At 37.0% G+C, this 144,179-nt stretch overlaps 3 protein-coding genes and 2 pseudogenes across 5 annotated transcripts; 2 read left to right on the plus strand and 3 right to left on the minus strand.

The window, feature by feature from the left end:
* The first annotated feature begins 268 nt into the window (after positions 1-268).
* On the plus strand, positions 269-13,471 carry TWF1 (twinfilin actin binding protein 1). The gene is made up of 9 exons (XM_037514114.2): positions 269-346; positions 2,110-2,187; positions 4,172-4,350; positions 6,080-6,175; positions 7,369-7,473; positions 9,156-9,281; positions 9,666-9,816; positions 9,967-10,088; positions 11,370-13,471. Exons 1-9 carry the CDS (start codon positions 322-324, stop codon positions 11,538-11,540), a joined length of 1,053 nt encoding a protein of 350 aa, XP_037370011.1. The 5' UTR covers positions 269-321; the 3' UTR covers positions 11,541-13,471.
* Positions 13,472-19,746: 6,275 nt separating this feature from the next.
* On the minus strand, positions 19,747-21,306 carry LOC119246946 (protein archease-like; annotated as a pseudogene).
* Positions 20,368-48,941, minus strand: IRAK4 (interleukin 1 receptor associated kinase 4). Of its 2 annotated transcripts, none has more exons than XM_037514116.2 (13): positions 48,851-48,941; positions 47,855-48,056; positions 43,279-43,448; positions 41,036-41,181; positions 40,051-40,230; positions 38,394-38,554; positions 37,461-37,525; positions 31,324-31,438; positions 30,798-30,907; positions 26,432-26,615; positions 25,081-25,143; positions 22,035-22,193; positions 20,368-21,883 (listed from the first exon to the last, which is right to left on the minus strand). In XM_037514116.2, the coding sequence occupies exons 3-13, from the start codon at positions 43,437-43,439 to the stop codon at positions 21,848-21,850; spliced, it is 1,380 nt and encodes a 459-aa protein (XP_037370013.1). In that variant the 5' UTR covers positions 43,440-43,448; positions 47,855-48,056; positions 48,851-48,941; the 3' UTR covers positions 20,368-21,847. The 2 variants fall into 2 exon arrangements, with proteins under 2 accessions (XP_037370013.1, XP_037370014.1); XM_037514117.2 differs by lacking the exon at positions 48,851-48,941 and adding an exon at positions 48,661-48,681.
* A 207-nt stretch (positions 48,942-49,148) lies between these two features.
* PUS7L (pseudouridine synthase 7 like) lies at positions 49,149-82,819 on the plus strand. 2 transcript variants are annotated; one of them, XM_037514120.2, is made up of 9 exons: positions 49,149-49,186; positions 51,962-52,890; positions 58,405-58,564; positions 60,600-60,792; positions 66,774-66,872; positions 68,655-68,736; positions 77,677-77,957; positions 80,447-80,500; positions 81,560-82,819. In XM_037514120.2, exons 2-9 carry the CDS (start codon positions 51,978-51,980, stop codon positions 81,884-81,886), a joined length of 2,109 nt encoding a protein of 702 aa, XP_037370017.1. In that variant the 5' UTR covers positions 49,149-49,186; positions 51,962-51,977; the 3' UTR covers positions 81,887-82,819. The 2 variants fall into 2 exon arrangements, with proteins under 2 accessions (XP_037370017.1, XP_037370018.1); XM_037514121.2 differs by lacking the exon at positions 49,149-49,186 and adding an exon at positions 49,193-49,410.
* A 7,684-nt stretch (positions 82,820-90,503) lies between these two features.
* LOC119246947 (glyceraldehyde-3-phosphate dehydrogenase-like) lies at positions 90,504-99,817 on the minus strand (annotated as a pseudogene).
* Between the last annotated feature and the right edge of the window lie 44,362 nt (positions 99,818-144,179).

A 144,179-nucleotide genomic window follows, 5' to 3' on the forward strand; every position in this document is an offset into this window, starting at 1 on the left:
CCGGGGGCAGACGCCGCAGGGCAAGGCCCCATTCCGGCCTTCCTGACATTCCTATGTTCCGCGGGGTTCCCGAGGGTGGAGCTGGCGCCGCGGGCGTCAGGACCCCAGCAGAGACCCGGGCAGAGGCGCCGAGGCCCGCCAGCGCAGGGCAGCCGCGGCGGGGTCGGGGGCGCACGAGGACGCCGTGGACCTCGGGGGCGGGGCAGCCGCCGTCGCAGGCGGATGACGTAAGAGCGGGCGGGGGCGCCGCCACTTCCTGGAGCCGCCGGCTGGGCCGCTCGCCGCACTCAGCGCCGGAGCCGGGAGCCCGCGGCAGCCGCCATGTCCCACCAGACCGGCATCCAAGGTAACGGTGGCCGGGCGGCCCGTGGGGCAGGGGCTCCCGGGAGGCGCCGCGCGGCCCGGCGGGCTACGGCCGGGCCGGGCCGGGCGGCGGGGAGTCGGGCTCGCGGGCCGCGGGGCCGCTCCGCGCGGGGTCGTCCCGGGTGCTCCCGGCCTGTGGCGCCCGCAGCCCTGGCCCGGCCGCCGCCACGTTGCAGACGAACCCGCAGTTCGCCGGAGCGAAAGAAATCGGTGCCCCCGCGACCGTGGGAGGGGGCGTGCCCCGCGCCGCCCCTGCGGTCAGCGGGTTTCCGCGTTTTTGTCCCGTGGGGGAGAACGAAACGCCGGGGGCGGCTGCGCTTCCGTGCGCTGTCAGGAGACTGGCTGGTCCGGGGAGACGGGGACGGGGCTTGTATTGTGGAAAAGAAAGCGGCTGGAGTCTTTCCCAGCGAAGAAGCTTCTCAGATTCTGCCGCATTTTCTCCCAAAATGGGAACGTGGGTTGTGTTCTGAGAACCCCCGAGTCAGGGGTGCGTTTGGGTCTTTCTCCTGAGTGACCCCCAGAAAACTGAAAAGTCTGGTCTGTGCCCCGGGTCGTCCCGGGCGGGCGGGGAGCGCGCTAATTCCCACCTTGGTTATTTCCTGGACTGAAAATGAGCAGTCTGGAAGGGCTCACCTCGGAAGGAAAACTGTATCCCGCGGTTACTCGAGATCATTTCACAAGTTATAAACTTAGCATAAACCTAAGCGCTTCCTGTTGGTAGACAACAGAACGTTTATACAGATCGACCCTTGGGCGTTTTTTCCTAAGGGTCGCACACCTCCCCCCTGCACCCACAAACACGAGCAAAGTGGTCTCAAATCTCAAAGCATTGTTTATATGTCCCCATGGACTTTGATATTTAAATACGTGTTTATTAACTTTTCATGCCTGAAGCTTCCAGCGAGCGCCCCTTCAATACAGAGGTTCTTGCTGCAGTATGCAACTCGGGAACAAAATTGAAACTTTAAGAGGAACACAAGCATGAGGTTATTAAATAGATATTTGCACACTAATCCTACTTTAGTTTTTTGAGAAGTACAAATTAGAAAAATATAACCAGAAGCATAAGATTCGATGCATTTTAATCAGATAATGCATAAGTTATCTGATGTTTACTGTTTTTTAGTGGGAAAATACAGGAAATGAGTTGATGAAGATGTCTATCACAAGGTTGAAAATTGGACTAGAAGAAAATAAAAGCAGTTTTTCAACGTTTTTCGAACACGCACTATTGGATTCAGTACTGTAGTCACTTTAGTTACATTGACAATGGAAATAAGCGAAAAAGAATGGCATTAATATTGATATATATGGATATTTTTCTGCACCAAAATCCATTTCTAATTTAAGTACTTTTCATCTCAGGAATGGAAATTAGTAAACAGGTGAATATCCAAAAAAAAAAGTTTACAAATTGTTATTCAGTAAAGTTTTGGAACAGAAACAAAAGATTTCAAATGCTCCCATTTTTCCATTTGATATATGTACTTTCAATATATATTAATATTGATGTAGAAATATTTATATTTTTAGACTATATATTGGGTCTACTGTTACACCAGTAAGTTTTATCATTTAAATTACTGATAGTAAGAAAATGCTTCCTACACGTTTTTTTCTTGTATTGTAATTTTTCTTTATTACATAATTTGTATTATATTTTTGGTATTGGTGTTTTTTCCTCATTTAAGTAGCAGTAGAAAGTATTAATACAGAAGTATAAAAATAGATTTATTTTTTCCACAGCAAGTGAAGATGTTAAAGATGTCTTTGCCAAAGCAAGAAATGGAAAATACAGACTTTTGAAGATCTCTATTGAAAATGGTTAGTTAAATATTTTAAAATATGACTTGTCCTTGGCTTATCGGGCCATATTTTAAACTTGTCATTCTTTGTCAGTGTTTTGAACTAATATAAAGCAAGTTTAAAGCTTGTCTTTAGGGTACTTGGCTCCTGTATATTTTGGGCTTGTCTCTAAGCCTCTGCTTTGCTTCTGAATTCTGTGACTGACTAGCAGGAAAACAGAAAGTTATGTTTTGGTATGATATCTTCCTCTTTTTGTGTCTCAGTTTCTGCAACAAAATTCATGTCTAATTTAAGTGCTTTTTATCTCTGGAATGAAAATCAATAAACTGGTGAATATTCAAAAAAAAAGTTACTTAAAAATTGTTATTCAATAAAGTTAGTTTTGAAATAGAAACAAAAGATTTCAAACTGTCCCCATTATTTCCACTTGATTCCCATTTTTACTGCAGAGAGGAATGTCCTTACTGTTTTGGGAAAGTTCTGAGAATAATAAACTATAAGTTGATATTTTCAAAATAATTCTATAAGCAGGGTAATTGTTTGATGGGTGTATCATTTAGTTAGGATAGATTTGCATTTGAACAACCAACATTTTAATGACTTAGTCACAAGTGAATGTTGAAATAGCTCATTAGCCTAATTACTTAAATACCTTGAAATATTTTGCTTTGGAAAAAATATTCATAAACTGAAAGTCAATCTAATTTGCTTTTCATTTTCTACTTATACGTTAAAATTACCAGTCATTTGGAAAGATGTAATTGTTCTATCCGTATTACCACACTCAGCAGGAATAAACAAACTCTGAAGCGGCATAGTTTAGAAATATTGAGCTAAAACTTTAAAGGCCATCACTTTTAAGTGACTCTGATTATCTAAAATGGTAAAGTTAAAGTTTATCCAGCTGGCATCTCCACAAAAGGAAAATTGTACTGTTTTCTACATCATTTTCTGATTTTATGTTGTTTTTGTTTTGAGAAAAGCTCTTAAATAAGGAAATTGCAGAAGATAAATAATACAGCAAATACTTCTACCTCCCCTTAAATTAACAACTGCTAATGTTTTATCATATTTCCTGCAAGCTGTTTTTGTGATATGAGCCTCCTCTTTCAACAATTTGTTGCCTTCCCCTGAGGCAAATATATTAGGAGTTCTTGTATTTGTACAGTCTGTTTTCTATGTGTATCCCTAAAAAAACATACAGTGCTGTTTTGAGTTTTTCAACATACATAAAAGGACATCTTATTTTACATTTTTCTCTTTTCCTGTAAACATTTTTGTGATTAGTTTTGATACAGAGGTCGTTAATTTTTAAAAAAACAGAAACAATTTTAAATGACTATGTCACATATTGTATGTCCAATCTCTTACTTTAGGCTACTTTCAGTTCTCACTGTAATTACGTTTTACTGCATTGAACACCTTTTTGCATAAGTACAAGAGGTTCTCTATGTAGAGTACATTCACAGTCTGTCTTGAGTCTGCCAAATAGAGCTTGGGAATGACTATATCATTTATGCTTCCGGGCAAGTTCTTAAATTTGCACTGAGCACCCATTATGGACAAATAGGAGCTCAATCATTGGTTTAATATCTTACTATACAATTCAATGTTAATTTTAGAAATTATATCTTTGAGAGATAGTACACTTATTTAAAAATATTTTGTTGATAATTATGCTGTAATTTTTTTGGAAAATAGAATATAATCAGTAAGCCATTCTTCAACTTAGCTATCATTTTTACATGTTTCTTTTGCTTTTGTACATATATATGTGTGTGTGCATATACATAATATTTTAACTGTGTTAGTCTTAAATTCTTAATGTTTTTTATATTTCATTATATTATACTTTTTATGTTACGACCTTTTTCTTTTCAACTTTATGTAAAAAATAGCAATTAGGAAATAACTACTTTACTTTTCTGTTCATCAGTCTCATCAGTTGACCATCTGGTGTTTCCAACAATTTATGTATCTTTTTAAAAATTGTTCTTCGTAGAGAAACTTGTGATTGGATCTTGTAGTCAGCCTTCAGATACTTGGGATAAGGATTATGATTCCTTTATTTTACCCTTGTTGGAGGACAAACAACCATGCTATATATTATTCAGATTGGATTCTCAGAATGCCCAGGGATATGAATGGATATTTATTGCATGGTCTCCAGATCATTCTCATGTAAGTAAGTTTTTGGTAATTTCTTTACACTGATGCTAGAATTTTTTTCCCTGAAATATTCTTAGATCAAGAGAAAGGGAAGGAGCCAACAGTCATTTCCCATAGAGAGGGATGATCACGGATATCCTCGGATTATGTGTAACCAAGAATAATGTGCTTTGATTCAAAAGTCTTGCCTTTCATGAAATCAATAGAATTATTACTGATCTTAAATTTAAAAATCTGTGGCAGTTACAAATGACTTCTGAGAAATAAAATTATTTTGCTATGAAAGTAGTGATGACATATTTCAGAGAACTAATTGAGTGTTTTATTAAATATTAATGTATTATTAATAGCTACCATTTAAGTGGTAGATGCACACAATAAACAAATATTATTTTTGTAAAGTTAGTACTCTGATAGAACAAAGACAAATTTAATAGAACAAAAGACAAACATACTTCACAGAATTTTATTTTATTTTTAGAGGTTTATTTTATTTATATATATAAGAACTAAGATGTAAGCCAGAGGAGCAGGGGGGTAAGAGGACTTACCAGAGACAGAGTGGGGAGCAGAACAGGCGTATCTACAGAAATACATTGCTAAGGGGAGCAGTGGGCAAGACGGAAAGATCTGCTGCACCGTGTGGGTCAGCACCCTGGCCTGGGATCTATCTCTTGTCTCAGTGACTGTTAGTAGGTTGATAGTGCTGAGACTTTAACTCCTGCGCCACCAGGAAGGCCCCATTTCACAATATTTTAAAGATACTCTTGTTTCTTGTAGAAAGTAATTTTTAAAGTTATCTAGAGAGCTTTCTCAGAAGTTATCTTCTTCCCTTTAATTCCAAGTAACATGATGAAAAGAACGCTAGATTTCACCATGCAGATTATGACAGTGTTTCTGTTGGTTGGCTCTTATCTTTAGTAGCTTACTGTAGACTCTTTAATAGTAGTTCTTTTCATCTTTGTGTCTCATAGAATGTAATTTGCCATAGATGTGCCATGAATATTTGATCCTTAAACAACTTAATTAGTAATGTCTGATCTAGATTTGCTTTGAGTAAAATGTCGGTATCAAGGTTACTTCATTTCAGTGATTGTTTTCTTCATATTTTAAAGCAGTGTTTTAAGTAGTTTTTTTAAATTCTGGAAGTCATTTTATACTGTGAAGAGAGACATCTATTTACTTTTTTTTAAGATTTATTTATTTATGCATACAGTAACTGGCGTACAGGCCAAAGGTGTGGGGGCTGAGAGCATTCACCAGAGACAGAATGGGGAACAGAACAGGCAGACTTTCTGAAGTACACTGCTGAGGAGGGCAGCGAGAGAGACAGGAGAGGTTTGCTGCACCATGTGGGTAGCTCCCTGGCTGGCGGGGGATTGAACTCGTGCTGCAGAGGCTTCAGATAGCTTCACAGTGCTGTGCTTAAAACCCTTGTACTACCAGGGAGGCCCCCGAGACATCATTTTTAATTTAGATTTTTTTCCCCCACTTTTTGAAAGATTTGACTTTCAAATTGAAATCTCCCTTAATTGCCATCAGTATTTTAGATGGTCGTGTTTACGCTGGTTTTTGTAATCACGTACTTGAGCACATTATAGCCAATGGACTGTAGTTTTATCATAGTTGATTTTATTTTTAATATGCTTGAAGATATTAATAGATTCAAAAAGTACATTCTTTTGCAATGATAATTTTCAACTTATAAACTTCTAAGGAAACATTTCCCACTTAATAATAGGTTCGTCAAAAAATGTTGTATGCAGCAACAAGAGCAACTTTGAAAAAAGAGTTTGGAGGTGGCCACATTAAAGATGAAGTGTTTGGCACAATAAAGGTACAAAATTTTTATTTTTAGCTTTTATTTTTACAGAAATATGTTGCAACTAAAATGGTTAAAGAATTCCTAGATAATGGGCAGTTGATAACAATCTAAAACATAAGAATAAGAGAGAAAATATTATATTTCATATGATATACATAATCATGATATACATAATTGTTAAATTAACCATTACCTGAATATGTAACTTTGAATCCATTCGTTTTTTCCTACGTATTTGACATTAGGAATCAGTATCATTGAAACATACTTACTTTTTAGAATATGTTGGAGTCTCTTGGTTAGCTCAATCTTTAATAACTAGAGTGTAACTCAGAGGTCATTTAATGTATCAAGATAGTTCATCTTTTCATTTTAGACTGAGACACAGGAGAAACTGTTCAAAGGAGTAATTTTTAGGCATTTTGCATTTTCATACCATGTCATAGAAGTAGTTACTATTTTCTTTAAATCAACACAATGAAGTAGGTAAATTGGTTGATAATTGATAAATTTAGAAATCAGTTAAATTATGATTAAGAATGTACTTTGTAAAATAACAGTTTTATGATAGATACACATACATAAAAATTAAGAGAACTTAATTTTTTATTGAACAGGTTTTATTGTTTAGAGCTTTTCTGATGCAGAAGGTAATCTAGTGGATAAAAAAATTAGATGGGAGCATTTTGCTTTTTCACTACTATTTGTGAGATCATCTAGTGTCTTAATTTTGTCTTCCAAACCACAAAATTTTAATGAAAAGTAGCTTCTTTGGAATGTTTTTTATTTAAAAACTATAATATTTTTTGTGACTCATTCTGGAGAAATTATATAAGTCATTATAATTTAGAATTCATATAAGAATATGTTGATTGTTGGATAATTATAGGGCGTGCTTTTCTCCAGTAAGGTTAATTGTAATTGTCCCTGTAGACTTGAAATACTATCAGACTCATTATTGTATGTGGTATGGTACCACTACCACCATACTCATAAAAGATGTAATAATTATAGAACTTCCGGAAATGAAGAGTGGAGATTCCCCTTCAAATTTTCCAAAACCCTTATTAAAGTTTGAGGATTTTAAAAAATGTAAGAATTAAAATATTTTCTGTTGAATTGATAATTTTGTTATTCCTAAAGTAATGTTACTGGGGTTTTACTTCCATTGAATAACTGATAACAGTCTATGTCTGCGCTTACAGGAAGATGTTTCATTACATGGATATAAAAAATATTTGCTGTCACAGTCTTCCCCTGCCCCACTGACTGCAGCTGAGGAGGAATTACGACAGATTAAAATTAATGAGGTAAATAACAATTTTGAAACTCTTGCAAGATTTTATGTGTTTGAAAATATTTTTTTAAATTACTAGGTGTGGACGTACTAGGGTATATGTTGGTTAGGTGGCTTACATTTATTCTGTTTACTTCAGAGACAAGGTTATTTGCTTTAAGTGTTTTCAGGGAAAAAAGGTAAAGATAAATATTAAACTTTATGTCAGTTTTATAAATGACTGTCTCCTGCCTTTATAATATACGTGAAAGAGTTATAAATCTTCCTTTTGGAAGTATAACTTTTTAAATTTTGTACTTTAAATAAACAAATGGGAAAAGTGTGTTACCATTTAGTGCAAAGAATATTGTGTCTAATGAGGTTGCCTGAAGCAGGTTTGTTTTGTTGTGATTTCAGAGAATAGTGATTACTAAAAAGAATAAACTATAAATGCTATACAACATTTAAGATTCCTAAAAGCTCTGTGTGTTAACTTCTGTGATTACACTACTTAGCTGGGTATGTGCATATATATATATGTATATGTATGTATGTATATATATGGGGATTGCTATATGAGTACTTGTTTAGCATTTTAGAGTCAATAAATTTCATACATATTATAATTTGTTATTTTTAATGTGATTCCTGCAGCTGTTCCATTTACAAATCATAATAATAACCACTGTAATTCTACTGGGATTTTATGGAAAAGGACAAGAGCAGAAACCAATAATCACTAATCTGAGGAACTAATAGAAATCAGTCTGCAAAGTGATTGAATATTATTTAATATTAACCTGATAGCAAGGGTCTACCTTTCTATTATTTTAATTCAGGTTGTTTGAGTAGGGGGTTATATGTGATTTTTTTTTTTAACAAGTTTGATAGTTTGTTTTATTCCTTGCAATCAGAACCCAGAGGATCGTATTGGGGTATGCATCTGCATATGTTCTATGATGTTTTCATTATCCAATATCATTTTTGCTGTAGAATCTCCATTCATTTTTTTTTTTAAGTAAAATTTCTATTTGATTTTCTGTTGCAGCACTGCCAATGAAACCCTATACTAGCTATCATTTACCAAGTATAAGAGTCTTAAACATGTGCATTGAAAGCTTTCTTGAAATACTCTTCTCTTCTTGTAATACGCGCATACCCGTGTTCTTAGTAAAGAAAGCTCTCAGTTTAGAACTCCTGCAGTAGTAGAACTTGTTCAGCTGTGTCATGTCTTTGTAAATTGTTTGTCTCCTTTCAGTTCAGTGCATGGTGTGTGTGTTACATTCTGTGTCTAACAGAACAAAGTTATATACATATCGTTTGTATATTACCCTGTTCATAAACTTTGTCAATTAAAAATTTGTAATTAAAGGTGTAATCAGAAGACATTTCAAAGAACTTGAGTAACTCATTGTAGTTGTGCCAAACCAAACTTAGAAGCCAACAGGACCCCTAGAGCACCACTAACGTTACACACTCTTATGTTCACTTCCAACATTTCCATAAAGACGTATCATACAATCTGCATGTAAAAAGTGCTAACAGGACATGAACAAATGTGAAAAAGTTTTCGCTTTTTAAGTTCATAATGGTTTAAAAGTGTGAATTATATTAAAATGGGCAAGGATGGAATGATACTTGACGGAAGTTGGGTCTTTTTTGCCATATGACACGAATTCAGTAACTTCATTGGTTAATTCAATCTGTCACACTTAGGTGCAGACAGACGTGAGTGTGGACACTAAGCATCAAACACTACAAGGAGTAGCGTTTCCTATTTCTCGAGAAGCTTTTCAAGCTTTGGAAAAATTGAATAACAGACAGCTCAATTATGTGCAATTGGTAAGAGACATAATTGGTAACATTTTGTGAAATGTCTGCACTCTAGTGGCTTTTGGCTTATAGAAGTTTTTTTTTTTTTTTTTTTTGATAGATTAAAAAATTTAGTTCCTGGTTACTCATTTCCTAATTTTTATTTCTTTATTTTATTTATTTACTTATTTTTCAATTTTCTCACATCATTGTTTAATTTGTACAATAATTGATTTCGCCCCTCATACATAGACCTTACAATTCTCCTATTCATTTGTTTTTTGATTTTCCAAAAGCAATATATGTTCTTTGTTCAAGCTGGTATGTTTATCCTTGTCATCCTGGTTTTTCACTATCAAATTTTTAATTTTTATGTATGTGTTTTAATGCATTTATTTTACTTCTTATTAACAGGAAATAGATATAAAAAATGAAATTATAATTTTGGCCAACACAACAAATACTGAACTAAAAGATTTGCCAAAGAGGATTCCCAAGGATTCAGCACGTTACCATTTCTTTGTGTATAAACATTCCCATGAAGGAGACTATTTGGAATCCATAGGTAATATGATACATTGTATATTTGTATTTAACATATTTTCACTTTGCTTATTAATATAGTCTTATTTCTTGCCTGCATGATTTAGTTGTAGTTTATGAGGTTTAGTAGTTGCTTTAATTGATGTGCCATGTATTCATTATTATCTTACAGTTTTTATCTATTCAATGCCTGGCTACACCTGCAGTATAAGAGAACGGATGCTCTATTCTAGCTGCAAAAGCCCTCTGCTGGAAATTGTAGAAAGACAGCTCCAAATGGATGTGATTAGAAAGGTAATTACCTACTTATTTAGTTTGTCTTATTTATCTAATATCTAGCTTTTTACTTTTCAGTTTTTGTTATAATTTTAATGTCTTTTCCACATAGTTTATGATGTGTTGTGATGAAATTTTTTATTCTCATCATAAAGCCTTAGGATCTTTTCCTCTCAGGTGCTTGAAGATTACCTGTTGTGACCCACTTTATAGAAATGTTCTCTCTAATATGGTGATAACCATAAACTACATGTGACTGTTTAAATATAAATTAAACAAGTAAATATAAAATTCCATTTTTTAATCACACCAGCCACATGTCAAGTGTACATTAGTCAGTGGCTTTTGGCCACTCTACTGGGCAGTGCAGAGCTTAGGTACTGTTTCCATACTGCAGAGCGTTTTGTTGGTCACTCGTGCCAGACCTACCTACTTGTGATTACCTCAAGACTCTTAATAAGGAACGGTCGTCTCCACTTACAGCTGTGAATCATGGATGATTGATGAGCTTTCCAGCTGTTGGCGAAGGAGGGAATGGTCATAGATTTTGGGAACTACAAAGCTACCAGTTCTCTGAATTTATTTTGCTAAATACAGATGAGGTATAGGGAAAGAGATTTATTCTTAAACCTGTTGACTCTTAAAACACAGGTCCTTACAAACTACCAGTGTTTTATTCCCTTTAGGGGAAACACTTTTTTAAGAAGGTGGTTCTTAGGAATCACCTTTAATAGCAGGGGCTGATTAACTTTTTCAATAAGAGGACCCAGAGAGTAAATATTTTAGGCTTTGCCAGGCCGCATATGGTCTTTGTCACACATTCTTTGTTTTATCATTTCTTTTATACAGCTCTTTAAAAATGTAAATCATGGTCTTAACTTGGGACTGGATTTGGCCTTCAAGCCATTGTTTGCCAAGCCCTGTTCTAGAATAATTTCAAGTGACCCAGATGAAGGGGCTATGAATATATATGAACATAGCAAAATAAAACAACTTGAAAATACAATAGCGGATTCCACTTTTGGACATTAAGTTGGAAAAGAAAGGACCAAATGGAAACAAGTAGAAAGAATTTTATATTCAGGCAACTTCTTTAGCATCCCTTTCATCCCTCCTCTCTCCACCAAAAATAAAAAATGAAAACTATCTGTGTGTGGTCCTGATTCACTCTTGCTGGAATGGATATTATGTATCTGTTTGTGAGTATTCATACCTGACAATTGGATTGTTGCTTTTATTAGGTTTTGAATGTTGTGTGTTGTCATACTGCATTGTACATACTAATTTCATCTCTTGCAGATAGAGATAGACAACGGGGATGAGCTGACTGCAGACTTCCTTTATGAAGAAGTACACCCCAAGCAGCATGCACATAAGCAAAGTTTTGCAAAACCCAAAGGTCCTGCAGGAAAAAGAGGAATTAGAAGACTAATCAGGGGTCCAGCTGAAACTGAAGCCACTACTGATTAAAATCACTGTTATTAAGTATTACAATACTAGTTTTATAAAACTCCAGCTTTTAGTACAGGATAACTGAAATCATTCCATATTGATATATAGTAGGGGAAAACGTACTTTTTGAAAATTAGCACTTTTCACTTCTGTGTGTTTTTAAAATTAATGTTATAAGGAAACTCATGGTTTCTATTTTTGAGTTAAAGCAAAAAAGGTTTGACATAGTAATGTTTAGTTTTGTCACACTGTTTTCATAGAGTGATAATTTCACACTTTCACATAATTCTGAAATTTTGTACAGTTGGGCCAATTACAGAAAGTCTAATGTCTCAAAGTAAGAGACACTCTTTGGTGAAACATCAGATTTTTTCATTAAGGAAAAGACAATGACTAAAATACTCATACACATAATGATTATGTTAAGGGCCAGGTTATATTATTTTCTAAGCTGGAAGCTTAGTGTGCCTACAAAAAGGTGGAAAGTTGCTTACTTTGAGAATAGTGCTAACTCTCAGATAGAGGGATCATGTCTGCAGCTTTTAGGAACAGTGCTTTAATGCAGCAGTCTTTTCTATTAGACTTTTTGTTTTTTTAAATGGCATTAAAATTTCAGAAGATTAGCTCACTTTGAAACCTTCAAGGATACCAGATATTTTCTATAATGCAGGATTTCTGATGACATTGAAAGAATGTTGAAACAGCGTTGGTAAATTCTGTTTTAGTGCTTTAAAAATTTCCATTTTAAAAGTAAGTCATTTCATTATAAGTATTATAAGGCCAAATATTTATGTATGGGTTGAATGTTAAATTAATACCCAGCAACACCACTAAAGTCAACAGTGTTGACAGGTTTTCAACATGCTACTTCTTTCCCAACCCATATATATAAAGGCAAATTGTGTTCCATATCACTTTTGAGCATATATTCAGATTTAATAGTTGTTTTTAACAGCCTTTGGTACTTACCACCCTAACACAAATGAACACTTCAGAAGCTTGTTTCAGTTTATACTGTATCTTAAAACATCTGTTTTCTAAAGCTTTGCATTTTCAGTTACAATCTAGAGAGATTTTGAGCCTCATTTTTGGTTGATACTTGAAATAGAGGGAAATAGAACACTTCATATTTTAACCTGCTGCAGGAGCCATAACTTTAAGGAATTTTCTAAATGAACTGTGGAGATCCATGATTCAGAATTTCTTCACCTAAACTTTATGCTGCATAAAACAGATCATAGAAATGGACATTTCATAGTATAAAGTATGAAACACTCATTTTTATACTTTATTATCTAAGGAAGTATATGCACCTTTTAGAAATCCATTGTATGTCAAGCAAAGCATATCAGAATAATGGATTTTTTTCCCCCTACAATTATAAGTATTTGTGTGGAGTTTTGTTTACAAATAATCAGACTATAATATTGAAACATGCAAAACAATCAACAGTAATGTTGCACTTGTTTACTAAAGGTAGACTTTACGTTGTCCCATGGGTGCACACACACACAGACACACACACAAATCACTGCATTGCAAGTCCCAGAACTGTGCTGTAGAACAGAGTGGAAGCTGTTATTCAGCCAGGAAGACTGTTAACCCATCTTGAAGGTATAAAATAATTTAGTAGTGAATGTTTTTATGTACCATTCATGTGCAATTATACTCTAAATTCTACTACACTACATGAAAGTCAATGGACATTCCAGAATATAGATGTGATTATATAGTCTTAATTATTATTAAACCAATGATTGCTGAAAATCAGTGATGCATTTGTTATATAGAGTATAACTCATCGTTTACAGTATGTTTTAGATGGCATCATCATAACAACAGGGGGTGAATAAAATATTCCCAATAAATTTATATAGCGGTGAAGAAGTACATGCCTTCTGTGGACATTTTATAAGTGCATTTTATATTGCAATAAAAATCTTTTCTCTTTAAATTGTGTACTAAATGTATTTTCTAGTATAATCTTTTAAAAAAATGTTTGGATAATTCTTCATAATGCAGTAATTGATGGTAAATTAGAAATCCATTCATCCATTTATTAATTTGCCTGGCCAAATCTAAAAGAATTTTAACTGTAACTTAAAATCTGGGAAACCTTAATTTAGATGAGAACTTTTCCACTGCTGTAAGAAGAATGAAAATACCATGAGTTTTATAGTTCTACCATGAGAGAAACACCCCAATTTAATGTAGGGCAACCAACTTGACATGAAAGTCTTGAGAGACTTGCTACTCACTCATCCCACAAATATGGAATGCTCTCCTGTGTGCCATTCAGTATCGAACTGGCCCTTTTTATTAGAGATTTGTTACAAACATTGTCTTTGACAGCAGTTTCCCAAATGATGGGGAAATTCTTAGAAGAGCTGATACTAAAAATAGTATTTAAATAAGCCAAAAAGAAAAAGAAAAATACCGGATGGTCTCACTCATAGCATGAATTTAGAAAATCTAAATAAGGGGCCAGGAAAAAGGCTAATTATAATAATAAAGTAAAAACCAAATCAACAAGCAACTATAAACCAAAGACACAGTATGAGGGAGGGGAGGAGGGAGTAGGGTCAAAATAGGGGGGGTGTGGGAATTGTATGGGCAACATAACCAAGATGAAAATGCATACATAGTGCAAAAATGAAAAATGATGTAAAAAATATATAAAATAAAAGATAGTATTTAAAAAAGTTAAGTTCTCAAGGAATTTCTACTGAGAAATGTAATAATGTGCTTCGGGTACTTGTGATTTGTTCTGTATCCTTCCACAGGTCCTCTTTGCTCTACAGCCAACTACAAGAATGGGAGGTTTGTTTTCTTTTAAAGATACATGGGCTTCATATTCAGGGATTTTGATACAGTATGTGGGCCCAGAATCCTTTAGTTCCACAAATAACTCACATACTATATATTATGTGCCGTGGCAGGTATAATTTGCCTTGAATACTAATAATTGTGAGTCCCCAAACCCCACCCCACCAACGCCATTTGTTCAACAAACCACACGTGTTGCTAGTACTGGTACTTAATGGTAACATAAAAAAAATCTGGCCCTCCATTTAGTCACTAGTTTTGCATGACTTGACCCAGGCCTTTCACCTGCCTTCACCAGTCCCCTCCAGTTCCTAATCTGTCCTAACCTGCCAGCTGTAAGGGAGGGGTCAAGTGCATTCACTGCCTGAGGAACACTGTTCTGTCCCTGACACTGGGTCACTAATCCATTATCTACATGTCCTGCTTCCTCACAAGGCAGGAACCCAATCTGATTGTACTTCTGGGTCTCTCATGAATCCTGTTTTACTTTTCCTCATAACACTGAGGAATTATTTATGCGCATAACATTTGTCTCCTCTACTAAAATACAAGCTCAGAGCTAGAACAGTGGCTAGGTCAGAGTGGAAAGGAGCACTCTTAGCAGAGGTAGGTGAATACAGAGGCCTATGTTTCTGGCCAAAGCAAACCTCACAGGCACTGATAGAGCCCTTCACCCTGTGAAAAATGGTTTCCGTGACATAAGACACAGCAGATCCAGTCCTGAATAGAAATAATTTTGGTGGCGATCCTCATTCAGTGGACTATCCACTGTGAGAGATGAAGACCAGTCTACTCAACTGCCCGTGCTGCTCCATCACCATCGGCACTTGCTAGGATTCAGCCATGTTGTAATTTCTTACTGAACTCTGGATGCTTAATGGAAAGAAACAAACCATGAATGGGGGTTAAATTTTATTTCTAGGTCTTCTATTACCAAGCTGTATGGATAAGACAACATGGGTTATATTTCTAAGTGTGCATATGTATGTGTATGCAAGGCTGTCACTTATAGATTATAAACTATAAATGAGTTACGTGTTGTGACACTGGTAACATCACCAACTACCCCAAAATGTAGTGGTTTAAAGCAGTTGTTTAAAACGATTGGTCCTCCCTGATGGCATAGGGGTTAAATCTTAGCCCTATCATCACCTCAAAGGCCTGAGCTTGATTCCCAGCCAGGGAGCTGACTCACATAGTACACAGCAGACCTCTCCTGTCTCGCCCGCTGCTCCCCTTAGCAATGGATCTCAGTCAAACCACCTGTTCTGCTCCCCACTCTGTTTCTGGGGAATCCTCTCACCTCCCTACACACACCTCTAGCCCGCACCTCAGTTCTTCTATGCAAAAAAGAGAGAGAGAATTAATATGATGGCGCAAGTGAGTATAGTGGTAAACATTCAAACTGATGCCAGATGTCTGAGTTCAAAGTCCCAATTCTGTTTTATTAGCTGCGTGATCTTTGGAAGATACTTCCCTTCAGTTTCCTCATTTGTAAAATGTAGATAAATAATGTTACCAACTAATCATAGGATTATGAGGATTAAATAAATGGAGAACACTTTGACTAGTGCTCATAAATGTTTAACAAAAGGTGTAACATGTGACTTAAAATTACAAGCTTATACATTAACATCATTATTATTTATTGTAGTACTACGGGAACACAAATGTACCTATTTCTATCTAGAGAATCAGAAAATACTTTGTGGAATGGCTCTTAAAGAAATGATAGGAGTCTGCTAGGCAACCAAATAGGGGCATTCCAAGCATAATGAAGGGTGGATACATAGGTATGTCATATTTGCAAAATTCCCCTCTCCATTTCTTTGTGTTTACTTAATTCCTTTTTACAGTGTCTCGTAGATTTCAGATGCTTCGTCTCCATTGTTAAGTTTACTCCCAGGTATTGCATCATTTTTGGTGAAATTATAAATGAGAGTTTTCTTATCTTTCTTCTAATTCTTTGTGTGAATATAGACACCAAACAGCCTTCTGTGTATTGTTGTATATCCTGCTCCTTTACTGTATTCATTTATAATTTCTAGTAGCTTTTTTTGTAGAGCCTTTGGATTTTCTGTGTATATTATCAAGTCATCTTCAAATAGTGATAACATCAATTCTTTTGTCCCAATTTGGATTCCTTTTATGGCTGTTTCTTTCCAAATTACTTTGGCTAGGACAAAGACAGTCTTACCTTGTTTCTGTCCTTACGAGAAATGTTTTCAGTTTTTCAACATTGAGCATGATGTTGGCTGTGGATTTCTCATATATGACTTACTATGTTGAGATGTTCCTTTAATTGTCATTTTATTGAGAGTTTTTTTAAATCATAAATGGGTGTGGAATCTTGTCAAATGCTTTTCAGCATCTGTTGAAATAATCGTGATTTTTTAATGTGGTGAATGACATTGATTTATGTATATATGTTGAGCCAATCTTGCATCCCTGACTGAATCCCACTTATCATGATGGATGATTCTTTTAATATATTGCTGGATTCATTTGGCCCAGATGTAATTGAGGATTTTTGCATAGAGTTCATTGGAAACATTACCTTGTAGTTTCCTGCCCTGCTCCTCCTTTTTAATAAAATGTGTTTGGGAACTTTCCCTCTTCTTCAAAAATTTTTTTTGAAGAGCTTGAGAATGACAGGTATTAAATCCTCTGATGGTTTGGTAGAGTGAAACCATCTGGTCCTAGGTTTTTGTTCCTAGAAAAACTTTTGATTAATCTTTCAATTTCTTTGCTTATGGGTAGTCTGTTCAAGTGGTCTACTTCATCCTGATTCAGTCTTGGAAGGTTCTTTTTTTAAAATTTATTTATTTATTTATACAAGAACCAGGGTAAAGGCCAGATGCGCAGGAGGGTGAGAGGATTCACCAGAGACAGAGTGGGGAACAGAACAGGCAGACTGACCAAATACACTGCTGAGGGGAGCAGCGGGCTCGACAGGAGAGGTCTGTGGCGCCATGTGGGACCCTCTCCCGCTGGCTGGGATCGAACTGGCTCTGCAGAGGCTGCAGACAGCTTCACAGTGCGATGCTCAACCACCTGTGCCACCAGGGGAGGCCCTTGAAACGTTCTTATGATTCCAAAAATTTGTCCATTTCTTCTAGGTTGTGTAACTTCTTTGCATATAGACATTCCTAGTAGGTGTCTTATGATCCTTTTTACTTATGCTGTTTTGTTGTGATTTCACCTCTTTCATTTCCAATTCTTTTTTTTTTTTTATAGAGGCATGTTTTTCTTTCTTTATTTGTTTGTTTGTTTGTTTATACATGCACTGGGTACAGTCAGAAGCACGGGAGGGTGAGAGAATTCACCAGGGCCAGAGCGGGGAGCAGAACAGACAGACTGATGAAACACACTGCTGAGGGGAGCAGCGGGCGGCAGGTGAGGTCTGCGCGCCATGTGGGACCCTCACCCGGTGGCCGGGGATCGAATGGGTGCTGCAGAGGCCGCGGGCAGCTTTGCAACCCAGCGCTCAACTGCTGCACCACCGGGGAGGCCCTCCAATTCTTTTTTATTTGGGGTTTCTCTCTTTCCTGGGGCGGGTGTTTCACTGTTATTGTGAGAAAAGTTCTTGGTTTTGTTCATCTTTTGTATCATCTATCTGATTTCTATTTGCTTATTTCCACTCCAATTTTAATAATTTCTTTCTATTGATTTTTGGTTTCACTCGTTTTTACTTTTCTAGTTCCTTCAGGTGTACAGTTAGTTTACTTGAGATATTTCTTGTTCAGTTATATGTTCCTGTAATGCTCTGTATTTTCCTCTATCATTTTTGCTGCATCCCATAGGAACTGGTAGCTTGTCTCTTCATTTTCATTAGTCTCCAGATTTTTTATTTCTCCTTTGATTTCTTCATCAACCCAAGAGTTATTTAAATGCATTTTGCTTAGTCTCCACACATTTAGCTATTTTCTAGATTTCTTTTTTGTGGTTGCTTTCCAGCTTTTTACCATTGTGGTCAAAAAAGCTGTTTGACATAATTTTTATTTTCATATATATATTTAGATTTATTTATGCATACAAGAACTGGGGTACAGGTTAGAGGTGTGGGGGGTGAGAGGATTCACCAGAGACAGAGCAGGGAGCAAAACAGGCAGATAGACTGAAGTACAGTGCTGAGGGGAGCAGCAGGTGAGTCAGGAGAGGTCTGCTGCGCCATGTGGGTAGCTCCCTGGCCAAGGATCAAACTCGTGCTGCAGTGGCTGCAAACAGCTTCATAGGCTGTGTCTTAACAACTTGCGCTACAAGGGAGGCCTTATTTTCATATATTTTTGAGATGTGCTTTGTGTCCCAGCATGATTGATCCTTGAGAATGTCTGATGTGCTGTTGAGAAGAATGTGTATTCATTTCTTTTGGGATGGGAGGCTCTATAAATATCTCTTAGGCCAGTCTGTTTCTTAGTATAGTTTCTATTGACTCTTTTATTCCCACTGGATATGGATCATACTTTGTTGTTTTAGTATCTTGTTGCATATATGTCCTAGTATATTTTTGTTGAATATTTTGCACTTTAAATAAAATAACCTGGTGACTCTGGAAATCAGACATTACCCTCTCAATAGATTTGTTGTTGTTGCTAATTGTCTTAGTTGTTATTTATTTCATGAGTTTAATGAATGAATTCTGTAAAATCTATATTCTTTAGATTTAGAGGACACTGAAGCCTCTGCTCAACTTAGTCATCAGCTACTAAGTAGACAGGAGTTTTAAAAATGTCTTTAGGCAGTAAATGTCCCAGTCTTTGCCAGGGACAGCCTATGCATGTCAAGATACTTTCCACACTCAACTAGGCAGTCTGGATTCTGTCTTAGTCTTAACTTCTTGCTTGAAGAGAGGTCCCTGGTCAGCCAGAGGTGGGAGTTTAGGGTCTTCTTTTATATTGAGAAACTGTCAATACATCAGTGTTTAAAAATGAGAGCAGGAGAAATTCAGTGTTCTTTCTAGAGAAGTCTTACAAAAATTCAGCTAGAACTATTTCTAAGAAAACCAACTAGAATACAGGATGGTGATGTCTGTTTCACACAATCTAAAGCACAACTTCCCTTAATGCACATTTGGAAAAAATGTCTGAACCAATTTGAAAGAAAGGTAAAATCTTGAGTGTAAGTATTCTCAAATTATTCTTTTTTCAAACTGGATTCGGAAAGAGATTGGAGACTTTGGTGCTCCAGGCTGCTGCTTACATCAGTGGTCCCTTTTGGGACCAGGCTAAAGGGTTTGCATCACTTTGGACAGGTGTGAGGTGTCTGCTGCTGTAACAGGGAATGAATAAATGAAGGACCATATTTGCCACTTGAAGAATTCTTTGAAGTTTGAATTTTTGGGTAAGGTATGTCAAGGTTGTATCCTGGTTTTCCTTTTCTGAAAGTCAAAGTTTAATAATTTGTGCGCTGCAAATTCCCACATACCAACAGATAATGTAGGATGTATATTCTAGTATCTTCTCAAAAGGAAGAGAAAAAGCAGTTCTTCATAGGAGTCTTTTTTCCTGGTATCTTAAATGTCAATGATCACAAAAACCTCTGACTTTTCTTCATGGTAGATCTGCATTGCTGAATATTGCCTTGACTTCAGCACGCTGAGGGTGCTTAGACAGTGAGAATTCTTCTTCCCACCCAAGTGACCATCACTTGAAGTTTCTTTGATTAATATTAAGTACTTTCACTTTCTGGGGTATGAGAATTCATCAGCACTAAACTTATAAAGCCATTCATGCAGAAAATGAAACAGAAGAGATTCTGAGTCATCTCCTTGGGTTTCTACTTCCACTGTTTCGAGGAGCGCCATAGTCCCATATCTGTGACCATCACATACTACTCAATGGTTTCATCCATGCATGTGCCTGGATATGCACCATACGATCTAAATACTTGTACTTCCAAATGACTTGCAGATACTTGATCTTGATCGCCCTCTGCTCTTTAGTCAAATTATAATCTATATACTGTTCATTTTTATCTGCCCATTGCTTTTATAAATGCCTGGAACATAGGCAGGCACTTGGACCATAGAAAACAACCAAGGAATATTTGTTGAACTCATTTAATAGTTGTTGCTTTAGGTGAGAGTATTTCATAAGGTGATTCCCCCCCCTCCATTTCTTTGAGGTATACAATTTTGCATTCATTTTGAAAATTCATTGCTTTTGCTTCCCTACTTATTACTTTAGAATTTGAATGACTTAAAAGTCATTCTTGTGTGTGTCCACTTCTGTAATTGAATAATACATACCTTATAGAGTATGGGACGAAACTGTTTAAAGGTACAAACACAGGTATTAGACAAGTACATGTAATGTAATACATAACATGACAACCTATTTGATAGCATTGCATTCTATAATGTTTGAACTTGCTAGGGGAGTAGATCTTAAATATCCTTACCATATCAAAAAAAAAAAGGTAATTATGTGAGTTGATGATACTGACTATAGCAGAAGATGATTATCCTCTATAATTATTTAGACATTCCTAAATGCTTTCTTGGGGGAAAGATAGCACTCCTTTCAAATTACCTTTATAAACTAAGTAAGCAGAAACATTTGCTAGTTGAAAAGAAAAATAAAATGATTTAGTCAATTCATCTCAACAGAAACCCATATACAGTATGGTTGTGTTTTCCTGGCTGATAACTGGAAGGTAGCTCTCATCTCTAAGGCCACCCTATGTCTCAGCCAATGTGACTCTTTTCAACACAATAATTTACTTTCTCAAGGCCAACAGACTTTATTTCTTGTGAGAGTTCACCTTACTAGGGCAGGCCTATCTACCACGCCCTGCGGATACTTTAAGTCAGCTGATTTGGAACCTTAACTGCATCTGCAAAATTCCTTCAACTTTGCCACAGAACAGCATCTAAAACAACAGACCATCAGGGCATATTGGGCTTGTGGTGAATGATCGTTTAAAATATAGCACACTGTGAAGATGACACCACAGACATGATGGCAATAGGATTTTATAATCATCTATATGACCTTTAAATTTTATATCACCTTTACAAGTTACAAAATGCTGGTATATATTTTACATCATTTTATTTTCATGACTATCTGTCAGAGAGGCACAGCAGATATTAGTCAAAGTCACAAGAGTAAAAAACCACGATTCAAAGACGCTGGAAATTATCCAAAGTTTTACAGCCATTAGTAGTCAAGTCGGGTCTCAGTTGTGGGTCCTTTGAATCTGTGGTTCAGCACTTTTTTTTGCTAATCCTGTAGTTCACAAACTGTTCGGTGCGGTTCCGAGGAGATGTCTTAAAGACAGCTCTAAGATCTGGAGTGGCAGTGGGAAGGTAGGGCTAAGCAGCAACACAGTAGCTCTGCTTTTGTTTGCTCTATATGCTGGAGGTGCCATGTAAGCTTTAACAATTGCTGCTGTACATGATTCCTTGGCAAAGACAAGAAGAAAGTTTACAAAAAATTTAATGAAAAAATGTCTTGGAGAGCTGTATATGGGAAGCCAAGAACTTTAAAGGCCAAGTGTTAAGATGCTGTCATTTCTTGCAGTTGCTGTTGAACCTTTTATTTAAAAAAAAAAATGGAGAGAGAGAGAGAAAACAAAATAAAAAACAAAAGAACTACATTAAATAATAGGTTTGCAATGTGCACTTAGGGGAAAAAATGATGAACCCCACATCCTTACTTTCTAAATAATTGTAAAAATTAATACCTTCTTAATATCTGGTCTCTTATTTTTTTTTTCATGCAGACACTGAGTAGCAACAGCGTACATATTTTCAATGGACATGGAATCAATGTCATTCATCTTCTTATCAACATAATCATCAATAGTTTTTTCTTCGTCTTCAATTTCTTCTTTAATATCCAGCTTTAAAATGAATGTTAACACTTTGAATTTCAAATGGAAGGGAAAGAGTATAAATTTTAATGGTTTAACCTACTTTATGATAACATGTACTGTTACCTACTTTGATAATATTATTAAGAATTGAAGACAGCCAAGAAAGTCTGTTACTTATAAACACACACAAACATACATGCATACTGACCTTCTAGATACCATCAGCCATTTGCCTTTTAATTTTTGTATTTGTGTGACTGAGCTTGTAGCTGTCCTGCCCCAATGAGTAGTCTCCCCTATGCTGCCAGCACAGGTCTGTTTCTTGATGTGCTTCTGATAATGCAATTGTAACTTCTGGACCCAGATTCTGCCTTCCTGCACAGGCAAAATTCTTTAGGGGCACTCAAATTGTTGAAAGAAAAAGATGGAGGGCAACACACTGGAGAGGGCCAGGATGAAAAAGTAGTGAATAAGGAGAGAGGTACAGAAGCAGGTTGTTAGAGTGGGTGGACCCCCACATGATACATCCATGTCCTAATTTCCAGAACCTGTAGATATGATCTTATTTGGAGAAGAATTTCTTTGCAAATGTAATGATGGAAATTATTTTCAGATGAGAGAATCCTGGATTACCCAGGTGGGCTCTAAACCCAAGGACAAGTGTGGGTATGAGACAGAAAGAGAAGAAAACAGACTAGAGGAAAAGACAGTATGGCCAAGGAGTGGAGACTGGCCTCACGTGATCACAAATCAAGGAATGGTGCAGCCACCGGAAGCTGGAAGACAAGGGACATTATCCCTGACAGCCATACCCAGAGGTAATGTGACCCTGTAACACCTTGATTTCAGACTTCTGGCTCCCAGAAATAGCAGAGAATAAATTTCAGTTGTTTTAAGTCCCAGGTTATGGGAAATTTTTTACAGCAGTCCTAGGAAACTAATACAGATGGAAAAGACTATGTGAGGTTGGTTAGAAGCACTCCAGTTTTCAAGGATGAATTTAGAAAGTGCAATGGCAGAATCTAGTGATGCAAAGGTATTTAAAAGAATCACTTTTAAAAGCTGCACTTATATTAAAATCTTATTAATTTATAGTCACAACACATTTGAATCTTAAAAATTAAGTGCAAGAATAGAATCTTCCCTTAATAAGTTTTATGATTTTCACTGTTACATGATGATGCACAGTACTTGTGACTAAGATGGATTTTTTGTTTTTCTGTATTTCATCCTTAGTTGAGTTATAGTTTTGTGGCTTTCATAATCTTCTGAAGGGAAAAAGAATCTCAGGCAAGAGGACAGAAAATTAGACAAGTAAGACTTTCTTAAAAAATGTTAAGTTGCAAGTTAGTAAAACACTGGATTTCATCTTTAGCCTCCATGCTTTTTTGCTCTCCTGTATTTTTAATTCGTGCTTTCTCTGTATAATCCAATCCACCCCAAAGTTTTATCTATGCCTGTATACTAATGACTCAAAAACTGCATCTTCTTCCCTGACCTCTAACAACCACTGAGACAGAAAATTTTATTTCTTTGATGAGGACAAAACTTGATTTTTTATGTATGAGTGTAAAAAGTCCAAAATTTAATAATAACCTTAAATAATAATATTATGTTCTGTAAGTATATATATTATGTGAAATATTAATAGTATGTAATATATTAATGTGAAATATTATATATTAATGTGAAATATTATATTAATATGAAATATTATATAGCATGTAATATTTCATTATTACATTTCAGTATACCACAGAAATTTTTAAAATGTACATTTTTTATAAGAGACACTCATAATATTATATTTTTTGCTCTTCTCAAAAAAAAGCATGAGGCATGGGCCTCCCCAGTGGCGCAGCGGTTGAGCGCTGGGTTACGAAGCTGCCCACAGCCTCTGAGGTGCTGGTTCGATCCCCAGCTGCTCCCCAGCCACCGGAGGAGGGTCCCACATGGTGCGCAGACCTCTCCTGCCACCCGCTGCTCCCCTCAGCAATGCACTTTGGTCCTTCTGCCTGCTCTGCTCCCCGCTCTGCCTCTGGTGAATTCTCTCACCCTCCCGCGCTTCTGACTGTACCCAGTGCATGTATAAGTAAGTAAGTAAGTAAGTAAATAAATAAATAAATAAATAAATAAAACATGCCTCTATTAAAAAAAAAAAGAAAAGAAAAAAAAAAAAAACATGAGGCAGGCCCTTGTGATTTTCTAATCTCCATTCTAGGGAAATAATTTGGTGCACGGGTATTGTCTGAATTTGCCACGCTCTTTTGCCCCATTAGAATATACATATTAATATAAATTTGGTGTAATTACTTGATTTTAAGAAAACCTATAAATGATAGTAGATATTTCTGTAAATCTCTAATTAAAAAAAAGACTAAGTTCTTAAATTTTACTATCTATGAAAAAAGGATATGGCATGATTTCCCTATTGTTTCAGTGTTCAGTTAGTCTATTTATGTACTTGTCAGTGAATGTTTAACTTTACAAATTGAGTAAAGCTTTACATAATTTCATAAATAAAATACTCTATAAAAGAATGGATCGATAATTTTCCTAGCAATTCTACTCTAATATAAATTTGATGGAAAGCCATGTTGTTTGTTTCTGGAATGAAAAACCTGTTAGTAATCACCCTGAAAGTAGCAAATAAAAACATAGTGGAGAAGAAAACAGAAATCATAGAGTTCTTTCTGATTTTTCCCACAAACTAGAACATAGGATATATACGACTTTCTTAAGCCTCACAAAAAATTGCAGCAGCCTTAGATTAGAAATATTTGATGTTCTTTTTGTTTGCTACATATAATTGCCAATGAATAGAAAATGGCTTTTCTAGATTCCAAATTTATGCATATAAACTTAGATTATAAAAGCAAAGAGAAAGGGAATGAAAAAATGAACTTTCAATTACCAATAACTGAGGTTCACGGTTTTCATCTACAGGTGGAAGTCCAGTTATTATTTCTAGTAAAACCTATGAGGACCAAAAAAAAAAAAAAATCCATTAACATAACACTAAAGACAACACATAGGAAGACAAGTGCTCCTGGTGGGCAAGAGCAGAATGTTCCTGTTTGTTATGATTTGGCAGGTTATTTCCTGGGTCTGGGAATGCTTATTACCATTAATTTATATGGAAAAACTTTCAAGCATTCCCAGGTAGGTTATTTCCCCAAAAACTTACCAAATAATACCAAATAGGAATGTTATAATACTTTTTTAAATTTATTTTTGCATAGAAGAACTGTGGTGTAGGCCTGAAGTGCAGGGATTGAGAGGATTCACCAGAGACAAGAGTGGGGAGCACAACAGGCGGACCGAATGAAATATACTGCTAAGGGGTACAGAGGGCAAGACAGAAGAGGTCTGCTGTGGCATGTGGGCCAGTTCCAGGATCAGACTCAGGCTGTATAGGTGACAATGCTGAAACTCAACCCCTAGGTCACTAGGGGGGCTCGCAGGAATGTTCTAATTTTGTATAAGGGGGGAGACCTGCATGGCTCTTGGCTGTGAAACCTGATTAGTCATTTCCACACACTGTGTATGTGTGGCACTACACTTTCAGGCACTACAGTGGAAAGCACATGAGCTGTGGTCACTCCTCACCACCCTTCTTCCTTCACAGTCTCTTGGATCCATTCACTCGCACAAATAGTTTTCTTCTATTGCAACTTACTGAACAGTCAGCTCCACTCAACACAAAACTCCCAGTCCTTTTCCTGTCTTGCAGGAGGCTCTTCACAAGAACAGTTTTATCTTGTTCTTAGCAGAATATTATTTTCTAAACTTTAGACCTTACTACAACCTTTTGCCTTCATTTCACAGTTCTATGAAGTTCAATTCCCATATATGAAACATGAAAAACTAAAACAAGGAAGTACTCAATTTCTGCAACCATGCCTCTCCACATGCCTCTCATTCCATCTTAAGAATTACTAGGAATAGAGCGGTAGATGAAAAAATTACAAAGCATATTTCCTTTAAAAATATGACACTGAAGTGTATATTTTATGTATGACTTAAGCATCATATTAATTCATGAGAATAATGTAGTAAAATGGATTTTTGCAGTAATTTTGAAAAACTATGAAAAAGGTTTATAAATTGAGAGATTTTATAACTTTCTCATTTAACTACAGTTGAAAGAGAACAATTCATGGCTTTATATATCAGAGTCAAGCAAGAAAGAAATATTCAAAATACATCTAATTCAATTTCAGTCCTAGTTAGAATGACTATTGTTATTAATACATGAGACTTACCACACCAAAGCTGTAGATGTCAGATTTGGGTGTGATTTCTCCTCGCAAAGCTTCAGGAGCCATATAAGCCGTTGTTCCCACAATTCTGCTAGTCATGACTGTTTGGGCAAACTTTTCAGAAGCCCGTGCAAGTCCAAAGTCAGATATTTTAGCTGTAAAGTCTGCATCTAGTAAGATATTTGCACTGGAGAAATATAAAATTCAGAGGAAAGAAATGTTCTTTTTTCCAAGTAATTCAAACTGTGTCTAAAGTAGATACATAAGTACAAGTACATATGCATTTACAGAGTATCCCACTTCATAATATGCACCATAAAAACCTGAAATTTATATAAATGAATCTGGAATTTAGATTAGTACCAAAGAGAAATAACTGCCTCCTTTTTTGTTCTTACAGAAAAATTTTAGGGGAATAAAAGTGAAATGAAACTGTCCATATTAGTGGGAGATACTTTTATTATTTCACAAATAATTTATTATAGGGTAACTTCCCTCAAAGCTTCCTAATTATTTTCTGCACCTTTCAGTTAGTTCATTAAAAATAATTTTCCAACCAATGTATCCTAATTACTCATTTCTTTATTCTTTTTTCTGTACTATCTCAACTCTTTCAAAGAAGAAAGAATGTGGTAAACCAATCTTAATGCACTTCTTATGTGCATTCATTCATATCCTCATATTCCCATTCAACAAAAATTTTATCATTGAAGACTACTATGTGCTATAGTATTTAAGCTTGGTACTGGGCATTGAGGAAACCTTTGAATCTTGTCTGTGACAAGGCCTTATGAATAATTTAGTCTTATGAATAATTTAAAAAAATCAATATGCTCCCCTTAATGGTGATATTAGGCACAAAATGTTGAAAGAAAAAACATGTGCCTGAAAGAACTGTGAAAATTCCAAAGAGAAAGTGAAAAGTGTGTTTAGTCTTGAATGTTTATAAGAAGTTAATGATTAATTGAGGAAAGAAAGGAATTACAGACAACATGGACAAAGTGATGAAAACAAAAAAAGAAAACATATACTCAATTTCAAGAAACTGGTGTCAATGGAATATGGAATGAATTTGAACTTTATCCTGTGAGAAATAGGATACCAGCTAAAGTGTTCATAGTATGGAGCAGGTGTTATCAGACTTGACTTTTAGGACCACAACCTGGCAATGAATAGATGAGAACTAGCACAGAATGGTTGAAGGTTGAGGGGGATGGTTTGTAAAAAAGCAAGTAAGAGACAGTGGAGGTGTAAATAACTGAGGAAAATATGAGGTGCAAATTTTGAGGCACACTCAATAGTAATTAGTATGATTTGGGACATGAGAAAGACTGTAGCTTGCAGACAGGACAATAGTGACTTCTTTTGATCAGCAAAGAAATACAGGAGGAAGACTTCGGGTTGGGAGAGGTATTGATAGAAATTTGATTTCTGACATTTTGATTTTAGAGTTGCTTGGGACATTCAGGTGAGGTGTTTTAGTATGGAGGTGCTGAAAATAGAGGACTGGGAGCTAATGATATAGTCACTCACATGCAAATCACTTTAAAAACTACTCTCTTGTAGCACCACATTTCTCTTCCCACAGGCATACAAGTATGCTTTACTCTCTACAATCTAAAAAAAAAAGTTTTCTGGGGCTTCCCTGGTTGCTTAGGGGTTAAATCTCAGCCCCATCACCACTACAGAATGAGTTCCATCCCAGGCCAGGTTGCCGAACTACATAGGGCACAGCTGACCTCTCCTGTTTCGGCCACTGCTCCCCTCAGCAGTGGCTCTTCTGCTGTTCCCCAGTGCCTGTTCTGCTCCCCACTTTGTCTCTGGGGAATCCTCTCACCCTCTGCACCTCCGGTCTACACTCCAGTTCTTCCACCCAAAAATAAAAAATTAAAAAAAAAAAAAAAAGCTTTAAGAAAAGTTTCCTGGGGCCTCCCTGGTGGCGCAGCGGTTGCGCACTGGGCTGCGAAGCTGCCCGCAGCCTCTGCAGCGCCAGTTTGATCCCCGGCTGCCTGGCGAGGGTCCCACATGGCACGCAGACCTCTCCTGCCGCCTGCTGCTCCCTTCAGCAGTGTACTTCGGTTCTTCTGCTTGTTCTGCTCCCTGCTCTGGCTCTGGTGAATTCTCTCACCCTCCCACGCTTCTGACTGTACCCAGTGCTTGTATAAATAAATAAATAAATCTTAAAAAAAAAGAGTCCATCTTAAAAAAAAAAAAAAAGAAAAAAGAAAAGTTTCCTGAATAACAACTATCTCCAGTTATTATGTTCACTATCTAAATGTCTTAAAAAGACTTGTCTATACTCAGTTCCCTTTCTCTGCTCAACTACCACCTGACTTCTGACCCAGTTACTTACTACAGGGAACTCGGTCTCTAATGACCTTTATGGCACTTATCAAATGGATACTTTGTTTCCTTTTTTTCAGGGATACTATATTCTTCTGTTTTTTTATCTTACCTCTGTGCCTACTTTCTTAGATGCCTTTTGGGATTAATTCTCTTTTACATAAGTAATAAGTCTTAAAGTTCCAGAGAGAACAAAGTGGAGAGAAAGCACAGTGGACAAGGGTAAAGGACCAGAGGTGCTATGGCGCTGGGTGTGGTATGGTAGCTACACCTGAAGGGGGAGATCCTGTACTTCCAAAACACTAATGATGATGTAACGTAATGGCACTTCAATAGAATATTTAAGGCAATAAAATTAAAAATTATAAAATTCCTTAGGACTTGATTTGGAATCTTTTCAGAGTCTGTATCTCTCCTTAAGCGATTACAATCATATGACCGTGCTTCAATTATTACCTGAATGCAAGTAATACACAAATTTATATCTTTAGCTTATTTTTCCTGCTCCAAATCTGTATGTCATTCTATCTGTTCCCACTCCTATATCTTAAAATAACCTCAAACACAATGTGTACAAAAGGAGAAGTCACATTGTCCACACCCTCCAATCTCCTGACCCCAGCCAGGTTCTTTTGTGGTGCCTTTAATATAAGTGAATCATGCCATAATCAATCCAAAATGAATTCTAGAAGCCATAAATCCAGGAGTCATTCCTGATACCACTCTCCCTCATGCCTCTGCAGTAAAGATATCATCAAATCCTACCACTTTAATTTCTAAATCTGCTCACTTCTCTTCTATGAACTACTACCATGTTCTATGATAGCCTCCTAACTATCCTTACAAAATTCTAACATGATAGACTTCTATGATACCCTCCAGCTACCCCTTCTTACAAATAGTCCTTTATACTTTAGTCAAAGGTATTCTAAAACTTAAATATGATGTCATGTTCCTACTTATAATTTTCAATGACATCAGACTATAGTTATGATGAAACTAAAATCTTCACCTTAGTCTACTAGGTCTTAGTTTCAGCTCCTTACCTACCTCTATAATTTTATTTTGCATCAACAGTTCTTTCTATTTCTACATTTTAGTCACACTGCATTTATTTCGCTTCCTGGAATGCATCATGCTACGATGTTCCTTATCACTACCAGTCTAGTAAATGTGGTGCCTTCTGCTCAAAGTGTTTTTTCCTCCAATTTCATAACACTTCTCAAATTCTGCCTTCTTATTTCTTGCTAGTTGTGTGAATCTCCGTTTAAATATGACTTCCTCAGGAACTCTTTTTTTTTTTTTTTTAAGATTTATTTATTTATGCATACAAGAACTGATGTACAGGCCAGAGGTGCGGAGGGTGAGAGGATTCACCAGAGACAGATGAGGAGCAGAACAGGTGGTCAACTGAAATACACTGCTGAGGGGCGCAGCGGACGAGACAGGAGAGGTCTGCTGCGCCATGTGGGTCACCTTCCTGGCCAGGGATCAAACGCCTGCTGCAGTAGTTGCAGATAGCATCATAGTGCTGAGCTTAACCCCTTGTGCCACCAGGGGGTGCCAGGGAACTCTTTTTATACTAATGATGCACACTAAAATTCTATTACTATTTTGTGATTATTTGACTGATGTCAAACTCTATAAATGCTACTTTCGCTAATGATATTATCGACCTAGCATATAGCCAGCACTTAATTAAAATTTGTTAATTAAACAGATAAATAAGAAGAAACAGAACTGAAAAGTACCCATATAGGGTGAAGGTGATTCAGAAGTTATAATCCAGAAATAAAATAAAAATAATTTCAACCAGGCAACAGTTGTAAAGAATAACACAATAACATGGAAGAGCACTAAATACAGGCCACTGGGTTTTGAATAAAGGAAACCGTGGATGTCCTTAGTGAGATGAGCTTTCACAGAAAGCTCTAGGTTAAGACATGCATGTCAATAGTGGCTAAAAAGAATGAGAACAAATTATTATTTAATTAGGGTCTTCTGAAACTTTAAAACTAGTACTTACCTTTTAATATCTCTATGAATGTGATGGTTTTCATGTAAAAAACTGATGCCATTTGCTGCACCCTGAGCTATATTACATCTTACGTGCCAAGGAAGTGGTGGAGTATCATCCTTAAGAAGAAATGAACCAATTTTTTAAAAAGATGGAGGATAAAAACAATCTATACAAAATATCTAATAGAATATTTTTCCCAGAAACTACTGAAAATAATAATATACAACAAAGAATTTTATGACTACTTTAAAGTTGTTAAAAATGATCTCTAAATAAGATCAAATGGGGGTTAGCATTGCTTTTTTGGTGACAAAAATACACAAGAGGGTCTGCAAAGTGTACCCTTAGCTGATATTTTTACATTCTAGATTATCACCTAATAAAGTAGAAACCTCAATTTACATATCAAAGGTACAATTTTCACAGAGCAGAGAAAAATACTAAGACTAATGGAGTTTAAATGATTCTGTTATACAGGAACTTTAGTATTCCAACACAGAAAGTCAAGCAAAGTGATAAACAAACACCTTACCAAGCATGACAGTCTGTCCAGTAATGAACCATTAGGCATGTAAACATATACCAAGCAGAGGTCATCTCCATCACTTGAGAAACCCAGTAGTTCTACTAAGTTTTCATGTTGACACCTGTGACAAATAATTTCCACTCAGAATTATTATGATACATACATATATTCAGCTGGAGGTTGGAAGTCATTCAATTTAGAGCTTTAGCAGAAAAACAGACAAGAAAATGACATATAACATATCATTTATAATGAATGTAGATTATGGTTTGCTTATTCATGTTGACTATTAGCTATGTAATTTTCTGCAAATGTTCCTCCTTTCAGTCAATATTGATCAATATTAGAAGCAAAATCTCTTTCTATGTAATAGTAAGAGCTTAACAGTTCAGATCATTGAAAACTATGATAGTTTAAGGATTAAGCTGATAGTTGCTTTTGTTTAGCATAATTTTCACTGATAGCATAAATATCAAGAAATATGTTGAAACTTTTATGATAACACTTATAAGAATTTTCTAATATATGCAGAGCACTGATTTATAGATACCTGATCTTCAATAACATAAAATCTACACATTTCTGATCTTTAATCATATCTGATTACTTATAACCTAATCTGAGTTTTCTTATATACTCAAGAGTAGCACAACTAAAAAGTGAAGTATAAAAAAATTGCAGGCATCTGAGGTACAGTAAATAGAAAATTGGGCTGAGTTGAAAGTCCTAAGCTTACAGTCCAGATCTGCCACCCCCTGGATATGTGACCTATGGCAAGTGAACAACCTCAACAAGCCTCAGGAAATTACTTGCTGCATGTGGACAATAAAACTAATTATGTAACATGGTTGCTATGAGAATTAAGTGAATATGTGCCTAGAAATATACCTAGTATGTGATAGGTATTCCATGCAAGTGCTTACTCATTTTGTTCATTCAAAATGATCTATAATTCTGGCATTTCATTATTTTAACTAGGACTTTCTATAGTCTTATATTTTAAGAAGTGCAAATTAAAATGATAAGAGATCCATTTTCTACCAAATTGGCACAATTTAAAAATGCTTTTAAAAGCTTCTTTACAGCAAAAGAGACAGTAATCAAAACAAAGACAGCCTACTGAATGGAAGGAAATATTTGCCCTCTGTACAACTGATAAGGGACTGATAGCATATTTCTGCAAAGACTACACAACTCAATAAAAACAAAGCCAACAATCTAATTGAAAATGGGCAGTGAACTGATAACATACTTCTCCAAAGAAGAAATGCAAATGGCCAACAGACATGAAAAAATATTCAACATCACTAATTATTAGGGAACTGCAAATCAAAACCACAGTGAGATAGTACATCATACCTGTCACCTGTGAGAATGGCACATATTAAAAAACAAACTTGGAAACAAACGCTGGAAAGGATGTGGAGTAAAAGGAACCCTTTTACATTGCTGATGGGAATGCAATCTAATCCAGCCACTAATGGAAAGCTGTGTGGAGGTTCCTTAAAACTCTAAAAGTGGATCTACCATATGATCCAGTGATTCTACTCCTAGGAATTCCGCCAAAAAACATGAAAATATGAATTCAAAAGGAAACCAGGGCCTCCCCGGTGGCACAGCGGTTGAGCGCCAGGCTGTGAAGCTGCGCACAGCCACTGCAGCGCTGGTTCGATCCCGGCTGCTCCCCGGCCACTGGAGGAGGGTCCCACATGGCACGCAGACCTCTCTTGCCGCCCGCTGCTCCCCTCAGCAGTGTACTTCGGTCCTTCTGCCTGCTCTGCTCCCCGCTCTGGCTCTGGTGAATTCTCTCACCCTCTCGCGCTTTTGACTGTACCCAGTGCTTGTATAAATAAATAAATCTTAAAAAAACAAAAAACAAAAAAAGGAAACCGGCACTTCTATGTTTACTGAAGCACTATTTACAATAGTGAAGCTATGGAAGTAACCCAAATGCCCCAAATAGATGGATGGATCAAAAAGTTTAGTATACATACACAATGGAATACTACTCAGCTATCCAGTAAGACAAAATCTTTCCATTTACAGCAACATCGATGGAGTTGGAAGGGATTATGCTCAGTGAAATAAGTCAAAAGGAAAAAGCTAAATATCACATGGTTTCACTTATATGCAGAATGCAGAGAAATCAACAACAGATCAAGAAAAACATGAAACTTGCAAGCTGACCATGGACCTGAGGCATATAGCAAGGGAGGGGGAGAGGGTCAAAACCAGGGGAGGGAAGGTTACAAGGGACTGTGGTGATGGATCACGGGTGCTGTGGTGGTGGGAGAACTAAGGGAACAAACCAGAGGGGAGAAACCAATTGCTGTACAAAAATGAACAAGGATGTAAGAAAATAAATAAATAAATTTAGAGAGAAAAAAGAATGCTTTTTAAAAAAACATTTGCTGAGTTTACACTTTATACAAGGTATTGTGGGAAATTAGTTGTCCTGGTTTTATTTAAACCATACAATAACTTAATGGTGGTATTTTATATAGAATAGGATACAACTACTATGTGATTTTACAGATTAGAAAACTAATGACTACAGAGTTAGCAAACTTGGTTAAAGTCATTCTGTTAGTAAGGTCCAGGGACTGACATTTATTAAAACAAAGTGGTAATATTCAATGGTGGGGAGGGGGCCATGAAGTTTGGAATTGTAATAAATTGCTGGTAGGAATATAAATTACCACAACTTTTCTATAAAGCTATTTGTTCTTATACTTGGTTTGTTTTTTAAATGTTCATACATTTTGAACCAGTAATTCTTGGACTCTCGCTGATGAAACAAGCAGAGATGCATTTCAAGATTTATGTACAGAGAGTTTTTTTTTAAGATTTATTTATTTATGCACACAAGAACTGGGGTATAGGCCAGAGGTGTACAGGGTAAGAGGATTCACCAGAGACAGACTGGGGAGCAGAACAGGAAGACTGATTGAAATACACTGCTGAGGGGAGCAATGGGCGAGTCAGGAGAGGTCTCTGAGTCATGTGGTTCACCTCCCTGGCTGGGGATGGAATTCGTGCTGCAGTGTCTGCAGATAGCTTCATAGTGTTGCATTTTAACCCCTTGTGCCACCAGGGAGGTTCTGAGAAATTTAAAAGATCTTTATTTTGTAATACTGAAAATTAGTAACAAGTCTAGTGGAGTAGTGGTTAAATAAAACATAATTCTCACTTGATAGAATGTTGTAGACTGTAAAATGTCCTAAAGTTACTTGTAGTGAGATGAAAAAAAACTTCAAACATCATGAAGTATATAGAAATATTATAAATTGTTCTCTCTGACTGATATATTTGAGATTTTTACTATTTAAATAATATTTTCCTGATTATCCACTTTGAACCCATAACTTTTAGGTTGAAGAATGGGGGTAAGGCAGAGGAGAGCAAATCCTGAAAGAGTTTTAATTGTTTTGTCAGTCAGTGTGAGTAGTTTTTACTTTGAATGAATGAATTCCAGTCTCTTATTTCTTTCTTGAGGTAAAGCAACTAGAATTTATGATTTATAGCAGTGGGTGTAAATAAGGTAAATTCATAAATTCTACTGGTGTTCAGATCAAGAGCTCAAGCTCTGGACTCAGACAGATCTTCAGCTGAAACCCAGTTCTAATATTTATTGGCTGTGTGGCCTTTGGCAAGTTATTAAAAATTTCTAAATCTCATTTTGAAAAATTGGAGGTGAACTGTAACAGTTGTTGTAAAGGTTGAATGAAAATGCATGAAAAATGCATTGCTTTGTGTGGCATTTTTGTGCAATATGGCATATTAGATACCTCAAATATGAATCACTATAACTATTAGAATAAATTTCCTAATTTGTTTCTTCTGCCCTTCTTGATGATATCCAATAATTTTCTAGCATACTGTGTCATTACCTTCTAAGAATTCATGCATATAACACTTCTTGGTTTATATCTAAGGATCTACTGAATATTATTCTATAAATAATTTTTTTTTAAAGTACCACTACAATTTACCTGCCATGAGTTCTGGTAGCAGAAAGCACGATAATGAATTATAGTTGAAATTCCATGTGACTTTGCTGTGATTTAAAACAACGCCAAGGACATGGGCAAAATGTTGGCAGAGTGAAGACAAAACACTGGGCTTGCCTCCTCCAAACACAACAAAATCAATGTAAACCCCTGAGGGAAAACTGACTACCACCACATACAATGAGCACTCCAGCCCTACTGAAAGGGGCAGGAAAACTTATGTGAACTAGAACAACAATGGAGCAATGCAACTATCAAGGAGAAAAAGCGGCTGAAGTGCAAAGCCCTTGCATAAGAACTGGCACTGCACTGGATAAGAGGGTACATGAGTAGACATCATGATAGTGGGTGAATTGCTGGGGCCACATAGGTGGGGGCACAGAGTGAGAGTCCTAGCTTGAATGTGAGGCTCATTAATGGAGAGCAGATAGAGACTGAATTGGGTCAGAGCATAAACTTCCCTATTAAGAGGCTAGATCAATGGAATAAATCAAAAGCCCTAGCAGAAACTCACATGCATACCAGCACCTAATCTATGATAAAGCAGCAATGACTATAAAAAGGGAAAGTACAGCCTCTTTAATAAATAGTGCTAGTAAAACTGAAGACCACACATGGAGAATGAAGTTGGATTACTGGTAGAATGAAGTTAAATTACTGGTTAATACCATTCACAGAACTAAATTCCAGTGGAGTAAAGATTTAGATCAGTCCTATAACAATAAAATACATAGAAGAAAACATTTGCCATAGGTTCCAAGGTATAAATGATAAAGATATTTTGAATAATTTGATCCCTGTGGCAAGGAAACTAAAAAGAAAAACAATTGGGATTACTTCAAGTTAAAAAGCTTCTGCACAGCAAAAGGATTAAATAGATACCCTACTGAATGGGAGATAATACTTATACAACAGGTTTATACATTTATACAACAAATAATAAGTGATTAATATCTAAGATTATAAGAAATTAATACATTTCAACAATAAAAAAAAAACCCAATTAGCAAATGGGCAATAGATATGAACAGACAATTCACCAAAGAGGATATCCAGAAGGCCAAACGACATTAAAAAAATGCTCATTGTAACTTATATAAGAGATGCATATTAAACTAGTGAGAGAACATCTCACACCCATGAGAACGGCACATCTTCAAAAGAGAAAAAGCAACCCTATTGCTCTGTTGGTGGAAATATAAACTGATAAAACCATTTTGGAAAGCAAACTAAATTTATCTTTAAAAATGATGACTCAGCAATTCCATTCTTGTGCATGGAACCACACACAGCAACCATCAACAAAAATCCACAATGTTCTACAATATTCACAGCAGATTATTTGCAATAGCTAAGACATGGAAGCAGCCTAAATCTCCTTCAATGAACAAATGGATCAGGCCTCCCTGGCGGCCTAGGGTTAAGTCTCAATGCTACTTCTACTATGACCTGAGTTCCATCATTGGCCAGGAAGCTGACCCACATAGGGAGCAGCAGACCTCTCCTGTCTTGTCCGCTGCTCCCCTCAGCAGTGTATTTCAGGCAATCCACCTGTTCTCCCCACTCTGTCTCTGGTGACTCATCCCACCCCCCACACCTCTGGCCTACACCATAGTTCTATGCAAAGAACAAGAAACAAAAACAAAAACCAAACACAAGTGGATCAAGAAGATGTAGTATATACACAACATGGAGTATTACATTGTCATAAAAAGGATAAAATGCAGCCATTTTCAACAAAATGAAGCCAATTTGAGAGAATTATTCAAAGCAAATTAAGTCAGGATGATAAAAAACAATACTGGACATTCAAATGGAAGACAATTTGACAACATCAACATGTTCAAAAACTAGTGGACACCAAAAAACACTATGAGGGTGCTAAGGTTAAAGGGGGAGGAAGGGAAAGGGACAAGGGACGGTGATGGGGAAAAAATTAAAATATCACTACTAGTTAAGACTATAGGCATATGAATTTAGGTAGTCACAGAATTGTAGATTAAAAGTTCTTTAATTCCTTAAATCTAAACTATCTATTTTAATTTTATGAATTTGAATATGAGTATCCGTGGTTCATGGCACACAAGAAACCAGTGTTCTTTTTGGCTGTACCATACTGTCACATTGACTTACTTTGCCATTACTTTTATTTCCTGATCAAACTGTTCTTTCAGTTCTTCAGTACTAATGTCAACCATCTGGAAAAGCAAAATAATACATAATATAATATAATACAAAACAATAACCTAAGGTCATTGTGCTTGAAGTTAGAAGGAAGTACAAGAGATGTGCTGGCTGATTCTGCTTCTCTAAAATAGTACTGTATTATTCTCGACACTTCCTAGAATAATGAAAAGTGGAAAATATTAGTGATTTTTGCTCAAGGTCCCAGGGTTGTTTAGTTGAAGGAAAGCATCTTATAAATTATATAAACATTGAATTATTATGGCAACAAAGTTAAATGATATGCGACTTAACTGTAGAAAAACTTGGAAAAAAATCTGTGATGGAAAACATGAATAAATTCATAGGCAAGAAGAAAAACAAAACCTGCAAATATTTCATCCTACATGACAAAGAGTGTTTATTATATAAATATACATTTTATTGATATTGTTAGAATATAACCAGTGAATAAACTCTGAACACCTAGTAGAAATGGGAACAAAGAAAACAGGTAAGAAATTTTTCCATCTTTTTTCTTAATGTATAATTTCTAAATCTTATTTTTAAATGAGAAAAGTAATAAAAAGAATGTTATTTTTACTTACTATTTAAGTCTTGATTATGCAGGATGCACTGTGTAGAGCAGGGTTTCTCTAGTTTATGAATCTCCCTAAATTATATATATAATTGTATGTATGTATGCATAAGCATACTTTTGTTGGGGGGAATAAATAGCTTTCCACAGATTTTTAAATGTTAAGAACTTCCAGCTTAGAATGATGTTTATTTAGAGAAAAGACCCACTAAAATAACATATGTCCTAAGGATTAACATTTATTCTATAGTACATTAGGAAGTAAAACTTCCTTAATTATTTTTATTCCTGAAAATATAACTTACCGTTGCCAGCTTTTTCACTGCTACAGTTCTGTTGTTCACATAACCTTTATACACAACTCCAAATCCTCCCTCTCCCATTTTATTACCACCCATAGAAATGGGTCGTTCATCAAAGTTGTTTGTGACATTCTTCAATTCATAGAATGAAAAGCTGTAGAAACCTGTATCAGTAAAATAACGAAGAAAGTGTTTCAGTGAAAAAGAAATTGTTTTTTATAATGTCATTATTTTCTCAATTTGAATATTTCAGAAATACATAAATATTCACAACTTTGGATTAGGCATGATGGGAGAGGATAAAAGCATTTGAAAATACAAATTTTAAGCTTTATCTCGAGATTTCTGTTTGATGAGTCTCCACTCAAAACTGTAATCACCTTTTTTTTAAAAACTGCCTTTTCCTCCTACATTTATTGCAGCACTGTTTACAATAGCTAAGATATGGAACCAACCTAAATGCCCCAAAACAGATGACTAAATCAAGAAGATGTGGTCTATATACACAACGGAATACTACTCAGTGATCAAAAAAGATAAACTCATGTCATTTGTAACAACATGGATGGAGCTAGAAGGGATTATGCTCAGTGAGATAAGACAGAAGGAAAGAGAAAAATATTGGATGGTCTCACTCATAGGAGGAATATAGGGGAACCAAACAACAACAACAAAAAAGACAAAACTAGCAGGCAAACTATAGATCTTAGGTACATAGCAGAGGAGGGACCAAAACTGGGGAGGAATGAGCACAAGAGACTATGGTGATGGTTCACAGGTGTCTTTGTGGTGGTAATTTTATGGGGATTACACCAGAGAGGAGAAATCAAGCTCATACAAAAATGAACAATGATGCAAAAATCTATAAATAAAGTAAAAAAGTAAATTGCCTTTTCAAGTTATGTAAATATTTAATTATATTTTTCACAATTTCTGTGGGTGTTTGTATGTCCTATTGCTTCTATTCACTGATAACACAGTGGTGAATACAATGAAGCTGGTGCTTAATAAATCAGGAAGAAGCAAAAATAGAAAAGAGCTACTTCCAGTGTGCACAAGCAATGGTAGAGATTTATTTTTTTTAAACTTTCATTTTTTATCTTATAAGCAACAGATTTATTGCTCACAGTTCTAGGAGCTGAGAAGTCTGAGATCAGGGTTCCAACATGGTTGGGTTCTGGTGAGAGTTCTTTGTCAGGCTGCAGACAGCTGACTTTTCCTGTGTTTTCATGTGGTGGAAGCAGCAAGAAAGCTCTCCTGGGTCTTTTATTTTCCTTTTTTTATTTTGGTAGAAGAACTGGGGTGTAGGCCAGAGGTGTAAGGGGTGAGAGGATTGACCAGAGACAGAGTGGGGAGCAGAACAGGTAGATCCACTGAAATCCACTGCTGAGGGGTGCAGCAGGTGAGATGAGAGGTCTGCTGCACCCTATGTGGGTCAGCTCCCTGGCCAGGGATCAAACTCAGACCCAAACTCAGGCCGAAGAGGTGATAGCTCTGAGACTCAACCCCTAGGTCACCAGGGAGGCCCTCCAGGAGCTTTTTCATAAGCTCCAACCTCATAACCTGAACACCAAGGGCCCATCTCACAGGAGAGATTTAATAAGCAGTAATGGTCTTAACGACAAGCTCACAAGTGGAAGAAACTGCAAATATTACTTACGTGTATCACTAATATCTAAGCTTGTTTTTTCTGGACTTGAGTCAGGTGGCATGTATTTTTGTTCTGGATTCTGCAAAGGTATCACAGATGTCCTGTCTTTGCCAAAGAGAGGCATCTGTTTCTGCTGAATTTTTACAGTTTCTTTAGAAGGTAGTATATCAACAACTTTGGGAACAGCATCTGCCAAATGAGATAAAACACAAGTTGTTCTTCCATAAGAAAAAGATGTTTGTGAAACAGTTAAACTAGGAGCCAGTTGATTTAACATCATTCCAGTTTCAAAATTTTAGCCCCTTATTTTCACAGAACACACAAGCAGCTACCCAGTAAGAATTTATCACTGGATAAATTTGGGAGGAGCGAGTGAGGCAGTGTTTTCAAAAAGTGGTCCATGAGCCGTAAACACATAGACTTTGAACTCAATCCCAGAATTCTGATAATGTGGCTTGGAATAGGGTCCAGGAAGCTGCATGTTTGACAAGAATCACAGGCACTTCTTATGCACACTAAAGGATGAGACCCAGTGGTGTAAATGGCATCAAAGGGAAAAAAATAATGAGGAAGTTATGAGGAAGGTAACCAGACACTAACCCACTCAATACAATGTTAGGAAATCATGATCATAGACAGTCCCATCAGGGTGGAGGCTGAAGGTGAAAAAAGGGAAGAACTCAAAAGAATAATTAATTCTTACAGCCTAAACTAGATATCTAAATATATACATATATAACACAGTCAGCACAAAGCTACTTGATTCAATGGTGGATCAGATTCAATCATAAAGCCTCCATCTCCTCAGCAGCAAGACTATGGTCTCCACTTCTGGGGTGCTTGTTAAAGAGTTGGAGAGAGTCGAAAGAACATAAAAGGTCTCACATGTAAGGTTTGTCTACTATGAGAAAAAAGTAAGAGAAAGGAGAAATGTTCCCAATTTTGCTACTGTGTTTCCATCCTAATTGTAATTCCTCAGTCACCCATGGTTTACCTGGTAGCAAAAGACTTGCAGGGGCAAAAAACTCATTTTGAACCAAAAGATCCACGAGCTCACCAACTGTGCAGTTTGTGGTGCCCCAATCAAACAGTAATTCACAAGTGGGACTTTTTCCAGTTTGAAGCAATGCTTCAAATCTCCTTAATGCAAGTAACAAAGAAACCAAATTAGTACGTAAATAGTTAACATGAAATCAGGAATATTCCCCCCAACTGTGTTTTACCCACAGCATCTCTCATAATATTAAAGGACAGAAAGAGAAATGGAAAGAATTGCAGAGAAGGAAAAAAGATGCTGCAAATGATGATTGTATAAGTAAATATGTACTGAGTACTTACTGAGTACTTAGTGGGTTACTGAGTAAATGACTCATTTCTCAAGATTCTCTAAGATATGGTTATCACACTACTTACTAATAAGAAAACCAGGCGTGGAGAAGTAATGAACCCAAAGCTTCAGAGGTAATAAGCTGGATCTACACTGATATACAAGTTCAGGTCTTAGTTGACATAGGGTGTGTTCTCAACCTACTAACTTTATTACTTCCCTGGTGACTTATTAACTCTGCTACATGATTTTAAATAAACCATCCTGATGAAAGAAACAGAATACACATAAACTTGTTGAAATATTCCTTAAATCTTAACTGTATGTTCTTTTCTGCCTCATCACATCGATCATAAAGTTCTAGTGCTGTTCAACCACTATTAAATGGACCTCTTTACCCCTGCCTCTCACTTCCTTTTCCTTCCCCACCCCTGGAAACCATCACATTTTTCGTAGAGTCTAAGTTATTTCTGCTGTGCTTTGACAGTTTGTTTGCTTTGGCTATTCTTGTCATTAACTTGGAAAACTTCAAGTCACAGATCCGATGTTATTTTTTTGAGGAAGTGTTTCCTCAAAGAAATTATAGGTAATTGTCTTTCATTTTCTGACAATTTACTCTTTACATAGACTTACCAAATCACCAGCGCATAATATTTTACCATATTTGCGCTCTTTCCCTTCCTCACTCTGACTGCACACTTTAGAATATAGGCCAGAGCCTTTCAGAATGTCCATGGTATAAATTTGTCTACTTCCTCCTGATTGAATTCAGGTTATAAATTTTTGATAAGAACACTACAGAGGCAGCGATGTGTCCTTTCCACTGTGTCACATCTGGAGACATATGACAAGTTTGTTCTATTATTGCTGACACAAAGCTTGATTACTTGGTTAGGAAGGCGCAGTTGAGATTTTTTAATAAAATTAACTTTCTCCTTTGTCATTCAAAAGTCATCTGTGGATAATGCTTTGAAATCTTGTGCTTATCTTGTCCATAAGCAAACTTTCACCTTGTGATTTCAGCACCCAGAGATGGCCCTAAATGAATCAACTACTCATTGGTGGCTGTAAATTGATAACTTTTGAGTAATCAGCGCTCAACTGCTGGGCCACCAGGGGAGGCCCTTTCATTTTTTCAATATTTTTTTTTTTTTTCTCCCCACCCACATTGGCTCAAGTGTCCCCCAAAAGTTTTTAACAGTAATATACAAGCTATCTTTAAAAACTGACTTTTAAGGTTTAACTTAAGCTTCCTCAGAGTAATTAAGATGTTCACCCTTAATGAGGAAACGCTTCCTCAAAGAAATAACATGGGAGCTGTGACTTGAAGTTTTCCAAGTTAATGACAAAAATCACAACAAAGTTTCTTTTCCTCTTTCTTCCAAAGATAGATTTTTATATAGGTGTATATAGGTTTACAGAGAAAGATGCAAATTATCTGAAGATAGTATTGAAAAATCATGGCTGAAAATTAATAATTCTGTCCATGGATGTACATGATTATAAGCAATTTTGAAATGTCATTGTGGAGAATTTCCAAAACATACACCTAGAGGTTAAGGCTTCTAATTTTACTAGAGATGCTTGTAACATTCTTATATTATTTCAGTGTGGAAATGAGAAGTGTAAGGCAGGTAGACCTATACTTGGCTTGCTAAGCGGAGCTAGAATAAAAGTGGGAATCTTGAGGCTAACCCAAAAAACTTACTTGCAAGATCACAATATTAGCCTAACTACTGATAGATTGGAGGATGAATAAAAAATCATTTAGAGAAAGAAAAAAAGAGGTTATTTAATATAATAATCTGTACAGGGAGAGGTTTACTTTCTGAACCGCAACACTAGACAGTAATTACGTCTACTAATCATTTGAAATTATGATGTAAAATTTAAATATTATTTCACATTACCTTATGTGAAACTGATTGTATCTCTCATCACCAGATGGTTTTTTAATAGCTACTGCTAACTTCTTCCATCCTTCCTGAGGATCAATAAAATCTGACAGCTTCCTAATTAGTCCAACATTGAGGGAGCGCACATATGTTGAAGGTGTTATAGGCTTGTTCATCTTCTATTCCTAAAATATGGAAAATTCTCATTAAAATTTTATAGTAGTTTTAGCAATGAAACCTGTAAACTTACATATCACACTTTGTTATGTTAATGAAATGCTGGCAACAAATTACACATTAATAAAGGAACACTCCAAAGTCAACTAATAGTTGATATCTGAACAAGAAATTAAAATTCTGATTTATTTGTCTAATGGTCTTCTTGGCTTGTTTTTTCTTTAGCCATATCTTAATATCAATAAAAATTAGATTTTTTTCTGACACTGATATATTCCCAGGAAAATTTACACAAAAAAGCCAAAATGTCCTGAAACAATGAAAAGATATCACTCATTCACTTACTTTCCACAGTGTGCTCTTCCTAACCCCTCCACACTGAGTCCAGCAAACCTGCCTAATCACTAGTCATTCCTTACCAAGCCAAACCCGTGGTTTACTAACTTAATCTCTAACAGAACTTTTATTTCCTCAATCCCCTTCTTCTTCTGCTACTTCACCTGGCAGAAATGCAGCCAGAAATAAATCTATTTTGCCTGTACACCTGCACTGCTGAATGCATCTGTAGAGAAGCAGGTAACTGAGCAAACTGGTGTGAATATAATTTATGGGAACCCATTTCCCATCATCTTCAACACTGCTGTTAATCCCTTACTTGCCTTCATTCATCATCCTTAGTGACCATTTCATACCTTTACTTCGATTTGTTTTTATATTATCTCCAATTCCCTCATCCTCAGCAGGTGGACACCTTTCCTTTTAACTAATCAAGACAAAGACTCTTCTGTCAAGAATTCTCCTGCTCTTCTCTATATTTTTATTTTTAAAATACTATTCATTTTTGGATACATACATTCATGTGGTACAAAATTCAGCAGTTATAAGAGTAAGAAGCAAAAAATTCTCCCTATAACCTAGACCTCTATATTGATGTTCTCTTCTTCTCTTTGGTCTTCACATCTAGCCCTTCTATCTACTGTCAATCTAGTTCATCACTACACAATGTACTTACAATCATATATTTAGGTGCCTAGTTTTTTAACTGTGTCATCCCTCATTAGATTATAGGATCCAAGAATTCAGAACTATGTGCATTGTATCCACTAATATAAAAGTAGAGACTAGCACATTAAAGATACTGGCATTTAAGTGATAGGAACGAATGACTTTCTTGCCCAGTGCCGTGCTGTTTCTATATATCACTTAATTCTTACAGTGACTAAGACAGATCTATCATTTCTATCCCACAAAGTTGGTATCTAAGAGTTATGGTATGACCTAAGGCAAATCACAGAACACCATATGTCCCTTCTTCTGTAACTCAACACACTGCTTATGCCATTCTCTCTCTAGTAAAACCAATTGTTACATTTCATTCTTTTATACACCCTATAAGCATATATGTCAGGCTCTGTACTAAGTGATGAGGACTACTGAAAAGAGAAAATCTTTTTTTTTCAAGTTTATCAGATTTACAACAATTATGAGAAGTGAAAAAAGGCTATTAACAGGTATATAAAGAAAGTTTTAGGTGCCCAGAGTGTCAAGCAGAGGCAGTCTGAAGACAGGTTTGAGTGGAGTGGGAGGTTGGAAGGGTAAGTGAGAAGATCTAAAATTTCATCTTGGAGGGTGAGGTAGAGAAAAGGTGAGAGCAGGATGGGAGAGTAAGCCTTAGGCTCAATCAGAGTTTGCTATGGCAATGCCATAGGAAGTACATCATTAAGTAATGAGAAGAGGTTAGATAGTGTCAAATTATCTACATACTTATATGTTAAGATAAAGGGCTGACACTTTATTAAAAGTTACAGGAAAACTATTTCAGGATTCTAATGAAAATTCTGTTATGCAGAGCTGTATTTGGTTTAGTGGTTTTTCTTTGGGTAATAAATGGAAACAAAGTGCATTAAGGCAAGAAAACCAGTTTGAAATTTAAAACAATCTAGGTCAGCAGAACTGAGGGCCTGAAGGAATCATAGGGTAGGGAATGGAAAAGAAAAAGATACAAAGATTTAGGAAGCCAAACAAAACATTTTGAAGAAAGATCAGCATTAGAAGGGAGCATGAGGGAAACAAAGATGGTTCCTGGGTTTTTTGGCTTGGTGGAGGAAACATGACCGTTTTGGTCATGTTAAATGTGAAATCACTACCTCTGGCACTATCTGGAGGGGTTGGCACTAAATAGCCAGGCACGTAGTCTGAGATAGGGTGAGGTAGAAAATGCACATTGTATGAGTATTCTCATGTATTCATATGTGAATCATTGTTTGAAGCAACAAGTAAGTCTGAGGTTGCTTATTAGGAATATATAAAATTCAAAGGAGTGAAGAGAAAGAAGAATCTTTAAAAAGTAACAATATGTCATGAAGACAAGAAGAAAATCAGGAGTAGCACACCAGAGATTTGGCATAAAAATATCAGAGAGAGGAAATAAATTTGGATGTGTTAGCTATGGAAACCAGAAGGGCACTGAATGGATGGCTTAAGAACAGATTTAGTGGAGAAGTGAATGAATGAATTTTCTAAGAAGTTTGGCTGTGCAGTGGAGGAAGAGTAAGAGTGAATGAGAGTCGGCAGCAGTTCTTAAACTTGGTCTCAAGACCCTCTTAGTTTTAGACTCCAAAGAAATTTTACTTATGGTTATAACTACTAATATTTAACATATTACATATTGACACTGATAAATTAAAAAAATTACTTAACTAATTTCTTTAAAAATAATAAATGAACAGTTAGCAAGCATGTTTATAAAAAACGTATTTGCCAAAAAAGAAGAGTGACATCGTTTTACAGTTTTGCATATATCTTTAATGTTTAACTTAGTAGAAACATATATTATCTGCTTCTGCATTCAATGTATTACAATGTATTGGTTGGCTGACATATATGAAAAAAATTCAGTTTCACAAGACATAAATATATGGGTAAGAGAGGAGTATTTTAACAGTGTTTTCACAAAGTAGTTGATACTAAGCTATACTTTACATGAGATAGTTTCCTAAAAGTTAGCTGCAATGTGTAGTCTGGAATTATATTAATAAACGTTGCCATGTGAAAATTTGTTGCACTCTGAATGAATTTTTTACACATCACTTTGATGCAAAATAGGAATTCTTTGCAAGTGAATTAATAAAATTTATAAAACTGTGCTTCATTAGCACTCTGGCCAGAGGAAGAGAGTGTAGAAGGGTGGAGAGAAGGTTTTGTGGTCCTGGGTTCTGATCAGAACTGGTCCACAAACCTACAGTGACTAGAGCCAATACCTCAATTTCTCTGGACCTTGGTTTCTTCGTATGAAAAACAGAGATAGTAACACCTAATAGTTGCTTGAACATGTAAAGTTAACAAATGCAAAGGGTCTAGTCTTGAGACATAATAGGTGACAAAAAAGTAGTTATTACTATTTTACTTTTAATAGTAAAAAAGTAGTTATTACTATTTAGTTATTACTATTTTATTTTAGGGTTAGTTTCAAATCATCGTTTAAAAAAGAAATGTATTCAATTGCATTTGAGTTCAACTCTCAGAATTATGGTTAGGGGATACTGAGAGACTTAAAATAAGAAGTCTAAGATATAGTTAAACTTTTCAGATGATGGCTATTGTTTTATCAAGTATTTTGTTCAATAGACTTATACTCTTTTTAAAAGCCATTACTCCCCTGCTTTCTTAAGAAAAAATATGCTGGATAGTCATTAATTTTTATTTTTGAACAATTTAACACATCATTATGAATAACATCTGGACATATTAAATTTTATAGTGCTATTCTATATATTCATAACATATCACTTTCAAGCATTGATTTAACTCAATGAGAATTTAAAAGGCTTTGGAAATATTTTTTGGGAAAAAAAACCACTAACTCAACAAACATTTACCCAGTGTCTACTTTGTCATGTAATATTGCTGAAGATAAAATATTAAGAAAATAGGAAAAAAGTAACTGAACTCCTGTAGTTTATACTTTAATTGAGGAAGGCGGATAATAAGCAAATTCTATAGTAAATTATAGAGTGCAAGCCAGAGCAGGAGGGTAAAAATAGAGGTGTTTCCATTTTTAATAAAGTAGGCCTCTATAAAAGGTATCATTTGATTCACGTTCTGAAGGAATGAGGAAGCCAAACACTGGGATATCTGTGAGAAAAATTGGAGGGCAAAATAGCAAGGACAGAGACTGGAGAGGAGGGGCAAGAAAGGCGCAGTATGGACAAGAGATTGGTCAGGGCCAGGTCTCTGAGGGCCTGACACCCTTGTGTTGTTTGTCCTCTGAGTGATGAGAAGACAGCTCCGGTGTTGAGATGAGGAGAGCCATGCTCTACTCTCATGTCTTAAGAGGAAATTTGATTGATTCTAAGATAACAGATATTGGAGACAGGGCAGCGAAGCAGGAAGAGATGATTAAGTGGGGGCGCACCCAGAATGTAGTGGGAGGTGCTGGCAGCTTGGGCCAGGGTGTCAGCTGAGATGCAGAGTCCCAGGCAACCACTCTTCTGAGGTGGAGCAAAAAGAATCTTGTGCTGGTTTGTAAATTGTAGAAGGTGCGAGGGGACACCACGGTTTCCCGCCTGAACAAGTTTCCTGATGCAGAGATGGAGGACCGTGGAAGTGAGTTTGACCTGGAAGATCACACAAAAGGGAAAGCAAGTTCTAACGGATGTTCAGCATGACAACAGGAAGATGAAAGGGGAACTTTTTGCAAAACTCCTCAAGGGTTCCCCTAGGAAGGGCACAGCAGGTTTCATCTCCTGCGCTCTTAGGCCTGCTGCGACAGAAACTTTACTCGAGCTATGCGTTTACTCGAGCTATGGGTTCCCGTTCGACGTGGTCAAAATGCGTTCTCGCTCCCCCAGGGCCGGCCTTTTGCCCCTTTGCTTCCTCTCTTGCCCCCAGGCCGCCAGGCACTCTCCCCTCGGCTGCTGCGCCTATCGGGTCCCTACACCCCAACTCCGCGTCCTAATTTCCTGGAAGCCCGGGGCTCAATCTGGCGCCGGCTCACAGCGTGAGGAGCCGCACTTCCTGCTTCTCAGGGAGAGTCGGCATTTCCTAAACAGGCTCTGGAGCGCAGGAAGCGGAGGCAGGGGCTGCAGCGCTAGAGTAAGGCTGGGGACACCTCTCCCGCCTCAGGTGCCGCCTCAGGTGGCTCCTCAGCCCCGCCCCACCTCAGGTCGCTGCCCAGCCCCTTCCCTCAGGTAGCTCCTCAGATGCATCCCCAGGACCCACCTCAGTCCCCCCACTCAGGGAGCTCCTCGGATCCCCGCCAGGTGCCGCCTCAGACCCCACACCCCCGCACCCCTCAGGTAGCTCCTCGGACCCCGTCTCAGGTCACTTAGATTTTTGATCTCCGGGCCCCACCCAGTCTGCCCCGTAGCCAGCGCCCGCCATGCAGCCCACTTCCTCCCACACTTCTCACTTTGAAGCTAAGGCGACTTTCCTCCTAAACCGCCCCTCAACAGCCCGGGACCCCTCAACAGCCAGTCCCGGGCGGATGCCGCGCGCTCGGCGGGAAGGTCTTACCTGCGCGGGGCCCGGCGCTGGCGGGGCCGGGCACTGGCCGTCAGGCCACGCCCACGCCCCGACTCCTCCTTCCCCGTTACTCCTCCCTTGAGCGAGAGGCTCCTAGTCTCGCAAGGCTCTTTAAGGGCGAGCCTGCGCCTTTAAACATGCTTCTGTCGGCGGCTAATTAAATGTAAGACTTCCGGGCATGCGCACAATGTGGTGGGAGGAAGAGCTTGCACCTGGATGTGAGGTAGATCGCGGCCCTGGTCTGTCTACCTTCTTGTGCGATCTGGTTTTTGTGAATGGGACTGTGAAAGATCGGCATTGGGACCCCCACTCTTTGCCCCCAGGAGGGGGGATCGTGGGCTTCAATCGCGCCCCGAAACAGGATGGGCTGGGAAGGGAGAGGGAAAATTGAAGCTGCTGTCTGGGGCACCTTTGGACGCTCCTGACGTCAACCCGTGGAGACTTCAGGTGTGAGGTTTGGTGGCAGATGTAGAGAGTAGTAGGAGGTTTGGCGGGACCTAGGCAATTAGTGCAGGAGAAGCTAGAAGGAAAAGGCTCTCCCCCCATTTCTGTGATCTCCCCAGAATCTGGTCAGACAAGTATCGCGCCCAGTTTTAGCCCCTCGGCCTTATGAACAGATGTGTTGCTCAGGAATTCTGCGTTAGTACAGTAACTCCACATGTGCTCCTTGGCTACTCTTCACTTGATCTTAGCCAAAAGGCCGAGAAGCGATCCTTGGCTATTCTCCAGCTCAGTTCCTTCCACTCTTTCTTTCTTTCTTTTTTTTTAAGATTGATTTATTTATGCATATAAGAGCTGGGGTACAGGCCAGAGATGCAGGGGGTGTGAGGAGTCACCAGAGACAGCTTGGGGAGCAGAACAGGCAGACTGACTGAAATACACTGCTGAGGGGAGCAGCGGGCACTGCAGGAAAGTTCTGCCTCGCCATGTGGGTTTCTCTCTGTGCTTCAGAGGCTACGAATTGCTTTGTAGCAGCGCAGTGCTTAATCCCTTGTGCCACCAGGGAGGCCCTTCCTTCCACTCTTAACTAAGATGCTCAGTTGCAATTCCCTCCTAGTTATATTCTCCCAGGTTTGCTTTACCCATTGCACTTAGAATGTCTTCACAACCTCTTCCTTTTGCTGTAAAAAGAGGAGATGGTTATTCTTTCCAAGGCCCATCTGACAGCCTGGCTCTTGATCACATTCTTCCCAACTGCTAACTCTTCTTTAGATGCGTCCTGCTCAGTGCTATTAGTCATCTTACTAAAATATCTTTTTGGATTCTGGCATTTTTCTACTCAAAACACTTCAGTGATCATTAGAATCCACTTAATGGATTCTAAGTTCTTGATCAGGCATTTAGTGTCTTTCTTAGTGCTAGTACTTTAGCACTAATCCAGCTTTATTTTCCAGAACTGGAACAGGAAACCTTTCCCCCTGCTGTTCTGAGATGGGTTGTTCATTTTTCCCCTGCACACCGCATGTTTCCGTTGTCATTTTTTGTGCTGTGTGTCTGCCTCATTTCTGGCTCTTGAACCACTTTGAGGATTTAGCAGCCACTTCTTGTATCATATCTTTACTGATTATCATAGGCAAAAGCAACTCCTTTTTTCCTTATTAAATTCCTTCACATTATAGAAATGGGATGAAAGTACAGATGATAATAAATTACGTAGAGACTGTAGTTAACACAAAGAACTGAGTAGTATGGTGCCCCTGGGCAATTTATTTTTCTTGTAGTTCCATTGGGTATGGTAGCCATGGGTTGTGTGAAGAGTGAGTGAAGCTTTCTTGTTTAGTGCTCTGAAAGTTCTAGGAAGGCTCTGTAAAGGTTTCTCTCTGATGCCAGTGATTTGATTGGAATGTTCCTCTGGGTCAACCTGAAGTTTTGTAATCTGTAATAGTTTATGTCTGACTTTCAAGAAGGTGTAAGGTTCAGGACTAATTTAATCTTACCTAAATCACAATCTCATTGCAAGTTTGTACTTAGAAATTCATTTATGGAACCTTCTTGGTGGACTAGGGGTTAAGTCTCAGTGCTATCATGCTATCACCTCTATGGCCTGAGTTCGATCCCAGGCCAGGGAGCTGACCCACAGCGGGTGCAGCAGACCTCTTCTGTCTCACCTGCTGCTTCCCATCAGCAGTGTATTTCAGTAGATTCACCAGTTCTGCTCTCCACTCTGTCTCTGGTGAATCCTCTCACTCCCGCACTTCTGTCCTACACGCAGTTCTTCTATGCAAAAAATAAATAAATCTTAAAAAAATGAAATTCATTTATATATCAATTTTGACTATTTCTTCCTGTCTTCTCTAGTTCCCTTCTCTTATCCCTAACCCCTAATATATTAAAATCCAGCAACAAAGATTTTAGTTTCAAAGTTTAGGGATTAGGGGATATTAGGCCGTCATTGTAAACAGCCCTTTCTTCTAGTCTCTTCTCTGTGGGCCTCAAATGGTATATTTATTTTTTTAAAGATTTATTTATGCATACAAGAGCTGGGGTACAGGCCAGAGATGTGGGTGGTGAGAGGATTCTCCAGAGACAGAGTAGGAAACAGAACAGGTAGACTGACTGAAGTACACTGCTGAGGGGATTAGCAGGCGAGTCAGGAGAGGTCTGCTGTGCCATATGGGTTGCTCCCTGGCAGGCCGGAGATCGAATTTGTGCTGCAGAGGCTGTGGATGCTTCAAAGTGGGGTGCTTAACCCCTTGCACCACCAGTGAGGCCCTACAAATAGTATTTTTAAAGTGAACTTGAAGCTGATACATTTTAGTCCTGGATTATAGATGGAAGCTCGGAGTGGGTGAAGAGTCAAGTTGTAAGCCACCAGTTATGCCAGAAAAACTTTGTTGATTCACCTTAGTATAGGCGAATCAAATTGAATACATTTAATTAATGTTTTTACGGGGACTCAGAATTGAAAGGGAGAAAGAGAATTAGATAAAGCCCTTTATATTTTTGTTAGCCACAACTTCTCTTTCTGGTAACTAACTCCCCTTTGTGTCTTTTATAGGTATTGGTATTTAAGAATGGAAGAGGATACAGATTTTAGAACCAGGTTTAGTTCTTTGTGTTTCCTTACTGATCATGTTGGATTTCATGGCACTATAAAAAACTCAGCAAGTGACTTTGTTGTGACTGAGATTGATGAACAAGGAGAGCTAGTTTATAAAGCCACTGATGAACCTATTTGTAAGTTTAGTGAATCATCATCTCAGCCAAATAATTTTGTCAAAAAAGCAAAGCTTGATCTTCAAAATTTATCGGTTGAAGAAAAAAACAACCAAGAAGTCAATTCTCTGACTGAGCATTCTGCTGTTGACCAGAATCATCATTCTGGTTCTGAAAAGGAAGATACTATCAATGATGTAACTACCAAAGGGGAAGAAGAAAATGTTAATGTATTAGGCTCTTTGTTAGATGAAAAAATGAATGAATTACTGAGTCAGTTTGCTTGTGATGTAAAAAAGAAATGGGAGTCAAAAACTGAGCTACTTAGGCCATCTCCTGAATTCTCATTAGGCAGAATCCTTGATAAAAACCAGAGGGCTCTTTTGCATAGTGCTATTAGGCAGAAATTTCCTTTTTTAATAACTGTAGGAAAAAACAGTGAAATTCTTGTAAAACCAAATCTTGAATATAAAGAACTCTGTCACTTGGTATCTGAAGAAGAAGCATTTGACTTTTTTAAATATTTGGATGCAAAGAAAGAAAATTCCAAATTTACCTTCAAACCTGATACAAACAAAGACCACAGAAAAGCTGTCCATCATTTTGTCAACAAAAAGTTTGGAAACCTTGTGGAAACCAAATCTTTTTCTGAACTGAATCATGAAGGTGGTAATCCAAATGTAGTGATAACTGTGAGATTTCGGGAAAAAGCACATAAGCAAAGGAAAAGGTTTCTTCTTGAATGCCAGGAAAGGAAAGTTATATATACAGGTAATTTAATTAATCATTACCATTTTCTTGGATAAACTTAGGTAAATTTCAAGTATGTGATAACTGAATTATTTGAATTAAGTAGACTTATTCATCCAGAAGGATATTGGAAAGAATACATATGTATCTGTTTTTTGATGATAGATAAAGCCTTTTAAATTATACTAACTATACAGATTTGCCTTATTGATAAAAGGGTCGCTAACAGAGATAGTAACAGCTAACATGGTCACAAATATTCTAACAGAGATAGTAACAGCTAACATGGTCACAAATATATAAAGTTGAAGTAGCTATTTTGTGTTTAGTAAACTTTGTTGGAAGTCAATCTTGATTTCATATATTGCAAGTTATCTTAATTGAGGTACTTGGAGATAAGTAGACTATATTTGCTATACTTGAGAAAGTGAAGCAAATACATCAAAATCTGAAACAAGCTTTCCTACCTCTGGTAGTGAACCTGAAAATTCACAAGGAGCTCCTTCCTTTGTCTTAGAGAGAGATTCTCAAACTTTAGCATTCATTATAATCAACAGAAATTCTTGTTAAAATGAATTTCTGAGCCCTGTTCAGAGTTTCTAATTGAAAAGGTTTGCACAGTACTTTCATAGATTCCTGGCACCACAGTTTGAGAATCATTGTTCTTGGAAATGTATTTGATTCCTAAGAAGAGAGATGGAACTGATAAAATAGTATTCTATAATATCACTGTACAAGTTAGATTGATCAGTTTTATTTGGCCTATACCCTGCACGAGAATTGGGAAATATTTCAGATCGTCATATTTTATAAATTTACACAGTAAAACATTTAAGAGAAAGGCAGCAACCCAAATTTGCACAAATGTGTATGGCACAGAAACAGCATTGTACTCTGTGGTGTGAATAGAAAGAGCTTGGACCTTGGAGCTGTCTGGGTTTGATTTTACATGGTAACTTCAGTTCATAAAAAGTTCATAAAAGATTTATGAACTTTATAATATCTTTAACACTTAGTTTCTGAAATGTAAAAATGAAAAGACTAATACCATGGGCAATAATCTTAACAATTATAACTTTTGTTTATACTTAAAAGTTGGGGTAGCCATAAATAATAATTCCCAATGATAATTCTAAGGATTAAAGGAAATAATGGAAATGTTCAGTGCTCAATGACTACTCAAATATTAGCATTTTTTTCTTCTGGAAATTTCTGTCTGGTTGTGTGACTTGCCTTTTCCATGGGAAAACTGCTAGTATAGGATTTGGAAAATGAGCATGGTATAAATGTTAACAGATAAACCTACTGGGAAAGGAAAGCAAAACTCTCTTTGCATGTGAGGGGCAGTAGGAATTGCTGATAAATGATTTAAACAGCTATAAATTTTATACTGCTTAAAATTCTAACAGTATTAATTTGAGTTAATGAGCCAAAAAATGTAGAATTTTTTTGTTAGTTTGAATTAATTTTTTAAAAACTGTATAGTTGGAAGGCTATGTGAAAGGAAGGCATTGATGGTATGATTCCTCCAAATCCCGATTTCTCAGATTTTTATTTTGGCTAAACTTCTTCTTATTTATTTATTTATTTGGCATAGAAGACCTGGGGTGTAGGCCAGAGGTTGGGGGGGTGGTGAGAGCATTCCCCAGACACAGAGTGGGGAGCAGAACAGGCAGATTGACTGAAATCCACTGCTGAGGGGAGCAGCAGGTAATTAAGGAGAGGTCTGCTGCACCATGTGGGTCAGCTCCCTGGCGGGGGGGTCAAACTCAGGCCATTTTGGTGATAGTGTTGAGCCTTAACCCCTAGGCCACTAGATAGGCCATCTGATGTTACTTATGACACTAATCCTAATGAAGTGTTGTCCTGCCTCATGATTTCCTTTAACTTAATTACTTCCTTAGAAGCTCCATCTTTAAATATAGCCATGCTGGGTTTAGTGCTTTGACAATGGATTGGGGGTTGGAGGGAGGTACAGAGTTTAGTTCATAATTGATAATAGGTGGTTATTGTTGGTTTATGTCACTAAGATTTGGGGTGATTTATTGTGCAGCTTTAGATAACGTCATAGAAATTTTTGCACCAAAAACTGGTTGCTGCTGTAACAAAGGTTTAAAACCTGTAGTAGTAATTTTTTTTTTTTTAAAGATGTATTTATTTATTTATACAAGCACTGGGTACAGTCAGAAGCGCGGGAGCGTGGGAGAATTCACCAGAGCCAGAGCGGGGAACAGAACAGGCAGACTGATGAAACACACTACTGAGGGGAGCAGCAGGCACAGTAGGAGAGGTCTGCGCGCCATGTGGGAACCTCGCCAGCAGCTGGGGATCGAACCGGCGCTGCAGAGGCTGTGGGCAGCTTCGCAGCCCAGTGCTCAACCGCTGTGCCACCAGGGGAGGCCCTAAATACATTTTATTAAAGTAACATTGTTCTATAACATTTTCTAACTATCAGGTGTACGTTATTAGAAATCCACATGCAAATATACTACATTATGTTCACCACAAAAATCCAATTGTATTCACCACTGAGAATCCAATTCTATTCACCACTGTACAATTGACCCCCATTACCCAATTTACCTTCTCCCCCTCCCCTCCTGATAACCACTAATTTGGTCTTATAATTTAAAGTTTATTTTTGTTTTATGTAGTTCATTTGTTTGGTTTCTCTATCATAAATGAGTGAAATCATTTGATTTTTTTCCTCTGTCTTACTTATTTTACTAAGAATGGATGAACCTGGAGGTAAACCCTTTAGGTCCTATTCATGTTGTTTAAAATGGCAGGGTTTCACTTTTTTATAATTGAGTAATATTCCATTGTGTGTATCACTACATTTTTTATCCAGTAATCTGTCTGGTCACTTTGTTTCCAATTTTTGGCTATTGTAATAATAGCTGTGAACATGGGGTGCATATGTCTCTTTAAATTAGTGCTTTTGTATTTTTTTAGTAAATACCCAGAAGTGTGATAAATGGATCATATGGAATTTCTATTTTTACTATTTTGTGGAATCTCCATACTGTTTTCCATAATGGCCATACCAGTTTACATTTCCACCAACAGTTATGAGGGTTCCTTTCTCTATATTTTTCCAGCACTTGTTTCTTGTCTTTTGGATAATAGCTATTGTTATAGGTATGAGATTGCATTTCATTTTGATTTGCATTTCTCTAAAAATAACAAATGATGAACATCTTTTTATATTCTTGTGGGATATTTGTTAACCTTAACTTTTGGAATGACATACACACAATTCTAAAAGATTGAAAATCATCATCATTCTATTATGATACAAGCACAAAAAATGTCTATTCTGGATACAGAAAAAAACTGATACAACTCACATGGTATCATAAAACAAAAACATTAATAAAGGCACTTGAAAAAAAAAAAGGGGAAAGAAATCCAGAGAATCACCGAGGGGCTGGGGAATAAAATGGAAATAAAAGAAATATTGCTCAACAAAATAAAGCCTATTTATCACAAACCCAGAGCTTTACCTCTACAATCAGTAAAAAACAAGAATGCCAATCTTCTTCAACATGCTATTGGAACCTACCCAGGCAAAAAAAGATATAAAAGGAATCCAAACTGAGAAAGAATTAGTGAAACTATAGCTACTTGCAAACTACATGATAATAATATATAGAAAACCCTAAAGATTCCACCAAAAATCTGTTAGAAATAATGAGTAAAGTTGAAGGATATAAAGTCAATATATAATATTCTGTTGCATTTCTATATGCAAACAATGAATTAGTGGGGAAAATATAATGAAATGATCCTATTTACAATCACATCAAAAAGGATAAAATACCTTGGAGTAAACTTAACAAAAAGAGGGGTAAGACCTTAACACCGAAAGCTAGTAGACATTACTAAAGAAATAGAAGACTCAAAGAAGTAGAAAGCTCTCTGGTCTTCATGGGTTGGAAGAACAAACATTGTCAAAATGACCACGGTACTTAAGGCAATTTACAGATTCAGTACAATCCCTATAAAAACTAGATCCATACAATTCTAAAATTTGTATGGAACCACAAAATACCCCCAATAGTGAGAACAATCTTGAGGGAAAATAAAGATCCTTGGAGATATCAATTATACTGCAAAGTGATAATCAAAATAGTATAGTATTGGAATAGACAGACACACCAATCGAATAGAATTGAGAACCCAGGAATAAACAATCACCTACATGGAGAATTCATTTTCCATAAAGCAACCACAACCATAAAATGGAGAAATGGAAAGCTCCTTCAACAAATGGTGCTATGAAAACTAGACAGCCACATTAAAAAAAAAAAAAAAAGATTTTTACTTAACACCACATAAAAATTAATGAAAGATTTGGATATAACACCTGAAACCATAAAATACTTAGAACATGGGTAATACACTCCTGGACATAGACTGCAGAAATGTATTTGGAGAGTCAATTCCAGTGACAAAGTAACAAGGGATGCAAAAGCAAATTTAAATAAATGGGACCACATCAAACTAGAAAACTTTGTGTAGCAAAAAAAGGTTTGTCTCGTTTATCTTTTCAAAGAACCATGTCTTAGTTTTTTGTATCTCTAATTTTCCTTTTTATCTCTATTTCATTTATTTATACTTTTATTTTTATTATCTTCTTTTATTAACTTTGGGTCTTTTTTATTCCTCTTTTCAAGTTATTTTGGGTGTCAGATTAGATTGTCTATTTGGGATTTTTTTTGCTTCTAATATGAGCTTGTATTGCAGTTATCTTCCCCCTTAAGACTGCTTTTGCTGATGCATGCTATTTAGTCTCCATGCGTTCATTGTTTTTCCTGTTTTGTCTCACAGTTGAATTCTAACTTTATGACATTAGGGTGAGAGAGATTACTGGGTATAGTTTATAATTGTAACCTATATTTATAATTTGTACTTTAATTGACAGTAGACTTAGGTCCCACCATATGGTCTCTTCTTGAAAATGTTCTATATGCACTTGAGAAAAACATATGCAGTACTTTTGGGTGGAATAGTCTATAGATGTCTGTTAGATCCATGAAGCAAACAGTATTTTATTACTGTCTTTTTATAACTCTTAGTCTATAGAGAGGAAAAACATAAAGAGATATAATACGTAACCTACAGTACGTAGGTTAAATGTAATGATGCAGATAATGAGAATTTCTGGAGACATGAAGAATTAAGTAATCAGCTTCTTACGGAATTCATTTATTTGTTCATTATGTTAAAAAAAAATTGAATACTTTGTGTTAGACCGAAGATATGACGGTCAATAAAAGAAATATTTTTTTTGATGCATTCAGCCTTAGAACTCTAGAACAAACTTGAGGGAGAACCCCAGCTGCTGTTGGATTGTGAATAATGAATACAAGTATCACAAATAAAATGAAAGAACATATATTCAAAAATACTCCTTATTAATTAGTTGTTAATTAATGATTTGGTTTATTATGTTAAACTGCTGCTCTGCTAAGAATGTAATTGATGAATGGTGACTACTTTTTTTGTAATCTAGCATTTTTTTTGTTTCAGCCTTTACATTACGGAAAGAAAATCTGGAAATGTTTGAAGCAGTTGGTATTTTAGCTATCAAACTTGGTGTGATTCCTTCAGATTTTAGTTATGCAGGCCTTAAAGACAAGAAAGCCATCACCTATCAAGCAATGGTTGTTAGAAAAGTAACTCCAGAGAGGTAACAAGACATTACTTTCTAAGAGAGAACTTACTGCATCATTAATCAATCAACTAAGAAATATAAGATTAAAAGCTCAAAATGATACTAAAAGTCTATTAAGAGCACTGCTTATAATTAATTGATTAACAGCTGATTGGGTAGCACATTCTGCATCAATAATGTAATTATCTTCTTAACAGAATATGTTTTAAATTTACATTGAAAATATAGGTAGCTTTAGGATATAAGCTTAGAGAAGTGGCAGATTTTAAAAGGTCCAATTTGTTTCTAATAACAAATAACTTACTTTTCTAATTGCTATGACATTTTAATATTTTCATCATGTTTCCTTGTTTAAACATGTCACTGTGTTTATAATAAATCCATGTTAGAATTAAAGTACTCAAATTTATCCTCCATCTTAATCAAATTAAAATATTGCATATTGTAAAATACATATTAATTTTTATTTATTTTTTTTAAGATTTATTTATTTACTTATATAAGAACCGGGGTACAGGCCAGATGCGTGGGAGGGTGAAAGGGTTCACCAGAGACCGAGCAGGGAACAGAACAGGCAGACTGACTGAAATACACTGCTGAGGGGACAGCGGGTGCGACAGGAGAGATCTGCTGCACCATGTGGGACCCTTGCTGGCCAGGATTGAACCGGCGCTGCAGAGGCTATGGACAGCTTCACATTGCAGCGCTCAAGCTCCTGCGCCACCAGGGGAGGCCCCATATTAATTTTAGATTTAGAAAATAGTAAAGAGTATAAAAAAGATAGTAAAAGTCACTAATAATTTCACTAGTCAGAAATAACCATAATAATATTTTGCTATTTCCTTTCAGACTTTCTGAAGACTATACTTTAATACACATATCATACAGACTTTTTTTTTTGTAATTTTGAAAGTCATGCTGTGTATCCAATTTATGTTTTACCTTGGAAAACAGAATATATTGTTTTATGAAAAATCATATCATGAAAATGTTTCTAAATAATGTCCATGATGTAGACTAATTCATTTAATATTCCCCTAGTTTTGGACATAGAAATTCATTCCAATTTTCCAGTGGAAATAATGCTGTGATTAATATTAATGTACTCAAATCTGTGCCTTGTGGATATTTTCCTTTTGGAAAATATAGTTCAGAAAGTTGAATCATTGGGCCGAAGTTCAGCCTAATTTGATGTACTTCTGATGTATTAATCCTTGGTCCTTGTGTAAATATCCTTAGTCATTAGATGTGTAAATATCTGCTCTCTGGGTGGATGCTTCTGAGTGCTTCTAGACTCTTATATGAGGGGGGAAAAAAAAAATGTGTAGGATTTTGTCTTCATGGTTAAGAAGTGTAGCATAGGTAAGAAAGAAGGATTTTGGATGTTAAAAGGTATTCAGATATTAAAAGCTAGAGTTTAACTACCAAAGACAAAAAATATTATTTCCTAGGTGAGAATACTTTGATTTGATTGATGGATACATTATTTTAATTACTCTTAAATGACAGTAATATTTTAGCAGATGCAGAAAATCAGAAGATATATTTGGAGAGGCAGTAAGCTAGACAGTTTGCTTAATAAAGTAGATAGTTCCTATAAAGCCTACAGAAAATATCAATGTAATAAAAATTTAAAAGTTACGCTGAAATATTTGAAATCTGTTCTTTAAATGTCAAGGGAGAATTCAAAGTAAAGAAGTGTGCAGAGCAGAGTGTTAGGGATATCAGGTTTTCCTTGTTAATATTTAAGAAAAGGAAAGGAGCAAAGTGTAAGGAAAAGAAGAAAATAATTGTTCTATCACTTGGATTAAAGAAAAGTCAAAAAGTCTACCTAGATAAATGCTTGTCAGTTCTTAAAATGACTTTGTTAGTATCATTCTGTTTTAATGGATTTTGAGTATATGGTTGTGGAAGTAGCATTAACTTTTGACTATTCCCTCCCAAATTTGTTTTGCTGTTCTGATATGTGTTTACCTGGAAACTGTCATTTAAACCTTATGTTAATTTAAATGTAAAATTTAACTGAATCTATATGATTTGTCATTTATAGGTTGAAAAATATTGAAAAAGAAATTGAAAAGAAAAGAATGAATGTGTTTAATATTCGGTCTGTAAAGGATTCCCTTAAACTTGGTCAGCTCAAGGGAAATCACTTTGATATTGTCATCCGAAATTTAAAAACCCACAGAAATGATTCTGCAAATTTGAGAGAGAGAATTTTGGAGGCAATAGAAAATGTTAAGGTAAGAAATCTCAATTTCAAAATAGAGTTATTACAAGAAAATCTTTGTTTCTCTCAAAACAAGCTTTTTTTCTTATGCCTTTTCTTTTTATAAGCATGTATAATTATTAATTTAAATGATAAATAGGACCATTTTGCTTATTTTATATTTTCTTTCTAGTACATTTTTATATTAAAAACATGAAAGTTTAGGGCCTCCCCTGGTGGCACAGTTTGTTGAGTGCCGCGCTGTGAAGCTGTGCGCAGCCTCTGCAGAGCCTGTTTGATCCTGGCCTGCGGGCGAGGGTCCCACATGGTGCCGCAGACCTCTCCTGTTGTGCCTGCTGCTCCCCTCAGCAGTGTACTTCGTCAGTCTGCCTATTCTGTTCCCTGCTCTGTCTCTGGTGGGTCCTCTCACCCTCCCATGCATCTGGACTGTACCCCGGTTCTTGTATAAATAAATAAATAAATCTTAAAAAAAAAACATGAAAGTTTAGGACCTCCCTGGTGACGCAAGGGGTTAAGCACCGCACTATGAAGCAATCCACAGCCTCTGCAGCACGACTTTGATCCCCAGCCAGCCAGGGAGAAACCCACATGGCACAGCAGACCTCTCCTGTTTCATCTGCTGCTCCCCTCAGCAGTGTATTTCAGTCAGTCTGCCTGTTCTGTTCCCCACTCTGTCTCTGGTGAATCCTCTCACCCCCCACATCTCTGGCCTGTACCCTGGCTCTCGTATGATAAATAAATAAATCTTAAAAAAAAAAAAAATACAGCGTGTAGCATTTCATAGGGGAAAAAAATTGTATAAGTAGGAGTTTTTTTTTAACACTTGCCATATAGAATAATATTTTAGGCAGAGGGATTCATTTTAGGGGAAATCTTTGTTCAGTATTTTTTTTTTTAATTTAAGTCACCGTGGTTTATAATTTCACACTTCTTCAAATATATGTTACCATACCACCCTGTTCAGGAATCTTTTAAAAAATCTCTGATAAGTAAATAATTACATTACCTTTTCAAAATCATGTACAACCTTTTCTATTTTCAATTGAATTTTGATTTTAAAATGTGTACAAATGGTAAATCATATACATTTTATTATGTCTTACAATAAGAAATTACTTAACCTAACTTTTTTTAAAATTGGTTTACAACACAGTTTATGACTCACAGGTACAGGGTCACAGACTTCAGGTGCATGCCCTTACATCATACCCACCACCACGGCACCCACAGTCCTCCCCCACAGTCCATCTGGCCCCCTCTTCCTTTTTTCCCTGCCCTTCTGGTAATTTCCATCCTACAGTTAGATTTCTAGGGTTTGTTTTTGGCTTGGTTTTATCTGACCCTTTATTTTGTTTGCTGTCTCAATAACAGCCTCAGTCTGATCATCTAAACTACAAGGCAGCACAATTTTTTCATGTAAATTTATTATTTCCAGAAAATAAGTATTTTTGGCTTTGTAGACATATGGTCCCTGTTATAACTACTCTTCCGTCACAGTGCAAAGCAGCCATAAACAACACATACACGAGAGAGGATAACCGTGTTCCAGTAAAACTTTACTGACCAAAAAGATGTTGGGCTAGATTTGACTTGTGAGACATTAGTAGTGCCAACTTCTGATGTTGTACAGTAAATCTCAACTTAGGGTGCTTTTAAAAATTTTAGCAATCATTATCTCCTTCCAAACTTATTGAATAAGAATATTTGGGTATGCAATGTAGACATTAGTATTTTTTTTTCAAACTCACTAGATGATTCTACTGCACAGCTAACATTGAAAAACATTGATCTAAGCTATTGACCAGAAGACCTTTTTTCCACAATTTTATACCTCCCTTGCTGGGAAACCAACAAACAAGCAAAAATTTTAATCAACATTATGCCTTATAGTAAGGAAAATAGCATTCAACAAGATTTTTAAAATCTAACAATTTTACTCTTATCACATTCTCAAGATACTCTTTGTATGGTTGCTTTTTTCTTTCTTTCTAAGCCTCCTTGAAATTCTTTTTTTCCTATGAAAAATTATTATTAAAGTGATATCTCTTTAAAAAAGGGAGGCAGTTTCTTTGAGCTTTGATGGAATTTTTTGCCCATCTTTCATTTGGCATTTATGGAAATATAGCTGTGCATTATAAAATTCCCATTAGGAATAATCTCAGCTTTCACCAACTTTTGTTTAATTCTTGTAATAAAGGGAATTGAGAACTCCTGCAAATAAGAAGTCTGAGGTTTTGTTTTAGAACATGATAGCTCTGATTGCTATAAACGTTTTGTTTGATATATCACTGTCAGGTCAGGAATGGACACTGTGCAGGCCCTCTAAGATCCAGCAGACTGGGCAAAGGAGGAGTCAGAGTCCTCAGTGGTTTTGCAGGTTTTTATTGGGGTTCAGCAGGTACATGGCAGGCTGGGGGGCTGGGAGGCTGGCAGTCCTCCCAGCCCCCAGCAAATCTTCACTCTATCTGGGCTCTCTGGCATTCTCTGCTTCTGCTTCAGGCTTCTTCTCTTTCGGCTTCTCTTACTTCTCTCTCAGCTTCTTGGCTTCTGCTGGCGTCCCCGTGACACCGACCTTAAAAGCCCAGTCTTAGCCCAGGTGAATCCCATCTACCTATGCCCACACCCTATTCCAGGTGCCCGCCATCGGGCATGCATTCAGGACCACAAGGATCCATCATCTATCCTGATGGCGGGAGGGCAGAAAAGCCTGACATTTTCTTTACCCTATAGTCCACCCCCTCAGGGTTTTCTGCCATATAGTCTTCATATATACAATTTTCTTAGCAAACATAAACAATGCAGCCATGGCCCGCAAAAGCAAATACATCACAATATAACAACAAAATACAACAGAACACAAATAAGTCCAGGCAGGGCCCCAACCTAGTGCAAAAGACAATTATTGGTACCAGCAGATGAGCCACCAAATCTGCTGCCGAAGGCACTGCTCATACAAGGGAGGGGAATCACTCATGGTATCTACTGTAACACACCAGGAGCCGTTAGGCTTCCTGGCCTTCTCTGGCTGTAGTCTCGGCTACAAGCCACACACAGCATCCACCCCCAGGATGCACTCACTCCTGGATTGGGGATTCTCTACTCTTTGGGGGTAATCGCCCAACCCTCAGGGTTTCTGTCTACTGTCACTCCAACACTCGACTGTCATAGCCACCAATGCGACACGCAGACTCCTGCATTCAGGCCAACCCACCGCACAAGCACATGGGTCGGGGATCCAAACTCTACATTCGGCTTGGGCTCCACCCCAAGCCATGTTCCCGTCCTTGGGGGACGGGTTCCTTAGCTCCTCACCCTCACTCGACAATGAGCAGGGCATCACCCACAGGTGATTTTACGAGACTCACAGGTCTTCAGCATACTTAGGCTGCTTAACAGCTGCTCAAGGCTTCCCAAACTTAGCATCAGCACCAGCTTTTGCCTTCTCTGTTGGCTTTTCTCCTCTGCCTGGCTGCTGGGCATACACAGGCTGCTTTTGGCCATCAAGGCCCACTGGCCACCCCCAGATTCTCAAAAAAAAAACCAAACTGCCAAGGTCCTCCACCTTCTGGCAGGATTGTCAGTCCAAGTTCGTCAGTCCGAGTCCATTAGGCCAAGTTCGTTGGCCTCTCCCTGAATCAGCACTGGCGAGCTCCAAATCGTGGTCTTCTCTTCGCCGATGATTCTTGCTGCCTGAGGGGTCGTTGGCTGGTCCTCTCGTGCAACTCCACATGAGGTCTCATCCTGCAGCTCCTGGACCTCGTCCATCTCCTGTGCCGCCATGATGCCTCCAGCGTCGTCACAGGGAAACAGTCTGTTACTCCTTAGTCCCTCCTGGTCTTCAGAGGGCTCCATACCCATCTGCATGGATCGTCTTGCCGACTTATGCCAACTGTAAGGGCAGGACTGACCACTGAGCAGGTTATCTAATCCAGCAGATGGGGTAAAGGGGGGATCAGAGTCCTCAGTGGTTTTGCAGGTTTTTATTGGGGTTCAGCAGGTACGTGGCAGGCAGGGGTGCTGAGGGGCTGGGAGGCTGGCAGTCCTCCCAGCCCCCAGCAAATCTTCACTCTATCTGGGCTCTCTGGCCTTCTCTGCTTCTGCTTCGGGCTTCTTCTCTTTTGGCTTCTCTTACTTCTCTCTCAGCTTCTCGGCTTCTGCTGGCGTCCCCGTGACGCCTCCCTTAAAAGCCCAGTCTCAGCCCAGGTGAATCCCATCTACCTATGCCCACACCCAATTCCAGGTGCCCGCCATCAGGCATGCATTCAGGACCTCAAGGATCCATCATCTATCCTGATGGTGGGAGGGCAGAAAAGCCTGACATTTTCTTTACCCTATAATCACTAAGTAATTTGAAGGGTGTAGGGTAAAGAAAATGTCAGGCTTTTCTGCCCTTCCGCCATCAGGATTGATGATGGATCCTTGTCCTGAATGCATGCCTGATGGCGGGCACCTGGAATAGGGTGTGGGCATAGGTAGATGGGATTCAGCTGAGTTAAGACTGGGCTTTTAAGGGCGGCGTCACAGGGACGTCAGTAGCAGCAGCAGCAGCAGCAGCAGTAGAAGCCGAAGCCGAAGCAGAAGCAGAAGCCGAAAGAGAAGCCGAGAAGCAGCAGAATGAACTCCAGACAGCCCAGATAGAGTAAAAACGAACTCCAGCCAGCACCCCTGCCTGCCACGTACCCGCTGAACCCCAATAAAAAACCTGCAAAACTACTGAGGACTCTGACTCCTTTACCCGGTCTGCATGGGATCAGAAAACCTGCACTGTGGCCAGTCCTGCCCTTACAAAGGGGTGCTTAAAGATCTTCTGGTTATTCTGGTATTATCTGATGTCATTTTTCCAAATTTAAAATAATGAAAAATATTTAACTGAGATTTTATACAGGCACTACTTATTCTACTTGCAGTTGATGTTTTTCTGAGTGACGTGAGGTTTTGTATTGTCCTGATCCAATATTGTCTTATTGTAGCATCTTTTATTTCATAGTCTTGAAGTTGGTGCTCAAAAATGATTGTTGACTGAATAAGTGTTTACTCCCCCCATAAATGGAGTGTAGATGACTCTTTTACCTTTCAAGAAATCATCTGGGCCTGGTATTTTCTTTGTGAGGACATGTTTAACCACTTTAATGGTTACAGTAATAAATTACCATTTTTTCTTCCAGCCGAAGGGATGCCATTTCATTGTATGAGGCTTTCAGAAACCCAGATAACTGAAAAATGAACTGCTGTGTATAAGGGAGCTAGGATTTGCTGGGTTTGGAAATAAAATCTGTTTCTTATTCCCAGCATCTCCAGATAGCAGAAGAGTCTGAATGTAAGAAAGAGCTTCAGGGCAAAGATTAAATCCTGCAATATGTAACATAGCCTTCTCACTTTTCCCAGAACTTCCCTGATTTTAGACCTGAGACTTCTGCACCCCAGAAATTCCCTTCAGTAATGTGAAAAACTGATGTATTGCTAAAGTTTTTTCCTGGGTTTTATTTTCTAACCTTTAATCACTTATTCATCTCCTTTCTATTCTTTAATTGTGTAGCATTTCTCAGAACATTTGCTCCCCATCTGTATATTGCTGATCATAGGATTATTTTATTAAAATAAATATGAAGAGAAAGACTTGATTACATATCCTGAATTGTAGTTATTTGTCTTAGTTTGGGGCAGTAACAAGAGAATAATAGACTGAGTGACGTTTAAACAACAGAAATTTATTACTTGTAGTATTGGGGGCTAGAATTCTGAACTCACGGTCCAGCATGGCCTTCTTATTGAATTTTCATGCAGTGGAAAGTGACTTACCTCCAGGCCCTTTTCTCATAAGGTTACCGACTCCTGCTCATGAGCGCTTCCCCTTATCACCCAATTGCCTCCCCACACCATACCTCCAAATACCAACACATTGGAGGTTAGGATTTCTACTGTGAATTTTGGGGTGACACAGGTCTGCAGTTCATAACAGTATACTTGTAATTAATTAACTTTTTATGTTCACAGAATAAAGGGTTTGTGAATTACTATGGACCACAGAGATTTGGGTTGGGAAGGAAAGTTCATACAGACCAAATCGGATTGGCTTTGCTGAAGAGTGAAATGGTATGTAGTTTTAAAAATCTGTTTTTTCAGTGATACCACACAAGCCACAAAACTCTCATGTAATACCAGGAGCAATCAGCAGGGGGTGAACATCATGGGCGTCATCTTAGAGACTGACTCCTGCAGCCAGCAAACTCTCTTTTCTTTTTGTTTGAAGCACTTGCTCCCCAACCTTTACATTCTTTATGTTTTGATTTAAATTCTCATTCCACCCCCAAGGAAATCTGAATTTTCCTTATCTTGTGAGCTTGCAACCTCCTGATTTCTCATGAGGACACAGTGCCTTGGACATACCAGAAACTTATTAATATTTGTTTAATTGTATTTGTTTTTAACTCATATTTGTTTGAATGGATGAATACTGTAAAGGATGATTGAGTGGGACAATATATTAGATCCATTTTAAGATCATTTCCTACTCAAAGACATATACTTAGAAATAAATTACAGTGCTAGAGACAGCGAGAAAATACAGGAACTAGTAAATACCATTTCTTTTTTCTAAAAGGAGCATTTTTTAATCTATTTAGGTTTGAAAGAAAAATAAAGATGAATTTTTGAAAATAGATTTTGGCATTTATTTTTAAGACCAAACAATTGTGAGACTTGAGAACACAAATGAAATTAGTGGCTTGCTATTTCTTATGCCAGCTTCTTTCCTCCCTGCCTTTTTTTGACATAGAAGAACTAGGGTATGGCCAGAGGTACAGGGAGTGAGAGGATTCACCAGAGACAGACTTGGCGAGCAGAACAGGCAGATTGATTGAAATACATTGATAAGGGGAGCAGCCGGCGAGATGGGAGAGGTCTGCTGCATCCTGTGTGGATTAGCTCCCTGGCTGGGGAGTGAACTCAGACCTTATCAGTGATAGTGCTGAGACTTAACCTATAGGCCACTAGGGAGGTCCCTCTTACCCTATTTTTAATGTCTGTGTTGGCCAAGAATGAGGCTTACATCATTACATCACACTTGCATTCATAGCTTGATGATAGAGGGAAAGAATGACACAAGTAGAGCTGTGGGAGTTAGGAGGGAGTACCTTTTCCAGTCCATAATATTTTATTTATTCATTTTCTTATATTATTGTTCATTTTTGTATGGTAAGTAGTTACTTCCCTCAGGTGTAGTCCCCATAGTTCTCCCACCACCATAACACCCCGGAACCATCATCATAGTGCCTTGTTCTCTCCCTTCTTCTGTTGCCCCAGGTCTGTGACTAGTTTGCAAGTTTTGTCTTTTTTTCTTGACCTTTTGTTTGGTTTCTCTATATTTCACATATAAGTGAAACCATCTGATATTTTTTTCTTTTTCCTTCTGACTTATTTCACTGAACATCATCCTTTCCAGCTCCATCCATGTTGCTGTGAATGGCATGAGTTTATCTTTTTGAACACTGAGTAGTATTCCATTGTGTGTATAGACCACATCTTCTATATCCAATCACCTGTTTTGGGGCATATATATTGTTTCCACATCTTAGCTATGGAAAATAGTGCTGCAATAAACATAGGAGTGCAGGTTCCTTTCAAATTAGCATCTTTGTATTCTTTGAGTACATTTTAAACCCATGTAGAAAGTTGCTTTGCACAGAAGGTTAATTTCTAAACTTAACATTTTTTAATGTTTAAAAACTTAAAAATAATATTGCAACATCAACTATTATTTCAGAGTGCCTATTTTAAGATGCCAGAGAATTTATATATGTTTATATATATTTATATATATTTGCAAGTCTTTCATCATTTACATTTAACATATATTTGCTTGCTTGATTTTTAAAGGTGAAGGCTGTAAAATTATTTCTTACACCAGAAGATTTGGACGATCCTGTAAATAGAGCAAAGAAATATTTTCTTCAAACTGGTATATGGATGTTTCTTTACCCTATACATAGCCTACAGATACATAATAAAAATGTTATGTAAAAAAAGAGGGCATTCATTACAACATAAATGTGATAAGAAATAGATTGTAATATTGTACGTTTATTCATCTTACTATATGCCCTAGGCAGTCCATTTTTGGCCAGATCTGAGGATTTTGTTTGTTCTAACTCTGCTCTGGGGGGTGGGATAAATGAGGAAATAGTTACTTAGTATTTCTTGGCCTTAATCCTCTGAGGGAACAGGAATTCCAAGTTCTAACCTGCTTCCATTGGAAATATAATTCATTACAGTGAAAGGAGGTGAAGTATAAACTACATAAAAGTACTTTTGCTATATCTGATAATTTGTGCATTGTTTTGGGCCTCGTGATTCGGCTTGGCTGCTGATTCTGAAACTCAAGCTCAAAATGATAGTATGTAAGTGTTTAATGGAAAGCTCTAAGTAAAGTGGTTATGAAAGTGATTCTTGTCAATCTGCATGGGTATAACTCAATTTTAGTACTTTCCAAGTGATCTCATACAAGTCATTTGATTTCATTGTTTCAGTTTCCTCATCTGTTAATTGAAGCTAATAATGATATCTAGAAGACTGTTATGAGATGTAAATAAGATAACATATAATGCACATATAAATAACATATAATGCACATATAAAATAGTGCTTGGTGTTCAATAATACTGAATAAAAATTGCTTTTATTTAAATAATAATAAAAAGAGCTATTTTATTTTATTTTAAAAAACGTTTTCAACTTTTTATTTGGAAACAAATTCATTCTTAGAGAGTTTCAAAAATAGCACAAAAAGCTCTTCTATACCTTGTGCCCAAATTCACCCCTGTTAACATTTTATTGTAATTACTTTGTCATGTTCCATTTATCTATCTACCTTTCTACCTAGGATACATTTATATTGGCTAACTTTGTGTTATAACATGATATGCTTCAAGTGTATGTCTTTGAAAATCAACACACAAACACATATACTACAGCAAGTTCATGACTAAAAAGCCATACTATTATCTACTTTGTCCTGATTTGCCATCCTTTTTCCCCTCTGGTAACTACTAATTTATCTTATAATGTAAAAGTTTATTTTTGTTTTATTTAGTACATCGTTTGATTGTTTTCTCTGTATACCACACATGAATAAAATCATAATGGTGTTTGACTTTCACCATTTGAATTACTACAATAACATAATACCTTCTAGGTCCATCGTGTGTAAACGGCAGCATATTATTTCCCTTTTATTTGGAGACCAGTCCCCAAACACATCTCTGAGGCTGATGTTGAACAGACCACTTGTGTTCTCTTCTATGTATCTTATAGTTTCAGGTTTTTAATCCAATTCTTTAATCCATTTTGAATTAATTTTGTATATGGTGTAAGTGGTCTGCTTTCATTTTTTGCATGTGATGACATAATCATGCCATCTCACATTTATGCAATCATTTGATCCAAGTACACTTGCATATTGAATTTCACTTAGATTGAAATAGGAGGTCAATTTTAAAACTATCCCATCCACATATACCCATATATGGTTATTCATCAAAGAGAAATATTGTATACCACATCACAATTTTGTTAATAGTGTGGGTTTTTCCAATTGTTATAAGTAATATAAGTAATCCTAAAAAAATTCAAAATGACTCATTTGTTTGTATCTAATGTAGAGTCTTAAGGAAATAGTTTCCTTATGGTAATAATTCTTAAACTTTAGTATGCATAAGAAACACCTGATACATGTATTGAAATGCTTATTCCTAATTCTACCTGAATAAATGTCTTTGTGGTGGAGTTCAGTAATCCAATTGTTAAAAGCACCCTATTTGCAAGACCTAGTAGTATACTTGAAGAATCCAGGTATTAACCCCTTTTTTTTAATTAAAAAAAAATCTGTACAAACTATACAGCTTTTTTTTTAAGATTTATTTATTTATTTATGCATACAAGAACTGGGGTACAGGCCAGAGGTGTTTGGGGGGGTTTGAGAAGATTCACCAGAGACAGAGTGGGGAACAGAACAGGCAGATTGACCGAAATACACTGCTGAGGGGAGCAGCAGGTGAGTCAGGAGAAGTCTGCTGTGCCATGTGGGTAGCTCCCTGACCAGGGATCGAACTCGTACTTCAGTGGCTCTGGATAGCTCCATAGGTTGTGTCTTAACCCCTTGTGCCACCAGGGAGGCCCATAATAGCTTTTTAAAGGTCTTTAGGCTCAGAGGTTTATTTATACTGTTTTAAAAGCCCTTTGACTTTTATCACTATCCTAAAGTCAGTTATTAATGGTGCACCTTTTTTTTAAGCAAAGTGAATGGACCATGTGATTTGATGCTTATCAGATTCTTTAGTGTAGCTAGATTTATAATTAGTGAGCATCTTTTTTTTTTTTTTAATTGAGGTACATTGGTTTACAATGTTCCTTGTGTTCTAGTGTTAAAGGCTCGTCCCCTTTAGGTGTTGTTACTGTACCACACTCACCACTAAGCACTCATGGTCCACTACCATAATCCATTGTGCTTCCTCCCATTTTGTGTTGATTTTTGGGTAAGGTGTGAGACAGTAGTCTAGGTTCATTTCTTGCATGTGGCTGTCGAGTTTTCCCAACACCATTTATTGAAGAGGCTTTCCTTGCTCCAGTTTGTATTCTTGGATCCTTTGTCTTAGATGAACTGTCCATACAGGTGTGGGTTTATTTCTGTGCTCTCAATTCTATTCTATTGGTCTGTGCCTTTTTTTTGTTTAGTATCACACTGTTATGACTATTATAACTTTGTGGTATAGTTTGAAGTTTGGGAGCATGATACCACCATTCTTCCTCTTTTTTCTTCTGTTAGGATTAGCTTGTGGTTCCATATGAATTTCAGTGATGTTTGCCCTATTTCTTTCAAGAATGCCACTGGAACTTTAGTAGGGATTACATTGAATCTATATATTGCTTTGGGTAAGTTGGCCATTTTGACAATGTTGATTCTTTCAATCCATGAGCAGGGAATATCTTTCCATTTCTTTGTGTGTTCTATTTCTTTTAACAATGTCTTATACTTTTCATTGTATAGGACCTTCCCCTCCTTTGTTAAGTTTGCTCCTGGGTCTTTAATTCTTTTTGATGTGATTGTACATAGGATTGTTTTCTTCATTTCTTCCTCTTCTTGCTCATTGTTTGCTTATAGGGCAGCAACTGATTTTTTGTGTATTGATTTTGTCACCTGCCACTTTGCTGAACTGATTGTTTCAATTACTTTTTTAGTGGAGTCTTCCGGGTTTTTATGTATATTATTATCATGTCATCTGCAAATAATGATAGCTTTACTTCTTCATTTCCAATCTGAATACCTTTTCTATGCTTCTCTTTTCTAATTGCTCTAGCTAGTACTTCCAATATATATTTTGAATAGCAGCATTGAGAGTGGGACATCCTTGTCTTATACCAGATGGAAATGGAAAAGCTTTTTGAGCTGTGTGCCATTTATCCCCAGTTTTTTGAGGGTTTTCATCATGGAATGGATATCCAATTTTATGTTTAATCTTATAAAATCCTTTCTTGATTTATACCATCATATGATTTATATTTTTCTTTTATTCAGGTGTTGAAATATGTTGATTGATTCTCAGATATTCCATAGGGGTCTTGTAACATCCATGTGTCCCTCAAATCAACTTGATCATGGTATATAAACCTCTTAATACATTGTTTTTTTTTTTTTTTAAAAGATTTATTTATTTATATATACAAGCACTGGGTACAGCCAGAAGCACAGGAGGGTGAGAGAATTCACCAGAGCCAGAACAGGGAGCAGAACAGGCAGACTGACGAAGTACACTGCTGAGGGGAGCAGCGGGCGACAGGAGAGGTCTGCGCGCTATGTGGACCGACCCTCTCCCGGCGGCTGGCGATGGAACTTGTGATGCAGAGGCTGCGGGCAGCTTCGCAGCCCAGCGCTCAACTGCTGCGCCACCAGGGGAGGCCCTTAATACATTGTTGAATTTGGTTTGTTACAATTTTGTAAATTATTTTTGCATTTATGTTCATTAGGGAAATTGGTCTGTAGTTTTCTTTTTTGTATTATTTTTGGGGTTTTGGTATAAGGGTAATGTTGGCCTCATAAAAAGTTTTTGGAAGTATTCCCTCTTTCTCAGTTTTTTGGGAGGAGTTTGAGGATGGGTATTAACTCATCTTTGAAGGCTTGATAGAAATCACTTGATAAAACCATCTGCTTCTGGACTTTTGTTTTTGGGGAGACTTTTGATTAGTTTCAGTTTCCTTGCTTGTAATTGGTTTGTTCATGTTTTCTATTTCATCCCTATTCAGTCTCAAGTAGTTGTGTTTTTCTAAGACTGTGCCCATCCCTTCTACATTGTTCCATTTACTAACTAACATACAAATGTTCAAATGATCTTAGGATCCTCTAAGTTACATCTGATATGTCCTTTGTAACTTCTCTTTCATTTCTGATCCTTTTGTGTTTTCTCCCTTTAGTGAGCCTAGAGGTTCATTTTTTAATTTTTCAAAGAAGTAGATTTGGTTTCTTTAATGTTTGAACTATCTTTTTGATTTCTATTTCATTTATTTCTGCTCTAATTTTTATTATTTCCTTCCTACTGCTGCCTTTTGGTTTTGTTTGTTCATCTTTTTATAGTTCCTTCAGCCAGAGATAAGATTATTTGAACTCTTTCTTCTTTCTTGACGTGTGCCTGTATTGCCTTTTAGAAAGTTTAATAAAGGTGTTTATAACCGATCTATAAGTGAAAGTGGATGATTAACTGATTTTAATTTGTTGATTTGTTTGTTCCAAATATTACTAATTTGCCATTGTTTACATAACTATGTAATTTTGGGACTATAACATCATACAGCCATATGTGCACATTTCACTGACCCTGTACTAGAGCTCGAGTGCCAGTGTCCTGTTGCCTTCTTTCCTCTGTTCCCTCCTCCATACCACCACCCTTTATAGTAAACAGTATATTTTTCAGAATCTAAGAGTTATTTTTGCTGTGCATTGCCAGTTTATTTTCTTTGTGTTTATTCCACTCAGTGAGAGAAACCACTTCTATCTACTGGCTTATTTCCCTTAGTAAAATCACCTCAAGATCTATCCAGTTTGCCCCATAAGGCACTCTTTCATCTTTTTAAATAGTTCATAGGTTTTCTTTTTGGTTTTCTAGTGGATTTATTCATGGTACAGTGCTTTTTAGTTTGATGAGTATCATTTGTTTATTCTTGCTTTTGTTTCTCTACTTGTAGTTGAGTCTCCAAATAAATCTCTGCAATTGATGTCCAGAAATGTATCACCTATGTTTTCTTTTGTGTATTTTATGGTTTCAGGTGTTGTACCCAAGTCTTTAATTCACTGTGCATTAACTTTTGTATATATAGAGTTAAGTAATGATCTAGTTTCATTTCTTTGGGTATTCCAGTCTAAGTTTCCCAATACCATTTGTTAAAGAGAGTTTCCACTCTCCATTGTACAGTTATGGCTCCCTTTTCAAAGATTAACCATCCATAATTGTGTGGATTTATTTCTGAGCTGACTGTACTATCCCATTGCTCTGTTTTGTATTTTTGTTCCAATACTGTACTGTTTTGATTACTATTGTTTTGTAATATAGTTTGAAGTCAGGGAGCATGCTTCCTTCATTTTTATTCTTTTTTCTCAGGATTGTTCTGGATATTTGGGATCTTCTTTAACTCCATACAAATTTTAGAATTGTTCACACTATTTTCTTGAAAACCTCATTGGGATTTTAATAGGTATTATGTTGAATCTGTAAATTGTTTTAGGTAATGAGACTGTTTTACTAATACTTTTCTTCTAAACCGTAACCATGTTATATCTTTCCATTTCTCCATGTCTTCTTTTATTTCCTTTGACAGTCTTATAATTCTTAATGTACAAGTCCTTCACTTCCTGTTAAATTTACTCCCAGGTAATTCTTCCTTTTTGGTGTGATTGTAAATAGGACTATTTCTCAATTTTTCCTCTCCTTTGCTATTTGCATATGAAAACACATGTGACTTTTGTGTATTTTTCTTGTATCTTGCTTCTTTACTGTATTCATTTATTATTTCTAGTAGTTTTTTAGTGAGATCTTTTTGGATTTTCTATATATTATCATGTCATCTTCAAGTAATGGTAGTTTCAATTCTTTCATAATGTGGATTAAATCCATATGATTCATTACTTCATTTAAGGATATATTTCCTTGTTTACTTTCTGTTTGGATGTTTATCCATTAATGTAAGTGGTGTGCTGAAATCTCCTACTGTTAATATGTTGTTTTATGCCTGTTAATATAATAGTTAATTTATATAACTAGGCACACTTATGTTAGGTGTGTAAATATTGATGATAGTTCATAGTGTTTATAAATTGTTTCTTTAATCTTTATATAGTGTCCATCTTTGATGCTGATTACCTTTTTTGGGGGAAAGTCTAATTTATCAGAAAAAAGAATAGCATTTCCTTCTCTTTTCTCTGTGTTGTTGACTTGAGATACTTTGTTCCAGTCTTTCACTTTAAATTTGCCTTTAGATCTAATGTGTGATTCTTGAATTCAGAAAATATATGGGTCATGTTTTTTAATCAAATTTGTCCTTCTGTGTCTCTTAATTGGTGAGTTCAGACTATGGTTAGAGCGATTATTGTTAAATGAGGCTTATTTACTGCCATTTTTTGTTTTTTTGGTTGTTTTGTCTTTTGTTATTTTTTTTTTCATGTGTTTCTATCTTTTCATCTTGATGCCTTTCTCTGGTATTTCTCTCACGTTCTTTAATTCTTTTTCTAAGTGTCTGCTTCAGAGGTTTGTTTTGCAGTTACAAGGGGTATTGTATTAATCCTCTTATATCTAGGAGAGTCTTTTTTTGTGTTAGTATCAAGTCATCATCATTTGACTGTATAAATTCTGTCCTGGGCTTTATCCTCATTAAATATTTTGTCATCGCCCCACATTTTCTTGTTTGTATTTTTGATTCTATGTTTCTGTTTATCACATTATACAAGGTCTAGTGTTCTTTTATTTTTTTTGTTTTTGCTTTCCATATACAATTTCTTTAATCATTTTTTTGTAGGGCAGTTCTTATAGGACACTATTATTCATTTATTTTATTTGACAGGTAATGTCTTTATTTATCCATTATATTTGAATGATAATTTTGCAGGATAGAGTATGGTGAATATATCATTCCATTTTCTTCTAACTTGTAGGGTTTCTGCTGATCAAGGTCCCTTTGTCTATAACATGTTTTTCCCCTTAGCAGACTTTAGTATTTTTTCTTTATCACTGACCTTTGATACTCAAGCAATGTGATACTTAAGGTGTAGGTCATTTCACATTTAGAAATTTGTATAGTCTGTCTGCTTCTCGAACATCATGTTTAATTCTTTCCTTCGATTTAGAAAGTACATAGCTATTATTTTGAATAGGGTCTTGCCTCCTTTGCTCTTCACTGGCAGCAATGGCCATTATCCTTATATTTTCACTTTTAATATAGTCTGATATTTCATGTAGAGTTTTTTCATTTTTCCTTATGTTATTTCTCTCCCTTTCACTTGACTTTTGTACATTTTTATCTTATATTTCTGAGATTCTTTCCTCAACAAGGTTAAGACTACTAAGCTTTCTATGGCTGCTTTCAGTTCTTTAATTGTATTCCTCATGAATCCATTATTTCTGCTTTTACATTATTTCTGTTTTATTTTTTTATTAGCTTTAATTGCTTTGGTGAAGTATTCTTTTGAGTCGGATATCTTTTCTGATGTCCTCAACCCAACCTTCTGTGTTTAACTGAGAGTCTTCAACTTCATAGAGCATCTTCATGATTGCTATTCTGTACTCTTGTTCTGGTAGCTCCACCAATTCTGAGTTATAAAGCCTGGGTTCAGATCCAATGTCTTTTTTCATGCTGTGTTGCCTGAGCTGTGCCTTTTATATTCCCCAGCTCCCTGTCCCTCCTCCCTATATGTGGTACTGTGGCTTTAATTTTAAAACCTGCATTATTTATGAAGACCTTGGGAGGGAGGAGTATGGGTGTGGGAGATCAAATGCTGGAATAAGTGTTCACAGTCTTGGGTGGGGAGTACACACTAGGTTTTGGGAGCCTGTAACAGTGCTTCTCCCTCTGAGATCAGACCAAGCTCCTCTCTATTCTTGGAACCTACTCCCCAGGTCCCTATCCCACTATCAAGAAACTCCTTGTTTTTTTTTTTTAAACATTTATCTATTTATTTATACAAACACTGGGTACAGTCACAAGCATGGTAGGGTGAGAGAATCCACCAGAGCCAGAGTGCGGAGCAGAACAGGCAGAAGGAACGAAGTACACTGCTGAGGGGAGCAGCAGGCGCAGCAGGAGAGGTCTGTTGTACCATGTGAGACCCTCGCTGCGGCCGGGGATGGGGCTTCACAGCCCAGCGCTCAACCACTGCACCACCAGGGGAGGCCCAAGAAACTCCTTGTTTTGCCCCAGATTTCCTTCTGGCCTTAGAAGAAAAAGGTGGGAGGATAGTGCTTGTCTGTTGATTACACTATAATCAGATCAACTTCTGTGGCAGATGGAGCTGTTCCCCCAGGGCTGTCAGGATGCAGTATATTATTTTCTGCTCACTGGGGAGGTCCACTGTGCCATACTGGGTACACTACAGCCTCTATCCTCTGCAAGTCTGTTCTTCCATTAGGAATGGCCACAGTTGTACCTAAGGCTTTCGTCCCTTCTCCCTGCTTCAAAACAATAAATAACAGAGTACCCACCTTAGGGAGAGTTTTGTGGGTTAATCCAATAAAGCTGGCAATGTGCTGGTGAGGTATATTGTGAGTTATAATTGCCATTTTTTAGTTGTATTTGGAGAAAGTTTGTAGTAGGGAGCTATTCAATCATATCTTGATTGATTGACTTCTTTTTCTCTCTATTTCAGAGGATGCTAAAGGCACACTAGCACTGATGCCTGAATTCAAAGTCCGAGAGAGAGCATTACTGGAATCACTGCATCGCTTTAGCATGACAGAAGAGGGCTGTATCCAGGCCTGGTTCTCTTTTCCTCATTCTATGCGCATATTCTATGTTCATGCATATAGCAGCAAAATTTGGAATGAAGCTGTATCATATAGACTTGCAACCTATGGCACAAGAGTAGTGAGAGGTGATTTGGTCTGTTTGGATGAAAGTATTGATGATGAACATTTCACAAATAGTAAAGTAAGTAATATTTCATCAGTGTTTTCCAAGAGTAGTTACCACACTAGGAATATTAATTTTCAGCAGCCCTTATTTTAGAAACAGTTTAAGACTAAACTTATTTCCTGTATTTGCTCATTTCCCACTTTTACTGTGCTGTCAGCTAATGCTTAACAAATATCAGTACATGGAGAAATTTTTTCAGCCTTATAACTGAAAGTGCGTGATTAACTGAAGCACAATGTATTGACTGCCCTGAATCACCCAGCTCATTTTCTTTGTCTTTCAGCTCTGCTTTTACCTGTGTTAGGTCCAGGTTCAGCCTGCCCTTTTCCTTTATTAGCAACTAGAGGCTTATTTCTTACAACCTCCTGAAAAGATGTCTCACCTTCCCCAACAGTTTCAACAAAAGCCATGAATAGAATCTCAGTGGCATAGAGGGCCTAGCTTGGGTCTCCTGTCCCCAAACCAGTTATTGTGGACTGGAAGATATGATTGGCCAAGCTGTTGTTCCCAAAGACTTGTTCTGGAACCATCCCTCTCAAAACATTTTTGAGAAGTGGGAGGAGAGATCCCTGGAAAATGAGGGTGCACTGACTAGGAAAGGAGTAGAACCTGAGCAAGCCAGCAAAACCCATGTCTGCATTACTGTGCATTAAATGGATGGCTTGTGAGTGCATGTATGGATAAGTGGTCACTAGGAGCATAGGTCTCTTACACATAGACTCAAACTATGTAAAAATAAATCTAGTAGCATCATGGATTTTGCTTTACCTCATAGAAGAGATATGTCACTCAGTGATTGATAAACGATAAAAAATCATTAGGTTTTTTACAGGTTCCAGAACATGTTCACCTAATACCCTGGCACCCATTATTTAGTGTAAGTTCTGATTCAGGTTTTATGAAAGAGACAAGAAATAATAATCTCTGAAATACTTCAGGGTATTTATAATGCTTCTTTGAGAGTCTTTCAGAGTATTTATAATGCTGCTTTCAGAGTATTATGATGCTTCTTTGTTCAAATTAATACTCGCCAGGACAATTTTGTGATTAGAATCGTATCTTCTTTTTGTTGCTATAGCAGAAACATTTTCTTCTTCCTATTTTACAGTTTTCTTTTATTACCAGCAAAGATTACCTTTATTTTAAGACAAATCATTGACTTCTTATTTAATATAGAAAGTAAAAAGCAGCACTTGAGATTGAAAATGTAAGATATAAAAAAGAACAATAGGATATAAACGGTAAATGGGACATATATTGTTGTGCATCTAAAATTAAAATGTATAGGAAACTGGGCCTCCTCTGGTGGCGCAGCAGTTGAGCGCTGGACTGCAAAGCTGCCCACAGCCTCTGCAGCGCCAGTTTGATCCCTGGCAGCCAGCGAGTGTCCCACATGGTGCACAGACTTCTCCTGCCGTGCCTGCTGCTCCCCTCAGCAGTGTATTTCGTCAGTCTGCCTATTCTGTTCCCCGCTCTGGCTCTGGTGAATTCTCTCACCCTCCCGTGCTTCTGACTATACCCAGTGCTTGTATAAATAAATAAATAAATCTTTTAAAAAAAATGTATAGGAAACTAATTGTTCCTTTTTTTTTTTGATAGATCTCTAGACTAATGGGTATATTTTTATTTCAAGTTACCTAGTAAATTCTTTTATAATTTTTCTTGTGAGCAAGATAGAAAAATATGAGATACACAATTAAAAAGTGAGGTGAATTCATAGTTGGGGCATGGCCACGTGGCAAAAACCATGTTTCTTAACTAATTGATTCAACTCGGAGCGAGTTTTCCAAAGACATAATGTGGTTTTCAGTGCTTGGCCATGTTTGTTCAGCATTTTTAGAAATTACTTCCAGTATTGTAGGTATGTTGATGAATTTGTGAAAAACAAAAAGCTGGATGTGATGATGCAAGAGAGATCAGAGTCCCATGTATTTTGATTGCATCCCATTTTTAGTCTTTTGAGGAACCTTCACACTTCTCTCCATAGGAGCTGGACAGTCCACATTCCCACAAGCAGTAAGAGGGTTCCTTTTTCTCCACATACTCGCCAGCACTTGTTTCTGCTTTTCTGCTTTTTTTTATTTGGGTCATTCTCACAGGTGAGAGAGAGTGTCTCATTGTGGTTTTGATTTGCATTTTCCTGATAAGTGATGATGAGCATTTTTTCACATCCCTGTTGGTCAGAAACAGTTTTCTGACTTAACATAATAAAGAACAACTCTGTAATTGAGAAAATGATTGGTGGTGACTGAGGTGAAAGTATCACCCCAGGACATTAAAATACCCACCATTCTTCATGGGTACCAACTTAAATTAGCAGTGGTCAAACCAAGAAGTATCTAATTTAATGTGTTCTGCTTCTTCAGAAACAAATTTTGAAAAAATCTTTTTTGGGTATATGTATAGTCAGTTAGGAGTCAAATTATATGTAACAGTAAGGAAAAATTGAGGAAATTTGGAACATTGCAAATAATCTATATTTTCATCATGCTTTTTAAAAATAGGTTCATCTGGTAACTGAAGAAGACGAATCAGCTAATACATATGCAATACATCAGGTAAATATCTTAAAAATTAGTATCACTTGGGTCTAAATGTAAACATTACTTTCAGCAGACAAAATGTTAACCATTCTCCCCCTCCCTGCCTTTTAAAATCACTTTTTAATATCAGGTATAATTTATATACAATAAAATTTATTCTTTTCAGTTTATACTTCAGTGAGTTTTGGTAAATATTGGGCTGTTGGAAAAGTCATGACACATTTTTGCATAGAAAAAATATATCATGACTTTTCCGAAGGCCCAATATATGCAGTCTTAAAGACTATCACAAAAATCAAAATAAAGAACAGTTTTATGTCTCACCAATATTTCCCTGTGCTCCTTTATCGTCAAAACCCAGCCCCTGGCAACTCTCCCATAGTTTTGCCTTTGAAAGAATATCATGTAAGTGGAATCATATAGTCTTTTTGTGTTTGACTTCTTTCAGTTAGTATAATAAATTGAAATTTACTCGAATATGTATTTGAGGTTTTGTTTCCTTTTTCTAAAACTACCTTTAGGTACTATTCAAGAAAAACATGTAGAAGTAATCAGCAAAGTAATCAGTAACCTAGAAGAAATCCATTGTTTGTTCAATAAACATATTCAGTTGATAAACACATTTGCTGCTTCTGTTTTGCTTTCATGTTTTAAACAGGAAAATGTAAAATTATAGGCTAAAATATCAGTTGTGATTAGGCAGTAGGGGCTATTCTTTTTTATAGAAAGAATATACTTTTAGGATTGTATGACTGCACAGTTTTTCTTGGCTAGTTAAATATGCTAAAACTTTTTGTTCAATCTCTTCTACACTAACTGTGGTGTGCCTAATAATTTGAGTTGGTCTTCTTGGTTAATATGAGTCCTTCTTTATTTTACTTACCTCTTTTCTTTGCCTGGCAGCATTAGAAATAATCAAAGTAGTTAATAATTTGCTCTAGGCTGATTGTAGTGTTATATCCTGAGATTGTTTTTATAGACTCAAGTTCCAGCCATAAAAGTAAATTTAACATTTGATTGCATATTTTTCTGAAGGTTGTTTCATCTATTTTTTTCCCCTCTTCCTTTGCATAGGTGGTTCTACCAGTGCTTGGCTACAATATTCAGTACCCAAAGAATAAAGTAGGCCAGTGGTACCAGGAAACACTTGGCAGGGATGGATTACACACATGTAGGTTCAAAATACCGGCCCTGAAACTGAATGTTCCGGGATGCTACAGACAGATTTTGAAACACCCCCATAACCTCGCCTACCAACTAATGGAAGAACATGCTGTTGATGTCAAAATAGATGGTCCCCCCATGAGTGAAGCAACTTTGTCACTTTTGATCTCTTTCGACCTTGATGCTTCATGTTATGCTACAGTTTGTCTGAGGGAAATAATGAAACATGACTTTTAAAACCAATACTCTTGTTATAGTTGTGTATGTGTCACTCTTTAAAGGAATGGGATCTACGATTTCTTGAACATTTACTATGTGGTATGAGGTTTATGATTATTATTCTTTCATTATACAACATCCTGATGAAGTAGATTCAATGTTAGCCTTCCAGAAGACATAGAGCTGGTTAATTCATATTGTCTAATGTTTCAGTTACCTTACATCTGTGCTATTAAAGTTACAGTCTTTGGGTGGTATAGGGGGTTAAATCTCAGTGCTATTACCACTATGGCCTGAGTTCAATCCCCGGCCAGGCGCTGAACCACATGGCACAGACCTCTCCTGTCTCGCCCGCTGCTCCCCTCAGCAGTAGGTTTCAGTAGATCCGCCTGTTCAGCTCCCCACTCTGTCTCTGGTGAATTCTCTTACCCTCTGCACCTCTGGCCTACACCCCAGTTCTTCAATACACACACAAAAAAAGTTACAGTCTTTCTAGACTAATAATAACTGCAAGATAATACTTAAGAAAAGTATTTTTGAAGTAATGTTTCCATCTTCTAGCTCCTTCCTTAGAATGAGATGAAGGGTGTTATACTGAAAGCATTTGGTTGGAGAGAAAGACAGATGAATGAAGAATCTTATTATTATGTCATTCTTCCAATTTTTGAGATTATTGATCAGAACAAAATACTGGGAAAATATAACTGTTTTTAAATGATAGCTATCCCAGAATAGTATTCCCCTTTATAAGACAATCTTCTGTGAAGATTGAAATAAAATCTTTCATATAATTATTTCAATATACAGTGGCTCTTGGCTTTTTTTTTTTTTTTAAAGATTTATTCATTTATTTATACAAGCACTGGGTACAGTCAGAAGCATGTGAGGGTGAGAGAATTCACCAGAGCCAGAGCAGGGAGCAGAACAGACAGACCTACGAAATACACTAATAAGGGGAGCAGCGGGCGTGGCAGGGGAGGTCTGTGCGCCATGTGTGACCCTCGCCAGCGGCCGGCGATCAAACCGGCACTGCAGAGACTGCGGGCAGCTTCGCAGCCCAGCGCTCAACTGCTGCACCACCGAGGAGGCCTCTTGGCTTTTTTTTTTTTTTCCCCTATTATCCAAACACAGCTTTTAGAGTCAGACAGTTCTGAGCTCAGACTATTGCTTTGACTCTTATTAGTGATTTGGGGTAAGTTATTCAATCTTGTTCAGGCTCATTTTAAAAATCAAGATGCTCCAGTCTTATGAGTAATGAATGATCGGATTATCTCTACTTTTTATATTGCTGGAATAATAAAACCTTTTTCCATTTGAAAATATAAATATTAATTTGTTTATTCCATATCATAAGCCATCCTTAACCACTTTTTATCAGTTAAATTTGGAGAGAATAGTATTTATTGATGAGGAAGATCTGGGCATTCTTTCATTGTTGGCAGCATATATAATGATAAAATTTAACAAGCAATTTAGAGAATTATGTATCAGCAATGTGGCACTTTGTCATTGAAACCATTTCGGGTATATTAGCATAAGGAAATAAAATTCAAAAGAAGAAAAAAGTAATTTGGAAAGCAAAATTTATTGCTTTATATAGAATTGCTTATTGCAGCATTTATATGGAAATATATAACAAAATATATAACAAAGTAAATTGGAAATAGTTTTTTTTTAAGATTTATTTATTTATACATATAAGAACTGGGGTACAGGCCAGACAGAGGGGTGGGGGGGGGTGAGATGATTCACCAGAGACAAAGTGGGGAACAGAACAGGCAGATTGACTGAAATATACTGTTGAGGGGAGCAGCGGGCGAGACAGGAGAGGCCTGCTGCACCATGTGGGTCACCACCCTGACCGAGGATCAAACTTATGCTGCGGTGGCTGCGGAAAGCTTCAGAGTGCTGTGTTCCAACCCCTTGCGCCACTAAGGAGGCCCTGGAAATTGTTTTATTGGCCAGTATTAGATAAGTAAAATGAGATCTATTAACTTGATGACAAAACATATAGTTATTAAAAAAAGATGATGAAATGTTAGGTATATGAGAACATGTTGCCTCTGAAAAGCAGAACATATTTATTGTAAATGCAGCAGAGACATAAATTGAGCATAGCTTTTACAAATGAGAGGCACTTTAGCAAAGTGATTTAAAAAAGCACCGATAGGGCCTCCCCTGGTGGCACAGCAGTTGAGCGCTGGGCTGCGAAGCTGCCCGCAGCCTCTGTAGTGCTGGTTCGATCCCCGGCCACCGGGGAGGGTCCCACATGGCGCGCAGACCTCTCCTGCTGGGCCCGCTGCTCCCCTCAGCAGTGTATTTCATCACTGCCTGTTCTGCTCCCTGCTCTGGCTCTGGTGAATTCTCTCACCCTTCCGCACTCTGACTGTACCCAGTGCTTGTATAAATAAATAAATAAATCTTTATTAAAAAAGAAAAAGCACCAATATTGGGGGGACAGTCCCCCAGTTTACACCACTAATAGCAGCATGGAGATGCTATTTGAACTTTGTGTGCTTTGGTTTTAACATCTGTAAAATCAGCAGCAACATCTATAAAATCGGGATGATAATGTGAGAATTTGTTGATTTAATACATATATTGTTAAATAAGTGTCTGAAAATGGGAGTTTGGCAGGGAACAGAAAAAAATTAAAATGCTGTTTTTAAATTTTAAGATGATAAGGCATTTGGATTTTTTTAATACTAAAAAGTTCTCTTTTTTTTGTCGTATATTTGAATAATAAATTTCAGGATATAAAACTACAGATTGTAGTACTATTGACTTTAAAAAAAAAACCTTTATTATTTTAATGTGTTTGAAAATAAAATGATGCTGTTGGGTAGTAAAAGGAATTGAGAAGTATCTTATATGATAAATTATACCTATATATGTAATCAGAAAATGAATTTTATAAATATTTATTTTTATTGAACAATATGGCATTGTAACTTTATGTACATTTCTAATATGTATATTATAAAATCCTAGAGTTTTTTAAAATGTTGACTAGGAATTAAAAATATGGGGCATTAAAGTGTTGATATTTTCTTTGCCTGCAGATGGCACTATAATTTTAGATTTATTTATTTATTTATTTAATAATAAGTTGGTTGATTGAGCAAAGAATCACTAAACGTATTTCAAATAACTGTAATATGTATTCAGACATTGTTCATATGGAAAATTATTCTGAAAACAAAGAATACTTGACATGTTATTATTTATTTATTTATTCAATTTAAGGACTTGACTTTGGACCAAATTCTCACCAGGTCATCTCTGTTTCTATTTGTTTTCTGGGATATTTCAAACTGTCAGAAGGAGAACCTTCAAGTTAGTCTTAACTTTCAGGGTTCACTTGAACCTTGAAACTGAGCAACAATGCCTCAGGATCAGTATCATAAAACGAGATCTTTTTTATTATGATGAAAACACCAGGCTTTTGTGAATTGTAGTAAAATGAAAGTTGTGTAACTTTGATCCAAGTAAACTTTTTTATTGTCTATTGCATGAGGTACTTCTGTTTCTTTCCTTTTAATCTATAAATACACCCAAAGTAGGTAGAATTTTCTCTGTTTTTGCAGATGAGAAAATATCTGAGTGGTTTATCAACTGACCTAATCAAGGTCAAACAAGATGATACATGGTTGAACTTGATTGTGCTTCCTGGATAAGTAACTTTTCATCCAGAGGTAGAACAGAGGTAGATCACATTCCATATCTGAAAATTTCACTGCTAGGGATTTATATTTAGGAAATACTATGAAACATCAATAATAGTGTCTAGCACCTGATAAATTCTTAATAACTATTAGCGCTATTATAGTTCATATTACTTTACTGTGTTCTCTAATGAAAGTTTTGCCTTAGAATGAGTAAAAACTTTCCTCTAAGTTCTGATGTGCTCTTAGCATAAAGTAGTTGTACCTCAGCACACTTTTAGATTTTTTTTTTGATAAAAAGATATAACTATTTCTAAATTTTGGAATTCAGCAGTTTGTTCAAATTAAGATCTTTAAGAACTTTGCAGGTCAGTGTTCCCCAATATTATCTATCTGGAAACTACAAGTAAGAGATAAAAAAGAAAATGAAACCCCCATAAAGTTTTCTTGCATTAACGTAAGTATTGGCAAAGAGTTTGGAAGAAGATACTGGGGAGGAAGGAAAATAGGACTTTTTAGGTTTTTTCTCTATTTCTAAAAACTTGAATTTTAAAACAAGAACATTTGCTTATTAATTTTGTTATTTTAAAAGATCTCAGAGGATACTTTAAAGTTTAGAGAACATAAAGTAAGGGGATTGGTGGATTATGATTATCTGTTCAGAATGGTTGTGGTGGCTCATACCAACAGGCTACCAAAAAAGAAATCTGTGCATTGTACATTTTAATAGTACTGATCACAGTGCATATATTTAAAGTTGAGTGCCTGTACTACAGATTTTACTTAAATTCAAAAGACTCTGATTTAGAGATAGCTTGATGTCATATGGTGCTGTTTTAATCTGTTTCCCCCCCTCCCCAAGCCCTTCTGCTATACATAATTTTGGTAGGTAACAAAGCAATGCCAAATATATGACATAATAATCAATAAATATTTGAGTGCTCCTAAGTTAAAGGCACTCTAGAAAGCGTTAGGGGAAAGATGAAAATAAATCAGATCATGTCCCTGCCTTTGAGGGATTAACAGTGTTATATCTTTTAAGATATAATTTGATTTGAAATGATATCCACAAAAAAGATGTAGACTAAGTGGTAAAGAGAAAACAAAGCAGTTTCTTTCTGTTTCACTTCCGACTCACTATATGGCCAATAATATGTTGTTTAACCTTTCAGCACCCATTCCTGAATCCTTAAATTATACTTCTGTTAGCATTTCTAAGCATGCTGAGATCTCTTAAAATATGCTTTGAAGTAATCTGTCTAAATGCTGCTTTCTAGAAAGCTACTAGTTTAAAGAATGGGAAATGGGTGTTAATGGAGTTAATCTTGTATAATTTTAGTGTGGGTCATCAGGAATACCTTTAAGTAAAGAAAATTACTCTAATCTTCTTAAGCAATTCATTTTCTCATCAACTTTATGACAAGAACTAATTAATCTGCCTGTGTGCATAGAATCTGTCTTATTAAAGAAAAATTATACTCATGGAAAGAAGTCAGGGTAGCCATGAAATCACTTAAATTTAGACATTGAAAAAGATTATAAAATATGCAATATATTAAATTGCATCTGACCATGACCAGCTTCCTTAATAAATACCAAACTCATTTCTAATAGAAAAATAAAATCCATTATGAATAAAAATTTAATCATGGAGTTAAGAGAAAGGTGATTATTTTTATTTTTTAAATGTTATAACTTTTTATTTTGAAATAATTATAGATACACAGAAAATTGCGAACATAGTATAGAGGGCCGATGTACACCTCAGCCATTTCCCCTAATAGCTATAGATATATAAATTATCAAAATCAGAATGCTGAGACATTGTTGTGATATGTATGTGTAATTCATTGCTTTATCACATGGAAAGATTTCTACAGTAATCACTACAGCAATCAAGATACAATTCCATTCCATCACCATGAAGACAGCACACATCCCTTCTCTCCCCGTCCTAGCCCAAGACAACCATTAATATGTTCTCTGTCTTGATAATTTTTACATTTTGAGAAAGTTACAAAATTGGAGTCATGCAATATGTCACAGTTTGAATGACTTTTTCACTCATCATAATGACTTTTTCACTCAGCATATGTCCAAGATTTTGTGTGTATCAATCGCTTGTGGCTTCTTACTGCTGAAAAACAGGCTAGTCTGTAGGACAGATGTGCCTCAGTTGGCTCCATTTACGTGGCCATCTGGGTGGTTTCCACTTGTGGACTATTAGAAATAAAGCTACTATAAACATTTGTGTATATATATTTTCCTGTGAACATAGGTTCTCATTTCCCTGGGATAAGTGCCCAGGAGTACAGTTGTGGGGTTGTAAAGGAAGAGCAGTTAGTTTTATAAGAAACGGCCAAACTTCCCCAGAGTGGTTGTATCATTTGATATGCCCATCAGCAGTGTGTTTTAAAGGGAAGCTATCGAAGAACTGGTCACTCCTTAACTGAGGGGCCAGCAGAGGAGAGGAGAGGGTTAGGGACGCAATTGTTTTTGCTTCTATCCCAAGTTGTCCATTTCTGACAAGATTTACTGGCATTTTTTTTGACAGCTTAACTCAGGATTTTGAATTTTACACCTCAGTAGGGTTTTAATCTTAGCTGGTTATTGTTTCCACCCCATCCTGGTTATATAGGATTAGTCATCTTTTCTGAAAATGGGATATGAAGACTATAAATAACCTTTATGACTTCCTAAGGTTATAATTAAATGTATTTTTTTAAACTGCATATGATTTTTCGAAAGGAAATTGACTTTATTTTTCCATGCAACATTTTAAGGGATATCTATGAAGTTTTTATAGTATATAAATAATAAAACAGTTTTTACATTTAGGATCCAATATTTATTCTAAATTCAAAGAATATTGAATTTATGCTTTGGAAAAGAAGACTTTAATTTCATAGTGAAGCATTTCATAACTGAGTTTTATACACATATCCTCTCTCATTTTGATTATTGTGATAATCTTCTAAGTGCCTGACTCCATTCTTTAATGTTTTGTATACTCATATCAGTTATTTCCTAAAAGTAGAAATCTCCTCCAGTTGTGATTCCTGTTGGCAGAATGTCTTCTCTGCTAAGGTTAAATGTGTTGTCTGAAATGTTGGCGAGGTTTTGGAGAAAAAGGAACCATCTTGCACTGCTAGTGTGAATGCAAACTGGACCAACCACTATGGAAAGCTGTATGGAGTTTCCTTAAATTACTAAAATGGATCCAGCGACTCCACTGATCCAGTAATTCCACTCCTAGGAATCTACCCAAAGGACACAAAACCATTAATTCGAAAGGATACTTGCATGCCTTCGTTTATCGCAACATTATTTACAATAGCTAAATATGGAAATAACCTAAATGTCCCCAAACATATGAATGGATAGAAAAGATGTGGTCTTCTTGGAATTCTACAATGGAATACTAATACTAATACTGATATTAATACTAATACTAATACTGATACTAATACTACAATGGAATACTACTCAGCAATCAAAAAAGATAAACTCATGTCATTCACAGCAACATGGATAGAACTAAAAGGGATGATGCTTGGTGAAATAAGTCAGAAGGAAAAAAAAATACTGGATGGTCTCACTTATAGGAGGAATATAGGGAAACCAAACAAAGGATTAAAAAAAAATTAAAGAGACAAAACTTGCAGCAAACTAGATCTGAGGCATCTAGCAGGGGAGTGGATCAAAATAGAGGAGGGACGAACACAAGGGACTGTGGTGATGGTTCTTGGGTAATGTGGTAGTAGGAGATTTTTTTAGGGACTTCACATGAGCAGAGAAATCAAATACTGTACAAAATATTTGTAAGATAGAAGAAAATGAAAACAATGTAAGAAAATAAAGTTCAATAAAAAAGAAAAGCTCACTGAATTAAAAAAATGTGTATGTTGTCTGAAATCTGTGTTCTCATAACTCTTGTGTATGTCTCTACTATCTCATCACTCACTGTATTTTGATATAGCTTTACCACCCATCTATTCATCTCTAAATAATATACGTGTGCATATTTTGAGCTTCATGTGGATCATGCATGTTTACGTTGGTCTGTGTCTTTCACTCAATACTGTTTCTGAGATCATCCATATTATTTGCTTATATTTTGTTAAAGACTTTCGTATCTCTGTTTCAGTATGAATTTGGAGTGCAAATTTCCATTTTCAGACTGTTTTATTGTCTGGGTTTGGTTACCTGAGTTTATGCTTTAAAAATATTGTTGAAATGTCCCATATATCTTATGAACGTTTATATTGTTATACCAAAAAAAATTAAAGCAAAACATATATTACAAAACATCTTTTAATTGGGGAAACTGCTAAATAGGTAAATAATCCTTTCATCTCTGCTGAAACAAATAATTCAATTATAAAAACTATTTTATTTTTTTCTTTGCTATATTGGGGTTTAGGATAATACACACACACACACATGCACACACACACAGCACCCAAACACACATTTTTGAATTTGCTCTTTAAATGTAGTAGGGAAATAGTCTATAAGGAAACCCATAAAAAATATTTGTAAATAAGATTGTTTTTTAACTTCCAGTTTCCTAACATGTAATACTGCTATACTGTATTGTCATAAGGCAAGTGTTATATTGAGAATGATTTTTTAATCTGATTTTACTGAATACTTATTCTAAGAGTTCCTTTATGAACTTAATTCATCAATCAGTGCCTCTGGGAAATAACTGATTTTATTTAGACCATGTGGCTGGCAAAGAGCTGGAGGAGGATAGGTCCAGAAGGAAGAAGACCCAGATCTCTTCACATATGAGATTTTCCTCTAAGGCTGATATGTATTTTAGTGTTGGAACTAAATGCTGGATGATTGTTCTAGCAATGCATGTCTTGCAAATTAGAATCTCATAGTTAGTTTGTTATGCTTGATAAAAGAAAATTTGATTAAATATAAGAATCATTTTTGGGGGGGACTGGGGATAGTGTGCTTTATTGACGGTACATGACAAGGCAGCTCCCTACACCCACCCTTTCTCCAGGGGTCTGGGATGGAACTGTGACAGGTCCAGGGATTCTCAGCATGGGTGAGTGGGGAAGGACTGCCCCACAACTGAGGGCACCCCTCTTCCTCTTCTTTTCTCTCTGGGGCTGGTAGTGTGGGGCTCTTACTCCTTGGAGGCCATGTGGACCATGGGGGTCCACCACCCTGTTGCTGTAGCCAACTTCATCATCATACTAGGAGATGAGCTGGACAAGTTGGTAACTGAGGGCAGTGACAGCTCCAGCATTCAAGGTGGAAGACCAGGAATCACTGTTAAAATCGCAGGACACAACCTGGTCCTCAGTGTAGCCCAGGATGTCCTTGAGAGAACCCCGTGATGCCCACTTCAACACTTTCTTGATGTCATTGTATTCAGCAGCTTTCTCCACAAGGCAGTTCAGATACATTGGGGGTGGGGACACGGCACTGGACAGCTTCTTGCTCAACTCAGGGAGGACATTGTCCACAGCCCAGGCAGTGACAATAGACAGGGATGATGTTCTAAGCAGCCCCTCGACCATCACCACGACTCCCCAGAGGGGCCATAGTCAATGGACTTCTGGGTGGCAATGATGGCCTGAATTGTGGTCATCAGTCCCTCCATGATGCTAAAGTTGTCATGGATGACCTTGGCCAAGGGACCAAGCAGTTGGTGATACAGAAGGCATTTCTATCCAACTTGAGGGGGTTGTCATAGTCCCATGGTTCAAGCCCATCTCAAACATGGGGGCAACTGCGAAGGGGCAGAGATGATGACCACCATTTTGGCTCCACCCTCCAAGTGAGTCCCAGCCTACTCCAGGGTAGAAGACACCAGTGGACTCTACAAGAGAATCATCTTCCCATTTGATGTTGGCGTACCTCACTCCTGGAAGATACAGATGCACTAGACATTGATGCCAAGCTTCCTGTCCTCAGCCGTGACTGTGCATTGAACTTGCCCTGGGCGGAGTCATATAGACCATGTAGTTGAGGTCCACGAAGGGGTCATTGATAGTAACAATATCTCATTTGCTGGAGTTGAAAGCAGCTCCAGTGCCAGGTGCCCAATCTGTTCACAATGACCTTCACGGGGTGTCACGAGGTGTCTTGGGGGCTGGTCCCGCACAAGGAGAGGTGCTGCCTGTCCAACCAGGAGCGGAAAGCTGAATTCTGTTTTCAGAATTCTGTTTTTTTTTTTTTTTTCACAAAGAATAGGAAGATTTGCTGGTTTCTTCAAATGTTATTTTAACCATTGTAAATGGTGAATGATGGTAAACCCAAGATTTAAATTTTTCCCACACAATTTATATTTTGTAGAACATTTACTATTTTCTAACCACTGTCACAAAAAATTTATCTCCTATTCTATTACTCATTAGTTTTGACCAGGAAAGGTATTTAACCATTTCACACACTAAACCCATTATTAAAACATGATGCTGAACAAAGCAAGCTTAAATTCTCATTGAAATGTTTATAATACTTTATTTTTAAACTTTACTCAAATTCAATATTCAATGTTGTCTTTAGTGCTTTTCTTATAATTACATAAAGAAAGGTATCTTTTTTCACTTATACCCCTAAATCTGCTTTAGTATGAAACAGATATCATTTTTTAAATGTGAGGGAAAAAGCTTGGGAACACGACATTAAAACAAGCCAGAGAGAACATGGGAAGAATGCGGAGAAAAATTTTATCATCCTCAATCATTATGCATTTTAAGGCTAGATTAAAGACAAAAAAATTTAGAAAATATAATGTTTGTAAATAGGACTGTCCGTGTAATTTCCTGACGTGTGTTTTCTTTTCTCTTTGCTCTCAGTTTGCATTTGACAACTGACTTGATCAGTTCCATAGCCAAAAGCAGCCATAAGCGGTTGCCTTCATGAGATACTTCTGTGACCTTTGTACTGATGGTTAGTTATGTTCCCAAAAGAAAACCCCCAGGGAGCCAGTTTTGGACTTCAAGGCCTACTCTAATTTCACAATGAAATCTAACCATGTACTCACCCCCCCTCCTACCTCATCTTACCCTCTTTGGTATTTTATCTTAATGCTCTTAGAAAAGCTTTGGGTTAGCCTACAACTTTCTCTGCCTATTTCTGGAGTGTTGAAATGCTTATTTTACCATGGAGTTACTTTCCATATGACAAATCAAGTAGAATATTTGGATAATCAGTTGAATAGCCCTAGTAATTGCAGCTGAATAGAATTTCTCTTAGCAGGAATTATTGGAAAATAGTTCACATGTGTTTTTTAATAAGACAAATTGGAGAACTTTACATTTTAAGTTCTTGGTTACTGCTAATAATGACTTTACTGTCGTCTGAGAGAGTAGATAAAATAATGTCTTATCTCTGTCCAAATACCCTCATGTGACTTCCGAATTGATTACTGTACGCAAGTGGTATTCCGCCCCCCACGCCCCTGCTTGAATACCACAAAAGCAAAAAGGAAAAAAAAATATTGTTTTTTAGAAACTGTGAACAATACATAGAGCAAACTCATAGTAGATGTAAGAGCAAATTAGCAAGAACAGATTAAGGGTAAAAAACCAAGTTGCATGGTAGAAAGTAGGAAAAAAGTGGCAAGAAGTTTGCAAAACAGCAAATCTCAAAATCAGCAAAAAATATTTTTCTAAAGTTGAGGGGCCAAACCCAAAGAGAAAAAGTCATGTCTCTTGTTTGCAAAGGAATGAGAAATTGAGTTTGCAAGGCAGGTAGCAAAAGTCCTGCTGAGGGCCTCTCCTGGTGGCGCAGCTGTTGAGCGCTGGGCTGCAAATCTGCCCGTAGCCTCTGCAATACCTGTTCGATCCCCGGCCACTGGCGAGGGTCCCACATGGTGCGCAGACCTCTCCTGCTGCATCCGCTGCTCCCCTCAGCAGTGTACTTTGTCAGTCTGTCTGTTCTGTTCCCTGCTCTGGCTCTGGTGAATTCCCTTACCCTCCCGCGCTTCTGACTGTACCCAGTGCCCGTATAAATAAATAAATAGACAAAAAAACAAATTAAATAAATAAATAAATCTTAAAAAAAAAAAGTCCTACTGAACCTGGCTTGGGGCCTAACCAAACAACTCAAACAATGACATGCTGCTACATTCGCAGAAAACAGAACACAGGACCTCCCTGGTGGCGGAGGGTTCAGTCTGGTGCTCTCACCTCCATGGCTTGAGTTCAAGCTCGGGCCAGGGAGTTGACCCACATAGGGTGCAGCAGACCTCTTCTGTCTCGCCTGCTGCTCCCCTCAGCAGTGTGTTTCAGTCAATTCAGAGTTCCGCTCCCCACTCTGTCTCTGATGAGTCCTCTCACCCCTGCACCTCTAGCCTGCATCCCAGTGCAATAAATATTAAAAAGAAAATAGAACAGATATACTTTGACAAATCACAAGAGATTATATTGGTCTCTCCCGCTAACTGAGAATGTCCTGCTAATAGCTGGTCTAGGAATTTTAGCTCCTATAATAAAGAGTAATAAAATAAGATGAATGCATGGATGTGGGCAGCAACATTTATCAACAGGCTACACGAAGGTGGACATAAAGAAGCTCAAACTTGAGATACACTTTTTTTTTTTGATAAAGCTACCATTTCTATGAAAGAAAACTTTGAAGAAAAGAAAAAAAAAGAGAACATAAGAAGGAACTGAGAAAATGAAACCTGAGACCACAGATTTCAAGAAAAACCATCAGAGAAATGAAACTCAAACAAGCATAAATGACAATGAGAAAAATACCATAAAGGTGCAAATAATAAAGAATAAAGAGGCTAAGGAGAACAAAATCAAAATCTCTGAACTACTTGAAGATTTAACATTTTGAAGATTTTTGCTGTTGTCATCAAGAAGACATTTACTTGTTTTAAAAAAAATCCAAATGCTGGAATTCTCCAGAAAAATTTAAAGTTTTATTTATAATGGTGATAAATTTGAACTGCTGGAACTTGTTTACTGCAAACTTTCGACCCACATTAATGCTCTATGTCCCGCATTTATAGCAGAAATTCACACTCAAATTAAAATGGAACAACAGCCAATTGCTGATTTCTGGCCCCTATTTTTCCACTTGCAATCAATACAGTTAGGTACCTTTTGACCCCATGGGGGAAGAAATGGCTAATATCCAGAACTACCAACACCAAGAAGAAGAGAATTTTTTTGAAAATGAAATCTTTCTCATCACAATGGGCTCTTAAGCATGTTTTCCACGTATGCGGTTCTCACTGGTTATCTTTTAGCATAACTGTTCTACATAAGGCAAGGAAAACATACCAGATGGTGTATTCTTTTAAATAAATTCTTATTATTTTAGCTTAGATTGGTGTATCCAAAAAGGCCAACCAAGTGGTCCTAACTTGCCCAGCTCTGTTTGGAAGTCCTAGCAGTTTCTCACACCAGAGGCTGGAAGGAAAGCTTACAAATCAGAGAAGTTCTGCGAACTTTTCATATTGTCTAATTTCAGGGAGCACCACAATACCACACCGACACTACCTGCTTTCCTCACCCCTCCTAGAGGGCTCCCTCTTGCCAGCAGAGTTTGCTGCTAGTTGATTTAGGGGTTGATTTGCCTGCATCAGCTTTGCTTGAGTAAAGGAACAGAAACCTCCTTACTTACCCCTCTTGTCCTTTGACTGACGCTCAGCAAGCCAGAGAGGGTACCATGTTCTGGCTTTAAAAGCAATGGTAGGGACTCCCTGGTGGCGCAAGGGGTTAAGACACAGCACTATGAATCTGTCCGTAGGCACTGCAGCACTAGTTCGATCAACAGCCAGGGAGGTGGCCAGCATGGCACTGCAGACCTCTTCTGTCTCGCCCGCTGCTCCCCTCAGCAGTGTATTTCAGTTGATCTGCCTGTTCTGCTCCCCGCTCTGTCTCTGGTGAATACTCTCATCCCCTCATCTCTGGCCTGCACTCCAGCTCTTGCATGCATATATAAATAAATCTTTTTAAAAAAATATTTATATAAGAACTGGGGTATAGGCCAGAGATGTGGGAGGGTGAGAGAATTCACCAGAGACAGAGCAGGGAGCAGAACAGGTAGATCTACTGAAACACACTGCTGAGGGGAGCAGCGGGTGAGACAGGAGAGGTCTGCTGCATGATGTGGGTATCTCCCTGGTTGGCCGGGAATTGAACCCTCACTGCAGAGGCTGGGGACAGCTTCACAGCGCTGCGCTCAACCTGCTGCACCACAAAGGAGGCCCAATATAAATAAATCTTTTTTTAAAAAAAGCAGCAATGGTGGCGTGACTACGGCTGTGGACACAAGTCAACATTTTGAATATTTAAACACACACATACATGAAGAAATTCATAAACCAACATGTTGATTGGTTAATAGCTAGGATGTAAAAGGATACAAAAAACCCTTCTTGTTTGACAGGGTTTTTGACTTCCCTGGGACTTGGACCTGAGCAACCCTACTGGCTTTTCTGGGTCTCCAACTTGCAGATGTTACATCAATCTCCATAACTGTGTGAACCAATCCCTCATAATAAATCTCTTTCTATCTATTTATGCATATCCTGCTGTTTCTGTATCTCTGGAGGACACTGGCCAGTACATTAGGGATGACCACGTGGCTAGCTTCTTATTGATAAAATGTCAGGAAAATAATGCATGCCACTTTCAGACCTTCCAGCCTTCAAATATTGACCCTCTTTTCCCTTTACACCTGCTGGGACATGGGATCCCATATAGATTGAGACATGCTGGCAAATATAACAGTCTAAGGTTGATAGCATTTTATAAATCTGGATAAAATACTATCACACAACATCACATGCCACAGAGAAATCTTTTGTGAAAGGGAGTCAATCAATGAGGCAAACTTCCTATTGTCTTATTTTAACAAATTGCCACAACCACCCCAAACTTTAGCAACCACCAGCAGTCAACAATACTTTTGTGAGATCCTCCACCAGCAAGAAACTAAGACTCACTGGAGGCTGAGATGATGGTTAGCATCTTTAAGCGATGTTTTTACACAAAGGTATGTCATTTTGTAAAAATATATAATGCTATATCATACTTAACAGACTACAGTACAGTGTTTCAAATTAAACATCACTTAAAAATTTTACATCATTTTAATTTTGGGTTCTTTCTCTAGCATAAATGGACTAAGTAATCTGAAGATTACTATGATTTATATCATTAACCTTGTTATTTTGGTGTTTTCTTCTATTCTTATGCCTTGTTTTGACCCAAGTAATTTCTCACCCAGGATGTCTTCTAAGAATTTTCCAGTGTCAACCTCCCTTTCTCTAAAACTCATCTAACATGGATCTTGGGTTCCTCTGGATAATTTGTTGTTGTTGTCTCTTCAGCATTACACATAGTTACCCCTCAACTAGATTCTAAGATCCTGAAATCAGACACTGAGGCAGTATCTCCCAGTATTTTAGAACCACATACTCTTTAGTTGGATTATTTGGCTGAATCCCTGCTTCCCTGTGGCTTCAACTTCTCTAAGTAGTTTCTCTTTTGCTTAAAAATACTCTAAACATTGGTTCCTACTTTTGCAAAAATAATAATCATCATTTATATGGCACATCAGCACAATTTAATGGGTTTAATCCCGATATAGTCTATTGAATATGTCATAATCCTCACTTTATAGATGAAGATCCTTTTACTCAAAGAATAAGAGCATGTGTAACTGATTTTGCTAAAGGTGGAGCAAGGCTTAAACCCAAGGCCAATCAACTACACACAGTACTTTACATTCTGAAGGTATTAATTGATGACTCTGAAATATTTCTTGAAATATTTTCCTACTTTGGTTTACTCATGTACCATTTTTAATTTCCTAGACGTTCTTCCTATTTGTTTTCCTACAAACATCTCCAATTACCTCAAGAATTTTAAAAACAGAAGAGGGTTATATCAGTTACTGTTTCATCATGTCTGGCTGAACACAGAAATTAATTTGAAAGTTCTTGCTTGGCTTGCAAAGTCTGTCTCTACACATTTTGTAATTCCCATCCTCATCTCCTATTCACCTTTTTGTGACTGTGTTGTTGAGTCCTTCTTTCATGTCCACTGCTCCATCACTTACTTCCTTTCTTCCCCTCAAGCCATTACATCTGTCCTCCCTTACAAAATATGTTTCTTGTTGGTTGAATCTGTTTTTAATTCAAGTTTTCAATCATCCTTCATTGCCTGGAGTACTTACAGCTTGTCCAAAAGCCCATTTGTAATTTTACCCCTTTACTTCAGATTTCTTTGTCTCTTTCTTCTTCCTTTTAGGAATTTTGCTCTATTGATTTTCTTATAGTATTATTTCCTATGTATCACTTATTCAAATTTCATTGCTTTCTATGCTTGCTACAGCAGAATGAGTAGAGATTTATCTGCTAATAATTACATACATATCATTAGAGTTCACGCTAGAATTTAGCTCCACATGGCTTGATTTAAAAAATAACTCTCAATCAATCAATCAATCAAAATAAAAAACTAGACTTTATTTTGTTTTAGTTAAATGGTATTCAGGCACTGGCAAAATTTTGGTAAGAAAGAAATTTTTATGAATACTCTGGTTCATAATCCTTTATCAATATAATACATCAAGACTATAACCTTGTATCAAGACAAATAAGCTTGTTTTGGCATCAATGGGTGGCTCAGAATGTGTAAAAGATGAGTCTCTCTGTGTGTTGATAGAGGAGTTTAAGACACTATCTATCTCTATATTTTTTCTATAGAAGCACTGAAAATGCCGTTATAATCTAAAGTAACCCAGTCTCTTCGGTTCATGGTTTTTCCTTCTAAAGTTTGACTACCAGGCTTAGCACCTAAAGTGCAACATTCCATATTCTCACAATTGAAATGAAACATCTTATCTCAGTTCCCAATAATGATAATATAGATTAAGCATGATCCTTTGGAAGGCACAAGACAAATCAGCATGTTTTTGGTAAGTTGAAACAATTTAATGATCACTCACCAAAATCCATAGGAGAATCTTAAATGTTTACAGGGACAAATGATTCCACTATTTCCACCGTGTCCGTGGTACAGGACCATAAGTGAAATGTTTCGGCTTGTTTCATCCACTAAAAAGCAGATGTAAGGAAAAACCTAAATCAAAGCAACTTCAGGTTTCAGCACATCAAATCTTTCTAGAAAATGTTTTCTTTCTGAAAGCAACTCCCTTGTCCAGAAGATGAAGGCACTTTTCTCCTTCCATTTGGCCAAGAAACAGTTAAATGCCTCAAAATGCACTAAAGAGGCCCCAATATTTAGTCAAAGCAAGTATGAGTCAAGCTGTATGCCTTCTGGGTGTGATGGATATCAGTTCTGAGACAGACATTAAAAACTTTATGAAATCCGTGGAGGACTGAGACACTGAAGCATCTGAGCAGGAAGTCTTTTGAGATGGCAGTCAGGTGCTGGTACTTTTTCCTTCAGTACCAGCTTTCATTTAGAAGAAGATGGTTTTTTTATGCTTTGAATTGGTGATTTGCTCCTTCCACTCTAACCTCCAATGTTTGGGTTGTAGAGGTGGCATTTCTACCCATTTCTCACACACATCCAGTGTTTCTTCTACCACCTCCCTGACAAAACCTCGGAAATAGTAATAGCAGATGTAGCAATAACAATGTTTGGAGACACAGCAGTACTGGTGATAGGCTGCTTCCTGATCGCAGGCCTTGCTTTTCAGGACAATAGAGGGGAGATGCCTCTTTGGCTACTTTTTGCCATTTTTGGAAACCTTGTCAAGTAGTTATCATGCCCAGCCAGCTAGCCATCAGGCCATGGTGCCTGAAGTCAGTGTTGTGCGAATCCTTCCTCCTGCCTGGGCCAGAGTTGATAGAGCTAGCTGCCCCCACTCTCTGTGGCCTGACCTACAGACTGAGGGGGTCAAGGTCTTGATTACCCAGGGGGGAATGGCTTATTCTGACACATCATCCTCTGGTGGAGCTTCAAGGAAGAAATCCTGATGAAGCAGGGCCCCCACTCTAGGCATTGGAAAGGCCTCTCCCCTGTGTGTACCCTGAGGTGCATGGTGAGCCTGTGTTCATCGAGGAAGACCTTGCCACACTCCTGGCAGGAAAATAGAGTCTCTCTGTTGTGCAAACCCATATGCCCCCTCCATGTGCCTTTATACCAGAAGGTGTTCTCACACTGAGGCACTGGAAGAGCTGCTGTCCTGTGTGGACCACCTGGTGCTCCATCATGGCGGGCCTCAGGAGAAGCTCTTCTAGCATGAGCTGTACTGGTACAACTGCTTCTGACAGAGGAATGCCTGCTCCCTTGAGTTCTCCATGTTGTAGGGTCATTCTCTAATCTGACGAAATCTTTATCTCCTCTCCTTATAAGGTCATGCACGAGCCCTCCTCTTGGAGACCATTTAGATGAGGTTCTTCCTCCTTTGTCCTGAGAGCTTCTAGGTTTCAACAAGATGATTTTGCAGCATTTTTCAAGTTCAATTGCAAATCCAGAGAGGAGCTGAGTGTCCTTCACTTTCCTCTGAGTGTTCTTTGTCCTTGTGACAGGTAGGAAATCAGCACACAAACGTTGTTTAGGGTCTGTCTACTCTTAGTTTTCCAGTCCAAGGACACATCTGAAGGAGCATGGGGAGCCAGTGCTAGTTGAAGACCAGCCTCAGCACATTGGGATATCAGATTCAGTAGCTGAATCTGAGTAGTTAAGACAGCATCACTATACTACACTTTATCTCAGTCTATCAGCAGAACATGCTGAAGCTGATTTATTTTTAATTACAGGTCATGAAGGTGAAACTATAAGTATTGGCAGTACAATAATGAAGCAATTGTTTCTCCTTAAATATGAAAATGTAGTGCCTTGGCAGAGACTTGTCTTATTTATATGTGTATGAAAAAGTCAGTTGGGAAAATAATACATACATTTAATAAATGTTTAGTGAATAAATGAATGGTTCTACTAACCATAATATTTATTTATTAAAATATTTATTTATTTATTTATACAAGCACTGGGTATAGTCAGAAGTGCGGGAGGGTGAGAGAATTCACCAGAGCCAGAGCGGGGAGCAGAGCAGGCAGAAGGACCGAAGTACACTGCTGAGGGGAGCAGCAGGTGCGGCAGGAGAGATCTGCACGCCATGTGGGACCCTTGCCGGCAGCTGGGGATGGAACCAGCGCTGCAGAGGCTGCAGGCAGCTTTGCAGCCCAGCGCTCAACTGCTGCGCCACCAGGGGAGGCCCAATATTTATTTTTCATGAATTATTTTTGGATCTATTTTATTTATTCCTATATCTATGATTTTCTTACTCAAAGTTATGTCAGGGCTACATTATTGGTCAATTGAAAACAAAGTGACTTTAAAAGCTCATATGTGATTGGAAAGTCATGTATAGAGTTTAACTTCCCAGTACAAATTTGAGGAAGTTGTTACATAGTCTACAGAATATGTTTGCCACTTTTTCTGTATGTGGTATAAGTAAATTCAGGTATGCATTGTTTGATATCAGATACATTGATTAATTACCATTAAAAATCTTGTAAATAGTGATTATAAAAAATCTTGTAAAAAGTGATTATAAAAATTTTCATAGGACATACATAGGGGATTTTAGTATTTGACACCAATATCCAAGGAAGTTAGCTAGTACACTGTGGTGTATTAGTTATGGCAATGGGCAAAGGCTAGTAACAGAAACCTCAAATAGCAATGGTTTAGTTAGAAAGCAATTTGTTTGTCTTAAGTAAAATTCCAAAATGGGTAGTGTAATGCTGGTAGGGAAGATATGGTCAGGAACGAAATTCCTCCTGTTTTGTTTGGCCAGGTCTACCCATGGTGCAAATTGGCTGTTCACCAACATTATAAAAGACAGGAAGGGAAAATTGGACCAAGAAAAGGAGGAGGAACAGGTGTTTTCAAACTATACTACAAATTTATTAAAACAATTAAAACATTAAAAATTAAATGTTTTAACAATTAAAACATTCTTTTGTGTAAAGAATACAAAAACACTAATTTGAAGGAAACTTGCACTCCCATGTTCATTTCAGCATTGTTTACAAAAGTCAATATGTGGAAACAGCCTAAATGCTCCAAAACAGATGACAAATGGATTAGAAGTTGTGATATATACACGCAAGTGTGTGTGTGTGTGTGTATATATATATATATATATATATATATATATATATACACATATATATAATGGAATGCTATTTGGCTATCAAAAATGATAAACTTACAATTTGCACTTGCAGCAACAAGGATAGAACTAGAAATTATAATGCTGAGTGAAATCAGTCTGGAAGAGAAAGACACCATACAGTGTTACTTATATGTGGGATACAGACAAATAAAACAGTCAGATAAAACCAAACTAGAAAAGTAGGATAATAGTACAAGATCATAATTGCAATTTTTTACTACAAAAATCACAATAGTTTTACATATTATAACCTATCATGTATTTTTGTCAACTTTACAAATTCAATATACTGGGAATAAAGCATAGAATAAAATGAGCAAATAGTAATAATAAGACATTAGCTATAACTTCTAATTGTCTATTTTCCAAACCATGTCAAGTATAAAAGGACATGAATTGCTCAAAATTATCTGAACTTAAAATGAAGGTTTTTAGTACAGCAGTATTTAGTGATTTTATACTCCTACATTTTCACATGCTTTCCACATGTGGGGAAAAAAAAGGAGGAAGCAACAGGGCAATTGATAGAAAAAAATCAGATGAACTAGTAATTCTGACGAGCATCATTTATTAGAAGTTAAGACTAGTTTTTCTAGCACCAAAGAGAATTAGGAAAAAGTAAACATTTACAGAATAAATCTTTGAGGCCTCTGCTGCCCACTCCCTTCCTTGCTTTGCCTTTGGAACAGCTGTGTTTTAAAACAAGGGCCCCACTCTGTCTCTGGTGAATCCCCTCACCCCCCACACCTCTGGCCTACACTTCAGTTCTTGTATGCAAAAACAATAAATAAATAAAGTAAGAGCAGATGATAATACAAAGAGGGCTTTCTTGATCTCTCTCTCTAGCACAGGCAGGGATTTGTAATGTCGGTATGCATTTTGCAGAACACAAGTATTATCTGTTGACCATTAGCATTCTGTGCAATAAAATAAGGCTTCTACCTTCACTGTTCTTTTCTATTTTTACTTAGAAGTTTTTTTTTTAAAGATTTATTTATTTATGCATACAAGAGTGGGTTACAGGCCAGAGATGCGGGAGTGGGGGAGGGCGGGTGAGAGGATTCACCAGAGACAAAGCAGGGAGCAGAACAAGCAGCTGGACTGAAATACACTGCTGAGGGGAGCAGCAGGCGAGACAGGAGATGTCTGCTTCACCATGTGGGTTTCCTTCTGGCCGCCTGGTGATGGCTGGTGACTGAACTCATGCTACAGAGGCTGTGGATTACTTCATAGCGCCGTGCTTAACCCCTTGCACCACCAGGGAGGCCCTCTACTTAGAAGCTTAAATGAGTTTGAAGCTACTCATCCTCTGGTCTTTCTTACTTTTGTTTACCAGGGTAACAGGATGCAGATACCCAAGAGCAACAAAGTGCTGACAAATCCGAGGGAATGCATCCCTTTACATCGAGTAGAAAACAAATCTCCAAAAAATGAAAAGAATATTTCGAAGAGCAATATGGATTTAGGATTAGTGGTACCTAACATGGAGTGGGGGAGAGAGTTCTTTAAGGATAAAAATACAGAATAGCTTTACAAGCTTTAAACAAATGGCCATGTGACACTTTGGGGTCTTGGCAGTGACCTGTGTGAGTGAGAAGCTCTGGAAGTGTCTTTAATTTCATGGTCAGTTCGCCTCTGGTTCATCCACAGAGTTGTTTCAGATGGGCTTTGTGGGGTTTTGGCCATTGATTTGGTGTCCCTTTTTGACTTCCGAGACTGTTTTGGGGAAAGCACAGGATTTGTTTTATCACAGATCAGAAGCTGTGCTCTGTGCCCAGGCATCAGACTATTCCTGCAGAGTCTCATGCAGTCCCTGTGCTGGGCCCTGGAAAGTGCTCATTTGTTTTCTTTCTAACAAGACATCACAAGAAAGCATGTGGAAGGTGGATGATTCATGACAAATGTTTCTTTTGTAAATAACACTGTTAAAAAGTGTTCATTCATCTTATATGCATTGATTATGCAGTATAACCAAATAAAAAAGTAGAAAATAAGAAATCCAAATGTCATGAAAATCTCATGACTATATCCATATATCATAAATGAGATGAAAAAATAGGTGTGGTATGTGTGTGTGAATGTCTATAGTTTTGCCAATTTAGTAAGCAATGTTTTTACTTAAAAACAATTTCTTGGCATTTTATAGATTGTTAATAAATACAGCTTAATTTTGAATGATATTAACTTTGGATAAATATACAATTTTATTATTTTTTAAATTTTTATTTATTTTTTAAAAGATTTATTTTTTTATGCATACAAGAGCTGGGGTACAGGCCAGAGCTATTGGGGGTGAGAGGATTCACCAGAGACAAGTGGGGAACATAACAGGCGGATTGACCAAAGTACACTGCTGAGGGGAGCAGCGGAAGAGTCAAGAGAGGTCTGCTGTGCCATGTGGGTTGCTCCCTGGCTGGCTGGGCATCAAACTTGTGCTGCAGAGGCTGCGGACATCTTCAAAGCTTGCGTCTTAACCCCTTGCGTCACTAGAGAGTCCCTTAAATATACATTTTTAAATAAATATTTTTTGGAGTGTTCAGTGGAGTCTTTTTGGAAGTAATACACTTATTATTTAAGATTTTTGAAATAAATGCTTTGGAATTTCTAATAGAATTTGTTTCATAAGTACATTATATTTGTATGTATATGTATGTATACATACCTAGAAATACACACATGCACACACATAAAGCTTGTTCTTGCATGGTGTATGTGTATAAAATTACAAAACTATATTGTGTTTGCATTAATTTCTGTGGGAGGATAAAACACAGGGAAATAAACACAGGGAAAGTGCATGTGCATGGGCAGGAAGACTCAATATTGTCAGATATCATTTCTTTCCATGTTTATTGATAGTTACATGCAATTCCAAACCTCGTTTATAGAGCATTTTACCTTGGAATTTGAAGATTAAAAAAGAAATTTTAAAGTGCATTTAGAAAAATGATCATGCAAAAGATAGGAATGTATTTTAAAAGAAAAAACTAGAAAACTTTTTTTAACATATCGTTTAATATATTAACATTAGACCAACAAAAATATATATTATGTTAATATGAATTAGATAAGTAAGCTAGCATTGTGGTGCTGTCAGACTAGGTCAGCCAATGGAAATAATCCAAAATATCTATTAGGATTTAGTATACAGATATAGTGCATATAAAATCACTGGGCATACTTGTGAATTAATAGGCACTCACTTTGTACCTGGTGCTGCCCTAATCACTTGAAACATGTTTAATCCTCACGTCATAATAACTTTTTGAGGTGGTATTAGTTCTAGTTTACAGATACGGAAACTGAGCTTAGAGTAATTTACCAAATATCAAGCAGGTGGTGAGAGAGGCAGGTTTTGTATTTAGGCAGTTTGGATCTAACAGAAGTCTTAATCACCATGTGCTATTGTCCAAAATGCCTCTTGCCAATTATAGATTGCTGGCATAACTGGCAAAACAATTTTAAAATGTTTCTTCATTTTTTAAAAATCATACTCTTCATTATTAATGATATGTAACATTTAAAATATTGCATATTTGTATTTGTCTTGGTGAACTCTTAGCTTTTACTGATATGTTCGACGTTTTCTTATTGGATTAAAAGAATTTTCACATGTTAACGGTGCCAGTCCTTTATCTGTCCCAGGTATGCTGAAGCCTTACTCAAATTCATTTATTTCCTCCAGGATGATAGATTCTGCTTTGTTGCTGTGTCAAGTATACTGTTATCACTCTTCCTGAAACTCAGTTTTCCTGCAAAAGCCCTACTCTTTTTTTTTAAAGATTTATTTTTATTTATACAAGAACTGGGGTTCAGGCCAGTGGCATGAGAGGGTGAGAGGATTCACCAAAGAAAGAGTAGGGAGCAGAACAGGCAGACAGACTGAAATACACTGCTGAGTGGAGCAGCAGGAGAGGCAGGAGAGTCTGCCATGCCATGTGGGTATCTCCCTGGCTGGCCGGCAATCAAACCCATGCTACAGAGGCTGCGGACAGCTTCACAGCACTGCGCTCAACCTGCTGCACCACCTGGGAGGCCCCCAAACCCCTACTCTTTTTTTATTTTTATATTCCCCATACAATTGCAACCCCTATTTTGACTCCAATCCCTCCTTCAACCCCCAAGAGTGTCTCTGGTTCACAGTTGTTTGTTGATTTTGATTTTTTCTTTCTTATAGTTATTCTTTTTCCTGGTTCCTTATTTAGGTTTTCTAGATTCCTGTTATGAATGAGACCATCCAGTATTTTTCTTTTTCTTTCTGGCTTATTTCGCTGAGCATGATCCCTTCTAGCTCCATCCATGTTGCTGCAAATTGCATGTGTTTATCTTTTTTGAATGCTGAGTAATATTCCATGGTGTATATGTACCACATCTTCTTGATCCAGTCATCTATTTTTGGGCATTTGGGTTGTTTTCATTGCTTCGCTATTGTAAATAGTCCTGCTATAAACATAGGGGTGCAGGTGCTCTTTGGAATTAATGTTTCTGTGTCCTTTGGGTAAATACCTAGGAGTGGAATTGCTGGATCATATGGAAGCTCTATCTTAACTAGGTTGAGGAATCTCCACACAGCTTTCCATAGTGGTTGGACCAGTTTGCACTCCCACCAGCAGTGCAGGAGAGTTCCTTTCTCTCCACATCCTCGCCAACATTTGTTGTTGCTAGTTTTTTTAATATGTGCCATTCTCACTGCTATGAGATGGTATCTCATTGTAGTTTTGATTTGCATGTCCCTGATTGCAAGTGACGTTGAACATTTTTTCATATGCCTGGTGGCCATTTGTATTTCCTCTTCAGAGAAGTTTCTTTTTAGCTCTTCTGCCCATTTTTTGACTGAATTATTTTCTTTGTTGTTGTTGAGTCTCATCAGCTCTTTGTAGATTTTTGTGATCAGTCCTTTATCATTGGTGTTGGGTGCAAAAATTTTCTCCCAGTCGGTGGGGTTTCTCTTTGTTTTGGTTATTGTCTCTTTTGCTGTGCAGAAGCTCTTTAATTTGATGTAGTCCCAGCTGTTGATCTTTGCCTCAAACCACTAGTCTTAAGGATCTCAGTTTAAACATCTCTTTTTAGTAAGATGCTCCCTAAAACCATAGACTGTATGAAATCTCCTTCCTCTTTACAACCAATGCACCCAGTACTTTCATCACAAATCAGTTAGATTTACTTATCTAAATATTTTCCATCCTCATAAAGAATACATTTAAGAATATAAATTGTGTGTACTTCTTACTGTTTCCGTGGAAGTCCCAATAGAGGCTCTGGCCTGGATTTCCTTTCACCCCTTCCTGCCTCCAGTAGCCACTAATGCTTTCTCCTTTGACCATATGCTGCACGAGGTGATCTTCACTCTGAAACCTGTAATATAATAAACTTCCTTTCAAGTTTATTTGTCTTGTTTTCTTCCATGGCCAAATGATATCACCATACCATTTCCAATATGTTCATTTTTAGAACATTATCTCTGGGGCGAAGACACCTTTGGTTTTCAATATGGGGAAACAATTCAGATGGCCATTGCTAACATGTATCAAACGTTCAACTTTTGATGGGCAATTTGTTTTCCAGAAAGATTTTAAAAAGGAATAACTGGGCAGCTGTTCAAAGATTTATGTCTGAGGTGAATTGTTAAATCACAATAATAATTGTTAAAGAAAATCTAAACTACACAAATTTCTACCAAAGAAGAATTGATGAAATATGTTGTGGTAGAACAATAGTGGAATTCTAGGTAGCCACTAACATTAATTGTAAATATATATCTTTTTATAGAGAGATGTTCAAAACTTATTTTCAAATGGGAAATGTAGGTTAGAATTAGCTTGGGAAAAAAAAAAAGAATCATTTTGAATAAAGTCGCTGGAATTCTCCCAAGAATTGCTTTGCATCTGTAGAGTGATTTGGGTAATAATGCATCTTAAAAATATTGTTTTCCCAGTCATGAACTAAGGCTATCTTTTTATATTTTTATGTCTTTAATTTCCCTCAATGTTGTATTTCTAGTTCTCAGTACACAAGTTTTGTATGTCCTTTGTCAAATTTATTCCTCAGTACATTATGTTTTTATATTAATGTAATTGGAGTCATTTCTGTCTTCATAGCATTTGATTTTTAAAGTATTTGATGAGTAGTATCATAGACTTTGTTGAAGATTTCATGGTTTCTTTATTCACAGTACTTTAACATTATTATTCTATGAAAAAACATGATATCAGGACTTCAAACAAAACAAATTTATATGAAAATTCAAACTATTTTGGCATCAGTCTTTCACTACTAGCATTCTAATTTCATTTTCTAAACTGATATTTCCCAAACTTCGTTATCTTCGTAATTTCACGACTCTTGTCATATCTCATGCCATTTAATACATTTTTTAAAATACGATTTTTAAAAATGTAAGTAAATTTATTTAAAAGGTAACTTTATAGCAAAGATTTAAGTAGCATATACAAATCACTTCTAATATGCATTACTACAAATATATTATTATTAAAATGCTCTTTCAGTACCACTTACATTCTTTCCAGGTAAACAGAAGTTTATTACTCTGGGGATTTTGCTCTAAAAATGGCTTTTTTTACTAGGTAAAAATACTAATTTCCTTAAAATTTATTTTATGGTGACTAGGTTATCTCTCAGTGATGTGAAGAAGAGATTTAATTATTATCAGATACCTAGACAGAAGACAAAAATGATTACTCCAGTTATTAATTTTGTTTTTCCAGGGAAGGTGTTAGGATAGGCTTCATTTAGTGGTGCTCTCACTAACAAAACTTGCCCCAATCAGTGTTCCATGAACTACATCATGCTGCTATTTAATAAATAGGAATATATATACATATAATTAGATTGTATTTATTTTTGCATAGAATTGGGGTATGGGAAGTGAGAGGATTCCCCAGAGTGGGGAGCAGAACAGGTGGATCTACTGAGATCCACTGCTGAGAGGAGCAAAGGGTGAGATAGAAGTGGTCTACTGTGCCCTATGTGGGTCAGCTCCCTGGCTGGGGTTCAAACTCAGGCCATAGTGGTGACATTGCTGAGACTTAACCCCTAGGCCACTAGGGAGGCCCCCAAATAGGAATATTTTTTCCTATTCTATTTAACTTGTTTCATACAGCATGCAGCATAACATTATGTTAATCTGGGTACTTATGAGATATAAACTGATGATATAATAGACTTGCTACTCACCAATCATCCTAAAAAATAATGATGTGCCCAGAGCTTATAGGCCCACCCCTGAGTTTTATTATTGAGAATTGGACATTTTTGAGAGGTTTTCACTTAAAAGGAAGCATAGTAGAAAATTGTTTACCTTTTCAACAAAGGGAACTTTTGTCCTTGATAATTACATTTCTTCTCAAAGCTAAAAATGATCTGAATGTTTGTTTTACTAGGAGAATAGCAATAATTATTTAAGTAAAATATTAAGTGTTTCATCTAGGAAACAAAAAAAATCAAAACACTTTTCTGTATTTTTAAACAGTCTTTCAATAAAAAGTAGGCCACAACTCCCTTGACAAGAATTAGTTAAAGTTTCAGAGATAGGAAAACAGAGATTTTTGGCCTATCTTTTGACAGGGGGGTGTTGCAACACTTCTTAAATGGTTCTCTAAACCAAAAAGAGGCTTATCCCTCCAGCACTACCTTATCTACCTGCATGCCACCCCTGCCTCTACTTCTCAGTTTAAATACTTCTCAGTTTAACTGCCTCTACCTCACAGTTTAAATGTCAGGTTTCAAGAGGGAAGGCCCTTACACTTATCGCCATGGTCTAGCTATGCAGCACTAAGAGTTGTTGTAAGCTAACTAGCTACTGCTAGAGAGATATGACTCATGTAATATGATTTTTAACATAAAATGTCCCAGATGCAGCATTGTAGAATAAAAAAATCAATGCAGCACCTCCATGTTGGGCTAAGAGTTAAGTCTCAGCACTATCACACTATCACCACCACAGCCTGAGTTCAATCCCTGGCCAGGGAGCTGACCCAAAACAAATATGGAGCAGCAGACCTCTCCTGTCTCACCCGTTGCACCCCTTAGCAAGGGATTTCAGTAGATCCACCTACTCTGCTTCCCACTCTGTTTCTGGGGAATCCTCTCCCCCCCCCGCACCTCTGGTGTCCACCCCAGTTCTTCTATGCACACACACACACACACACACAATCGATGCAACTAAAAGATATGGGGGTTATCCTTTAAAAAACAGGTGTATTTAGGAAGCTTGATAATCTAATATATATTGTGAATTAAATTATAGACTGTCACTGTACTGCCTTAAGCCTGAAATACGTATCTGAAATGAAATTCAGGATGATTTTTAACACTTACTTTTGAATTTTGTTGAGGAGACAATGAGCCTATTCCTGAAGAGCAGTTTATTGTAAGGTGTCATGACCTGAACTTTTGCTGACTATAATATGTACATGCCTGTGTCTCTTTTGACTTCACTGTAATGTTGATTGAAGAGTTGTTAGCTTGATTAAAAAGATGATAAGGTATCTATCTGACTGGTGATCTAAACAGAAATTCCAGCTCAAATGTGGCAGGAAACTCAGGGATCAGATGCCCAGACTAAAGGTAATGTAATTATTTGTCTTCCTATTGAAAATACCTTCATAATTCAAGATGTTTGGATGGTTGAATGGAGAGTTTAGGATTAATGTAACAGTCATTATTCTAAAATCTTTAGATCAAACATCTCTAATGCTGTGAATTTGTTTTGCTTGTTCTTTTATAGAGAGAGAAATTTGGTTGTAATAGCAAAATGTAAAGTCAGGTTTTGCAAGGGTGAAATAAAAACTAGATTTGTATTTCCTTTCCTAACATTTTTTTTTTTGGTTTGTGTTTGGTATAGTAAACACATTAGGAAAGACAAAGCAGAGAGTTTGTGTCTTTAAGTAATAGAAAATTGAAGTAAATGGCTAAAATGCCTCAGGTCATGGCCTTTTGGCCCTGGGAGCACTCACACCCCTGCCAATACATATACACTTTTGTTTCCATAAGGTCAAGATTGCTGGATTGACTAACTTCCCTTCTCCATTTTGTGTCTCTGGGTGTTGGGTACAATAAACCTGGTCCTCCTGTGTCTTTCACCCTATTTCCCTGCCTCTCTCTCCTTTTTCTTCATTCCTGATGACCTGGGTTTTAATACTGCCTTAAAATTTTAGCTTTTACTTCAGGCTCCTTATTTGTGGACCCAAGCTAAGACAAACACCTTCTCACACTTATGTCATAAAAATATGCATATTAGTGGGATTTAGTTTTTTAATGTCCTGTGATAAAGTTTTAAGTATAAAAAGTTTCTAAGTTATCATTATGATTAATGTGAATGGACAGTGATAACGAAATTTAGATATGTGCTTTGACAAATGAGTGATAAATAAAAACCTAAACTTTTACTGATAATATATCTCTTAATGAGATGGAAATAGGACTCTTAACCCTAATTAGTTCATGTATCAGTGGATGATTATTCATGCTAGAGCACTTCCTGATGCTACATATCATAGTAAGATTCAGGATAGATGAGAATTATTTCTTTCCTTATAAGTGGGAAAATAGTTATCATGAAAGGGCATGTGGGAAAGGAAAACTTGCCACTTCATCAAAGATGCTTTCTTGGGTAAATTCTTGGGACTATACTACAAAGCCATTATAATAATAAAAACATCATGGTAATGAAACAAAAACACAGACCACTGGACTAGAATTAAGAGCCAAGAAATAAACCTGCACATATATGGACAGTTAATCTATGACAAAAGTGCCAAGAACATACACTGGAAAAGGGATCTCTCCTCAATAATGGTGTTTGGAAAACTAGACAGCTGCATGCAAAAGAACGAACATAGACCACTATCTCACACCATACACAAAAATCAATTCAGAATGGTAAAAGACTTGGATGTAAAACCTGAAACCACAAAACAGAAAAAAACACAGACAAAACATTTCACAGCGTAAGTTTTAGTGATACCTTGGGGGATTCATCCTCAACAGCCAGGAAAACTAAAGTTAACCTGAGCAGCTGGGACTACATTAAACTAAAAAGCTTCTGCATAGCAAAAGAAAACATAACTAAAATAGAAATACACCTTACTGAATGGGAGAAAATATGTGCACATCATCGAAGTGATATTGAAGATTTACAAAGAAATCATAAAACTCTACAAAAATGAAAGAAATAACCCAATCAAAAAATGGGCAGCAAAACTAAGCACACTTTTCCAAAGAAGACATACAGACTGCAAACAGGCATATGAAAAAATGTTTACAGTAACTTAGCACTAGAAAAATGAAAATCAAGACCACAATGAGACACCATCTCACACCTGTGAGAATGACCCATATCAAAAAGACCGTGACCAATTGCTAGCGAGGATGTGGAGGTAAAGGAACCCTCCTCTGTTGGTGGAAATGCAAACTGGTCTAGCCCTTATGGAGAGCACCATGGTAGTGTCTCAAAACATTAAAAATGGATCTGTCATTCAACCCAGTAATTCCACTGCCAAGGATCTACCCCAAAAAAAAAAAAATTCAGAAACATAGTTTGTAAAGAAACTTGTACTGTCATGTTTATTGCAGTGATATTTACTACAGCTAAGTTATGGCAAGAACTTAAATGCCCAAAACACATGACTGAATATAGAAGACACACACACACACACACACACACACACACACACACACACAGAGGAATATTACTCAGCAATCAAAAAAGATTAACTCAAGCCATTTGCAGCAACATGGACACAGATAGAAGGGATTATGCTCAGTGCAGTAAATCAGAAGGAGAAAGATAAATAATGGATGTTGTTACTAATGTGTGGAATATAAAGTCACTAAACTAACAGTCAGATAAAGATAAACTTAAAAAATTAACCCTTGATAGCTAACTACAAAACTGAAGCACCACAAGATAAGAACAGAGAGGGAAGGAAGCACAATGGACTATAGTGATAGAATCTGGGTGATTTGGTGGTGGGTGCACTATGGTTTTAATGGTTGGTGGAGGTATCCAAATATTATCTCAATTAAAAATAAATACTATAAAAAGATATATTGAAAATTTACATTATTTAAACAAGGAGCTCATTTTTATCAAAAGGCTTTAAAAACTCATTCACACACAGTTTTCATTAAATCTAATCCTATACTTAATTTCCTTATAAAATAGTTGAAATGATTCTCTGTATTCAGAGCAATGTTGTCAGTGTATTATCCCATTGACAGAGTGTTTTCAGAAAGAGAACATGTGACAGATGATGATATGAATCCTCAAGAGCTATTTTCTTATAAAAAGAGATCATGACCTTTCAAGATAAGTGATTTTATTGTGGAAATAAGGAATGGTGAAAGAGATCCTATTTCAAAATTACATTTTATCCATTTAGACATATGAAGGAAATAGTATTTTCTGGTAATAGATATTTTTCAAGACAGAAGTCAACGTGTAGCAGGATCATAGATGCTGAAATTACTGTGAACCATTTTCCAAAAAGAGTTGTTTGAGAGAGATCAAGTTGTTTTTATTTCTTTCAGCAACATCAAAAAGTGTTTGTGGGATTCCTTGGAGGCTTAGGGGTTAGGTCTCAGATCTATCACCACCATGGCCTGAGTTTGATCCCCAGCCAGGGAGGTGACTCACATGGTGCAGCAGACCTCTCCTGTCTAGCTTGCTGCTTCCCTCAGCAGTGGATTTCAGTAGCTCTTCCTGTTCTGCTCCCCACTCTTGTCTCTGGTGAGTCCTCTCCACCCCCCTCACCCACCCCTACCTCTGACCTACACCCAATTCTTCTACATAAAAAATAAATAAATAAATCTTTTAAAAAAAGTGTTTGTAAGACATCTGTTTCTTAGCACTGTGTGACCATGAGCTAGTCAGCTATTGCGCTTTCCTATTTCCAAAGAAAGTAGATAATGTTTGCAGCAACATGGATGGAGCTAGAAGGGATCATGCTCAGCAAAATAAGTCAGAAAGGAAAAGAAAAATACCGGATGGTCTCACTCATAGCAGGAATTTAGAAAACCTAAATAAGGGACCAGGAAAAAGACTAATTAATACAAAGTAAAAATTAAAATCAACAAGCAACTATGGACAGGAGACGCACTGCGGTGGTGGGGGTGGGGGTGGGGAGAGGAAGGATTAGAGTCAAAATAAGGGGGCGTGCAATTGTATGGGGAATATAACCAAAATGAAAATGCATACATTGTGAAAAAATGAAAAATGATGTAAGAATTCTATAAAATAAAATATTAAAAAAGAAAGTAGATAATAGTGAGTGAGAAAAAGGATCCTTGGAGATTTTAAAATAAAATGAGCAATTACACTTTGTCAGTAAGTGCTGCTGTACACATCAATTTGTGATTAGCCATATTTTAACAATAGCTACTTGTCAGGATTAACCACAGGTCATGGTTATGATGTCTGCCTTAGAAGTTTGGTCTCTACTTATGATTTTGCATTTCCATTTTTTTTAGAAATGTTAACGTCCTCCGTTGTAATAACATTCCTGGAAATTGGCTGATCGGTTCCACTTCTTCCATGTTTCCCACAGTTATGCTAGAGGTTGCTGTTATATAACCAAAGCTTTAATTTCTTTGCTGCCTGCCTGACATATGGACAATATATTTCTGCTCTGTGACTCTGGAAATCTTCACAAAAGCCAAACTCAGCTTCAATGATGACAGCTTAATCACATAATAAATCTTGCTTTTACTTATTTTGCTTGGTTATTTATTGTAAAGAATGTGTCACATGTAATTCATTAGGAAAATATTATCAATTGTATAGAACTAAAATAATAAATTTTGAAATATGATGGGAAAGAATCTGATTGCTTACCAATTAAAATCAGCATAAAAATATCACCATGACTAGTAAATTAGAGACAGATAATGGCCCTGGTGGGTTTGTAAAACGACTAATAACAAAAACATTTTTTTTCATTTTTATAATGTTTTCAGGGTTTACATTTAAATCAATCTGACCCACACAACAACTGCATGAATTAAGGTATTTTTATACTGTCCATTTACAATTGATACTACTAAGACTTCATGGAGATTCGAAAATATACCTAGTGAGTTGCAGAAACTGTCTCAAACTCTGCACCTTAGCTTTGCCTGTGACAGCTTGCCTATCTTAGGAATAAGCAGAGAAAGTATGTTATGTTCCAAGAGGAGGAAGTGGGAGAGGAAGATATCAGGTCTTTCCTAATTCCTAAATATTTCCCTTTCTACTTGGCCAGAAAAATATCTTTTACTCTCCCAAATTATTGCTAAAATGTCTTTATTTTTAGAGCAGGGAAGAGGGTGTGAGACTTTTCTATCCATACCCATTAGAATGAATTACTTGGTTATAGTTGTAACTTCAATTTTGCCGTGTTGGGAGAACTAGAGTTGTTGGCGGTTGAGAACTGAGAAAGTCAATTTTAATAGGAAACAGTGCTTTGCCTTGAAGGGGGTTTTGGTGCTATGTCCAGGAAGATGGGGAAAGAGAAAAGTGTGGGAGCTGAAAGGGTATGAAAGAAACCTAGATAGACTTAACCCACGCTTTTCCGCCCTAAGAGCCAGACAAGAAATCTGGAATGGAAGCAAGGCAAGACTAAGGTTTACAAATGTTGCTCTGAGTCACCTTTCTTTTCTGCCTCATTCATCTTATCCTGGGGTTGCTAAATTTTCAGAAAATCATTGTTGGAAGATAAGGTTTTATGGTGGATTTCTATTTGTGTCAGTAAGAGAACAATCTGTTGCAATTAAGATTGACAGGGTGAACTGAGGTGGATGGGGAGGCGGAGGCAGTAGCTGACTCTTGCGCTTTGTTCTATGATTAATGGGAAAGAGACAGTTCAAACACCTCTTGCAAATGCTTAAATTTACCTCAAGCAGATATTATAGGCACAGTGATGGTATCCATTATTCTGTCTTTCTATAAGAGCATGCAGAGGGCCTCCCTGGTGGCGCAAGGGGTTAAGTCTCAGCACTATGAAGCTATCCGCAGCCACAGCAGCACAAATTTGATCCCCAGCCAGGAAGCTAACCCACATGGCACAGCAGCCCTTTCCTGACTTGCCCGCTGCTCCCCTCAGCAGTGTATTTCAGACAATCTGCCTGTTCTGCTCCCCACTCTGTCTTTGGTGAGTCACTCACCACCACACACCTCTGGCCCACACCCAGCTCTTGTATGCAGAAATAAATAAATCTTTAAAAAAAAAAAAGCATGCAGACTTATAAAGTAGCCACCAACATTTTAAAATTTGCTTCCTTCCAGGAAGACTCATTTGACTTGAAATCAATGAACTCAGGATCAAGTTACATGCCAACATACACATTTGCCTTTTAAAGACCCATGCATCACAGTGACCCAAACGGCAAATGGGCATTTCATGCAGGAAAAGAAAATTCTTTAAAATTCTTTAATTTCAATGTACTCATGGTGCTCATTTAGGTTTTCTAAATTCCTGCTATGAGTGAGACCATCCGGTATTTTTCTTTTTCTTTCTGGCTTATTTTGCTGAGCATGATCCCTTCCAGCTCCATCCATGCTGCAAATTGCATGAGTTTATCTTTTTGATTGTAGAGTAATAACCCATTGTGTATATGTACCACATCTTCTTGAATGAAAAAAATGATGTAAAAAAATGTATAAAATAAAAAAAATCAAAACATCAAAACAAAACAAAAAAAGAATGTACTCATGTTTCATGAAAAAATGATACCTATAACTGAAATTCAATGGAGTCGCAGAGTTTATTTCAATGTAATAACTTCATGTCCTTTAGAATGTGAAATTATTTTTAAAGTCCAAGCTGTATTTTTCCAAGTAAAATAATCTTTCCATACAAGTTCTTCCTAGTTCACTGAGTTTTTTCTTGCTTAAAAAATTTCCATTCCTGGGCCTCCCTGGTGGTGCACCGGGTTGAGTGCAACTCTGTGAAGCTGTCCCCAGCCTATGCAGTGCAGATTCGATTCCTGGCTGGCCAGGGAGTTACCCACATGGTGTAGCAGACCTCTCCTATCTTGCCCACTGCTCCCCTCAGCAGCGTGTTTTGGTACATCTGCCTGTTCTGTTCCCCAGTCTGTCTCTGGTGAACCCTCTCACCCTCCCGCACATCTGGCCTATACCCCGGTTCTTGTATGCATGAATAAATAAATCTTTAAAAAAATTCCATTCCCTAATAATGATGGATATTCACTTCATTGGAAGATTCTATAAGAACTAGGGACAAGGCCAAAGAATATAGAATATAATTTTTGTTAGAAAATATCTTTAGAAAAATTTGGAAATTCGCCTACATCTCAACTTTTGGAGTTTTGGTTTTCTTCAATTTTTGGTGGACTAGATTAATAATCAGTAAGCTATAAGTTATTATATGAGTCAATCACTGTACATATGAGATTGTGTTTAGTAAACAAACAGCTGAATTGATTTATTTGGGTGCATTCAAAATATACTTTACCATGTAAGTAGGAATCATGTAAAATAAATTTATATATGGTTATTTGCAAAAACATTTGCTTCTCAATCTAAGGACACATGTGGACTTTAATAGGTACTAGTGCTTTGCAGTGAGACAAATAGATCTGGCTTTTCTAAAACAGGTGTTTGACAAAGGCAAAAATTACTTCTCAACCCCCACTCCCCACCTAAAGGCAAGTTAACTTAAATAATTTCCAGTTACTTCAAAATGTCATAATTTTCTTTCTTTCTTTTTTAAATATTTATTTATTTATTTATACAAGAACTGGGGTAGAGGCCCGATGTGCGGGAGGGTGAGAGGATTCACCAGAGACAGAGCAGGAACAAAACAGGCAGACTGACCAAATACACTGCTGAGGGGAGCAGCGGGCGAGATAGGAGAGGTCTGCCGCGCCATGTGGGATCCTTGCTGGCCATCTGGGATGGAACCGGCACTGCTTCACAGCGCTGCACTCAACCGCCTGCACCACCAGGGGAGGCCCAAAGTCATAGTTTTCTAATATTCATGTTTAGTTTAGAGATTTATTTTTGTGTAGATGAACTGGGGTACACGCCAGAGGTGCGGGGGTGAGAGGATTCACCAGAGACAGAGTGGGGAGCAGAACAGGCAAATCTATTGAAATCCACTGCTGAGAGGAGCAGCAGGCGAGAGAGGAGAGGTCTGCTGCACCATGTGGGTCAGCTTCCTGGCTGGGGATTGAATGCAGGCTGCAGTGACTGGTGATATCACTAAGATTTTAACCCCTGTGCCACAAGGGATGCCCCTTATTCATGTTTAGTTTAATTCAGGTCAAAGTGACTCAGAGGAAAGGCTTTGGCTGTTAGGTGGTGATTACAATTGAGTTCTTATTTCACTTAAAGGAAAATAAATTGTGAGCTGCTTCTAGGAAGAATCTCTCCCAGGCACTGTGTCGTGTGTGAGGATGAAGCTGTGATGATTAGATGGATGGCTTGAGAGAGAGAGTAATAAACATCTTGTCAATCTTGCCTCCTAAACTCTGAAAATCTTAGTAATCTTGAAAACAAAAAGGCAATGTTAAAATTTCAAAAAAGCAAGACAGAATTTAAATTTGTAGGTATTTTTCTCTTTTAAATATTGTCTTTATTAAAATCACAGCACAAGTTATTATGTTGTATCTAAAATCATTGTTAGTTGGCAGATGGACCCCCAAATTTGCATGCCCTGAAGTTGTTCTGCCATTGCCACATAGTCAAAACATAGTCTTAGTGTGAAAGAACTTTAACAGGATTAGTGTGCAGAGAGAAAAAAGAAAGGGTTGTAGTTTTTCAATGAAACACCCAAAGTTACTCATCCCCCAGTACGTTAATGACCAGTCAAGCGGGATTGGCCCAAATTGAGGCTATTGAGGCCTAAAATCTTCTGGCAGGGAACCATACGAAAGGGCATAAGGGGCCAGGCAAGTTTGGGACAAAAGAAACAAAATCAAGGTAATGGGTGCATTGTCAGCTTCTTACCCATGTCTCTTCCAAGTCTCTCTGTCTTGACTTCACATGTCTCCTTCCATGTCCCCCAAGTCACTGGATCATATGGCAGATCTATTTTTACTATTTTAAAAAGCCTCCATTCTGTTTTCCATAAGGGTTGGGCCAGTCTCCACTCCCACTAACAGTACAAGAGGATTCTCTTTTCACAACCTCATCAACACGTGTTGTTTCTAGTCTTTCTTATATGGGCCATTATCACAGGTATAAGGTGGTATCTCTCTCTCTTTCCTTTTTTAAAATTTTTTAAAACAACAGGTTTATTAAGAAAAGGAGAGAAAGGTGAAGAACCTGCATAGTCACAGGCCAGCAGGAGAGCTATAGAGGTGGTATCTCATTGTGGTTTGAATTCACATGTCCTCGTTGATAATTGATGATGAGCCTGTTGGCCATACATTTTTTTTTTCTTAGGAAAAGTGCCTATTTAGCATCTCTGTCCATTTTTTTATTGGGTTATTTGTTTTGGTTTTGTTGAGTTGGAAGAGTTCTTTGTAGATCTTTGATATTAGCCCTTTGTCAGATGTAGGGTATGCAAATACTTTTTCCCATTGAGTAGGATATCTCTTCATTTTATTAACAGTCTCTTTCACTGTACAGAAGCCTTTCAGTTAGATGTAGTCCTAATTGCTTATATTCTCTTTTGTTTTTCTTGCTGTTAGAGATGAATCACAAAGACATCTTTATAGACCTTGCTGTGGAATGTTTTTTTTTAATATTTATTTATTTATGCATATAAGAGCTGGGGTACAGACCATAGATGCAGGGGGGTGAGAGGATTCACCAGAGATAGAGTGGGGAACAGAACAGGCAGATTGACCGAAGTACACTGCTGAGGGGAGCAGCGGGTGAGTCAGGAGAGGTCTGCTGCGCCATGTGGGTTGCTCCCTGGCCAGCAAGGGGTCAAAACTTGTGCTGCAGAGGCTGTGGATTGCTTCATAGTGCGGTGCTTAACTCCTTGTGCCACCAGGGAGGCCCCAGCTGTGGAATGTTTTACTTACATTTTCATCTATGTATTTTGTGGTTGTAGTCTTACTTCTAAGTTTTATCCATTTTGAGTTCATTTTTGTGTATGGTGTCAGATAGTGGTCTAATTTCATTCTTTTGCTTGTTGCAGTTCAGTTTCTGCAGCACCACTTACTGAAGAGGCTTTACTTCTCTAGTGTATATTCTTGGATCCTTTGCCATAGACTAACTGTCAATATAGGTGTGGGTTTATTTCTAGACACTTAATTCTCTTCCATTGGTCTGTGTATCTGTTTTTGTTCCAGTACCACACCATTACAATCATTATATCTTTGCAGTATAGTTTGAAACCTGAGAGTATACCACCATTCTTTCTCTTTTTTTTTTTTTGGTCAAGATTGCTTTGGCTATTTGGATTCCATATGGTTTTCTGGATCAATATGAATTTCAGTAATGTGGGTTATATTTCTTTGAAGAATGCCATTGAAATGATGATAAGGATTGCATTAAATCTACATATTACTTTGGGTAAGATGGTCATTTTGATTATCCTCATTCTTCCAAATCCATAGCAGGGGATATCTTTTCATTTCTTGGTAACTTCTATTTCTTTTAACAATGTCTTATAGTCTTCATTATAGAGGTTATTTACTGTCTTTGGAAAACTCCTAATTCCTTATGACATATTTGTAAATGGGATTGTTTTCTTGGTTTCTAGCTCTTCTAGCTCTTGATTTACCAGTCTTGGTCAATCTTTTCAGAGATTATAAATATTATTAATTTTTTATAAGAATAAACTTTCAAATTTGTTGATTTCTATTATAGTTTTGCTTCATGTTTTTTTAATTTCTGCTCTTTATTATTTCCTTTATGCTACTTCTTTGAATATATTTGTTATTTTCCCCTAACTTCCTTACACAATCTGTTTTCAGTCTTCATTCTTTTTTAAAATACACATTTAAAGACATAAATTCTTATTTGAGCATAACTCTACATGCATCCCACAAAATTGGAAATTATTTCCATAATAATTCAACTCAAAATATTTTACATTATATGTATCTTCTTTAACCTATGGGTTATTTAGAAGTATATTCCTAAGTTTCAAGTATTGGAGGTTTTTGTAATGATAATTTCACATTGATTTCTGATTTAATCTTACTGTAACAGAAATTTTCTGTATGGTTTCAATATTTTAAAATTTGTTGAGAGTTACTTTCTTACCTAGCTTATTGTCCATTTTGGTAAATATTTTATGTAAACTTAAAATAATGTAGATTCGAAGTTGGGGGTACAGCATTCTACTCATGTAACTTAGGTCAGTTTTGATAATTGTGTCATTCAAATTATCTGTGTCCTCACTCTGTGTCCTTGCTCTGCTCTGGTGATTGCTGAGAAGAGTGTGTTAGAAATCTTCCATTCTGATTATATATTTATCTGTTTCTCTTTTTAGTTTTTTTTTTTTTTAAGATTTTATTTTTATTTATTTATATAAGCACTGGGTACAGTCAGAAGTGCAAAAGGGTGAGAGAATTCACCAGAGCCAGAGCGGGGAGCAGAGCAGGCAGAAGGACTGAAGTACACTGCTGAGGGGAGCAGCGGGCGGCAGGAGAGGTCTGCGCGCCATGTGGGACCCTCCTCCAGTGGCCATGGAGCAGCCGGGGATGGAACCGGCGCTGCAGAGGCTGCGGGCAGGTTTGCAACCCAGTGCTCAATCGCTGCGCCACCGGGGAGGCCATTTTTAGTTTTTTGATCAAATTTTATTTTACATTTTTTGAGGCTGTATTTCTATATGCAAATTTGAATAGACACTTTACTGCCATAGTAAAATAAAATGTCTATTATTAGTACTGTGAGTATATATTTGTTTTCTATAGTTAATGCTTGCGTAGTATAATTTTTATCTGCTTATCTCATTATTTAACTCATTCTAATAATCTTTGGGTTTTAGTAGAGGTCTTTAGTTCTTTCATGTTAAGATAGTTATTAATACATTTACCTTAATTCAGTTATTTATTTATTTTCTTATATTTTATATTTTTAGTTTCTCTTTTCTCTCCTTTAAAATTAATCAAGTAATTTTGATCATCCTATTCTTTTAAAATCTTAGTACTCACTTCATGCTTATGTAATCTCATGAAATCACATTTTTCTTATCTTTGTATATTTTAATATGTATTGTAGATAATTCTGTTTTGTTCAGTTTCTGAGAAATTATTTTGGAAAGTTCATGAGAATTTTCTAAAGTTTTTCAGTGAAATCAATGAAGGTTTTATTTGGATCACATTTCAAAAGGATCATTTCAAAATAGATAGAAGTAACAGACAGAAGTAACAGATTTAACTTTAGATTTCAAATCTTGAAAGTGAAAGAAGAATTTGATTAAGTCTGATTGTTTCCAATTAATAATTAAGGTCGAAATTCCTTTTATAAGAAAGTCTGCCTCAAATTGATAGGGCAAAAGTTTAAAAAAAATGAAGTTAGAGTAGCCACTGTGTTATTTCTAAAGTAAATAATTATGGAATAATGTGCATATAGCATATAACTACACCAAATATTTAAAGGTCAATTGCTCCTTTACTTCAGAGGTGAAAAAAGAATTGCTGTGTATCTTGGCTCTTATTTTTCCTATTAAATAGTTAATATGAGGACGATGAAACAAATACAGAAGTTTCTCTTTAGTTCTTAAGCCTTTTCCTATGAGACTTTAGGCAAGTTTCTAAAAATATCTGCACCTATCTAAGCAGGGTAGCTAAATGTCACTGTACATTAGAATTTTGATTCATTCCGTCAATCAGTTTGGGCTGCAGAATGTAATTACGAGGTACCTTAAAACCCTGAATTGTTGTTCTTTGTGAGCTCCTAAATTTCCATTTTTCTCTTAAGTCATCTAATTCATTTGAAACAAAGTGAATTTGGATTATTATTTAAGCTTCTTGCTACCTGGACCTTAAACATGGCTTTGTTTTCCTTATCTGTTTGTTAAGAGTTTTATGAACTCTTGACAACTTGTATGTCACTCTCTCTGTGAAGTGAAATAATGCCTGTGTGTTTTCCAGTTTCCCTGGAGCCAGAAACTGCATCCTGAGGAAATCTTCATTCTGCTGACAGTGAGGAAAAGTAAGGATATAAATAAAAAAAAATATTTCTTTTCCTCTGTTATTTCTTCATGCTATTCTCCGATGAATACAAACAACATAAATTAATTAAAGTCTTCTGAATGTTTGAGACATGCTTAGCACAATAAATCAGAGTTAAAAAAAAAAAAGACTTTTGAAGTTATTTCTAAGTACCACAATAGTGACTTAATAGACACTTGTTTTAGCGCTTACACATGCCAGAACTTGTGCTAAAATTTCTAGTGCTAACCTATTTGAGCTGCTAACATCCCTGAGAGGGAAGTACTATTATTACTTACAACTTACATATGAGGGAATTTAGGTACTGAGATGATGTGAAACATGGTCAAGGTCATAAGACCTTTAGCCACAGAGCTGGAATTCTAACTCCATTGTGTTCTTAATTAACTATTTGTGCTGAAAATCAGCAAAGGGTTATGATTGTATTACATTGTCATAAGAAACAAACAATAGCATGGTGAATCAGTCTTTATAGCTAGTTCTTTGCTTTATAATTAGTTGGACATTAATTATATTTCCTTCATAATTACCCAGAGTCATTATCTGATCGATCTTTGAATCCACTCAGTTTCTTAAACCACAGTAAAACATCTAACCATTTGTATTTTAAATAGAATCTGATTTACAGATGAATTAATAGTCTCATTATAAACCTCTTCTTGCTCTGAATTAAGCATGCTGATTGCCTAAATGCCCTCTAATTAGAAGCAGTGTAAGACCACCACACTCAACATGTCCAAGAGGAAGCACTCGTGTAACACACATGACAAATGGCACCTCCTGTATGGCTAAGCTAACACTCCTCGGCCTGAGTTATTAATTATGAGTGACTGCCTTACTGTAGACAGCATGCTGAGTCCCAAGGAAGTGAATAGAGGTGTTTCATTGTTCATAGGTACTCATAGTTTTGTAGGTGTTAGTTTCATAGGTGTTAGTTTCATAGTTTCATTCACTTGTTCACAGAGACAATATAATACAGTTGTAGGGTAAGTAAAGTTGATCAGGTTTTCATGCCATTGTGCCTATCATCTGAGGCCTTGCAGGCTCATGAGTATGGGGCACCCATGCCTGATTATGGACACATGAGCATGGGTGTATGTGCATATGCAAGTATGCATACATGTGCCTGGGAGGGAGGGGATAAAAGGGCAGCATCACCTTGGGAAGAGGGCTCAAGTTGCTGTCTCCCTGCTGGCTTGTTTCCCCTATTTATCATTAAAACTTGTGAAAATGAATGCCAAGGGCTCCAAAATTCTCTTTCAAATGGCTGGAATTGACGGTGAACCTACCTGGCCTGGGATGGTTGCAAAACAACAGTGGTTAGGAACTTGAGTGTTGAGTCCTGATTCTACTCTGTACTTGCTGGTGACCTCTAATAGAACTGTCATTCAAGGCTCAGAGAGTCCTCATCTATAAGTGGGAATTTTGGATCCTACCTCCTAGGACTCTTGTGAAGAGTGAACAAATTAAAGAAAAACATTTAGAATCTAAGTGCTTAGCTCTTAATATGGTTATAACAAATGTTGACTATATCTAAAATTATTATAAATACAAAAATTATATTACATAATATAAAATATTATGTTGATTATTAATATCTCTCAGCCTATATTTTCTCATTTACAAATGGAAACAAGGAAGCAGGACATGAGGTAGATGACATAAGGTAGAATTAAGGGATAGTATAGATGGAGGAGAATGAACTGAGATCAATGTTTATCAATCATTTAAATTTCACAACCAGTGAAATGTTTGTGTTTCATACACATGTATGTCCTGCTAGGGTTTGCCAAGACCACTTTTGGATTTGATGATTCATCAGAAAAACTCATGGAACTCAGAAATGCTGTTATCCCCTTGGCTCTGTTTTATTACAGCAAAAGGATATGAATAAACATCATCAATGGAATAAGCCAGCATAGAGAGGAGTCTAGGAGAGGCAAGATTCAAGGTTTTAGTTACCTTTCCCAGTGAGATTCTCAGATAGCAGGCAGTGTGCACTGCTCCCAGCAGTGATATGTGATAATACATGGCCAACCAGGATAACACACTCAATTTATGGTGTTTGGGTTAGTTATTGTGGGTCTGTCATATAATCATGGAATCCTTCCATGAGTGAGCTTACTCAGTCTCCAGTCTCTCTCAGAAGTCAAACTGACACAGCATGGCTGAGGACCCCAGGCAAACAACAATAGGAACTCAGCACAAATCACATTGCTAGTAAAAAGTATCTGGTATGACCCAAGTACCATATTTACAGAGCTACTTTGATATTCCCAGATCTAGTGCCAGCAAGCACAAGACAGGTTCACTATTAGTTTGGGCAGATGGATAAAGGAGAGTCCTGGAGCCCTCAATGGATTCTTCAGGCTTTAATGCTCTCTCAGGGAACCAGGTACACAAGGCACACCAGGCAGGGAGGCTGGCATGCAAGGAGGAAGACACAGGCCAGGCTGGCAGCAGCCTCCCAGCCCCTCATGAATCTTCACAGTTTCTTGGGCTCTCTCTAGTGTCCTCTTGTTTCTCACCTCTTTTGTAGTCACTTATCCTTTTGTAGTGTCCTGCATCTGAATGATGACACCCTTATGCCCCTGGCCTCTAGGCTCAGGTGTGCATGCTCATGCACACCCACACCCTTGCTCCAGGTGTCCACAGTCAGGCATGTGAGCCCCATGACCACGCTCCTAAGTGCCTTCTGCGTTAACACGATCAGCGTCACAGGTGATAGCCACAGAGGCCAGTGGCATAAAAAGCCTGATTTATTCACTTACCCTGTACCAAGGCTTAGAAACCTCTAAGCTCCTCCCAGGAGCTAGTGAGGGCTAATCCTGAGGATCTTTGCAGTATGTTTTTGGTTTGGACAAACTAGGCCTGAGTTTATACATATATATTTATAATTATACATAATTATTTGTGTGTGTATATATAATTGTATATGCCACATATAGCATAATATATACACATGACTATATACACAGAGTATGTAGGTATATATCTAAGATATCAGTGAAGTGGGAATATGAGAAAAATTATTGAATAATCAACTTTGAAATTTTTCAAAAATGCTATTTAAATTAACTACCATCATCATCAACAACTGAAAAAAAATTAACTTTTTATTTGTAATATTATGTGAAAACTAAGACATTCCAAACAATGCGGTGACTGGGCAGTGAGGGCTGCAGGAAGGAGCTGAAGATTCACCTCACACCGAGGAAGGCGTGTGAGCTGCTGCGGGGAGGGCATTTCAAATGCTTCAAAGGAGCAGTCCAGAATTTATTTATTTATTTATTTATACAAGCACTGGGTATAGTCAGAAGCGCGGGAGGGTGAGAGAAATCACCAGAGCCAGAGCTGGGAACAGAACAGGCAGAGTGATGAAATACACAGCTGAGGGGAGCAGCGGGCATGGCAGGAAGTTCTGTCACGCCATGAGGGATCCTCACCAGCCGCCAGGGATCGAACCGGGGCTGCAGAGGCTGCGGGAAGCTTCGCAGCCCAGCGCTCAACCACTGCGCCACCAGGGGAGGCCTGCAGTCCATAATTTATCTGAGAATGTTTTTGACGGGAGCAATGATATCAGATCATGGAAAATTGTTTAGGAACCACTGGCTAGATGATCTTGAGTTGCTACAAATTATCTGATTTTAATGCATAGGAGAAAAGAAAATTAGATACTGCTTCTAAGAAATTTGTGAGAATCTCCCTGGTAGCCTAGGGGGTGTATAAGTGCTATCAGCCCTATGGTTTGAGTTTGATCCCCGGCAAGGGAGCTGACCCACATGGTGCAGCAAACCTCTCCTGTCTCACCCGATGTTCCCCTTAGTTGTGGATTTCAGAAGATCTGCCTGTTCTGCTCCCCACTCTGTCTCTGGTGAATCCTATCACCTCCCACACCTCTGTCCTGTGCCCCAGTTTTTCTATGCAAACCCCCTCACCCCGAAAAAAAAACAGTTTGCAATATATCTACAGAAATAAAACTAATAGGGATGAAAGAATACAGAGGAATTAAATAACAAATAAATGGACTAAGGCATAGATCAGAAAGTTTTAGAATGATGGGAAGCCTCAGGGAAGATGTGAAATTTGATCTGAGTCATAAAGAATTAGTGGGATTAGAAGAGTAGAAGGAGACAGTGGAGATTTTTATGTGGAAAGGAAGAGCAAGAGCTGAGGCAGAGAGGAGGTGACTAATCATAGATCAAGCTAATTGCCAGTAGCTTTACCAACTTAAGTGGAATGGGCCTTACAGAAGAATAAAGCTGACATTGGTGTCATGGGGAACACCAAACTAGGGGTGTCTAGAGAGAGAGGCAGAGGATTTAGACTGAATTCTAGAGAGATGGGTAGATTTTGAAGAGAAAAGTAATTTTACTTAATTTCTTCAGCAGATATAGAGTACATCGTAGATCAGATCTATACTTACAAGGAGTGAAAATGTCAAATGTAATCAGCACTACTAAATGCTTAACTGATTCCCTGGGGAAAAAAAAACCCTGATTTGTAGCACTTGCCGAATTCTGTGGTAGATATATATCCACCATGGACAATTCCAAAATATTGACGTATTCCCTCATTCAGAGTCAAGCAGAATTGCCCAAAATCTGCTGTCAACAGCTGATTAGAGCCCAGGCCAGCACCCATGGAGAATCTTAGCTCTCAAGAATCTCGAAAATGATACTTTTGTAACTTATCTCACAGTATTGTGGGGGCAGCGTAACTTGGCAGAGGAAGAAGATACCAAGCCAAGGCCTATTTGCTGCATCAGGGAAGAGTGCAATAAAGCCATGTGGAAGTGGCAGGGTAGAAATGGGGAGAAAAGTGTGGACACAAAAACATTGATTCAAAGGACCACCTGTATCCCTATATTTATTGCAGCACTATTTACAATAGGTAAAACCTGGAAACAACCCAAATGTCCAAAAATGGATGACTGGATCAAGAAGATGTGATATATATACACAATGGAATATTATTCAGCAATCAGAAAAGGTAAACTCATGCCATTCACAGCAATGTGGATGGAGCTAGAAGGAATTATGCTCAGTGAAATAAGCCAGAAGGAAAAAGAAAAATATCGGATGGCTTCACTTATAGCAGGAATATAGGGGAACCAAATAAGACATCAATATAGAAGGATAGCAGTACAAAACACAACAAAGCAAAAACAGACAATTATGAATCAGAGACATACTGCAGGGGAGGAGGGAGAGAGGAGCATAGGGGGCTGAGGTGATGGTGCACAGGTGCATTGGTGAAGGAACCTCTATGGGGACTACACAGTACAAAATACAACAAAGGGGATGGGGGAAGCAAATATTGCTTAAAAATGAACAATGATATAAAAATGAAAAAAATTAATAAAAATTTTTGAAAAAAGGAAAAAGTAGATAATGAAAAACCAAAAATGGGATCATTTTAAAGGAAAAATAGGCAGTGCTGAAAACACAACTGTGGGTGATAAAGGAAAAGCCAGTGCTTGACTTTAGAACATTGAAGTGTGTATGTAGACTGGGAGAAGTATCACTAGAAACAGAACGACTGGCATGTTAGGTGAGCCTGCCCTTCACTCCCATGCCTCTTACCCTAGCCCCTGAGGCTCTTTCCCTCTGCACCCCTAACCCAGCCCCATTTAATCCCACCCCATGTCTGAGACTAATCCTAGGGTATGCAAAGCAGTTTCTTAAATACTTTTTTTATGAGAGGCAGCTGTGTTATAAAATGAACTGGGGACCTCCCTGGTGGCGCAGGAGTTAAAGTCTCAGCACTATCAAGCTTTGGCCAGCAACAGCAGAATGAGTTTGAACCCTGGGCAGGTTGCTGACCTGTTTCCTGTCTCCCCTGCTGCTCCCCTCAGCAGTGTAATTCCGTAGATCTGCCTGTTCTGCTCCCCACTCTGTCTCTGGTGAATCCCCTCATCCCCCTGTACCTGTGGCCTACACTCCAGTCCTTGTATGCATAAATAAAAAAAAAATACATCTTAAATAAAATGAACTGAGTCCTGGATTCAGGAACTGAAGGTTCAGTTTTAAATTTTGACCCTGGACAGATTGTTTCCTCTTATCTATCAGTCTTTAATTATCTGAAAATTTTGAATTATTGTGACTACTATTTCATTTTTATATATGCAATCTCTTTTAGTTCTCAATGAGATCTTTCAGCTATTATTTTATTTTTTATAATTTTTATTTATATCTTTTATATCATTGTGTATTCCCTGTAAAATTCCCACAACCAGTTCATCTGTGAACTATCATCAAAGTCCCTTGTGCTCTTCTCTCCCCTGTTTTGATCCCTTTTCCTCCCCTACCCTCACAGAATGTCTCTTATTTATGGTTGCCTGCTAGTTTTGTTGTTTTATTATTACTATTATTTTTTTTCCTGATCCCTTATTTGGTTCCTCTACATTCCTCCTATAAGTGAAAACATCCGATATTTTTTTTCTTCTGGTTTATTTCACTGAGTATGACTCCTTCTAGCTCCATCCATACTGTTGCAAATGGCATGAGTTTATCTTTTTTGATTGCTGAATAGTATTCCACTGTGTGTATGTACCACCTCTTCTTGATCCAGTCATCTGTTTTGGGCATTTGGGTTGTTTCCATATCTTACCTATTTGCTGCAATAAACATAGGGGTGCAGGTATATTTTTGAATTAATGTTTTTATGTCCTTTGGGTAGATTCCCTATTACTCATAAAAATTGTAATTTAGAGGAATTCAGTGATTTTCCCAGGATGCACAATTAATGATAGGAATAACAATTCAGGTGTTTGGGCTATAATATTAATGATAGTTATAAATTTTTAATCATAACCATGGGCCAAAAATTTTGTATGTGCTATATTCTTATATTACCTTGATTCATCTCACCATCACAGTGTGAGCTACTACCTTATTTAAAGATGTGGAGGTTTTGAATTCAGGTGAATCACCCATACTCAGAGAGCTAATCAGTAGTGAAACCCATGTTTTCTCCATGACATATTACCTCTGTTACTTCTTTTTTAAGAATTTGTATATCAGATCTTAATAATAAAAGGAAAAGAACTTGGTATACTTAACTCTTCTGTGGGTTCCATTTTGCTATTTTTTTTGCTATTTATCTTTTAAGTTGAATAATCCTTCAATCTCATTTTAAATTAATCGCAAATATTAGAAATATATAAATAGGGCATATAACGTTTAATCTGCTCACCACATTTTAACAAGATATGGCTAGTTTTAGTGTTCTAAAATCAATGTATAAGATTATATTAATTTATAACACAACTAATCAAATCATTTCATTGGAAGAATAAATGAAATGAATACATGAAATTAGGCAAAAATTAATATTATATTGATAATGTAGTCATAGTTTTAGAGGCACCTTTTTTGCATTTTAACATGTATATTACAGCCAGAATTTCACATATCATAAAAAAATGTGTTTCTATGAGTTATCAAGGTTACCATCACAAGAAAACTAGGAAAATTTTTCAAAAATCAAGAATTAAATGTAAATGACACAATTAGTAGTAGTAGGGAGAATTGATTCCTATCAAAGAAAGTATTTCTACTCAGTGCCTGAGGAAATATTATTATTGAAGACCAAACCTCCAGTATGTAAGAATAAAGTGAAATGATTTCAGGAAATTATATTTAAGTTGTTTAATTATCTTTTTGTTTTATAATTCCAACTAACATAAATCTAAGAAATATGTACCATTGTAAGTTTATACAATCATGTCTATTTGTAAAATTATAAATAATTATAAATAGATAATTTAGGCAAATTTCTTCCTTTTCTTGGGATATTGGGTAAAATTGCTATATGAAATAAGGTCATGTAATATCTCCCCTAAAAATCCCACCTAAGAATTGTTATAACAATGCCTTTACTTATAACTACTTGTTTTCATTGTTTAGTTGAAATAGCTTTATTAAATCTACTTGATCAGAGTTAATAAAAAAATTCTTTTTTGTTTGTGTGTACAGAAGAACTGTGGTGTAGGCCAAAGTTACAGGGGTTGAGAGTATTCACTAGAGACAGAGTGAGGGACAGAACAGGCGGATTGACTGAAATGCACTGCTGAGGGGAGCAGTGGGCAAGACAGGAGAGGTCTACTGCTCCATGTGGGTCAGCTCCCTGGTTGGGGATGAACTCAGGCCATAGTGGTGATAGCACTGAGACTTAGCTCCCAGGCTGCCAGGGAGGCCTGATATTCTACAATATTTCTTTAAATAACACATTTTTTTCAGGAATTTAAACAAAGAACTTATAAAGCTGATGAATGTTGTCATCCCTCATGGTAAAATAAGCAGTTGCCAGTTGCCCCAGCATTACTTACTATTACTCAGGTAATACATCGCAAGGCTCCTGAGTTTATAACACCTATTCTATCCCTCTGTAAATACCATTCTCTAGCCTGTGCCCAGGTTGCAGTATTTAAGCCTTTGTAAACCAGAAGCTCAAAGGTCCCTGTTTATCCATTACCAAGTTCCAGTTCCTCCCTAGTATTATTCTGGGTCTTCTGCTGTAAACACCTCCTGAGGACCTCCTTGATGCCAGATCTTCCCTGGTAACTAATTTGCTCTAGATTTAAGTGAGGCAGCACTTCAAAAACTCCCTAAATCCCCAAAAGCCTTTTCTTAGTTGTTTATAACAAGACAAGACCATAGCTGTACACTTCCATTTCTAAGGGAGGTAATGTAAGTTATTCACCACAGAAGAAGAAATGCTGTCTCTTTAAGGTTATTCACACTCGAACTAGGATGATAGGGACCCTACATTTTCATCACCAAGGTAATCCAAGTGAATCTTCACAAAACAGTTATTTTCTGCTAGAAAAGTTACCAAAAGAATTTCTTGCTACATATATAAAAAGACAATTATGACACAATGAGGAAAATATTACAAAGACAGGAGTTTATTTGAAATTAGTTACATTTTTGTGTAGACTCAGTGTAGACTCAATTAGCAGTACTTGGAGCTCCACAGACTGGATGGGGTAGTGAGGGCTGGCCAGGCACTGGTGACTCTGAGGAAAGATAATTAAATGCATACAAAGAAGATTCTTAAGAACTTATAGGCAAACCATTGTTGTGTGTACTTTTTGTGCAAACATGCTGAGGGGCCCTTGAAGAAGCATCTAGATGTTTCATTCAACTTCTCAGTTTTCTAAGAAGTGCTCAGAGAGGTGGAAGACCATGTCTACCAGAGACAAGGGCAAGTTTGAAGACATGGCAAAGGCTGACAAGGCCTATTATGAAAGAGAAATGAAAACTTATACCCACCCCCTCAAGGGGGAAAAAAAGTAGTTCAAGGATCCCAATGTCCCAATGCACCCAAGAAGCCTCCTTTGGCCTTTTCTTTTTTCTTTTTTCCTTTTTGCCTTAATATTGTCTCCAAATCAAAGGAGAACCCCCAGGCCTGTCCAGTGGCCATGTTGCAAGGGAACTGGGAGAGAAGTGGAAACACAGCTGCAGGTGATAAGCAGCCTCATGAAAAGCAGGCTGCTAAGCTGAAGGAAAAATAAGAAATGGATATTGGTGCCTTCTGAGCTAAAGGAAAACCTGATTCGGCCAAAACAGGGGTGAGCAAGGCTGAAACAAAGCAAGAAAAAGAAGGAAGAGGAGGAAGATAAAGATGGAGATTAAGAAGGGGATAATGATAAGTTGGTTCTGGCAGAGTTGATTTCTCCTGTCTATAGAGCATTGTACCCCCCCCCGTATACTTCTCACTCTTTTAGAGGAAAAAGTTAAATGTAATGCTGTGTATAATTTGTTTTTAAACCATACAATGTTTTTTGTCTATACAGTTAACATATTGCTAACTATCTTTGGATAGCTTTGTCCTGCTGGTGTTTTCAATAGTCAGTAACCTTGCTTGGTACAGAATGGGGCTGCAAATTGGCATGGAATTATTTTATCTCATTTTACTTAATTAACTAAATTTTTTTCTTTCATCATTGTAGTCCCCATAGTTTTCCTGCCATAGTATTACTCATGAACCATCATTGTATCCCCTTGTGTTCATCCTTCCCCTGTTTTGCACACCCTCCTGCCCCCTCCTTTTGCTGTAGACCTCAGTTCTATGGTCAGCTTGCTAGTTTTGACTTTTTCTTGTCCTTTCATTTGGTTTCTCCATATTCCACAAATAAGTGACACCATCTGGTATTTATCTTTTTCCGTCTGAGTAATTTCAGTTAGCATCATCCCTTCCCCATCTCACCCACACATAGAAACGTGGTAGGTTTGTCTTTTTTGATCTCTGAGTAATATTCCATTGTATAAATACACTACAACTTTTTGATCCATTTGTATATTTGGGGGCATTTGTGTTATTTCCATATCCTGAGTATTGAAAATAGTGCTTCAATAAACAAAGGAGTGCAGGTCTCCTTTTGAATTAATGTTTTTCTGACCTTTGGGTAGATTCCTAGGGGTGGAATTGCTAGGTCATATGGTTGATCCATTTTTTGTAATTTGAGGAAACTCCATACAGCTTTCCATAGTGGCTGGACCATTTTACGTTCCCACCACCAGTGTAATAGAGTTCCTTTATCTCCACATCCTTGTCAGAATTTGTTGTTGTTTTTATTTTTATTTTTTAACGTGGGCCATTCTTACTGAAGTGAGGTGGAATCTCATTGTGGTTTTGATTTCAGTTCCCCGATTATAAGTGATACTGAGAATTTTTCATATGCTTGTTGGCCATTTGCCTTTCTTCTTTGGAGCAGTTTCCTTTTTGTTATTTTGCCCATTTTTTGACTGGGTTGTTTGTTTTGTTAATTGTGTTGCATAAGTTCTTTTTTTTTTTTTTAAGATTTATTTATTTATTTATACAAGCACTGGGTACAGTCAGAAGTGTGGGAGGGTGAGAGAATTCACCAGAGCCAGAGCAGGGAACAGAACAGGCAGACTGACGAAATACACTGTTGAGGGGAGCAGCGGGCGCAGCAGGAGAGGTCCGCGCGCTATGTGGGACCCTTGGTGGTGGCCGGGGATTGAACCAGTGCTGCAAAGGCTGCTGGCAGCTTTGCAGCCCAGTGCTCAACTGCTGTGCCACCAGGGGAGACATATGTGTTGTGTAAGTTCTTTGTAGATCTTTGATATCAGTCCTTTATCTGCCGTAAGGTGTGCAAATATTTTCTCCCATTTCAGTAGGATGTCTCTTGTTTTTAATTATTGTCTCTTTTGCTGTACAGAAACTTTTTCACTTGATGTAGTCCCAGCTGTTTATCTCCTCCTTTGTTTTCCTTGCTTCTGGAGAAGGGTTCTCAAAGATGTTTCTGAGGCTTATGTTATGGAGTGTTTTGCCTACGTTTTCTTCTATATATTTTATGGTGTCAGGTCTTACATTCAAGTCTTTTATCCATTTTGAGATCATTTTTGTAAATGTTGTGAGACAGTAGTCTAGTTTCATTTTTTTACATTTTTCAGTCCATGTTTCCTAACACATTTATTGAAGAGGCTTTTCTTGTTGCAGTGTACATTCTTTGCGCTTTTTTTTTTTTTTTTTTTATAGTTTTTTTTTTTTTTTAATAGAGGCTATTTGTTTGTTTGTTTTTATACATGCACTGGGTACAGTCAGAAGCGCGGGAGGGTGAGAGAATTCACCAGAGCCAGAGCGGGGAGCAGAGCAGGCAGAAGGACTGAAGTACACTGCTGAGGGGAGCAGCGGGCGGCAGGAGAGGTCTGCGCACCATGTGGGATCCTCCTCCGGTGGCCAGGGAGCAGCCGGGGATCGAACCGGCGCCGCAGAGGCCGCGGGCAGCTTCGCAACCCAGCGCTCAACCGCTGCGCCACCGGGAGGCCCTCTTTGCGCTTTTGACATAGATTAATTGCCCATGTACATGTGGTTTTATTTGGGGGCTTTCAATTCAATTCCATTGGTCTGTGTGTCTGCTTTTATTCCCATGCCGTGCTGTTTTTAATATAATGGCTTTATACTGTTGTTTGAAGACTGAGAGTATAATACCTTCATTCTTCCACCTTTTAGTCAGGAGAGCTTTTGCTATTCAGGTTTTTTTTTTTTTTTTTTTTTTTGTGATTCCATACAAATTTCATCAATATTTGTACTATTTCTTTGAGGAGCATCATTGAGATTTTTATTGTAATTCATTGATCTGTAAATTGTTTTTTGTAGAATGGCCATTTTTATGATGTTAATTCTTGGAATAGCTTTCCATTTCTTTGTGCCTTTTATTTCTTTTAATGGTGTTTTGTAGCTTTCCTTTTATAGGTCTTTTACCTCCTTTGTTAGGTTTATTCCCAGGAATTTAGTTTTTGGGGGTACAATTGCAAATGGGATGGTTTTCTGTATTTCTTCCTTTTGAGATTGATTATTTGCATATAAGGAGGCTACTGATTTTTGTGTGCTATGAAATTTTAAAGCAAATTCTTGTTGGTGGAAAATAATGCAGCTTATGCAAAATCATCATTGTTCTGCTAACTGAATACTATTGTAATTGCAAAAAAAGTTGCATCTGTCGTGTTGACATTCTGAATGCTTCTAAGTAAATCCAATTTTTAATTGAAAATGACCCACTTGATATCATCACCTTTAAATCTTAAAGCACATGGAATCTTGCCAGAAAATGATACAACATTGGAATTCTTGTGTAAAACACACATAGCCCAGTTTTTCATTGATAGGCAAGACACACTTCCCCCTCACCCCCGTTAGAAAGTACCAACACGAAGAGGTGCAAGTCCTTTTGGCTCTTGTTTCAAATATAGAGTTATACAACAATAGAGCTGAGAAAGTCTTTAAAGCCAGAGCATTTAATTTTTGCACATTAAACCCTTGACAGATGTTTTTAGATCTAGTTGTATTCAACTACTTTCCATTATGTTGCAAAGCTTTGATCTAGAAGATTCCTCATCTGTGGTCTATATAAAATGAATTAAAAACTAGTCCCTTTCATCTCCTGAGAGCAATATGTGTGAGTCATTTGCTTAGCTCTGCTGCTTTTTTGGACTTGTGTTGTTCCTCTCACTGGTAAGATTCCTTTTTTTTTTTTTTTCCTTGATGAACCAGTTCCTTTATCTGTTTCTACAAAAGGGTCTGGCAGATGTCACTTCACATTTGTCAAGCCTAAACCACATAATCTTTTTAGCATGGGATATTTTACAATATCTTCCTGGGGCTTTCTTTTTACCATCTTTAATTAACCCCTCAAATTGCTTAGCAATTGAACTAAATGATCAAGAAACTTTGGGAAAAGAACACAAACCCTCTATCTCATTACTTTATACATGGAACATTCAATGATGTTTTGGGGTAGTTCTCTTAATTGTCTGAATTAGCTGTATGGTTTCAGAAGTTATGGCAGTTATATTTAAAATTTAACTATAAAATTTGTAATGTTGAAAATTTACTATCTTAATGTTACTGTAGGACTATGTAAATATGACTAAAAGACAGTTAATTTTTGAAGTAGTGTCAGACGTTCTTTATCAAGCTGCCATTAAAGCAGGGGAGTTGAAAAATAATTTCCCTCGCTTTTGGACGTAGGTCCATTCTTCTGTTATTCAATACTTAATCTAAATCTTTATTTAATTCAGTTAAAAACATACAGTTAATACTTCATTCTAATTGCTCCCTGGGAGAATATGTAATGTATTCATCTGTTCATAAACAATTAAAAAAGATTCATTTCCTAGAAAGCCACAACACTTGAAAGAATTGTTATTTAAAATTTAAAATTGGTAGTGTTTTGAAAATTATAGTAATTTACTCCAAATATAATGTTGATTTCTTCAAAAGATTGTTTTATTTAAGAATTAAAACTGCAAAACCAATTTCTTCATCAAATAGAAAGTACATTAGTTGTGACTTTAAAATATCATATTGTTAATTGATTTTTCTCTATAATCTTTACATATGTAATGCATTTTTATTCTCTGATGACCTTACTATTTCTGTGTACAAAATATTAAAGGAAACAAACTTATTTCTGAAGTTATTTTAAACTTGATTTTATAGGAATAACACATGAGCACAAACTATATTAAGTATTAGCAACCTAAAATTAACCAATACAACTATGAAATTGATACCATGAAAAAAGGTATAAAAGTTGAATACCTAAAAAATTCTATTTGGTTCTCTGTGTCTTAACAGTTTTATTACTGATTTTATGATTAAATTTTTGCATTACATATTAAGCCTTAACTGAAAGTAAAATTTCCTGATCAAGTTATTAATTACTAAATGTAAGGAGTTAAAAGGAAATGCTGACAACCCATAATTTAATCATGACAGAACTAATAGTTCTAGTATAATTAAAGGCTAGTTTAATCCAACAATCCTATAAAATTTGCTTAGTTTAATTTCAAGAGTATGTTTATAGTGTGGTTTGTTTGATTAGAAAGACTTTCTTTGTTTTGTTGTAGTGCAATTTAAGTATCTCTCCCGGGAATATATATTATTACCAATGTACTAGATGTCAGATGTAAGGCAGTTTGTTAAACCCTCAGAGTCAGACAATTTAAGGTATCTACTAGTATTTTGACCACTGATATTTACTGAATGAAAATTTCCATTGATCTCTTCTTTTATACAGAGATACAGACATAAATAAATAAGGTTCTTCTGAAGAATATGAAATTTTCTATAAACAGAGTATCCTGTCTTTTTGTAAGGGCTCATTATGAGACAATCTAGTCGGCTGCTTTTAATTTAGACCAAGTTATTTTTTATAACCATTATTATACTATCCAAAGTCTTATTGAGCTAGTGACACTTAACATAATTGATAGTAAATGTTCTTAGGTGTACAAAATACAGACTTATTTGAGATACAGTTTATATGGATTGAATTGTTTATTCCTGTGCTTTCCCAACTGTCCAGGATTTCTTTAATTCATGGGCTAGATCAGCATTTGCACATGCTTCGGCATAGTTTGGCTCTTATTTTCCTTCCAAATATTCAATCTTAGAAAGCAGCATATAATAAAAATCTGTGAGAGTCCAGTCTGCTTGGAGAGAATGTTCGGACAGTTTAGTTCTTAGTGGAAGTGATCTGCGTGTGTTCTGGGTTAATACTCACCCTAAAAGTTCCTCCCAGTCCTCCTAAATACTCCTCTCCCAGCCTTTCTGTCTCTGAGACCAATCCTGCAAGTTCTAAGGAGCCTTTATAAACTGTGAGTACCAGGTGACCAAAGATGAATTTCTTAAAGGGTGGTGAGCGTTTACCTAGCTTTTCTGTGAGGACTGAGAAAGTGTCATGGAAGGTCAGTGTCCACTGGAATGAAGTTTCTAGACTCTCCTAACCACTGCTGTGAACCTGATTTCTTTTTTTTTTTTTAGATTTATTTTTTATTTATTTATGCAAGCACTGGGTACAGTCAGAAGCGCAGGAGGGTGAGAGAATTCACCAGAGCCAGAGCGGGGAACAGAACAGGCAGAGTGATGAAGAAATACACTGCTGAGAGGAGCAGCAGGCAAGACAGGAGAGGTCTGCTGTGCCATGTGGGACCCTCACCCAGTGGCTGGGGATCGAACCGGTGCTGCAGAGGCTGCGGGCAGCTTCACAACCCAGCGCTCAACCGCTGCGCCACCGGGGAGGCCCTGCTGTGAACCTGATTTCTGAAGGAAAAGAGAATTCTGATGGGTTTTAGGAAGGTACTGAAATAACTATCAAAACTTACTTTCTCTAGAAGAAATCTCTTTATTTCCAGTTTGAATAGTGATGTTGATCCACATTTGACATGAATTGCTTTATATTATAAACACAGATGTGTACAAAGATACACATACATGACATTGTTATATTAATTAGTAGATTGCATATATAAATACGGTATTAGAATATTCACATAGGGACAAAATGCCTATGGATAATGACAGATTAACCTAAGAATTCATTATTTCATTGTTAGAAATGTACATGTCATTTTTATTATATGAGAGAGAAAAATAAACCTAGAAGAAAGAAGAGAGAAAGAATGAGAGCTAATATGCACTGAGTGTATTTAATCGTGCAGATTAAAAACTGGAAAATCTAGAAGAAAATGAACATATTATTAGAATTATACAAACTTCTAAGACTGAATCATGAAGAAAAACCTGAACAGACCAATTACAGGCAAGGAAATTAAAACAATAATCAAACATCTCCCAATAAAAAACATCCACAATTAGTTGCCTCCACTACCAAAGTTTCAAGGAGAACCTAATACCTATTCTTTTCAAACTCTTGCAGAATATTGAAGAAGAAATACTTTCACATTTTGTGAGGCCAAAGTTACTCTGATAACAAAAGCATAAAAAGACAAAAACTACAGAATAATACCCCTGATGAGCACAGATGTGAAAATCCCCAACAAAATTCTGAACCAAATTCAACAATACATGAAAAGGATCAGACAACAGGAACAAATAGGATTTATTCCAGGGACACAAGGGTGGTTCAATATGCATGAGTCAATGTAAATTACCACATCAACAAAAGGAAAGATAGAAATCATGTGATCATATTAATAGATGCAAAGAAGAAATTTGAAAAGATTCCACATCTATTTATGATAAAAACTCTCACAAAATGGGAATGGGGAGGGGAAGAGGGGGTTGAGAATAGGGTGGGAAGAGAAGCACAATGGCTGATGGTGGAGGACTATGGGTGCTTTGGTGGTGGGAATGGTATGGCGACGACACCTGAAGTGGGGGGGGGGTGTTCCAAAACACTAACAATGATGTAAACCAATAGTACGTCAATTAAAAAAAAATAAAAATGGGAATAGAAGGAACATACTTCAACATGATAAAGGACATATATAACAAACACAGTGAATCTCATTCTAAATGATGAAAACTAAAAGATTTTTTCTCTAAAAGCAGCATGAAACAAGGAACTCCACTTTTCACCACTGCTATTTAATATTTCCAATATGGAAATACTTACCAAGCAATTAGGCAAGAGAATGAAATAAAAGGAATCCAAGTTGGAAAAGAAGTAAAACTATCACTATGTGCAGATGACATGATAATATATGTAGACATCTTTAAGACTCCAGTAAAAAACTAATTGAAACAATAAATCAGTACATAACATAGCAGTTATGTGCTAGACAGTGTTGTGAACCAATGTTACCTGAAAAAGTGGTACCACAAATAAAAAAAGAATTCTTGCCATTTGCATGGATGGAATCTGAGCGCATTATACTGAGTGAAACAAGTTGGACAGCGAAAGACAAATATCTTATTTTACCGACATACAGAATCTAAAATAATACATATTTTTTAAAAATCATAGAACCATAGATCTGATTGGTGCTTATTAAAAGTGCCAGGTGGGTGGTAGGAAACTGATGAAAGTGGTCAAATTCTGATACAGTAAATAAGTCCTGGGGATGCATGTACAACATGATGGCCATGATGGCACTATGGGACATTCAAAAACTATTAAGAAGTAAAACTTAAGGGGCCTCCCTCGTGGTGCAAGGGGTGAAGACTCAGCACTATGAAGCTATCCACAGTCACTGCAGCACAAGTTCGATCCCTGGCCAGGAAGCTACCCACGTGGCGCAGCAGCAGACCTCTCCTGACTCGCCTGCTGCTCCCCTCAGCAGTGGATTTCAGTCAGTCTGCCTGTTCTGCTCCCACTCTGTCTCTGGTGAATCCTCCCACTCCTCAAGCCTCTGACCTATACCCCAGTTCCTGTATGCATGAATAAATAAATCTTTAAAAAAAGAAGTAATACTAAAGAGTTGTTATTATAAAAAAAAACATTTTATTTTGTATCCATATGAAATGATAAATGTTAACTGAATTTATTGTGGTGATCCTATCACAACATATCTAGGTCAAGTCATTCTGTTGTACACCTTAAATTTTTACAGTGCTATAATTGATATATATAGTTAATTATATATCAATGCAACTGGAAAAATGTTTTATTTATTGTTATTTTTTGCTCATTATTCTTCAGATTGATAAGCCATAAAAATAAGGATGTTCCTTTAAAAAATAAAATAAGAAATATATAGAAAATATATTGTTTGATTTCTATTCCTGGTTGACAGGGATTGGGGGAAATTTTGGTATTTCACAATAGCTATGTTATATGGTGAGTCCTACCCCTGCTCAAATTAATTGGATTTCATTTGTGGGGTGCATTGATTCCTGTGGCATTATGATTGATAATATTCTTGCTTTTTCTGTCAAGGGGGGGTTACAGTATAAAACTTTTCTTGTCCAAATTCTCAATGGCTTGAGGTCACTCTGTTTCAAAGTGTTAAATTTGGGGGAGTTTAGTGCCTTCTTATTAGCAATTTCAGGTGAGCCTGAAAAGCTGTACACATTTTACCAATTTCTGTGAATATATGGATATCATGTAGAATACTTTCTAATGAAGCTCATCTCTTATGTAGTAGTTTCAAAATAGAAACTACTAAAATATGAAAACAAAAGAACAACAACAAAAAAAGATGACCTTCTCAGACAACTTCATTACATATGAGAAGTAAAAATTCCCAGAGTGGTTTATGATCAAGTATATCTTTATTCTCTTGGATTTATTAAGTTGGAAAAATTTCAGTAACTGTGAGATAGAAGTGGCAAAAAAAAAAAAAAAAAAAAAAAAAGAATGATCAGAGCTAATTGGGGAACACAATGTAAATTTTTTTAGATTTTTTTTTATTTTAACATTTATCAATTTTTACATTTTTAGACAATATTTGCTTCCCCCCCTTCCTCAGATTGAGTCCCCATAGAATTTCTGTCCCCAAGGCACCCATGCACCATCATCACAGTCCCCTGTGCTCCTCCCTCCCTCCCTCTCACCCCTCTCCCTCCTCCTCCCCTGCAGCATGTCTCTAGTTTGTAATTGTCTGTTTTTGCTTTGTTGTGTTTTGTACTGTTATTATTATTTTTTTACACTGATGTCTTATTTGGTTCCCCTAAATTCCTGTTATAAGTGAAACCATCCAATATTTTTCTTTTTCCTTCTGGCTTATTTCATTGAGCATAATTCCTTCTGGCTCCGTCCACGTTGCTGAAATGGCATGAGTTTATCTTTTTTGATTGCTGAATAATATTCCATTGTGTATATATACCACATCTTCTTGATCCAATCACAAGAAATGGGCAGAAGAACTCAAAAGACATTTCTCCAAAGGGGAAACACAAATGGCCAACAGGCATATGAAAAAAGGTTCAACATCCCTGATAATGAGGGAAATGCAAATCAAAACCACACTGAGATACCACCTTACACCAGTAAGAATGGCACATATCAAAAAAACAAGCAACAACAAATGTTGGCGAGGATGAGGTGAAAAAGGAACTCTCCTACATTGCTGGTGGGAGTGCAAACTGGTCCAACCACTGTGGCAAGCTGTCTGGAGGTTCCTCGGTCTACTAAAAATGGAGCTGCCATATGATCCGGCAATTACACTACTAGGGATCTACCCAAAGGACACAAAAACAGTGATTCAAAAGAGCACCTGTACACCTATGTTTATTGCAGCACTATTTACAACAGGTAAAACCTGGAAACAACCCAAATGCCCAATGTAATTTTTATCTCTGAGTGACTCTGTTTTGTTTTTAAATTTATGTAGGACTGGGGTATAAGTCAGAGGTGTGGGAGGTGAGAGGATTTACTATGAATAAATCCTCCCTACAGAGTAGGGAGCAGAAAAGGCAGATCTGCTGAAATCCACTACTAAGGGGAGAAGTGGGTGAGACAGGAGAGGGCTGCTGGCCATGTGGGTCAGCTCCCTCGTTGAAATTGAACTCAGGTTGTGGCAGTGATAGCGCTGAGACTTTATCCCTAGGCCACCAGAGAGGCCCAACTCTCTGAGAGACTCTGCAGTTCAGTGATAAGTACCTGTATATTTATATTTGCTTATATTTGTATACTCATGTTATGTTTAATGTTGCCTATATTTAACATACTTGTCTCATATTCTGTGGATGGCAAGCTTATTTTGAGGGGATGTAAAAGCTGCCCTCCTATCTACAAACCTATTCTGCGCATTATTACATGATCCCTAGGCAAAAAATCATTCTCGACTGAGGGAGAAATAAAGACCTTTCGGAAAAAAGAACTAGGAGTTTGCGATTTGTTTTTAAAGTGTTTTTAATTCTGGAAATTTCCACCAACTTTTCCTTCACTGATATTCTGTACAATCTTTTTCTTTTTTATTTTCTAACTTTCAAAACCCTGCAAATGCCAATTCTTCAGCAATGATTGTCCATATACTCCTTATAGATTTTAATCTTTCCCTTGTCTATGCTCCAAATTTCTTCCTTATATTGTACTAGTTATTTTCATGTCTATCTCATCTATGAAGCCATAGAGCTGCCTCTGGAACTATGGCCATTCAAAGGCAAGACCTGGAGAGGAGAGAAAGTGAAGTTCAGACCCTTCTTGTTATTTTAATCAGAGACGCACAGATTTATGCTATAAATTGGGGAGAACTGATACAATTTCTTTGATATATCTGTGAAACACACAAAAAAAGCACAGCTTAAAAATAACTACTGACATTTTTAATTAGTGAAAGGATTTTTAAAATTAATTCCCATATTGTGGTAAGTTTGGAGTAATCAGATTTTTCGTAAGTCATTAAATCAGTGGTTACCCAAGAAGATAAGTTAAAAGGACTGTGAAATGTTTTGTCTTAAAACACAGTGGATACTCTCAGTGTTACTGCTTGAATACAGCCTTTCTCAAACATTAAACCAGGGTAGTAACAGAACCTCAAATGGTGGTGGGGGGAAGCCAGGGAGAGGAGAAAGTGTCCTGGCTCCTGGAGGTGATTTATGAAGGGCAGTGAGATTTTATGGAGTGAAAGTAACAGATGGCTCACGCTATTTTCTCCCTTTCCCACAATCACCCTTCTACAAGCTACTTCTGGAACACGCTTCTGCACAGGCACATAGTTCTCTGGAAGATCTGCTGGAGTCACATGTCAATAGTATATGGGCTCTGATCACAGCAATCACTGTCAGCAGGCCCAGGCTCTAGACCCTTAGTTGTGGGTATGGTGGGGATGAGGTTTTGTTTTTCATACAAAACTGTCCTTTCAGATATGATTTATCAGAGGCTTGGGGAGTCACAGGTGTGCTTCTTAATTTTCCAGTCTAGACAAAAAGTTTAAAAACATTAGTCAACCTCCTCTGAGTTCATTGAAATGAATCATGATTTGATATCCTCCAAATCCGTCTAACAAACCTCAGTAACTAATATTTTATTTTCATTTTTTTAGGAGCCAGGAATGAGGAAAAAATCTATTTTTTAAAAAAGGATATTTAACAAAATTTACTTGTGCTTCAAACTCTTAAACATTTAATGCAATAAAGTGGAGCTTATAAAATATACATTTTGCTCCTTAAATTTCTTGACTTATTTTAATTCTGTTTAAAGCGTGAAACGAGTTTCTAAACACACAATACTT

The sequence above is a fragment of the Talpa occidentalis genome, unplaced genomic scaffold (assembly GCF_014898055.3).
Source record: "Talpa occidentalis isolate TD23 unplaced genomic scaffold, MPIMG_talOcc4v2.1 talOcc4.16, whole genome shotgun sequence".
Classification (NCBI taxonomy): Eukaryota; Metazoa; Chordata; class Mammalia; order Eulipotyphla; family Talpidae; genus Talpa; species Talpa occidentalis.

What these genes read in the sequence shown, in the direction of transcription:
- TWF1 (XM_037514114.2), top strand. Translation starts at nt 322, where the DNA reads ATGTCCCACCAGACCGGCATCCAAG. An exon ending in GGTCTCCAGATCATTCTCAT is followed by an intron (nt 4,351 to 6,079) that starts GTAAGTAAGTTT and finishes ACTTAATAATAG; the next exon opens with GTTCGTCAAAAAATGTTGTA. An exon ending in AGCTCAATTATGTGCAATTG is followed by an intron (nt 9,282 to 9,665) that starts GTAAGAGACATA and finishes TCTTATTAACAG; the next exon opens with GAAATAGATATAAAAAATGA.
- IRAK4 (XM_037514116.2), bottom strand. Translation starts at nt 43,439, where the DNA reads ATGAACAAGCCTATAACACCTTCAACATATGTGCGCTCCCTCAATGTT. An exon ending in TGCAAGTCTTTTGCTACCAG is followed by an intron (nt 40,231 to 41,035) that starts GTAAACCATGGG and finishes CTCATTTGGCAG; the next exon opens with ATGCTGTTCCCAAAGTTGTT. An exon ending in GAAATAAAAGTAATGGCAAA is followed by an intron (nt 31,439 to 37,460) that starts GTAAGTCAATGT and finishes TATTTGTCACAG; the next exon opens with GTGTCAACATGAAAACTTAG.
- PUS7L (XM_037514120.2), top strand. Translation starts at nt 51,978, where the DNA reads ATGGAAGAGGATACAGATTTTAGAACCAGGTTTAGTTCTTTGTGTTTC. An exon ending in AGAAAAGTAACTCCAGAGAG is followed by an intron (nt 58,565 to 60,599) that starts GTAACAAGACAT and finishes TGTCATTTATAG; the next exon opens with GTTGAAAAATATTGAAAAAG. An exon ending in GAAATATTTTCTTCAAACTG is followed by an intron (nt 68,737 to 77,676) that starts GTATATGGATGT and finishes TCTCTATTTCAG; the next exon opens with AGGATGCTAAAGGCACACTA.